Source organism: Cyrtonyx montezumae, unplaced genomic scaffold (assembly GCF_038088225.1).
Source record: "Cyrtonyx montezumae isolate F1298 unplaced genomic scaffold, pur_monq_1.0 scaffold_10, whole genome shotgun sequence".
NCBI classification, from domain to species: Eukaryota; Metazoa; Chordata; class Aves; order Galliformes; family Odontophoridae; genus Cyrtonyx; species Cyrtonyx montezumae.
The window spans coordinates 53,268,454-53,412,632 of record NW_027071826.1 but is presented as its reverse complement, the minus strand read 5'-3'; the positions used below and the strand labels follow the sequence as shown (position 1 = coordinate 53,412,632).

The 144,179-nt window shown below is 41.8% G+C and overlaps 1 pseudogene; it reads left to right on the top strand.

The window, feature by feature from the left end:
- Positions 1–16,544: 16,544 nt before the first annotated feature.
- LOC136044031 (5S ribosomal RNA) lies at positions 16,545–16,662 on the top strand (annotated as a pseudogene).
- Positions 16,663–144,179: the final 127,517 nt, after the last annotated feature.

Sequence of the window (144,179 nt, the reverse complement as noted above, 5' to 3'; positions counted from 1 at the left end):
TTTACATCTTCTCCTACAACATTCCTAAGAATCAGCCAGATCTATCTACACACAACCCACATAGTTTATGAGTAACTATCTTCTCTTTCCCATAAGACCCAATAGATTGTAAGAGCTAATTTAAAAAACATTATAATTTCTTGTTCAAATGTGCAATTAAGAAGAGAAATGAAGATTGAGAGCAGCAATGGCAGAAGAACTCTAAACTTCATATTACACAATTAACATTTTGAGTAGGGCAGGTCAAAATAACTGGGCTATTTACTTGCTTACAACACTGGAAAGTGCAGTAATCATGCTTAAGGTCACACAGTGCTTCATTTATTTTTTAGATTTATTCTAATGTTTTTGAGGGTTTGTAAAAGATGTTTCACACAGAACTGGAAGCATTTACAGAGGCTTTCAAAGCTGTTTGTAGCTTTCAAACATATAGAAAAGTACATAGGTCCTTTACAAGTGGAATAGCCATGAAACGTTGTTGGGTTGTTTATTAAGCTCTGTATGTGTGTGGAGAGAATAAAGAGAATTTTGCTGGAAAGGTGTCACCGGTTTGCGGGACAGTTCGACCCGGTACCGTGACAATTGAGGCAGGGGACCCACGGGCCCACACCCCGGGGAAGGGGAAGGGGGAAAAGGGAAAAAGGAGAAGGGAGATGGGCCCAGGAACAAAACAACGGCAGCGATCTGAGGAGGAAAGCTAATTTACTAAATAAGATATCAGAAAGGAAAATAACACAATATAATATAATATAATTGGAATTGAGGCAAATGAATCAAATAAAATGAGCAAGAGAGAGAGTGTCCGATAAACCGAAGGCCTTACGCTAACGCTGAAGGCGGACGGCTGCAACAAACACCCACTGCCGAGCTCGGTCCCGAAGGGAAGAGAGAGTCCCGTGACTGCAGACAGTTTTTATCTTTCCCTCTGAGCGTAAACACGTAAGAACGCAAAGCATCGCAAAGTCCTCTGGGGAATGGAGTTCTTCTTCTCTTCTGAGACAGGCATACCTGGAACTATCGATGATCCACGGAGCTGGAGCATTAACTCTTTAACTCTAAATGCACTACATGATGTTATGATGTGGAATACCATTACCAAAAATCATAAAACCATGACATTCCACCCCTTATTCAACATCATTACGTCATGCTTAATATATATATATATATACATAAAGAAACAATGATTAACAAGCATTAAATACAAACACATACAACATATATATATACATATATACATATATACATAGTAATAGAATTACTGAGGGCGCTCTCCCCACATCAAATTCCCTTGTGGTACACATTGAACATCCCCATTCTTCTGCATCACCCACCAGGTAGACCCAGGTCCCTGAGCAAAAACAGTTCCACGGAGAGGTTTGCCCTCTCCAGAAGCTGGAAGAACCCAAACCGCTTTTCCCAACATGTTCTTCACATGTACTACAGGAACCTTATCTCCTTCTACAGTAGGTAGAGAGCTGGATTGGGCAGGACCATCGCGATTGATGGATCCTCTGGTGTTGACCAACCAGGTGGCTTCTGACAAATTCTTCTCCCAGTGCTTAAATGTTCCACCACCCATTGCTTTCAACATTGTTTTTAACAACCCATTGTACCTTTCAATTTTACCAGAAGCTGGTGCATGATAGGGGATATGATAAATCCACTCGATGCCATGATCTTTGGCCCAAGTATTTACAAGAGAATTTTTGAAATGAGTTCCATTATCTGACTCAATTCTCTCTGGAGTGCCATGCCGCCATAGGACTTGTTTCTCGAGCCCTAAGATGGTGTTCCGGGCGGTAGCATGGGGTACTGCGTATGTTTCAAGCCACCCAGTAGTTGCCTCTACCATAGTGAGCACATAACGCTTACCACTGCGAGATCGTGGTAAGGTGATATAATCAACCTGCCACGCCTCCCCATATTTATACTTTTGCCATCGCCCTTCCTCCCAAAGAGGTTTCATCCTCTTGGCCTGTTTAATTGCGGCGCATGTGTCACAGTCATGGATAACCTGTGCAATAACATCCATAGTTAAGTCCACCCCTCGGTCTCTAGCCCACTTATATGTTGCATCTCTTCCTTGATGGCCCGAGGTCTCATGGGCCCACCGAGCTAGAAATAATTCACTTTTGTGTTGCCAGTCCAAGTCTACTTGGGCCACCTTAACTTTGGCAGCTCGATCTACCTGATGGTTATTTTGCTGCTCTTCAGTTGCCCGGCTCTTAGGAACATGAGCATCTACATGGCGCACCTTTACAACCATATTCTTTATTCGGGCAGCAATGTTTTTCCACAGTTCAGCAGCCCAAATAGGTTTACCTCTCCGTTGCCAACCATTTTGTTCCCACTGCTGTAACCACCCCCATAAAGCATTTGCCACCATCCATGAGTCAGTGTAAAGATAAAGCACTGGCCACCTCTCTCGTTCAGCATTCTCTGTTTCTGGGAAAAGCTTCCTCCATGCAATGTAAAATCCTATTACAGAGAGTACATTCAGGAGGACTAATATCCCAAATGCTAACATAGTCCCTAAGCTGTAATCTTGAAAATTCATAAGGAACTGAGAGGAGAAACTGGACACCCATTCAAATATTGTTTGGTTTGTTAACATGGTATCGTTTGTTACATCAGCCGGGGTGCCCAGGTATCTGGTAGATGCCACCATCACTGCTTTTAGTTTGTCATATAGGGACCAGGCTCCATAGATCAGACTGGCAAGCTTAACCAAGTTCCAGTACGTTTTGAGCATTAAAAGGGAAAAAGCAATGAAATACAATCCCTGTAAGGGCAGTTTTAACAGAAACAGTAAAAACATTTTTTTTTTTTTTTTCTTTTACTCAAACAAGCTGGCAGCACCCGAAAAGTTTACAAATATTCCAGGAGAACTGGCAGTACGCCTGGACTTCAAGGTCGTGTTTTGCCGTACAGGACCTGCAGTACAGATAAGCTTCCGAACAAAAGACAGAGATTCACTCTAAAAGTATGTCTCTGCCCAGCTAAGGTAGCTAGTCGTGCCCCACGTTGGGCGCCAAAATTGTCACCGGTTTGCGGGACAGTTCGACCCGGTACCGTGACAATTGAGGCAGGGGACCCACGGGCCCACACCCCGGGGAAGGGGAAGGGGGAAAAGGGAAAAAGGAGAAGGGAGATGGGCCCAGGAACAAAACAACGGCAGCGATCTGAGGAGGAAAGCTAATTTACTAAATAAGATATCAGAAAGGAAAATAACACAATATAATATAATATAATTGGAATTGAGGCAAATGAATCAAATAAAATGAGCAAGAGAGAGAGTGTCCGATAAACCGAAGGCCTTACGCTAACGCTGAAGGCGGACGGCTGCAACAAACACCCACTGCCGAGCTCGGTCCCGAAGGGAAGAGAGAGTCCCGTGACTGCAGACAGTTTTTATCTTTCCCTCTGAGCGTAAACACGTAAGAACGCAAAGCATCGCAAAGTCCTCTGGGGAATGGAGTTCTTCTTCTCTTCTGAGACAGGCATACCTGGAACTATCGATGATCCACGGAGCTGGAGCATTAACTCTTTAACTCTAAATGCACTACATGATGTTATGATGTGGAATACCATTACCAAAAATCATAAAACCATGACAAAAGGCTAAACAGTTCATTTAACTAATTGTTGATCTCCCTGACCATGGAGAGAAAATTCAAGTTTAATGCTTGAGGTTATAAAAGATAATCTTCTAAAGTTCAATAGGAGCACCGCTAAGCAGTAAAGCCATACAGATACATTTTTCCTTCACTTAGCAAGGGGTAACTCCAGCCTCCGTCAGCTGGCCATATAAAACTCCTCTCCTTTTGGACATTTATTCCAGCCTCACTCCAGACAGGTTACACTGCATGGCTGAGCCACAGTCAATCTTATCCCCATAGAACAAAAACAGACAGCACAGAAAGTGGCACAAAGGAGTGTCACTGCAGTCTGCAGGCTGCAATAACAAGAGCCATGTGCACCATGTTTACCTGGCACTTGATTGCATGTATTCAGCCCCAGCCACTGCTCCCAGCACTCTGCTGTCAGAAACCTACTCAAAATGTCAGAAACCTTCACACCTACTCAAAATGGTCAAACAAAAGTCTGCAGAGTACTGAAGAAACAAGAAAATAGAGCTAGGCAACCGCCTGCATGTTTGGGGTTTTTTTTTTTTTTTGTTTTGTTTTTAATCCCAAATATTTTCACTGTATTATTCATTGATACCTCTTGTTATATGGCTGAAACCAAATTTGCAGTACACTGTGTAGAAATTCTCATGTCTAAACACTCAGGGTCAATGAACACAGAAATCAAAACCTTGATCTATGAAGCACCACCAGGACAGGATGGTCTGTGCATTCTCTATTCACATGACCATGTAATTTGTCCAACGAAGGAGGCAGATACAAAAAACCTCTATTAAAGAGCATCATAACTCTTTTTGCCACTCAGTTCACAACCTTCAAGCACTGCAGTTCTACAGAAGAGGAATTCAGACTCCTTCCTAAAGTAAGCCTATCCAGTATTAGTATTGAGCACCTCTTACAGCCCCTGTATTTCATATCATCATCATCCACATCTGGATAATAAAGAATGGAGAGTAAGTTAAATAGATCACTAGCCACTGCTTTGCACAACATAAGCATGCTGCTTTCCTGTGGAGCTGCTTTTATAGCTATGGAGGTGCTGACAGAGAAAACTTCTGGAGAATGTCTCAAGTCTTGGAAAAATCACGGCACCAGCATTGCAACTAATGGTGCTGCGCACAGTAGGATCAGATGAAAAAGACCTTAAGTTCTTTTTTCCTCACTTCTTGACTGTTCAGCTCTTATGTCCTTTGTCAGCCGTTCCCTCCCCCCTAAGCCACTCTAAATTGATACACACGCACAAAACTAGCAAAGATGAAACCCAGAATTAGAATGCAAATGTCTGACTTTTATTCACCTCGCTGTTATATAAGGACTCCTCTCCACGAATGTTCACTTGGTTCATTCTGCAGTTTTAGGATGTGATGGTTCAGAACACACACACATTGCGCAAATAAAACCGAGACGAGAAATGGACACACACTATTTTGTGAGAACTAATCTCCACAGAGCAAGCACACGCAGCAACGATAAATTATACATTAGAACCAGTGACACACAGCTTAGACACAGCAAGCCTTGCTTTCTGAAAACAAGGGATGACCCACACCCCACACTGCACATGTAAAGCTGCTGATCTTGAAAGCATATTTTAGCAGTAGTTATATTTACACTGAATTTAGATTGGATTATTTCACTTTCAAATTACTTGTGGAAGTAACAGAATGCTCACAACAACACTGGGTGTTTCTAAGAAAGAATAAGAAAAATAAATGAGAATTTGTGAGTCCTGTGATTATCTGACAACATTTACAAGTAATTTTTGCACTCCTTGTGTCACTTCAATCAAATACAAACTGTATTACATATGCATATCCACAAACTATATAGGTGTAACAATGTGTTGCTTGTGATATTCCTCCCAGAAGCAGGAGGAAACACAGACAGCTGAATCAGCCCTTTATAGCTGTGTAATCCATCCATCTTTCCAGTATAAAGTTATCCTCAAACAAGACTTGACCTTGGTTATTAAAAACCCAAAGACAATCTTCTGTGTGGCTCTGTTAAGATGGAATGCCCTCAGTGACCTAGTCTATAACCTTGCCAAATGCTGTGGGACCTTTACTTTGTGAAAGGGAACCCAGACTTCTCGAAACTTTATACCAGCTCTTTCTTTACCCTCTGTTTAATCTGCTTGATACCTTAGAACAACAATTCCAGACAATTTCATAAAATAGCTGATTGTTAAGACAGATGAACAACCCATGAGCTTTTCATATGACAAATTCATTATGTTGTTCCCAAAGCAGAAATAATCTCTATGTCCTCAAAGTGCTGTGACTGCTAGTTTATATAACAAAAACTGAGCTTTGTTTTAAATGAATAACATGACAACTGGGTTACATTGCAGTGGCTTACCTGCTCAAATTTAGATTTTATTGTTAATCTGCTGAAATACCAAACCTGTCATTACAATTTTGTTTATAGTCATTAGAAGAGATTATACAGAGAGTATATTGTCGTATCTGATGCAACCAACTCTGTGAAACACCCGTTCTATGCTAACTCAGTGATTCCTAGTTTCAGCATGTACTTTTTCATTTACTAGAACAATTTGAATTTGAGGATCAAACAACAGCATTATCTTGAGTCCAGAAACTTGGAATTGTCTACTTACTAGGAAAATAAACAGAGTCCAATTCTTAAATTTTATGCATGTTCTTAAAAAATATATATATAAATAATCCACAGCTTTATAAGATATTCCAATATCTGCTTAAAATGTTGTTGTGGTTTTGTGGTTTTGATGCCAGTATTCCACATCAGAACATCATGCAGGCAGTTAAAGAGTTAATGCTGTTGGGAGCAGCAGAGGGGTAGAGCTCGCACCGGATGATATGAGGGCCAAGACAGAAGACTCAGTTTATGAAATGATTATTACACTTCAAAACTTTGAACAACAGCTTCCGCCATCACATGCTTCCATTGCAGCTGTGTCAGCAGTAGCAGAAGAAATAGGTGAAGTGAAGAAGACACAGAAGATTATACTGGAGGAACTGTCATTACTGATTAATTAGGATGAACCAGTGTCAGTATTGGAAATACCTGATGAAGACGAGCATGACCAAAAGAATCTGATGAAGAAATTGATCAAACTGATAAAAGTCTTGGCCACCAAAGGCAACCGCCTCTCTGCTCGAGCAAATGACAGCAGTAACACCATGTCACGTGTAGCCATGTGGAGCTTCTTATGAGAAAACAGAGAGGACATGAGGAAGTGGCATAAAAAACCCACTCCTGCACTGCGAGCACGGGTGAGAGAACTACAGCAGAGATCAGCCACCAATGAAATTGCTCCCGTCACTACAGGTAAACAATAGAGGGGCCCTGGAAAGGGGTAATAGAGTGTATTGGACTGTGTGGATTCGATGGCCTGGCACATTAGAGCCACAAAGATATAAGGCACTGGTGGACACTGGTGCACAGTGCACTCTGATGCCCTCGAGTTATAAAGGGACAGAATTGATTCATATTTCTGGAGTGACTGGGGGTTCTCAGGAACTGTCTGTGTTGGAGGCAGAAATAAGCCTCACCGGTAAAACCTGGCAGAAGCATCCCATAGTGACTGGACAGGGGGCTCCATGCATACTCGGTATTGACTATCTCAGAAGGGGACATTTCAAGGATCCCAAGGGATACCGATGGGCTTTTGGAATAGCTGCTGTAGATGCAGACAACATTCAGCAGCTGTCTGTTTTACCTGGCCTGTCAGAAGATCCGTCTGTTGTGCGGGTACTGAAAGTAAAAGAGCAGCAGGTACCTAATGCTACAAAAACAGTCCACAGACAGCAGTACCGCACCAACAGGGATTCCTTGCTCCCCATTCATAACTTGATCCGTCAGCTAGAGAGCCAGGGAGTGATCAGCAAAACCCACTCACCTTTTAACAGCCCCATATGGCCAGTGCGTAAAGCCAGTGGAGAATGGAGGCTGACGGTAGATTACCATGGCCTGAATGAAGTCACACCCCCACTGAGTGCTGCTGTGCCAGATATGTTGGAGCTGCAGTATGAACTGGAGTCAAAGGCAGCCAAGTGGTATGCCACCATTGACATTGCCAATGCATTCTTCTCTATTCCTTTGGCCACAGAGTGCAGACCACAGTTTGCTTTCACCTGGAGGGGCGTTCAGTACACCTGGAACCGTTTGCCCCAGGGGTGGAAACACAGCCCAACCATTTGCCATGGGTTGATTCAAACCACATTGGAACAGGGTGGGGCACCTGAGCACCTCCAGTACATTGATGACATTGTTGTGTGGGGTGATACAGCAGAGGAAGTTTTTAAAAAAGGAGAGTGAATAATCCAGATTCTTCTGAGTGCTGGTTTTGCTATTAAATGGAACAAAGTGAAGGGACCTGACCAAGACATTCAGTTCCTAGGAGTAAAATGGCAAGATGGGCATCGTCACATCCCTACAGATGTGATTGACAAAATCACCAGTATGTCACCACCCACTAGCAAGAAAGAGACACAGTCTTTTCTGGGTGTAGTACGCTTTTGGAGAATGCACATCCCAAACAACAGCCTCACAGTAAGCCCCCTCTATCAAGTGACCCGAAAAAAGAATAATTTTGCATGGGGTCCTGAACAGCAGCAGGCCTTGGAGCAAATTAAGCAGGAGATAGCCTGGGCTGTGGCCCTGGGGCCAGTACAGATGGGACAGGATGTAAAGAACATCCTTTACACTGCTGCTGGAAAGGAAGTTCCCACTTGGAGTTTATGGCAGAGAGCTCCAGGAGAGACTCAAGACCAACCCCTTGGATTCTGAAGTCAGGCGTACAGGGGGTCTGAGGAGCGCTACACTCCAACTGAGAAGGAGATTTTGGCAGCTGTATGGGAACTGCTAAATCACAGTCTGAACCACCGATAGGTCACCTGAGGTGAGCACTGAGTCAGCCATGGGGCCACAGGTGGAGGTGATATACCTGTATGAGTGGAAGGGGTGGAGCCTGGCTCCACCTCTCCCAAACCCCATTTAAGGGCTGACCATCACCAGTGGAAGAGGATGGGCTATCAATCCTCAAAATGTGCAAGTCCAGGCCTGTCCATAAAATTCCTGGGGGTAGTCTGGTCAGTAAAGACTGAAGTGTTACCTATTGCCATTGTAGACAAGGTTCAGGCATTCCCAGTCCCTGCAATACCAAAGCAGCTGCAGGAGTTCCTAGGTATATTGGGATATTGGCGTTCCTTTATAACTTATTTGGAGCAGCTGCTGAGACCTTTATATAGACTTACAAAAAAGGGCCAATTATGGGATTGGGGGAGAACAGAACAGGATGCTTTCCAACAGGCAAAACAGACGGTTAAACAAGCCCAGGCATTGGGTATATTTCATCCTACTTTCCCAGCTGAGCTAGATGTTCACATAACTCAAGATGGCTTTGGCTGTGGCCTGTGGCAACGTCAGAGTTCTGTTCTCCATTAGATTTTGGTCTCAGGTGTGGCATGGAGCAGAGGAAAGATATAGTATGATTGAAAAGCATTATTGGCTGCCTATTCTGCATTACAAGTGGTATAGCCAATAATCCACTTGGATGAAGTTATAGTAAAGACTATGTTGCCAATTCTGGGGTGGGTAAGAAATCTGACCACCTTAGTAGGACAGGGGTGGCCCAGCCACAGATGGTGGCACGATGGGTCACCTAAATCAGTCAGAGGAGTAGTTTCTCTTCCTCACCGTTGAAATAAGTGCTGCAGAAGATTCTAGGTCCAGTAATGTATCACAGTGATGCACCGAAACAAACTTTGGTTGCTCCACCATGGAAGAGTCCTGTCCAGGAAGGAAAATATCCCACTCCAGAAGATGCCTGGTACACGGATGGCTTCAGCAAGGGCAACCCAAGTAAGTGGAGAGCAGTAGTGTACCATCCTGCCACAGACACAATCTGGTTTGAAGAGGGGGATGGTCAAAGCAGCCAGTGGGCAGAGCTGTGGGCGGTGTGGATGGTTATAACCAAAGAACCTGGTGATGTTAACCTGAATATTTGCACAGATAGTTGGGCTGTGTATTGGGGGCTCACTCTTTGGATCGCACAGTGGGCCACCCAGGATTGGACTATCCACTCCCGATCGATCTGGGGTAAAGATGTATGGTTAGACATATGGAATGCAGTTAAACACAGAACTGTACGTGTCTACCAAGTTTCTGGTCATCGACCCCTATAGTCACCAGGAAATGATGAAGCCGACACACTAGCCCGAGTTACATGGGTTGAGAACTCGCCTTCTGAGAACACCGCTTACTGGCTACATCAAAAGCTGCGGCATGCTGGGCAGAAGACCATGTGGGCAGCCGCTAAAGCGTGGGGACTGCCCATACAACTACTGGACATCGCTCAAGCATGCCGAGACTGTGACGCTTTCTTTAAGACTAGACCGAGGTCGTTGCCTGAAACTACAGCCCATCTTGCTAGAGGACACAATCCTCTACAGAGACTGCAGGTAGATTATATTGGGCCACTCCCTCGGTCTGAGGGGGCGAGATATGCCCTAACCTGTATCGACACCGCGAGTGGGCTAATGCAGGCCTATCCAGTACCAAAAGCCAACCAGGCTTATACTATAAAGGCACTCACAAGGCTGATGGCTGCCTATGGGACACCACAAGTCATTGAGAGTGACCAAGGGAGTCATTTCACGGGTACTATGATGCAACGCTGGGCAGAAGAAAATAATTTTGAGTGGTGATTCCACCTGCCATATAATCCAAAAGGGACAGGCCTTATCGAATGTTACAATGGTATTCTCAAGGCTGCCCTGAAGACAGGCTCTCAGTCCCTGCAGGGGTGGACAAAGAGACTCCACGAGACCCCACGGGACCTGAATGAAAGACCTAGAGATGGCAGACCCAGTGCCTTGAAAATATTACAGACAACATGGGCCTCCCCACTTAGGATCCAAATTACGGGCACCGATAATGAGGTGAGCCTCAGTTTGGCTGTGAAAACAATCTTCTGTTCCGTGCCCCTGAGGACCTAAAATGAGGCACCAATAAGATAAAATGGCCCTGGGAGGTGCAGGTAGGACCAGGATGGTGTGGCCTACTTGCACCTTGGGGGAGATTATTGGACGTGGGGGGTTCAGTAGCCCCTCCGGTAATTGGTACATGGCCTACTGAAATAATGGTTAATACTCCAGCCTTTATTGCTAAGGGGACCCCTATCATGTCTCTGTGGCAGATCAGGACACCCACTTTGGTGCCTGATATAGTCGTGCTGCCACAGACATCGGGTCAAAGGGTTTGGTACAGGCAGCCAGGGCATGCCCCTGTACAATGAAGCGTTGACCCAAGACAGGAATACGGCCTGTATCTTACCCTGGAGGGCAGATCTTCCTCTCTTGGTACCTTTCATACACTTATATTACTCCCCATAAGTCTATGAGTTGCTAGAAGGAACCAAATAATGCTGAAGTGTTCCAGAGTTGCCATAAGACCATGTGTGGCATCTGGTGATGGTCTAACCGGGGCTGATGAAGCATAAGATGGACCTGCACTGTGTGATTGCATGCTTCCAGTTGATACCACCGAGCACTGGCCCAAAGAAGAGTTCAACTCATATCCCAATCATCACTCATCTCGGATTACATCAATATGCATCGCGACGAGCAATTATGTAAGCGTTGCAATGTATTGGGTCTCTGTATCAAGGGGGCTCACCTTATGGTTACTTGATCAGTGGTTCATGTCGTGAAGGTGTGGAGTGTATGGGAACTGCCGAATCACAGCCTGAACCACTGATTGGTCACCTGAGGTGAGCAGCGAGTCAGCCATGGGGGCACAGGTGAAGGTGATATACTTGTGTGAGTGGAAGGGGTGAAGCCTGGCTCCACCTCTCCCAACCACCATTAAAGGGCTGACCACCACCAGGGAAGGATCTCTTTTTGGAGATCCCTCCCACCTGCAGTCCACAGTGAGCCTTGTCATCCTGAAGGTGAGCCATCTTCTCTTTTGTGTAATTTGTATACTATCTATATAGACCTACTTAAAATATACCATCCTCTATACTATTTCTTTGTGAAGTACAATCCTTTGGAGTTATTTACCCCACGCTAGCATACGAGGGGGTTCGGGATGCCTCTGAAGTAATTGGCACTGAGACACATCTCCTCCTGGCACCTCGATTGCCAATGTTGAACTGGATCTTCAAAGGAAAGTTTCCTTCCACCCATCATGGTACTGATGCTACCTGGAGTAAGTGGATTGCACTGATTACACAGCGAGCTCAGATAGGGAACCTTAGTCATCCAGGAATCCTTGAAGTAATCATGTACTGGCCTGAAGGCAAGAAATTTGGAACATCCCCATCAGAGGAGATACCACGTGCTAAAGAGGCCCCACTATATAATGAACTAACAGAAAATGGAAAGAGATATGCCCTGTTCACTGATGGATCATGCCGTACTGTTGGGAAGCATTGCAGATGGAAGGCTGCTGTGTGGAGCCCCGCACGACTAGCTGTAGAGGCCACCAAAGGAGAAAGAGAATCAAGCCAATTTGCGGAGGTAAAGGCTGTCCAATTGGCCTTAGATGTGGCTGAATGGGAGAGGTGGCCAATGCTGTATCTTTACACTGACTCTTGGATGGTGGCTAATGTTTTATGGGGGTAGTTGCAGCAGTGGTAATGAAACAACTGGCAACAGAAGGGTAAACCTATTTGGGCTGCTGGACTGTGGAAAGGCATTGCTGCCCAAACAAACAAGTTAGGTGTAAAGGTGCGTCACGTAGGTGCTCGTGTACCCAAGAATCGAGCTACTGAAGAACAGAAAAATAGCATCAGGTAGATCGAACTGCCAAAATTGAGGTGTCTCAGATAGATTTGGACTGGCAGAACAAAGGAGAGCGTTTTTTAGCTCAGTGGGCCCATGAGACCTCTGGCCATCAAGGAAGGGATGCGACCCGTAATTGGGCAAGAGACCGAGGGGTGGACGTAACTGTGGATGCCGTTGCACAGGTTATCCATGACTGTGACACATGTGCCATAATTAAACATGCCAAGAGGATGAAACCTCTCTGGCAGGAAGGGTGATGGCAAAAGTATATATGGGGAGGTGTGCCAGGTTGATTTTATCACCTTGCCACGAACTCATGATGGTAAGTGTTACGTGCTCACCATGGTGGAGGCGACCACTGGGTGGCTTGAGACATATGCAGTACCCTATGCTACCGCCCGAAACACCATCTTAGGGCTTGAGAAACAAGTCCTATGGCGACATGGCACTCCAGAAAGAATTGAGTTCGATAATGGGACTCACTTCAAAAATTCAGTTGTGGATATTTGGGCCAAAGAACATGGCATTCAATAGATCTACCATATCCCCTACCATGCACCAGCTGCTGGTAAGATCGAGCGCTACAACGGGTTGTTAAAAACCACGTTGAGAGCAATGGGTGGTGGGACATTCAAGCACTGGGAGAAGCATCTGGCAGAAGCCACCTGGCTAGTCAACACTAGGGGATCAGTCAACCGAGAGGGTCCTACACAGTCCAGCTCCCTACAGACCATAGAGGGAGATAAGGTCCCTGTGGTACCTGTGAGGAACATGTTGGGAAAAGCGGTGTGGGTCCTTCCAGCTTCTGTCAAGGGCAAGCCCCTCCGTAGAACAGTTTTTTCACAGGGACCTGGGTGCACCTGGTGGGTAATGGACAAAAATGGGGACATCCAGTGTGTCCCACAAGGGAATTTGATGCTCGGGGAGTGTAGTCTGTAATTCCATGTGTGTATATATGTTTTTATGTAATTTATGTTATTATTGTTTTGGTTCTGTATAGATACATGTTAAGCATGATGTGATGATGTGGAATAAGGGGTGGAATGTTGTGGTTTTGATGCCGGTATTCCACATCAGAACATCATGCAGGCAGTGAAGGAGTTAATGCTGTTGGGAGCAGCAGAGGGGCAGAGCTCTGCACCAGATACCAGGCGGAGCTCTGCCTGGGCGAGTTCTCTTGGACCATGGAGGTTCAACACATGCGATTCCCCTGCAATTCCTCCTTAACGTAAGCTCACAGCTTTTGGTTTGGAAATTTCATTTCTCTCTCAATTGTTCAATTTTATTAGATTTAGTAAAGTTACCGTTCCTTCTCAAATAGTGCCATTGTTGGTTTTTTGTTTTTTTTTTTGTAGACCCATCTATTCCCTCTGTTTCCCCCTCCCCCCTGGAACGCACAGCTCTGTTCGGGAGGCAGCCACTGCAGTTTTGTTTTTTTTTTTTCCTCTTTCTTTTCTCTCTCCCTTCTCGGTTTCCCTTGTGTCACTGTCACAGAGAACACCGTGCCAAATGTGAGAAAAACAATACAGATATTCTGAATGTTACTTAAAAGACGTTGTTACAAACATATATTATCCCTTTATATCCCTTCTACTATTCCTGTTGAATTAATTTATTGTTGCCTGGCATTTTCAGATTTTTCCACCTTACATTACAGTGAACTGTACTTTCCATCACTACTAGACAATTGAGATCATGCTAACTACTCATCGTATAAAACAACTGAGTGGGGTTAAAGACTGACAAAAAGTTGCATGACTCTGACAGCTAACCTAAGTTTTGATAATAACCTTTATCACTAAACAGAAAAGTTCAAGATTCTCAAACCTTTTAAGTACAATTGAGGTTGGCATAGACCAAAACAAAGTCTGCAATGTTCTACATTTTCCCAGACAAAAGTACTGCGGGTTTTACATTATGGTTCAGATATGGCCAAGCACCTCAGCCTAAATACTATATTTTATTTGTAACTGGTATTCAAAAAAGGGAAAGACAAAAGTTATTTCATGATTTGGTTGAATCGTTTTCTTTATGTTTCAAAACCATTATTTTTCCTTCAGAGGAAAGCTTAAATTTGTGGTTTCCTACAAAAGGCACAAAATGGAAGTTATTTTCTTTTCTTTTTTTAGCTTTCCTGTGCACAAAAGCCTTCCTTCAGGTCTTTCCCAATTTTGCCTGGAAAGCTTGCCTAAGTCCTGTAAATCCAGCATGTAATAGCAACTTGAAAAAGAAAGAAATCTGAAATCCATAAGAGATAATTAGTATATATAAATTTCTTCAGCTAGATTGGGTGTTATTTTCATAAACATATCGAATGAAACGCAATCAAGTGAGCATTACAGAGTATTACATTTCCCAATTTGCATGTTTCTTCCCTGGAAAAAAATCCTCCAAGGAGACTATTGTGAATTATTTTTCAAGTAGAAAGATGAAGCTATTCAGCAAGTGGGCTAATAGTTAACCAGTTTCATTCAGCTAGCTAGTTAACACCCAGTACAGAATCTGTTAGTAGTACTATGACAACCTAAAGCATCAACAAATACACGCCCTTCTGCAGCACTGGACAAGTGACTAGTGGACTACCTGCTCCTCATAGAATTGAGTTTTATTCTTTTTACACTTGTAAGCCCTGTATCATGGAGGGATCTGAACAACCCCCCCACAGTGAAACCAGTCAGACAGACTCCAGTATCAGAAAATTCTGGTCATTATTGATCAGCTTCTGTAGTCTCAGTGATTGACTGTCATCCAGCTATTCATACAACTTTTTTTCATTTTATTTAGTAATGAACATATTTAATAAAGCCAAGTGAGAAAAGACAGTGAGAAGATTGAAAAAAAAAAAGCAATAAAAATCAAAGCTCTCTTTCAAAAAAGCCATATGACTCAGTCACCTTAAAGGAGATGCTGTCGGAACAGCTAGGCATTATCACACTGTATTTGACTCAATAGCATATAAATGATTAATGGGGGCACTGCGGGAGTTATTAGTGCTATCAGCACACACATCTCACAAACTGCATCAGCTCTGAACACTATATACAAAGTTGGAGAAGAAACGAGATTTGAGACAAGAAGATGGAAGAAAATTTTTGAGGTATGGATTACATCTCTGTATTCTCCACACCATCAGCTAAAAAAAGTTAGCGAAGAATTCTGGAATGGACATTTTTGAGAAAGAAATAAAATAATTCAAGGTGGGGAGCAGGAAGGGAGGCTTTAGCAGGCAAAGGAAAAGGCAACTTCCATCAACTATAGGATTTACAACCTGCCTCAGCTGAAACAGATGCAACACATAAAGCCCTTGTGGCATGCAGAGATTAGGTGCATGTTTGTTTTTCTCTTTTTATTTTGGACACACAGATAAGCTTTCCAGAGCTACGGTAGGTAAAAGAGGTAGCCAGGACAGCTGCTGTAGGAAGCCACAGAGTGAGCATTCAGCAGAAGAGCAGACACAAACAAATAAAAACCTGACTTGTCAACACTGAACTTAACTTTCTGCAAGGCCTGAGCTAGTTCACAGGCAGGAATCCTGTATTCAGCCTATGGTTAAAAAAAAAGAAGAAAAAAATGAAGAGAGAGAGAAAGAGAGACAAACTATTATTTATCTTTCTAGGAAATGTAAGTACACTTACTTTTAGACAAAGAATTGCTCGAAGTACTTTTTTTTCATATATAAATCATTACCTAAACATTGCCCACAGTGTACTATCCCCTGTGCACCAAAGCACCAAATGGAAATCTAAGGACTCTTTGTAAAATATTTCTTAACTGAAATTCAGTCTTCATAACTGGTCATATAAACAAGTAAAGTAAATGCACTAGCCACACCTTCTGATTACTCAACAGCAGAACAATTTAAGTATTTTGTGTGCGCTCAAGAGAAGAAAGAACTTTCTTCAAAGTTCTTCTGAGCCTGAAATCTTTCATTGTGTTGTAGTTTTATGATTTTTGTTGTATTATTCATATTGCACATCATAATAAATTTAATGCTCCAGCTCGGTGGATCATTGATATTTCTGGGTGTACCTGTCTCAGAAGAGGAGAAGAACTACGTTCCCCAGAAGACTTTGCAATGCTTTGCATTTTTACGTATTTACGCTCAGAGGGAAAGATAAAAACTGTTTACGGCCACACCACTCTGGCAATGCCTGATCTCGTCTGATCTCGGAAGCTAAGCAGGGTTGGACCTGGCTATTACTTGGATGAGAGACCCCCAGGAATACCTGCTGCTGTAGGCTTTCTTTAACTCCCAATACACCACGTGATGTTATGATGTGGAATATCAATAATACAACAGAAATCATAAAACCATAACACATTGGAACTGCAGAAAAAGGACAGGCTATTGTCAATTCTGGCCACTTATTAAAAAACAAGTAAAAATAAAACAACAAAAATTGTCTTGGAAATTAGAACAATCTGCTTAATCTCCCTTAAACTGAGCAATACCTACTGCCAAATTCATCAGTGCTTCCTTGTCCAGTAGACTCTTAAAGAAGCTGTGTGGCTGCTGTACGCACAAGGGAGATACACGGGATCCTAAGCAGAGTTTGGCTGTCTCCCCTCTTTGTGCAGCTCATTAAAGAGGTTGACTACCTACCAACAAGAAGACCCAGAAGAATCATAGACTTTCCTAAGTCAAAAGGGACTCATAAGGATTGTAGCGTTCAACTCCCAGCAGCTGTGTGAGTACCTATACCTGTTCCTGTTCAACTCTGCCATCCATGCTAGAGATATTACTACTTCCAGGACAATGCAATGAGAAGGACAGTGGTTGAGTGTGCTCACCCTCACACGTCTATATGCTCGTACTTCACCTAAGAAAAATTCCCATTTAAAACGATGTAACTGCTACCAAAAGCTGAAAGGGCCTGCAAGCTATCAAAAATACAGCATCTACAAAGTTAAGGCATGGGGTGCCACCCCGTGCTAACCAGACAGCTATTTCAAAGGAGTGAGTTCTCTGACAGACGCTGTTAAAGAAGGTAGAACATAATTACCTGAGCTGAAATAGGACATAGGATCAACTGTATCTTTAATGACCAGAAGTGTTTAGGGCTTTCATTTTATGTTTCACTCAAAAGATAAATGAGCACTGTTCCAAAGATTAGATTGCCAGCATATACAGAATGCCTCTTCAGAAAAAAAAATAAAAAATAAAGTAGATTTTAGTCTTTCACATAAAAACCCTGCCATTTATCTGAAATGCATCTGAAATGACTGATCTACTTAGTAGATATTACATATTGAAAGAACTAAATCTGACGGTATGCTGCTTAAGTAGTGTAACTACTCCAGCTATTGAACTGAGCTGCCAGATCAGAGCTTCCATTCTCAAAAGCAAAAAAAAAAAAAAAAAAAGACTGATGCACTGAGGAAGAACTCTATTTCTGCAAATATGAAGGACTGAATAGATTTTTATCAGAACATACTAAATAACTGGAAAATAACTTAGACACCCAGCTTCTTGAGGTAGAGTATGACTGTTTTTTTACAGCTACCTCAATCACAAAGGAATGAGAAAAGAAAACATTCAACCAGAACAATTCACGTCACCTTTGTGCTTCACACCTATCTTACATTAAACACAGTGTTACTTCATCATCTTGTATATTCTTTCTCCGTCACGGAAAAAGCCTAACAAAAGCAATGGGAATCTGCACAATTTGTGAGCTCTGAATCTAAACCAGACTTTAATGCCATGCTTGCTAGGAGAGATGGATTCGTAGGCCTTTCTCACATCCAGTAGGTATTATTCTATTGATTTTTTTTTTTTTTGGTAATTCACCATCCATAATATATAGGATTATCCAGAAGAAAATTCAGAGCTATCTTTGGATACATTATGTACTTTCTGAAGCACAGTGGACATCACAATCAAACTACAGACAATGAAAATGTTTTATCTGATGCAGAAAAAAACTCTGGGAGAGGAAAAACAAGTTTCCAAGCTTCCAAATCAACAAAGCCTTGTATTTCTTTTCTTGTCTATATAAAGATGTGAGAATAATCCTAAAGAAGGGCCTGTCTTTTTCTTGGGTCCATACACTAATTTTAATTCAGCTGCAAAGAATCACTACTTCTGTGGTAGGCTTTTTTTTCACTGGAGTGGTGTGGGCAATATTGATGGTAGGTGGACAGTTGGACTAGATGATCTTAGAAATCTTTTCCAATTTTAACAATTTTGTGAGTCTATAAGAACTCAAATCTGAAACACTGATAGGAGAAAACCATTCAAAAAAGGTGAATTTCTTACAAAAATACTCAGAAAGACTGGAATTCAGCTTAATTATAGGTGTTACAGAGGATACTTCAGTTAATAAAGAAAAGATGACACACTTCAGCAAGAGTTTAACTCATTCTCACCCCTACTCTTGGAGCACTATAATTGGATTAGTTATCTTCATTGCACAATCTACGTAAATCATGTAAGAGGGCTAGAGAACTATGGCACTTCATTTGCTTTCCAAATACATATGAATGTGGACACAATCCCTTCCTCTGAATGCCAAACCAGTGAAATCAAGCTGCAATGCCTGTTTTTGTGGGGTTAAATTCCTATCCGTATGGGAAAAGACCTTGCTGGTTACTCTGGTATCCTGGTAGCTGGCTTGATTTTCTGTTCTATCACTTCTAGCAGCTCTGAGTGCTCTTCTCATGCCATCATTTTTCATGAAAAAAAGAAAAAAAAACAACCCAGAAACCCATGTTAAATAAAAAAAGAAAAAACACAAGAGAGCTGAATTAAATATCCAGCACCTCTACAACATCGGCACGTTGTTCCGCTCTATTCCTTCTGATGGTTCTGACCACGTAGCTATATCTTCTCTCACTACACCCTGATTAACTTCAAAGAGATCACTCATGAAATACATTAGTGTTCATCATATTAAATTTTGGCGGAAATGCAGCTCTATATAGTGAGCCTATGGACTGCACAATTTTTCTAAGACTGAATGCTGTACCCAGCTTAAATTGAACCTTACTTGTGGACTAGCTAGTTACATTTGTACCATAGATCGATGAGTGGCATGTTTATAGCCGATAAATGCAACTAACACAGCTTGTTTCACTTAAAAACCGCAACCTAAATGTTCTTCTATTTCAGTAAAGCAATTTATTTTTCATTTCACACAACTCAACTGCGCTAGATCCTGATCCTGATGCTTTATGAAATTCTCCCTACAGCCGAGATGAAATGCCTTAAGAAACACACGTACCTCTCTGAGCACACTGCGCATTTCAAGTCACGTCTCTCATTTATCGGCAAATTTCAATACTCACTGCTGAAAGGCCAAAGCAACAAGACCACCAGTGGTAAACAAACCCCGTAGCCTCAGTCTGAGCAGTGCTTTTGAATAAAATTTGGCTCTGTAGGCTGCAGAAAGCTCAGAGAGAACACAAAACTTTTATTTGGAGCTTAGGACTTTGCTACTGGTTAGTCACTGCAGCGCACACAGGCCTGGGGAAACACAAGGACTATCATTCTGCTTGGAAGGTACCCCAGGTCACACAATGTTTGGCTCTTGTCTGCTCATTACATGTGGCCAGTGAAATGGGAATGAGGCACACGTGGTATCACTGGATGAGTTCAAGGCAATGACGCAGCGACACTCAAGTATAGCACATCTAAGTATTCATCTGAACCAAGCTCGGAGGCTCTGGCATTTTCTTAAGACTTCACAGAGTTTATGCAGCCTTGTTCTGTGAAGGACCTTCTGCAAGTTCAACTTCACCAAAGCCAAGGGTGTTTCTCACTTAGGACTTGTCAGAACCAGTCACTGTACTCTAAACTTTCTTTAAGGAAAGCTGTGCTTTTTAGTTCTCATCACATCAAAAAGTAAAGTTGTTGTGCAGTTCCATCGAATTCCATCCAGTTCCATCCATGCTGCTATAAAGAGAACTTCTCTCTTAATTTCAAGACAATTTTCAATAGCTTTCTAATAGACTGAATGCAGAGCTTTTCCTTCATTTAATAGCTTCTTAACCACTGGAGAGCTAGATGAGCCAAAACCTCTTTTTCCTCCCTTCTAAAAGTATATTCTGTAATTTTCTTAGATTTTTCACTGCCTGCTCATCAGAAAGAAGGATGCAATGAAGGAGTCCAATCTAATGCTCCATTATAAAAGGAAGACACAAAGCCACTGACATCCTAAAGTTGCATCAGTGGTTTACGGGCAGGTTCGTCCCGGTTCCATGACGATTGGTACGGGGGACCCATGGACCCATGCCCGAGGAAAGGGGAAGGGGGAAAGGGAAAAGGGAAAAGGGAGATTGGCCTAGAAACAAAACAGTGGCAACAGTCTGAGGAGGAAAGCTAATTTACTAAATAGATATCGGAAAGCAAAATAACACAATATAATACAATATAATTGGAATTAAAGCTCATAAATCAAATAAAATGAGCAAGAGAGAGTGTCCGATAAACCGAAGGCCTTACGCTAACGCTGAAGGCAGACGGCAGCGAGCACCCACTGCTGAGTCGATCCCAAAGGAAAGAGAGTGTCCCGTGACCACAGACAGTTTTTATCTTTCCCTCTGAGCGTAAACACGTAAGAACGCAAAGCATCACAAAGTCCTCTGGGGAATGGAGTTCTTCTCTTCTGAGACAGGTATACCTGGAACTATCAATGATCCACGGAGCTGGAGCATTAACTCTTTAACTCTAAATGCACTACATGATGTCAATGATGTCGAATACCAGTACCAAAAATCATAAAACCATGACAAGTTGTATCTATTCATTTCTTTAAATATCCTGTGTATTTTCATTTGACATCTAAGGTACTAAGGAAGAATTGAATACAGCAGCTATTTTTATATGCTCTATACTAAGTTCTACAGATGGTCTTCACAAGATATTAATTCAAGAACATCTTGAACAAGAACTGGGACACAAAGAAAGATGGCCTGCCAAGACACTATTTGAATGTATTTTTGTAAAACATAAAGGGAGAGAAGAAAGATATTAAAATCTCGGCTTGGATCTTCTCTGCAGTGTAAAGTCAGATCAACAGAAACTGCCTCTTGATTACACTGTACTGTATTAAATCAAATGCAAATTAGATGTCAAGTTGCTAACTCTTGCCTTTCTTGGAATAAAATTGCTCAGTAATACCTGGCATGTACAATTGGCATTTAGGCACTGGTATGGCAGGAAAGGAGAATTTGAGTGGAGAAATTCAAATTGTAGAAACCTAGAATAGCATGCATTGTTCCAACCAGAATCAGTTAAATAATACTACTCAATTCCTAAGTACAAGTTCTGTGTATGGAAGGAAACACAAAACAATTTTCTGAGACTTATGAAAAGATATCTCTCACCATGTCTGAAGACTAAGAAAAAAAGATTTTATGACCACAAGCCATACAAGAAAATATTAGAATATTAGAACTATTTTTTAGCTGGCATATCAAGATATCATCTCAGCTAACAGTAGAGATTGATATAGCGGGTACTGCTTTCATTAAAAGCAATAAATAAGTCAATTAAGTATAAATATAAATATAAATATACATATACATATATATTCACACACCCAAACACACCTGCACATAACAAAAACTACACAGCAACATAAAATATCCCTTACAAAATAACAACAAAACAAATCCATTGACTGGTCAATATTTCTCCTGGCTTGTAAACCTCAGCTTTTACAGTATCTGAGCAGTGAAAGCACTACAGAAAACAGCCCACTCTCCACACGCTCTGGTCAGCTAAGGGGATAAATGGTCTTCTTGATCTAGGAGACTTCACTTTTCATGGCTCAGCCTGGCAGCATGATAAAGAACAAACAACTTTTTGCTTCTACTGAGAATTATTTGTTGATTTGCAGACAGATGTCCACTTGATCCTCAGAGGCTGTCTTCATCAGGTTTTTCTAGCAGATATTCTTTCATCTCTTCCGTGATATCTTTACAAATGACAGCTTTGTTTCTTCTATCACATTAAGATATCACCTCTTGCCATTTTGCAATACGCACCACTGGGTCAAACCCTGTGAACAGCTTGGCAACAAATGAAGCAGGGTAAACTCAGCCACCTGGAGCATCTGCCTTCTCCGGATCCGTCACGCCCTCAGGGGTGTTGTATCAACCACAACCACCATTTCCCATAATAAGTTAAGCATCGCTCACTTCAGCCCTTCTGTATCGTGCTGTATTGGCTTTGCCTCACCTTGAAATGAGAGGCTTTAGAAAGAGTCTACAGCAAAGCCTCATGCCCACAGCACCACAGCTGGTTTGTTTCCCAAAATAAACCTTGCTTTGTATTCTACAAAATATCTCAGGGTAGAGAAAGGTAGGGAGTTTTGACATTTATCTTACTCTACTCATTGAAAATCTCAGTTCCTCAGTTTTGATTTGAGTTTTGTTTGCTAATATTTTAAAACCAGGTTTCTCAACTGAAACGTCTTGAATTGTTACATGCCTAAGGTCGATCCAGCTCAGGAATCAAAGGCAGTGCACTGAAATAGAATTCTCACATTTCTTTCTACCTTCAGGACCCAAAGGAATACAGTTATGTTACCAAAGTTATGGACCAAATGGGTCTTGTTCTTACTAACGACTCTCACCAGACGCCTTTTTAGTAACGGCTACTGCATGGGCTTTCCCGATCCGTCTGAACTGGATGACAGATACCCCCGTCTGGATCGAGCAGTGGCCGTTGAAACGTGAAAGCCTGGATCAAGCTATGCAACTGGTGCAGGAGCAATTGCAGGCAGGTCATCTTCAACCTTCGGTGAGTCCCTGGAATACTCCGATATTTGTGATAAAGAAAAAATCAGGGAAATATCGATTGCTGCATGATTTACGCGCAGTAAACGATCAGATGCAAGCAATGGGAGCACTTCAGCCCGGTCTCCCAAATCCTGCTATGATTCCTGAAGCATGGCATATCCTGATCATTGATTTAAAGGACTGTTTCTTTACAATTAAACTACATCCTGATGATGCAGAACGCTTTGCATTCACAGTTCCTAGTATCAATAAATCCATGCCTGCGGCTCGTTATCAGTGGACAGTGTTGCCCCAGGGCATGAAGAACAGTCCTACAATTTGCCAGCTGTTTGTCGGTGCAGCCTTAGAGCCTATTCGGCAACGCTGGGCGCATGCGATTATATATCATTACATGGATGATATTTTGATAGCTCAACCTGATCAGTTTACTCAGGAGCAGGAACAGCTTTTGCAGAACATTCTTAGTAACCATGGTTTGCAAATTGCCAAGGAGAAAATTCAGCGAGAGTCTCCTTGGAAATACCTTGGTTGGCAAATTACTGAAGGAACAATAAGACCGCAAAAGCTATCAGTGCGGGTACAGCTGAGGACTTTAAATGATGTTCAGAAGTTATTTGGAGATTTGCAGTGGCTGCGTCCGATTATAGGTTTTCCCGCAGCTGACTTAAATATTCTGAGGCCATTATTGAAAGGGTCAGATCCCGCTGCTCCTCTATGTATAACACCTGTACAGCAACAAGCGGTGGAGAAACTGTTGTCTCAGATTGTAAATAAAAGCGTCCAGCGAAGAGTACCTATGTTGCCCTTGGATTTGACAATCTTTATGAACGATCAGGAACTGATAGGAGCCATTACTCAAGGAGAGCCTAGTCCGCAACCTAGAGTACTAGAATGGTTGTTCCCTCGACTACAGCCTCGCACTACTTTGGAAACCCGCCTTGAAGGGTTAGCAGATTTAATTAAAAAAGGACGGTTGCGTGTACGTGCAATCGCAGGCACAGATCCTGATCGAATTTACCTGCCAATTAAAAAGGAAATGTTGGACTGGTATTTATTGCATTCATCTGAGTTGTCTGAAAGTTTATTGTCGTTCACCAACTCCATGGTAAAATCTTTGACCTCTCCTGTGAGCATTATTACAAATTCAACATGGCTAGAAATGCCAAAGCTCTCGTTGAAACCGATAAATAATGCTGTAACAGTTTTCACAGATGCAGGAAAACGGACCCGAAAAGCAGCAGCAGTATGGAAAAATAAAGATCAGACACAGTGGCAATCACATGTGATGACAGCTGCGCCTGAAGATTCCTTGCAGACCCTCGAACTCCTGGCTGTGGTATGGTCGCTCCTGAATTGGGTACACCACCCTATCAATATAGTCTCGGATTCGATCTATGTGGTAGGAATTGTTCAAAGAATCGAGGGAGCGCACATAAGAGACATCTCTAATCAGCGATTGTTTTCCTTATTATGTACTTTGAAGCGAGCTATTTCCACTCGCACTGCCCAATATTGTTCCTTGCACATTAGAAGCCATCGGACTACTTTGGGTCTAGGCGAAGGCAATGCGATTGCTGATCAACTAGTATCGCCCGCACTCTCTGTAGACCCATTTCAGCTGGCTCGGCAGACTCATGCTATGCATCATCAAAATGCGAAGGGCTTAAAACGGCAGTTTGATATCTCATTGACCGACGCTCGAGCTATTGTTCGCGCATGCTCTCAGTGTTCAAACCATGGCCCAGGATTAGGTATAGGCGTGAATCCTAGAGGACTTGGTCCGCTTGAAATTTGGCAAATGGATGTTACTCATGTTCGCAATCTAGGCCGATATCATTACCTGCATGTGTCAATTGATACCTATAGTAAGGTTCTATGGGCAACAGCTCAAAATGGAGAGCGAGCAGTTCATGTTATTCGTCATCTCACTGCATGTTTTGCAATTATGGGAGTTCCACAGAGTATTAAAACAGATAATGCCCCAGCTTACGCAGGAGTCAAAGTTCAACAATTTCTACAAAAGTGGGGAGTTAAGCATATCTTTGGCATTCCACATTCTCCAACTGGTCAAGCTATTATAGAAAGAGCGCATCGTACCCTAAAAATGTATCTCGATAAATTTGACCATCCAGATCCTGGTCAAAAATTACATCATGCTCTTTTTACATTGAATCATTTATGTGTTTTAGAAGGAGAATCGGTCCCACCTATCATCAAACACCAGCAGGGAATTGAGGACACTCCTTCTCTTGTTCAAAAATCTGCAATGCGTGTAAAGTATCGGGACCTGAAATCTGGAATTTGGTGTGACCCGGCCCCGGTACTATTTATGGGTAGAGGATATATGTGTGTGCTTACTCCCACAGGTCCACTATGGGTTCCTGCGAAGTGGACACGAGCTGTTATGGAACATCATGGCATTCCTGCTGATTCTCCCAGTAGCAGCGACCGGGCAACCACCGCTATTGGCATCTAGTTCAAATGTCTGGGTAACATGGGCAAACCTTACACATAATCCAGATTTTTGTCTTAGTTTACAATCAGCTGGAGAGCCCTTTCGTACCTGTTTAATTGGGTGGCCAGGGTATGAGACTCAGGAGTTCATGGCATATGTCAGAAATGTTTCTGCCTGTAAATATTCAGAGCCTGCAACCCAAAGTGCATGTTTAATCCGTGGCCTCAATAGTTCCTTGCCATGGGACCCCCAAGAATTAGATTTATTAGGATCTCGTGCAGTTGATAATGTGAATGGATCTAAAACCACTTGTTTATTGTTTGGTCCCGGTAGTACCTTTGAAAAATTTGCGCACAATAATCCAAAACTGCTAACAGTTCATAGTCCTTATTTAGGTCGGTCTTGGACAAGTGTCTTTCCAAAAAATCGTGTCGCTTTTAATTGGTCTACTTATTGTGGAGGTAGTTTCCCGAAAGGGAATGCTTATGGCTTACGCTATACATTTGAAGGAGGGATTAGGAGACAGGAGTTCTTACTAAATAATTGGTCAGCCAAAGCCCTACCACCAGGAATTTTCCTCATATGTGGCGATAGGGCCTGGGCGGGCCTTCCAAAAAACATAGTAGGGGGACCATGCTATCTAGGTAGATTAACCTTGTTTGCTCCTCGCCATCAGGAGTGGCTGAATATCTCTAAAGCCTTGATCAATAGCACTAGTCATCAACATCGGAGAGCAGCTTCAGCACTGACAACCGAATGCTCGGACGAGATTAAATTATGGACAACAACGGCAAATGTCTTCGCTTCTTTCCTGGTTCCAGGTGTAGCAGCAGCCCAAGCCTTAACCCAAATCGAGAGACTAGCTTGTTGGACTGTTAAACAAAGTAATATTACATCATTAATTCTTGAAGAAATGTTGGAAGATATGAATAGCTTGAGACATGCTGTACTGCAAAATCGCGCTGCCATTGATTTCTTATTACTAGCACAGGGGCATGGGTGTAAAGATTTTGAGGGTATGTGTTGTTTTAACCTGTCAGATAATAGTCAGTCTATTCAAAATCAGATCCACTGGTTACTCAATCACACAAGTCAGGTAACCAAAGATCATAACCCAATTGACGAATGGTTTCGATCAATTTTTCCAGGCCTTTCATCCTGGCTCTATGATTTGTTGAAGGAAGGAATAAAATGGGTGTTAATTATTATTTTAATTATAATCATAGCTCGCTTAGTAATAAGCTGTACTATGCGACTTGCTACGCCTAAAGTAAACCTGGCTACCTCAGCTGATATTTTCCAAAATTGGCTGATAGAACAAGGAGGACATGACTATATTACTTTAAAAGAAAAACACGGGAAATGTCAGGGATGTAATAAATCTGGGTAAGAATAATGGTTTTAAGATATGGAGCAATGTTGCGTACAAGTTTACGGGAAAACCATACTTAATAACAGAAACCAAGACGACTGGACCAAAACAACTGGATCTGGTTTCAATAGAACTAGACGTTATCTGAAGAACTGAATGTTGTGATAGAACTGAATGTTATGGTAACCTAATCTAAGGAATTTAGGTATTCTGGAAACTACTAAACAATATGTAAACCGTGTGGCCATCAATCACTATAGCTCTTATGTAAGCTTGCCTTAACCAATCGCGTAGCTAAGAGATTGTGTGCTGTAAACCTAATCGTAGCAACCGAATAACTATATAAGCAGATATGTAACTAACAATAAATTGAAGCTTATTCACATTGAATATGTGTATGCTTCCCCACGACACTCTGGGTTAACCCTGGGACAACTGCTGCAAACCTAGTTTGCAACAGACCATAGGGAGTTTTACCTAAAGGATTGGAGAAAACAATAAATTCCAAAAGAAGCAATTTAAGAGACAAGTACACAAAGCAGTATGCAGTTGCATAGACAACAAACAACTCTAGATACTGCAAATCAATACGGAATAAAGCAACTTAAGGCCTCCACATTTTCCTGAGAAATGCATGGCTTATCCAACTTGAAGGTATAAACACAGTGACATTTCATCACCCACCTGTGGAAGCTATGAGTGCACTGAAGTGTCTCCACGTAACTAATACAGCATTGGAAGTGTTGATGATTTTCATCCACAAACGTAACCATTAGGATTCAGAGCACATTTCTCAGCCATAGCATATACTGAAAAATGACCTCTTGCTTCAATACCGGACAATCTTTTCCACACAGGGTCTGAAACCGCACACAAAAGTTCAACCTCAGTAATCATCACATCCTGATGCTTCTCTGCCATGTCTTACCCTTGCTTCTCACTGCGTACAATCAGCAGGAAATTCTTCGACGCCATTCCCCCATTCTATGAGGAAAATGGTCCTGTTTGCTTTACAAACACTGTAAATACACATGTAACTACATTTATCACTCTGAACTCCAGCCAAAACACAGTCCTTCCAATCTGACAGAATCTTATTCTGCATGAAATATGCACCAACGCAGACAAAAGCTTTTATGAGAGATGGGAGCCAAGATTCAGTGCAATTGCCTGAAGGGATTCACCCTTTTGGACATGATGCTCCACCACTGTCAAAAGCCCTCCTACAGCCTTTGGGAAAAAAACAAACTGCCCTTTCCTTGACTTGACCCTCACTGGGAATCACAGAATTGTAGGGGTTGGAAGGGACCTCCAGAGATCATCTAGTCCAGCCCCCCTCCAAAGCAGGCTCCCTAGACCAGGTTGCACAGGTATCTACTGCTTTAAACCCTTTTGCTGTTTCCTTCTCATTTTGCAAAGTCATAAGCTGTGCTGAAGGTACGGTAAACAGACAGCTTATATTTGAGTAACAATTGGACTGGATCTCACCAAACTGAATTCCAGGACGGCATGCTAGAGCATGGCATATCTAGCCCAGTTCTCCTCCTGCATTGCTGTGCTGGACATTCACGCTGAACTTGCTGCATGATTCCAATAACTCTCTGTATGGGAACTGTTGAATCATGGCCTGAACCACTGATTCATCACCTGAGGTGAGCCCTGAGTCAACCACAGGAGCACAGGTGAAGGCAATTCACCTGTGTGACCAGAAGGGGTGGAGCCTGGCTCCACCTCTCCCAGACCTCATTTAAGGGCTGACTGCAACAGGGGTAGGTTTTCCTCGTGGAGATTGCTCCCTTTGGAGTTTTTCCTCTGGAAGTCTGGGATACAGGTAAGCATTTCATTTATTTTTGATTATTCTTTTCCACTGTAATAATTAATCTTTCTAGTTATACTTTCTGACTACAATACTAGTTTGAGCTGCATATTCTTTTAACTACACACTCCCTTAACTGAAATTTCTGCCCCTGCTGGTCAGCATCCTGGAGCTGTATAGAAGTCAGTCTTTTTTTCTTAGGATCACATGCAAGATTCCTTCACATGTGTGAAGTTGAATCCTTATAGAATTCCCTATAGAATAGAATCCCTATAGTATACTGCCATTTCTAAGCACACACTCAGCTGTGTACTCCTGCCTATGGATACCACCCCACACTGTGCTGTCTTTTTCATTCTCACTGCTTTACCACTGACAGCAGTGACCAGCATTTCAGAAATAACAGAACAATAGTGAAGCCTGTCTCCAAAACCAATGCTTCTCCACTCACCTGTGGCTCATACACATGGAGAAAAATAACTCAAGGAATAATGTTGTGGATTTCTTTCTTTTGATGTTGCTAAAACATGAGACAGAGAACACATCCCTGGATAGGAAGCCAGGGCATTAGGCTCCATGCTGCCAACAACTCTTAGAGTACTGTTCCTGCACTCCACTCTGAACAGTGAAATGTCTTTCAGAAGACTTTAACAGAGATCCCTGCCAGGCGTGTACCTGGGCTTCAGCCAGCAGTGTTATACACATCTAAGGATGCACATCTCCAGCTCAGCAGTCAGACATGTACGTGCTGGAATAGCACAGCTATGTCAGCAAAAATTCTAACATCAAAACTTGCCAGCACAGATATCCCGACTGTGTTAAATATCACAAATGGTCATAATCACATAGCTCAGTTATTTCAGACATGTCCAGCTAAATAACAGGCAAACAAAAAGCTTAATCAGAAAGTAGAATCAGATTCTAAATTGAAAATGACAAAAGCTCTGTAAAAAGCATCAAGCTCACAGGGGGAAAAAATAACATTGTAAGGAATGAATGAAAAGAGATACTTGACAGAATCTCTGGATACCAGTCTGCAGTTCACACTGGATGCAAAAAGGAGATGATGTTAAAGGCAATTTGAGTCACACAGTTTCAAGCCAGAGAGGAGTCCTTTCTGCTCACAAATAACATGAGGGATTGCTGTGTGGTTGGTCTGAAGGACATATTTAAATGCAGCGTGGCAAATAGAATGCATTACCAAAACACATCATTTTACTTCAGACATGCATCAGCTCACCTTCAACTTCCATTAGACAACATGTTACCAGGAACATTTAAGCTTTGATTTCAAGTGAGATCCCACCCATTCACAGTCTCCAGACAATGTCTGTGAGGGAATGCTGCCATACATTAAATATCACCATGTGTTTTATGTTATGGTTTTATGATTTTTGGTACTGGTATTCGACATCATTGACATCATGTAGTGCATTTAGAGTTAAAGAGTTAATGCTCCAGCTCCGTGGATCATCAATAGTTCCAGGTATACCTGTCTCAGAAGAGAAGAACTCCATTCCCCAGAGGACTTTGTGATGCTTTGTGTTCTTACATGTTTATGCTCAGAGGGAAAGATAAAAACTGTCTGTGGTCACGGGACACTCTCTTTCCTTTGGGATCGACTCAGCAGTGGGTGCTCGCTGCCGTCCGCCTTCAATGTTAGCGTAAGGCCTTCCGTTTATCGGACACTCTCTCTTGCTCATTTTACTTGATTTATGAGCTTTAATTCCAATTATATTGTATTATATTGTGTTATTTTGCTTTCCGATATCTATTTAGTAAATTAGCTTTCCTCCTCAGACTGTTGCCGCTGTTTTGTTTCTAGGCCCATCTCCCTTTTCCCCTATTCCCTTTCCTCCTTCCCCTTTCCTGGGGCGTGGGTCCGTGGGTCCCCCACACCAGTCATCACGGAACCGGGCCGAACCTGCCCGTAAACCGTTGACATTTTTTGGCGCCCAACGTGGGGCGAAACCAGCTGCCTTAGCTGGGCAGAGGCATACTTTTAGAATGAATCTCTCTTTGCTCTCAGTGCTTTGTTAGCTTATCTGTACTGCAGGTGCTGTATGGCAAAACACAACCTTGAAGTCTGGGTGTACTGCCAGTTGTCCTGGAATATTTGTAAACTTTTTGGTTGCTGCCAGCTAGCTTTAGTAGAGAAAAAAAAAAAGAAAAAAAATGCTTTCTCTTTTTAAACTGGTCTTAAAGGGACTGCATTTCACCGTTTTTTCCCTTGTAATGTTCAGAACATACTGGGACTTAATTAAGTTTGCCAGTCTGATCCATGGAGCTTGGTCTCTATATGATAAACTAAAAACACTGATGGAAATACCTTCCTGGCTTTTGCATACGATGTGGCATTCAGTTCCAGAGGGAGTAACTCCAGATGCAGTTGCTAACTCTATGGAACTTCTGATTTTTAAACAGACTCCTGGCCTCTCCTTTGAATTCATTATGCATCTGAATGCTCATCCAATGCTCGAAATGACTGTGGTGTCAGTCTCCCTGAATGTACTCTTCATCATTATCTGTATTTATAATACTTTGAGAAAACCTTCCCCAGAGCTAGAGAATACTGACTGGCAGAGAGTTTGGAGGGACTTAGGAGAGACTTTAGAGAAATGGGCATCACCGGTGTCATGGAACTTTTCTCCTGAGCACCTGCAAGATCCTGAGAGCTTAAGCAGATATTTGAGACAGGGATGTTGCGGCTCAAACAGATCTGAGGAGGCCCAAATTGTTTGGGGTCTGGCTTATGCTTACCGGGCCTTATTCAATACTATCCCAGAGAGGTATAGAGTTTTTGAAATAGAGCGAGAGAGTCTCCGAGCTGAAAGGGACAGTCTCCTGATCCAGAAAGAGAGTCTTTTAGCTGACAGTCAGACTCTCCAGTCTCAACAACAAGCTCTCCAGACTGAGAGAGACACCCTCCAAACTGAGCGAGATGCCCTCCAGTTCGAACTCAACAACCCTCAGTCTCAACAAGATGGTCTCCAATCTCAGCAAGATGCCTTCCAACCTGAAAGAGACACCTTCCAGTCCAAGCGAGACACACTCCTGTCTGAATGGTACTCCTTCAGAACTGAGCAAGGTACCTACCAGACACAATAGCCCCTGCCCCCAGCCAGGTGGGGGAAAGTGCAGTTTGCAGTTCACCTGGAGGGGCGTTCAGTACACCTGGAACTGTTTGGCCCAGGGGTGGAAACAGCCCAACTATTTTCCATGGGTTGGTCCAAACTGCATTGGAACAGGGCGGTGCTCCTGAGCACTTACAATACATTGATGATATCATTGTGTGGGGCAATACAGCAGGGGAAGTTTTTGGAGAAAGGAGAGAGAATAATCCAGATCCTTCTGCGAGCGGGCTTTGCTATCAAGTGAAGCAAAGTGAAAGGGCCTGCACAGGAAATTCAGTTCCTAGGTATAAAGTGGCAAGATGGACATCATCACATCCCTACAGATGTGATTAACAAAATCGATGCCATGTCTCCACCCAATAGTAAGACAGAGACCCAAGCTTTTTTGGGTGTAGTGGGCTTTTGGAGAATGCATGTTCCAAACTACAGTCTCATTGTGAGCCCTCTCTATCGGGTGACGCGGAAGAAGAATGATTTTGTGTGAGGCCCTGAGCAGCAGCAGGCTACTGTAGAGGGAGATAAGGTCGCTGTAGTACATGTAAAGAACATGTTGGGAAAAGCAGTTTGGGTCCTTCCAGCTTCTGAAAAGAGCAAACCTCTCCTTGGAACTGTTTTTGCTCAAGGACCTGGGTCCATTTGTTGGGTGATGCAGAAGAATGGGGATATTCAATGTGTACCACAAGGGAATTTGATATTGGGGGAGTGCAGTCAGTAATTCTATGTATATGCATGCTGCGGATATCAGGGTCCGAGTGGATTGCTCTCGGGCGGGGAGCACGACAGGACTCAATACATGAATGATCAGGCTTTTTTTTTATTACCCGGACAGCCTTATTCTTATAGTGTTTAAGACAGGGGCGTACAGAGAATAGCACACAATCATTGGCTGAGAGCCTCAGAGAAAGACAACTTTAAGCAGTTCCCAACAATTAACAGCAGTGAGAAACCATCCTGAGGGAGGTAACTCTTGATATCATCCTAATCCTAAGAAATCCAAACAGGAATGCATCGGCGGCGGGTGTGAAAGGCAGTGCTGGCAGGGCGTCCCCTGTTCAAAGTGCACTTTCCCTCTCCCACTCGCCACAGACCATCTCCTGCTTTTACTTTTCTCAAGGTACAAACAGTGTAGTTTCCTTTGAGCACGGTATCAGCGTGGCCAGTGCATAACACAGAGCCCAAAGGGAACACCTGCTAGCTAAACAGAATAGACTACCAAGGACAGCTTACTCTAAAAATACCTATAGTTACAATTATCAGCAGTCTGTGAAGCCTTCTTCACTGAAAGCAGGGTGAACAACATAATCACAGAAGTTTCCCATAGACATCTTGGCAACTTGGGTTGCTCAGCTGAAGCAGTTCATGTCCGCTTTGAGTTGTTTGTCACTTGGCCCAGGAGCATCATGACCTATCAACATCTAATACCTTTCCATGAGTATATAGTCTGTGCTTCAGTGCAAACTGTGCTCATACATATCACCGTGACTTCCCTGCTCCTGCAGCCATTTCCCAACAATTCCCCCTTTTTCTTTTTGTACAAGCATAGCTTTCTGTATAGCCTTGTCAGTACCCCTCATAATACAGCTATATACTATGCGAAGCACAGTAAGCGTGATTACAATAAGCAATAGCCAATGCAAAGTCTCCTTTACAAGGCTTGTAATCCATGGGGAAAGACCCCCAAATAATGATCCTAACCAATCATCAAAGGGATTTTTGTCTACCTGTCAATTCCTTAACCACTGGAGTTGACTATGTATAGATTGACTGTGATTCAAAAGACTTTTTTTTTTTTGAGGTCAATCTGAATTAATACAGTGTGCACTTTCAATATAGCTTCGCGAGGCCTTCCAGGTTAGGAGACAAAGGTCAAGGTGATTTCACCTCGGAGGTCATTCTCATAGCCCCACTGCTGTACGCCTCTGCCTCCCTTGCCTACTCTTTTGCTTAGAGCAGCAGGGTGTATGATCTTCTCGGCAGCAGTCGTATTCTTCAGGGGAACCTCCTCTTTCCTTGCCTTATAAGTCTCCCCAGTCTCTATCTATAATTCCTTTAAATTTTAGCCTCTTGACTGCTCACAAAACTATCTCCCAATTATCTTAAAAGTATTCATAGTAAGCGTGAGTTTACCAATATTCATCATACACAATGCACAATACATATACAATATACATATAAAGTATACAATGAAATGACTGAGTTATCTTATCTGTTAAAGAAAAACAACACAGAAAACACTTCCTGATTTTTAAGAGAGACCATTGTCCATCCTGCTGAGTTAGAGAATGGGACAGAATTAGGTAGCATGTCCAACTTCTCAAGTAATCTTTACCGAATAACTAGTGTGCGTTGTAACCTTGATGTGATTGTCCAAACCAAAAACATGTCTGACCCCAACCCCCCGAGGCATTCCCTACTGCCTGGGAACCTAGTAGATTTAATTCCTGAGGATCTCATGGCATAGGGACATTCAGATGCTGTATCAGACATGCACTTTGTTCTAAAATATAGCCATTATTGCAGTATGTATCAGTTACAAACCCAGTAAAGACCTCAACTTTATAACCCGGAGTCCCGACTAAGTACGTCTGGAAGGGTTCCCTGGCAGATTGGAGGCTCAAGCAGAAATCAGTCTGGTCTGACCTGTTCACCCAAGTCACCCACAGGTCATTCAGTTGTGCTATTTGAGAGATTGCCTGGCTCCTGATGAATTGAGTTAGCAGAATTAGCAGGAACAGACACTGCTGCTTTGGACCATTTGGCTGGAACCCACAAGGGACCTGTAGGGGTGAGCACACACATATACCCTCTTCCCATGTATTTTACCTCTGCGGGACACTCCCAAATCCCTGTTTTTGGATTTCAGTATTTTACAAAGAATGGCCTGACATTGTTTTTAGAAGGCACCTGCCCATGAATCTCTGCAGGTGTCTCCTCATTATCCCCAAATAAATCCCACAAGTTAAAGAGTTAATGCTCCAGCTCCATGGATCATCAATAGTTCCAGGTATACCTGTCTCAGAAGAGAAGAAGAACTACATTCCCCAGAGGACTTTGTGATGCTTTGCGTTCTTACGTGTTTACGCTCAGAGGGAAAGATAAAAACTGTCTGTGGTCACGGGACACTCTCTTTCCTTTGGGATCGACTCAGCAGTGGGTGCTCGCTGCCATCTGCCTTCAGCGTTAGCGTAAGGCCTTCAGTTTATCGGACACTCTCTCTTGCTCATTTTATTTGATTTATGAGCTTTAATTCCAATTATATTGTATTATATTGTATTATTTTGCTTTCCGATATCTATTTAGTAAATTAGCTTTCCCCCTCAGATCATTGCCGCTGTTTTGTTCCTAGGCCCATCTCCCTTTTCCCCTATTCCCTTTCCTCCTTCCCCTTTCCTGGGGCATGGGTCTGTGGGAGTTTATTTCTAAGAGTGCAGGCAACAGAAGGAAAAAACAAGGCAACACATTTTTAGTGCCTTTGATGTCCTCTGAAATAATTGCGGCAAAATTCAGTGAGACTATGAAGGAAGTCTTCACTGAAGTGCCTCCTGCTCCTGACACCATTATACCTTCCAGGAGTCAGCAGTGAAGCAAAAAAAATAAAATAAAATAAAAAATACAACATCCCCTGCTCCAAAGGTGGCTCATCACCTTTCTCCTTGCAACATGTAGTTTTTGTATTTTTCTCAGTATGTGAGCCTTCAGATGGCTGAAGCTGTTATCACACAAACGTGACATTCACCTAGCCACTGAAATATGAATACAGGATCGAGGTGTATCTGCTAAGGTTTCAAAAGCACTACTACAACTAAAATGTGACAATTTCTTACATCCACAACCCCACTCATTTTCAGATCAGTTTGCTGGTAGGATTTCTCAATGTTATCGTTTGCTTGAGTAGTAGTATCCTGATGAATCCTATATGTCTTCAGAGAACAAAAAACCTTCCTTCTGTTTTCAGACTTTAGATTTTATACTCCTTCTGATGTAAACCTCTAAATTTACTGATATACCATGGGTACTGTACCTGCTGTGTTTCCTTTACTTGGTGTGCTAACTCACATTTTAGATTAAAACAATACAAAAGCAAGAAAAACTTAGCCTCCAATTGCAGTTATGTCATCCATTTGTCAAGTTTAAACCATCAGTTCATCAGTTTAAAGACTGCATTCTAGTTGTGAGAGTCCCTTTCCAGCCACAAAACGAAAAGATGCTTTTAAGATTCTCAGGTGAAAGAAGGGATAGGCAGCCGAGTTGAAAGCTGGCCTAAATCCACTAGCTGCCTGGGTCAGCAGGGAACCTTGGGCACTGCAGATACTGGTTTTGTAGGACCACATTTTCACATGGAGAAGACAAATAGCAGGTGCCCAGCACCACTCTGCTTGTACTATGCCCTCTGAATAACAGGCCTTTTGGAAAGGAATGTACCAACAACACATGAGAGCTGGTAGCTAGCAGGATTGGAATGGATTTCTCGAGTTTTTTCTTTTTTTACACTGCTTGAGCATGCATGCTCTTTTCATTCATTGCTGAATGTCAGTAGCTTGGGAGCTTAGGTCTGTTTAAAACAAATAATCCAAAGGCTACAGGCAAGAAAATGCAGGAGTCAAATTAATTTGAGACTACACAAAAATATTAATGGCCTATTTTGTTCTCAAATCAATAAAAAGAAACCCTGACAAAAAAGAACTATGGGATTTTAGTGCTCAATCATTTAAGTACCTCCATAAAAGCTTTAGGAGTTTTCAGAAGCTACTCGAAGCAGATTTGCTGACAATTGGGTTTAAATTACTCTATTACAGCAGAACAACCATGAATTAAACAGATACTGTTATACACTAATTAGTTAATTATTGGAGAATAGGTTAAAAGTGGTTCCAGTGATTTGACTGCCTTTTTGACAGTTATTTCTAGATTGGTATGTGTATTTTTGCTCTTGAAAAAAACAAGCAAGCAAACAACTTGTCAATTATAATCTCCCATAATAGCATCATGCAGCCTGCATTAACAATTCACTTCATTTCCACCAGTAAGAACAGGTGTAAAAGGTTTACTAATTAATATGCAAAAGAGGAAACTGTCATAGGGTTATTAAAGTGAAGTTGAACTGCAACACATATAGACCAAAACAAAATCCAGAATGCATTGTTTAGAGAACCCAACTGGAGTTCTAAATGGAATCCTCTCAGATCCTTTCCTTTTAACTGAAGGTGAGCAAGGGGCCTGTTACATCTGTGAGACAAACAGAAAGGTGGACCTACAGAGGAGCACAATGGAAGAAAATATTGAAATGATAAACATCAAGGATGAGGCTGAAAGGAATGAAATCATCACTGGTAAGTTGTATTTCAATAGCTTATTATTCTATTAAAATTGTGGCCTCTGTGACTTCAAGTTTTTAAGCAGAATCATTGAATAAGAATTCCAGTGAAAAGCAAGCATCCAAATTCTGATCTAGTATGCCAACAGATTCAGAAGAAGCAGAAGGTGATCTTGAGCTTGCATCACAGATGCAAGTGTAATAAATGTTTTCTCACCTACCATCCTCTGTAATTAATTAAAGGTGCCCAATGAAAGTCAAAACCAACCCATCCCTGATCACTTAACATTTCCCTTGTTTAATGTCAGATTTTAATACAAGACTGAGTTAGAAAAAAACAGCTATGGAAGGGACAAAAGACAGATCTTCACTGAAAAGAAAATATAAATCAGAATGAATTGAAAGCAACATAATGGAAAGGAACTGTTTCTAAATGCAGCATATCTTATTTCTTGTTACCAAAGAAACTGGGTTGCAGCCAAACTTTACCTTTCTCACAATGACTTCCTGTGAATCCAGAAGGACAGACACATTTGTTTGGGGCTATGCAAGTTCCGCCATATCTGCATCCTTCTTCACAGAATGCTGAAAAATAAAAGGAATAGGTGATACTACTTAGTATTTTTTCAAATCTACAATACTTGGGCAAGCTACTAACAAAAGCATCCTGATTCTAAACAGAATTAAAAATATTCAAATTCAAGAAGTAACTCATTTAAATGATATGAGGAAAAACTCAGATTACACCGTCAGCAAACCACCAATAAAAGATTAATAACCGTCTGGAAGAAGAGAGGGAAGTATACAGCTTACATTTTTAATGGCACTGGTCTTTCAATTATTCCCAGTATTACAGTTTCAGTGCTCAGGTGATCCACAGACAGCAGGCCGGTTAGATGATGTTAACTGCTTGTTTCTCACGCTTATCAAACTCATTTTGTTGAAAGGTCCGTAAACACAGTATTTTCCTTTTGTTTTATTTGTAGGTGTGAAGCACATTTTGTGGAATCAAAAGTGAGTTAAGGAGAGGTTCATGGCTGAAGAGACAAGAGGAGGCAACCACAGGACAAGGCCTCTACTGAAATGTGATTCTTGACAGAGAAGCACCCAAGTACTTCACACATGGATAGCTACGATTTGAACCGAAGGATGGATCTCAGCTTTTCTATCGAGCACTGTGATGTTCCTCAGTCATACAAGTTTGGCAGGAAGTGCCTGATGCACTCACTAACTGTGCAGTTCAGTGATACTCTTTATCTTCCCATTTGTTGAGTGTGTGTACGCAAGGAGAGGGACTGAGGTAAGAGGGAAGGAAGGAAACTGCAAGCATCAGGACAGGGTCAATTTGGCACTGCTCACTCCAGCAAGAACTTGGTTAAGGCTAAGAGTGGGCCCTGAACCCACCAACACAATCCTCTCTCTCTCTCCCCTAGATAGATATTGAACTTCACAAGTTAATCAGTGGGCTTAACTGCACTTAGGAAGGAAGTTACAGTTAATATTTAAACAGCAGCTCTCTGCAGTTAAGCTAATAACAGAATTGAAAACTTTTCTGCAAGCTAAAATCACAGATGGAGGGTTGGCAAAAAGATGTTACGAATGCTATGAAAAAGCCTACAGTGCTAGATAACAGAATAAAGGTTTTAGATTTGTTTTCCATTGCACTAAAAAGAAAAATAATGATGAGAAAGTACTAAGGACTAAGAAGAATCTCTTGTTATTTTTAGTTGCTTAGAGGCAAAAGAGCACATCACGTTATCTTCACAGAACTCACAGACCAATATGCTCTATTATAGTATGTAGCATGCCACGCTGTTTTATGGAGGATAACATGGGGAGAGGAATACTCAAGTGGTTTAGAGAAGATGGCAGTAGGGGAACGTAAACTCTCTGATGACTGGCACAAGGCAGTGGTGTGGAGAAAGCATTGTTCTTGTCCAGTAATGCTTCCTGCCCATTGACCCACACACTCCACCTGTGAATCTGCTGAAATATACCTATTTTGAAGCCACTTAAAAGGGAAATAAGATTTAAGAGCAGTGCTCTGTGATTCTTTCTCAGATGAGTACTTGAAGAAAAGAATAATTCTTAAGGAAGCTGAAATTGGTAGTATGAAAGAAAACATGAAATACACGATGAGATGTAAATAGTGCCTTCTGTAGCTTTTGAGAGTTTGGACACTTCTAGGCTCAGCACCCTCACAAAAGGTGCCAGTTACATATATATATGTATATAAATTTTTTTTGTTTGTTTGAAAACAAGAGGAAGCAGAGATTGTCTTGAATTAGTGATAAGTTTCTCCATGGCAACAAAAGAACTGGAACTTGTGTCAGAACAGACAAAGGGGGCAAAAAAGGAAAAATATTATCTGCCTCCCTGACAGAAAAAGTGAATAGATTCTGCACAATATGTACTGCGTTAAACCAGGAAAGCGCTATACAAAATTGGCAAGAGAAAAGTAATAAAGATCTTAAAAAAAAAAGTTTATTTTCTATTACAGTCATGTATGTCCACTGGAAGAACTAGCTTCTTAAAATAGAAGTATTAAGGGTCATAAAAAGATCATTGTTTTTGGTCTATAACAATCACACATGCACTGGAAGTCATTGAAGCTGGGGAGAGATGCATTCACTGATGGGCCTTGAGTAAGAGTGCTCACACCTCACCAACCACAATCGATGTTGTAAAATGTTTGCTTCCTATAGTGCACTCATTCTGAGGCATACATGGTGTGCTCATGTTTTGTTCCGTTCTCTTTTAAGAAAACTAGGAGAAAAAGGGTTTCTGAGATGGGATTAGAGATCTTTTAAGTGCAAGACTTATGCTCTACCTGCAGCAGCGGAGTCTTGGCACCCACAGGCACAGCCAGGCATGATGTTGACATCTGGAAGAGAGGCTGGGATGCCTGTTATGGTTCTCCTGGTCCTTCCTGCTTATCCATACCCAAGCACATCTCCTGAGTGCGTATGCAAATACGATAGCAGTTGTTAAGCATTTTGAAATTCATCCCTCCTTTAGGTACCATATAGTGTAGTGATTTTAACTTAATAAAACAAAAGCACAAGCACACAAACATCCAACAACAACAACGCTATAGGGATTGCAGCATAACAAGTTCCTGTCCTGCCCAGTACAGAAGAGTGACCCAGGCACTAGCCTGTCATATGGACATCAGAGGAAGGATGCAGCGTGGAAGAAGCTGGGAAATGCCTACAGAAGAAAAGAATTTAATGCTTCTTTTTAATCTCTGTATGTATGGGAACTGCCAAATCACGGCCTGAACCACTGATTGGTCACCTGAAGTGAACACCGAGTCAGCCATGGGGGCACAAGTGAAGGTGATATACCTGTGTGATTGGAAGGGGTGGAGCCTGGCTCCACCTCTCCCAAACCCCATTTAAGGGCTGACCACCACCAAGAAAGGATCTGTTTTCGGAGATCCCTCCCACGTTGAGTTCACAGTGAGCCTTTATCATCCCAAAAGTGAGCCATCTTCTTTTCCTTACTATTTGTGTACCATCTATATAGACCTACTTAAATATACCATCTTCTATACTACTTTATGAGTACCATCCTTGGGAATTATTTACCTTACACTCAGCGAGCCAGGCAGGCTTAGTAATAATAATTTACATATGTCAAACATGTCTTTCATTTGGAGTATGTTTAAATGGGCTAGGGAGGAGAACGTTGCCCCCCCAGACCAAATAATCCCTGGTCAAATTCCATAGGGTCATCCTACTATGGGTTGGTGACAGACATTGAGAAATGGGGACCCCTGTGGGTTCCAGGGACTGCCTCTCCCTCCCCAGCTTATTTGATGGATTACTTTCTAGGTCAAGACAGAGATATACTCATTACCAAGGAGCGGCGGCTAGCCACTTCAGCAGTAGCCTGGCCTCTAGTAATGGCCGTACATAAATTAGATACCGCAAATACTTACTTACTGAAAACCAATTATTAAGAGAACGCATTGAAAAACTAGAACAATAGTTGGGTACATTAACAACCAAAAAACCTGGCCTAAATGTCCCAACAGGGCAAACGTGAAGCATATTAGCAGAGGACATCCAGAAACCAGAAGCAGCAGACCTAGATATTTCAGGAAATAAGATCTCTAAGGCAGATCTCGAAACTCCATCTATGATTGATCCATTCGAGATCTGACCGGTTATAACACAAAAAATGAAGAAGGTGAAGATAGACCAGCAGGGGTGCCTCCTGACCAATGGCCCCCTGCTGAAACCTGCCTCTATGTGACAACCTGTCCATATTCAGCTAATGAGTGACAAACCTAGTACAGCGGTTCCATCAAAAACCAAGAGAAAGCATACCATCGTGGCTATGGGATGCAGGAGCTGAAAGTGTTCTAGTGAATGGGATGGAGATGTCAAAATTAGTGTCCATAACCATACACCCAGCCTTGAGGCAAAGGTTATACGCAGCCGTCCACTATAACGATGAAAACCATCCTATTATAGATTGGTTAATGGTAACATGCCGCATAACATGGCCTAACAAAACCGACATTCCCCTTAACACCGGTTTGTGGTCCTCTATGGAGGAGCTCCAGACATACATCTGGGAGTTATGTATGAGGGAAGCTATGTACTCAGATACATTTAAAAGCCCCGATACAGAGAGATTTACAGCAGGCATGTGAGATCTAATATTGCAGCAGGCCCCCTCCCACCTATATGGGATGTTAGTTTCCATATTAAATCTGTTGGTGGCCTCAGAAGCTATCATACATCAGGCAGCCCAGTTGGTGGCAGATTTAGGGGAAACAGAGCGCATAAGAACCAAGCACAACATCCACATAGTGGAAGAAGCTGCGGCCTTCCCCATTAAAACTAAAAAGCCTGCTCCACGGATACCCCGATCAGGCCCCGTACGGGTATCCCAGAAGACTATGTTAAATGACCTCATACGGGCTGGGGTTGCGTTTACCAAAATTGATGGGCAGCCCAACCATGTTTTGTTACAGCTGTGGAAACAGCTTAGGAATGATCAAAAATTTCAGAGTGCTCCAAGAAAATCGGGAGTACGAATAATAGAAGAAACACAGACGACAACCTGGAATCTGGCCGATTTCGTAATACCAAACAGAAGGAAAAATATCCACAGGTGTCACAGGCTACAGTGCCTGAGCCACCTGTGTAAAAAATCTGGATCTAGCTGTTGTGGTTTTGTGGTTTTGATGCCGGTATTCCACATCAGAGCATCATGCAGCAGTGAAGGAGTTAATGCTGGGGGAGCAGCAGAGGGGAGGGGCGGAGCTCCGCACCGGATGCAGGCGGCGCTCTGTCTGGGCGCGTTGCTCTGGGCTGCCGTGGAGGTTCAGCACGTGTGCTTCCCCTGCGGGTCCTCCTTAGCGTAAGCTCATAGCTTTTGGTTTGAAACTTTTTCTCTCTCTTTCAATTGTTCAATTTTATTAGATTTAGTAAAGTTACCGTTCCTTCTCAGATCGTGCCGTTGTTTTCTTGTCGACCCATCCCTTCCCGCCGTTTCCCCCTCCCCCTCCCGGAGCGCGGCTCTGCTCGGGCGGCCGCGCGGCCACTGACGCAGTTTCTTTTTCTCTCCCCTCTCCCTTCTCGGTTTTCCCTTGGGTCACTGTCACGGACAACACCGTGACAATTATTGGTGGAGAATGCGGGCAGTGCAGTATTGGCACTCCATCTGGTGCAGAGTGGATTAAGGTTTTTCATGTACCTAATAGCATGCTGGCGTCTTTTTAAGCTCCTCGCGTTCAGCACCGGAGTAATGTGGATATACAGCTACTTTAGTGTGCTGAGGGGGTTACATGCCTCCTACCTAAACACCCTGGCTAACGTGACGGATTATGCGGCATTTGGAACGGTTTCCAATTACTCTTTTCAGGTCTTTACCTATATTCAAGATGTCAGCCCGGCAACTGTGTTATCTGTTTTTCTGCATGCACTCTCTGCAATAGTAATTTACATCATGTGGAGGGAGCGTTCCTCAAAACCAGAGAGTGTTGAATGGCAGGGAAGGTGGAAAAAATTAGGAAAGAAATTAGAAGCGTGGGGACCCCCGGTGTTATGCAATTTTGATCTTGAGCACCTGTGGGATCCTGAGAAATTCAGTGAGTGTTTAGGTAAGGAGTCATGTGACTCAGGACGATCTGAGAAGGAATGTATTGTTTGGGGTTTGGCTTGTGCTTATCGAGCCATAATTGATATTCTGGAGAGAAATGGTTTCCAAACCAAGGTCCAAAGCAAAAATGAAAACCTCGAAGTTAGACCTGACCAATCACAGGAAGCACCGGTATCAGTGTCGGTTGCCCCTGTGGAAGGCCAGAAATGGACACGGCCGTCCTCGCGCCTAGAACGGAAAGAAGAAGAAGCAGAGAAAAAAAGGAAGATCCAGGCGAGGGGCCCTCCTCAGCACCACCACCACCACCACCACCACCTAAAAAGGCCACTAAGAAAAGTGAGAGACATGGAGAAGACAGCGATGATGATGGAGTCACTGTTACCACTACTCGTCGGCCCCTAAAGATGACTGAAATACAAGGTTCAAGAAAGGAGTTTGTACGGCGCTCGGGTGAATCTATTGTCACCTGGTTGCTGTGGTGTTGGGACAGCGGTGCCAGCAGCGTGTCCCTAGATGGCAGCGAAGCCCGCCAACTGGCAAGCATTGCCCGAGACCCAGCTATCGACAGAGGAATTGGCAGATGTCTGAATGGAGTCGCTACCCTCTGGGAACGAGTACTAGTGGCTGTAAAGGATAGATACCCTTACAAAGATGATCTGGAGCCTAAGGTGGAAAGATGGAACACCGTGGAGAAAGGCATCCAATTTTTGAGAGAAACAGCCGTAGTAGAGATGCTGTATGATCCCAATTTCGTCCCTAACAATCCACACCAGTACCGTGATCCTGATAGAGTAAGGTGCACACCTGATGTATATCGCAAGCTCTCAAAAACAGCACCAGAGAGGTACACAAGTACACTGGTAGCAATGTTCCATAGATTCGAGGGTCAAGACAGAAGACTCCCAGTTTATGAATTGACTATTACACTCCAAAACTTTGAACAACAGTTTCCACCATCACGTGCTTCCATTGCAGCTATAGTAGCAGAAGAAGTAGGTGAGATAAAGAAAACTATACTGGACGAACTGTCATTACTGATGAATAGGGATGAACCTGTGTCAGTATTGGAAACACCTGATGAAGACGAGCATGACGCAAAGAATCTGATGAAGCAATTTATCAAACTGTTGAAAGTCTCGGCCACCAAAGGCAACCGCCCCTCTGCACGAGCAAATGACGGCAGTAACATCATGTCACGTGTGGCCATGTGGAGCTTCTTACGAGAAAACGGAGAGGACATGAGGAAGTGGCATAAAAAACCCACTCCTGTACTGCGAGCACGGGTGAGAGAACTACAGCAGAGATCAGCCACCAATGAAATTGCTCCCGTCACTGCAGGTAACCAATAGAGGGGCCCTGCCCTCAGCCAGGGGAGGGAAAGGGATAACAGAGTGTATTGGACTGTGTGGATTAGATGGCCTGGCACATTAGAGCCACAAAGATATAAGGCACTGGTGGACACTGGTGCACAGTGCACTCTGATGCCCTCGAGTTATAAAGGGACAGAATTGATTCATATTTCTGGAGTGACTGGGGGTTCTCAGGAACTGTCTGTGTTGGAGGCAGAAATAAGCCTCACTGGTAAAACCTGGCAGAAGCATCCCATAGTGACTGGACAGGGGGCTCCATGCATACTTGGTATTGACTATCTCAGAAGGGGACATTTCAAGGATCCCAAGGGGTACCGATGGGCTTTTGGAATAGCTGCTGTAGATGCAGACAACATTCAGCAGCTGTCTGTTTTACCTGGCCTGTCAGAAGATCCGTCTGTTGTGGGGGTACTGAAAGTGAAAGAGCAGCAGGTACCTATCGCTACAAAAACAGTGCACAGACGGCAGTACCGCACCAACAGGGATTCCTTGCTCCCCATTCATAACTTGATCCGTCAGCTAGAGAGCCAGGGAGTGATCAGCAAGACTCACTCACCTTTTAACAGCCCCATATGGCCGGTGCGTAAAGCCAGTGGAGAATGGAGGCTGACGATAGATTACCGTGGCCTGAATGAAGTCACACCCCCACTGAGTGCTGCTGTGCCAGATATGTTGGAGCTGCAGTATGAACTGGAGTCAAAAGCAGCCAAGTGGTATGCCACTATAGACATTGCCAATGCATTCTTTTCTATTCCTTTGGCCACAGAGTGCAGACCACAGTTTGCTTTCACCTGGAGGGGCGTTCAGTACACCTGGAACCGTTTGCCCCAGGGGTGGAAACACAGCCCAACCATCTGCCATGGGCTGATTCAAACCACACTGGAACAGGGTGGGGCACCTGAGCACCTCCAGTATATTGATGACATTGTTGTGTGGGGTGATACAGCAGAGGAAGTTTTTAAAAAAGGAGAGCAAATAATCCAAATTCTTCTGGGTGCTGGTTTTGCTATTAAACGGAACAAAGTGAAGGGACCTGCCCAAGAAATTCAATTCCTAGGAGTAAAATGGCAAGATGGACGTCGTCACATTCCAGGAGATGTGATTGACAAAATCACCAGTATGTCACCACCCACTAGCAAGAAAGAGACACAGTCTTTTCTGGGTGTAGTAGGTTTTTGGAGGATGCACATCCCAAACTACAGCCTCATAGTAAGCCCCCTCTATCAAGTGACTCGGAAAAAGAATAATTTTGCATGGGGTCCTGAACAGCAGCAGGCCTTTGAGCAAATCAAGCAGGAGATAGCCCGTGCTGTGGCCCTGGGGCCAGTTCGGTTGGGACAGGATGTGAAAAACATCCTCTACACTGCTGCTGGAGAGAAAGGTCCCACTTGGAGTCTGTGGCAAAGAGCCTCTGGGGAGACCCGAGGCCGACCCCTTGGATTTTGGAGCAGAGCGTACAGGGGTTCAGAGGAGTGCTACACTCCAACTGAGAAGGAGATTTTGGCCGCATACGAGGGGGTTCGGGCTGCCTCTGAAGTAATTGGTACTGAGACACAGCTCCTCCTGGCACCTCGACTGCCAGTGCTGAATTGGATGTTCAAAGGAAAGGTTCCCCCCACCCATCATGCTACCGATGCCACCTGGAGTAAGTGGATTGCACTGATTACACAGCGAGCTCGGATGGGGAACCTCAACCATCCAGGAATCCTGGAGGTGATCATGGACTGGCCTGAAGGCAAGAAATTTGGAACATCCCCATCAGAGGAGATACCACGTGCTAAAGAGGCCCCACCATATAACGAACTACTAGAGAATGAAAAGACGTATGCCCTCTTCACTGATGGATCGTGTCGTATTGTTGGGAAGCATCGCAGATGGAAGGCTGCTGTGTGGAGCCCCACACGACGAGTTGCAGAGGCCACCGAAGGAGAAGGAGAGTCAAGCCAATTTGCGGAGGTAAAGGCCGTCCAGCTGGCCTTAGATGTGGCTGAACGGGAGAGGTGGCCCATGCTATATCTTTATACTGACTCTTGGATGGTGGCAAATGCTTTATGGGGGTGGTTGCAGCAGTGGGAACAGGACAACTGGCAACGGAAGGGTAAACCTATTTGGGCTGCTGAACTGTGGAAAGACATTGCTGCCCGAACAAAAAGGTTGGGTGTAAAGGTGCGCCATGTAGATGCTCATGTGCCCAAGAATCGAGCTACTGAAGAGCAGAAAAATAACCATCAGGTAGATCGAGCTGCCAGAATTGAGGTGTCTCAGATCGATTTGGACTGGCAGAACAAAGGAGAGCTATTTTTAGCTCGGTGGGCCCATGAGACCTCTGGCCATCAAGGAAGGGATGCGACCTATAAGTGGGCTAGAGACCGAGGGGTGGACTTAACTATGGATGCCGTTGCACAGGTTATCCATGACTGTGACACATGTGCCATAATTAAACAGGCCAAGAGGATGAAACCCCTCTGGCAGGAAGGGCGATGGGAAAAGTATAAATATGGGGAGGCGTGGCAGGTTGATTATATCACCTTGCCACGAACTCGCGATGGTAAGCGTTACGTGCTCACCATGGTGGAGGCGACCACTGGGTGGCTTGAGACATACGCAGTACCCCATGCTACCGCCCGAAACACCATCTTAGGGCTCGAGAGACAAGTCCTATGGAGACATGGCACTCCAGAGAGAATTGAGTCCGATAATGGGACTCATTTCAAAAATTCTCTTGTGGATATCTGGGCCAAAGAACACGGCATTGAATGGATCTACCATATCCCCTACCATGCACCAGCTGCTGGTAAGATCGAGCGCTACAACGGGTTGTTAAAAACCACGTTGAGAGCAATGGGTGGTGGGACATTCAAGCACTGGGAGAAGCATCTGGCAGAAGCCACCTGGCTGGTCAACACTAGGGGATCAGTCAACCGAGAGGGTCCTACACAGTCCAGCTCCCTACAGACCATAGAGGGAGATAAGGTCCCTGTGGTACATGTGAGGAGCATGTTGGGAAAAGCGGTGTGGGTCCTTCCAGCCTCTGGAAAGGGCAAACCCCTCCGTGGAACCGTTTTTGCGCAGGGACCTGGGTGCACCTGGTGGGTAATGGATAAAAATGGGGACGTCCAGTGTGTCCCACAAGGGAATTTGATGCTGGGGGAATGCAGTCTGTAATTACATGTGTATGTATGTATATATATATATATATATGTTTCTATGTAACTCATGTTATTACTGTTTGGTTATGTATAGATGTGTGTTAAGCATGATGTGATGATGTGGAATAAGGGGTGGAATGTTGTGGTTTTGTGGTTTTGATGCCGGTATTCCACATCAGAGCATCATGCAGCAGTGAAGGAGTTAATGCTGGGGGAGCAGCAGAGGGGAGGGGCGGAGCTCCGCACCGGATGCAGGCGGCGCTCTGTCTGGGCGCGTTGCTCTGGGCTGCCGTGGAGGTTCAGCACGTGTGCTTCCCCTGCGGGTCCTCCTTAGCGTAAGCTCATAGCTTTTGGTTTGAAACTTTTTCTCTCTCTTTCAATTGTTCAATTTTATTAGATTTAGTAAAGTTACCGTTCCTTCTCAGATCGTGCCGTTGTTTTCTTGTCGACCCATCCCTTCCCGCCGTTTCCCCCTCCCCCTCCCGGAGCGCGGCTCTGCTCGGGCGGCCGCGCGGCCACTGACGCAGTTTCTTTTTCTCTCCCCTCTCCCTTCTCGGTTTTCCCTTGGGTCACTGTCACGGACAACACCGTGACACTAGCAAAGTTCATGGATTAATGAAAAACATTTGTCCCCATAGGGCCTCTGGATGTGACCGGAGGCTCTATGTAGAACTGACAATATTCTGGTCTGAGACAAATGTAGAGAAAGTGATGGCTCTAGTGGAAACTGGTGCAGAAATGTCAGTCATATATGGAGATTCAATGAAATTTAAGGGTAATAGAGTGATGACTGGTGGGTTTGGGGGACAGACTATTGCAGTCACCCAAACATGGTTGAAATTGGGGGTTTAGTGTTTCCTGCCCTGGGAGTATAAACTGTTGATTGCGCCAATTCCAGAATACATCCTGGGCGTATACATTCTATGGGGTCTGGCTCTCCAGATGACTGTGGGGGTGTTCAGACTACGGCAGAGGTACATTAGTATCCAGGCAATACAGAAAATATTGAGGGGCCATGCGAAACATGAGCCCATTTGTTTGCCAAAACCACGTTGGATTACTAATGTAAGACAGTGTAGACTCCCAGGGGGGGCAAGAAGAAATATCAAAGGTGGTGCAGGAATTAGAGAAAGTAGGCATTATAAAACCTGCACACAGCCCATATAATTCCCCCATATGGCCAGTACGGAAGTCGGATGGAACATGAAGAATGACGGTAGATTATAGGGAACTAAATAAAGTCACTCCGCCCATCCATGTGGCCGTACCCATTATTGCCTCCTTAATGGACACTCTCAGTAGGGAAATTAAAACCTACCACTGTGTCCTGGATTTCGCAAATGCGTTTGTTAGCATACTTATTGATAAAGAATAACAAAAATATAACTATATAATAACTATAACTATAAAGTTATAGTCAAGACAACATTGCCAATTTACGTGGAGAGGCAGGAAGTGGACCTTTCAGGTCCTGCCACAGGGGTACGTGAACTCACCAACATACTGTCATAATTTGGTGGTACATGACCTGGCTGATTGGTGAAAACTGAATGATGTGAACCTATAGCACTATATTGATGATCTCCTGTTAACATCCAACTCACTGGAAGCAGTAATGGAGGCAGCAGATTCATTAACTGCCTACCTAAGTGAAAGAGGATGGGCTATCAGTCCTCAAAAGGTGCAAGTCCAGGCCGGTCCATAAAATTTCTGGGGGTAGTCTGGTCAGGAAAGACCAAAGTGTTACCTATTGCCATTGTAGACAAGTTTCAGGTATTCCCAGTCCCTACAACACCAAAGCAGCTGCAGGAATTCCTACGTATATTGGGATATTGGTATTCCTTTATACCTCATTTAGCACAGTTGAGACCTTTATATAGACTTACAAAAAAGGGCCAATTATGAGATTGGGGGAGAATGGAACACGATGCCTTTCAACAGGCAAAACAGGCAGCTAAACAAGCCCAGGCATTGGGTATATTTGATCCTACCCTTCCAGCTGAATTGGATGTTCATGTGACTCAGGATGGCTTTGGCTGGGGCCTGTGGCAACGTCAGAGTTCTGTTCGGACCCCCATTGGATTTTGGTCTCTGGTGTGGCATGGAGCAGAGGAAAGATATAGTATGATTGAAAAACAGTTATTGGCTGCCTATTCCGCATTACAAGCAGTAGAGTCAATAACCCAAACAGGCGAAGTTATAGTCAAGACTACATTGCCAATTCAGGGTTGGGTAAGAGATCTGACCACCTAAGTAGGACAGGGGTGGCCCAGCCAAAGATGGTGGCACGATGGGTTGCCTATCTCAGTCAGAGGAGTAGTCTGTCTTCCTCACCGTTGAAAGAAGAACTGCAGAAAATTCTAGGTCCAGTAACGTATCTCAGTGATGCACTGAAACAAACTTTGGTTGCTCCACCACGAAAGAGTCCTGTCCAGGAAGGAAATATCCCATCCCTGAAGATGACTGGTACACGGATGGGTCCAGCAAGGGCAACCCAAGTAAGTGGAGAGCAGTAGCGTACCATCCTGCCACAGACACAATCTGGTTTGAAGAGGGGGATGGTCAAAGCAGCCAGTGGGCAGAGCTGCGGGCGGTGTGGATGGTTATAAGCAAAGAACCTGGTGATGGTATCCTGAATATTTGCACAGATAGTTGGGCTGTGTATCGGGGGCTCACTCTTTGGATCGCACAGTGGGCCACCCAGGATTGGACTATCCACTCCCGACCGATCTGGGGCAAAGATATGTGGTTAGACATATGGAATGCAGTTAAACACAGAACTGTATGTGTCTACCATGTTTCTGGTCATTGACCCCTACAGTCACCAGGAAATGATGAAGCTGACACACTGGCCCCAGTTAGATGAGAACTTGCCATCTGAGAACATCGCTTACTGGCTACATCAAAAGCTGCGGCATGCTGGGCAGAAGACCATGTGGGCAGCCACTAAAGCGTGGGGACTGACTGTACAACTACTGGACATCGCTCAAGCATGCCGAGACTGTGACGCCTGCTCTAAGATAAGACCGAGGTCATTGCCTGAAACTGCAGCCCATCTTGCTAGAGGACACAATCCTCTACAGAGACTGCAGGTTGATTATATTGGGCCCCTCCCTCGGTCTGAGGGGGCAAGATATGCCCTAACCTGTGTCGACACTGTGAGTGGGCTAATGCAGGCCTATCCAGTACCAAAAGCCAACCAGGCTTATACTATAAAGGCACTCACAAGGTTGATGGCTGCCTACGGGACACCACAAGTCATCGAGAGTGACCAAGGAAGTCATTTCACAGGTGCAATGACGCAACGCTGGGCAGAAGAAAATATTGAGTGGCGATTCCACCTGCCATATAATCCAACGTGGGCAGGCCTTATCGAACGTTACAATGGTATTCTCAAGGCTGCCCTGAAGACAGACTCTCAGTCTCTGCAGGGGTGGACAAAGAAACTCCAAAAAACCCTGCAGGACCTGAATGAAAGACCTAGAGACGGCAGACCCAGTGCCTTGAAAATGTTACAGACAACATGGGCCTCCCCACTTAGGATCCAAATTGCGGCCACCGATAATGAGGTGAGACTTGAGATTCAACGTGAAAACCATCTCCCCAGCCCCTGAGAACCTAAAACCAGGTACCAATAAGATAAGATGGCCTTGGAAGGTGCAGGTAGGACCACGATGGTGCGGCCTACTTGTACCTTGGGGGAGATTATTGGTGGTGGGGGGTTACATTGATATGCATTGCGACGGACAATTATGTAAGCATCGCAATGTATTGGGTCTCTGTATCAAGGGGGGCTCACCTTATAGTTACTTGATCAGTGGTTCATGTCGTGAAGGGGTGGAGTGTATGGGAACTGCTGAATCATGGCCAGAACCTCTGATTGGTCACCTGAAGTGAACACCGAGTCAGCCATGGGGGCACAGGTGAAGGTGATATACCTGTGTGATTGGAAGGGGTCGAGCCTGGCTCCACCTCTCCCAACCACCATTAAAGGGCTGACCACCACCAGGGAAGGATCTCTCTTCTTTGAGATCCCTCCCACTTGGAGTCCACATTGAGACTTTATCATCCCAAAGGTGAGACATCTTTTTTTGCATTACTATTTGTGTTCTATTTATGTAGACCTACTTAAATATACCATCTTCTATACTATTTTTTGAGTGCCATCCTTGGAGTTATTTACCTTACACTGTAGAAGCTGAAATACTGCTGCAATCCAGACCAGCTGTTCTGAATGCGTATTTTGGTTGCTCAGGCTTTAGTGGCTTTGGAGGAGGGGATTGTTTCTTTCTTTTTGTGCTAGAAAAGGAAGTGCTAAGGAGACATTCACAATTACCCTGCTGTTCCTCAAATGACTCTTCTACAAACCCTCTAATTCCTGTTTTGTGTGTTTGCAGGAAGTGAGAACATCAAAACCACAAATCTCTGAACATGGTTACAAAATGAGCATGTTTGTGTGAAGGTTTATTTCTTAACTGTCAGTAAAAGAGAGCCCAGGCAGTGCTGATAGCACAACTCTGAATGTTAAGAATGCTCAAAACCCATAATAATAGGAATCCAATTTCAACCGACTGTAATTTTACGAAGCTTCACTCATTTGAACTTCCTTCTCTAACAGATTCCTGCCCCTGACTGAGTACTTTTAGAACAGATTATCAAAAGTAATTATTTCCCAGCAATGATATTCTTCTTTTATACTCTCAGGAGAAGGGATCAACTAAGGAAAATCTTTACATCATTTCTGTACCCACTCCTTACTCATGAAACAGAGGGCCCAACAGGAAGCAGCTCAGTGGCTGAACAGTAAATCAGCTGCAGTGGCCATGCTTTCATAAAAACACTTGCTTTGGTGCTTATGCTTTGTCATACATCTTTCAGGCTAGGGGATCTATGACTTACACTGTACTTAGGCTGTAGTGTCCTCCTGCTCAGAAAAAGTTATCACAGGAAAAATAAATCACAATGCGATCATTCTTCTGATGTACTCCCATATGTGGATCCTGTCTCTGAAAGCATTTTCAGTGTGGAAATCTTGTTAAAAAGGAGCATGGTTACTGAATTTGCAATGAGGGTTTTATAAGGGAAATTAGGAGAAGCCATTACAGTAAAGGCTATGACAGAAAATCTTTTGTATGGGAACTGTTGAGTCACAGCCTGAACCACTGACCTGGTCAGCCCTGGGAGCATAGGTGAGGGTGATTCACCTGCACAACTAAAAGGGGTGGAGTCAGGTTCAACCCCTCTCAGACCTCATTTAAGGGATCCCTTCTTTTTGGAGTTCCTTCCCTGTGAGCCTGGCTCTTCAGAGACAGGTGAGCATTTGTTTTCCTTCTTTGGTGACATCTCCTTGTTTGCACTGGTGTCCTTGCTTGCACAACCTTTATACCTTTGTTATAAAATCTTACTTTGTATGTAAAGGAAACAGAATCTACTTATGTCAAGAGGTTTCTGCTCAAGTGAACGTTACTCTCTGTAATGTGAACGGATTTCTTTCTCATACTCAAAGCCTCTATCATATAAAGATCTTTCCTAAATAAATTCAATTCTTCTGCAGAGGAGTTGGATTGTTGAAGTATTTCCTCCTTGATAGATTTATCAAATATGAAGCAATCAAAATGATGAATCTGCTTAATTTGCCATTATTGTGAAGCATTGCAGGCAGCAGGAATACACTCACAGACATGGCACTATGGCCAGCATGTGCACAAGTTGCACATCCACAGTCAATTTATGGGGCATAGGCCTGTCCAGTTAATGACAATTATCTCCCCTCCCAGTGTGAGTATTATGGACATTTCCAAGCAGGAAAGGAATAATTTCATGCTGCTTTTTTCAGAGGAAGACACAAGATTTTATGAACTTTAAAGTACTATTTCTTCTTTTTTCCCTTTAGACACTAATTTGTAAGGAGAGTCAGTACAAAAGAGGCCCATCCAGGGCAGATTCAAATGCTCAGTACTGACTGTTCCTGAAAATTGAGGTCTCTCTTTAAGCCCTCTGCTTACATGGCTGATGAAAAGCTGGACAGTTTGGCTTTGGGGTTCCAGGCTGTTTTCTCAGCGAGCTAAAGGAGTTACGGTCGGTATTCTGTCTTTGTATGGCAGTACAGTACTTCACACTGCTCCTAGAAGAGGACAGGTACTGCAGTGTGGAACTCATATCTCTAAGTGTATGACAGTAATTATTACTTATTACATAATATATAATGAAAATATCAATTACAATAATTATATCACTTTTTAAATTAAAGACACAAATAAAAGCAAGTAATTATCCTACAAATGTAAAGGAAAATTACTTGACTGGGGAGAGATACAAAAGTCACTCTACCAAGTAAAACTGATGCATGCTAAATATTCTTCCCTGATCTACACCAAAATTATCTTTTCTATAAAGTAACAACAAGATATCAAACAATTTTACCACAAAATTAGTTCTATTGAATTTCATATATTGTGATACTTTTACTAAATGTACCTTTTATGCTGTTTCTCAGCATTGCTTTGCTCTGCACAGTCCACACATCTACAGCTAAATACATCAGCCACTACAGTGTGCCATGGGCATATACCTAATATAGGTTTAATATACCTAATATAGGCACGACCTAATATAATGCAAGTATGCCTTACTTATTGTACTGCCTTCCTTTTCTTTTACCCTACCTGCCAACTAATTTTCAAAACAGGAAATTCCATTAAAATCGAAGCACCTCATTTATTTGGGGTCTCTCTTCTTCCACTTGAGCGTGAGCAAGTATTTGAACTCACAAGTTAACTGTCTAGAATGGGTAGTCCTTGTTTTCTCTTCATCTCAGCAGCACCAAGAAGTAACGAGGGCCACTGTTCTGAGAACAACTGAACCACGTGTTTACTAAGCAGCAGTCCTCTTCACTTTGACCGCACAAAGGATAAGAGAAGTTCAGTAGCGAATGCCTTAGCAGTGGGTTCTCAGTCAGTAGCAATTGCAATACAGCTAAATATGAGACCGTGCCCTCTATCCAGCACATGAAATGTCATCCTACTTGCATTTTTGTCCCCAGAGTACTGGGTGCTCACATTCATCCAGAACTGTAGCTGACCTCATAATAGCGTCAGCTTTAGTATGTAGGAACCTACAGCAAAGGGAGGAAATTGTACTTCACAAACCCAGGTATAATGCCAATAAAAATGCATTTATGTAGCAACTGAGAATTTACCCCCAAAATTCTTAAGCTCCAAGATTCTGAGGAGTGCGTTTCTGGGGCAGTTTATAGGAGCACACTGTTGGCTTGTGTTCCTACAGACATCGTCACACCAATGTTTTAGCTGATGGCTGGGAAGAGATGTTCATTGCTGACTGAAGTTTCTCCCACCTGCTCCCTCTCTCTGATATTTCTCTATGGAGAACTCTTTGGAAAGTCGAAGATAGAAGAACTGCAAAGGGCAATGAAGATAAAATACAGATCCTTGTTTCTTCTTAGAGAGAAAAGCCACTGTGGGCACACAATTAATTGCAGTGAGTCAGAATCAGCTGCTCTGTATTTTGCTGTATGGGCATGAGCACAGTGTTGTGTGCTTCCAAAATGTCAAAGTAATGAGAAAATCTCTATGATTGCTATGGGTGTCCCTTAAATGTGCTGGAACTTTTCAAAGACGCACAGTAGTTGAAGGTTGGTGTGCCTGGCCAAAGTTTTCCTCCCTGACATACCCAGAACATTCCAGATCATGCATGTTTGCCTCACAGCTTGTTAACAGAGTTTCAGTAGTGCCACAGAGCATATGCACTATAGGCATTTTTAGTACTTGGGATTCATTTAGAATGATAAGGTTCAACATAAATGTGAAATATCCTTCTATGCTAAAGCCTGCAAGTAGCACACAGTATATTTTTAATGTAGAAAAAACAAAGCAGCTTAAATGGCAGCTGTTATCTTCCTATCAAGTAGTGCATGCTCCCAACAGAATATGTTTTCAAAAGACATTTCCAACACTGCCTTCTTATGGCATCATTTCACAATATTTAGTTTGTAAAAACCAACTAAAAGAACACTCGATGTATTCCTTGGCAATGCAGAATTTAATTTTATGGTGCACAGAATGCATTGTCTCTTAACAGATGCATCAGTTTCCCAGTATCATGACTAAACTGCCTCATGCACATTAAATGCTGTGTGAGGAACTAGCAAGGGTATGGCTTTTCGTTTTGTTGTTGCAGCATACACTTCTGCTGCTCATAACATCTTGCTTCTCTGAATAACAACAAGCAGCTAAGCCTGCTCTGAGCAGACTTGACTGTGTGCACGCTGTATGTATTCTTCATACAGCTGGCAGGTATGCACACAAAGATGTCCCAGGTTTGCAACCTAAAGCACAGAAGAATGACAAGAGCTGCTGTGCAGGCTCTGGCAGCATCGTGCCAACAGTCAGGCTGAAGAAGTCATCTGCACGAAGACAAAGCAGTGTGCCATGTGGCTGACTTACCCAAGTTCTCCATGTGAGTTGTGATTTAAAGAAGGTAAGGCTCATTGAACTGTTAGCTTTTCCGCAAAACACAAACAACCTGAACCCCTGGCCCCTTTGCACCTGTAGGCAGCCTACTGGAGCTCATATTGGTTTTGCTCAAGTCTGTGTTCTAACTAATGTTTTCAGAAAAGATATGTTTTGAATCTCAAGCATCATCTGAAAAGAACAAGCAAATGAGCCCCACAAAGCTTGTGCGCTTTGAAGCAAGTCACAGATAGCAGTAGTGACTTCTGGGAGAATTAGGTGGTTTAAAAGGTGTGCTAAAAGCATCAGCAGGCAGACAGAGAGGAAATATTTGCAGATGCAAACAAAAAATAGGTTGGATTTATGTGCTGATGCAAAGGCACCTTCAAATATCCTGACATCATTAGGAGCAATCACAATTAGGACAGGAAAGGAAACTACTTCAGGTGACGTTTATTTTAATTCTCTAGTGCAAACGACAGAAAAGGAGAATGTGTTGAGCAACGCAATGGTGCAATACTTTGCTACTAACTTCCATATTAAAATATCACTCATCAGGGATGAAAATATAGCAATGTTACACCATGGCTCATGATGGAAATCAGTGCACCCTGAGCATAACCATCAATGACAGTTAGCTTAACACCAAGGCATATCACTCAAGCTAATGAACTCTGTATGTGTAGTATCAAGGCATACTTCAGACAACATGGTTTTGTTTATTGTGAAGACATTTGTTTTTGTAGTTATACATGTGCTGAGCTGAAAACACATCTACTAACAATGCAAATATTCTGCAGCTTCACTAACACCGGCTCCAGAAGAGGAAAGAAAAAACCTCATAAAATTGTTCCATTTTCCTTCAGTGGAAAATAAGAAGTTCTGAAACCTTAGACTGAGAATTCTCTCACACAGTTGACTGAGAACAAAAGCCACTTCTGTTTAAAGATGTTTTTTGAGTGAAATGAGGTTCAATCTTTTAAAAAAGGCATGATTCCGCTGAGCAGGAATCAACTGGTCCACTCTAACCTGCGCTGACAAGGGCAGTCAAACTGTGGGGAAAAGCAGCTCTATGAAGAGCACGGTGAACCTTTATGCCTGCTATTGTTACATCGCTGTTGGTTTGTGGGTTTTCAGAAAGTCTCAGTACAATTACCAGGTTTGTTCTACACCACACAAACATTACACAGCAAAAAGAAATACATCTCTGGCAGCATATATAATCAGTCATAAGGAGCAAACAAAAACTGCTGCCTGATAGAACCGAAATAATGAAATTCTGTTGTCATATAAATAGAAAACATAAAATAAAATATACACTAGACAGAAAGCAAGCTTCTAGCTAACCTGAGCATCATTCTGGTGTGTACTGCAGCTGGCATGCCAAGATTCCCTGAGCTGACACGTCATTACAAAGCCAGAGCTCTGGTATTTGTACAGATACTAAAGAGGCTAAGAGTACTAAAGGAAAGTAATGGACAGCTTACCTGAACCTTTACAGAGAGAAATCCACTGCACAGGAGTGCACAGCCTAATGGCTGTGTGGTTTCTCACTTCTGAACAGTAACCTGGAGTCTGAAGTCATCTAGTTATCCACAGAATTGTGAGTGCCTGCAGCCAGGCAAAATTCCTCAGACTGCCATGCCCACAGTGTACTGCTGCAGACTCCTGTATCTGTCTAAAAGAAACCTTTTCAACTGTGGTCTGTATGGCATGTCAGCCAGCACAGGAATTCTCAAGCTTTCGGGGGCTGGCAGAGCATCAAAACTATAGGGGTGAGATAAAGGTAGAGCAAGTCTTCCACTAGAGTATCACATACCAACAATATTGCCCTGATGTTGTTTTGTTTTGGTGGGTTTCTTTTTGCAATTTACTTTCTCAAGATCCACAACCACATTTGCTCAATTAGCATTTAAATACTCCTTTAAACCTGTAAGAAGCTGAACGCTGATACTTAGGAGAGCTCTGATTCCTGCATTTCTTTATCGTTTAGAGACATGGGAGAACTCAGGCTAGGCTATTTACCTACTGCTTTGTGTTTTGTTATCATTGAATAAATCAAAAAATGCAGCATCACAGTACAATTTTTACAGTGACTTGTTGTATGGGAACTGTTGAATCACTGCCTAAACCACTGATTCATCACCTGAGGTGAGCACTGAGTCAGCCACAGGAGCACAGGTGAAGGCAATTCACCTGTGTGACCTGAAGAGGTGGAGTCTGGCTCCACCTCTCCCAGACCCCACATGGCTGACCACCACTAGGAAAGGTTCTCTTGTTGGAGATTCCTCCTGTGTGGAGTTCCAGGCAAGCCTTAACCTTCGCTGACAGGTGAGCCCTTCTTAATTTATTGGGTGTCTTTATACCATCTGGATAATCTGTCCACAAATATACTGTCCACCTTTGTTATACTGTGTGGGTACTATTCATTCAGGGTATTCACCCTACACTTAGTCTGCATTTATCTGTATTACACCACTGAGAAAGTGCTTCAGTGAAATGGGAACGTTTCCGAGAGCTGCACATGAAGTTTGGTGAAGCAAATGAGATTACAAAGCTTGTCGTGGGCAAATTTGTATGTAATCACATCAAACTGAAAAAACACTGTGGTGGAGCAGCAGCAAGACAAACAAACAAGATACCCCATGGCAACACAAAATGCTTAAAAGACTCAAGCAAAATGTGATGCTATTTGCTCATGGAAAAGGAAAGGAGTAACCCAATGGTAATCTTCCAAAACCATTCTATATCAAAAGTATATACAGGTAGTCTTTCCAAGTTGCGTCATGTTCTCTGGCAGAAAAAAAAATAAAACAAAATCACATATTCCTCTTTGATTATTCAGTAGCAAGCGTCACTTTACAATATAACTACAATTCAATGTTATCAGTACTCTTAAAGAGAGGGCAGGAATAGTTGTTAGTAGGATCTGAAGTGATATTGAATACAATAGAGAGTATTTAGTAAGTGTCATAAAATTTATGTCTTACCTTTGCTTTTTATAGCAGGCATTTCTCTTAACCTAAAATGAAACATGAAACCATACAATTTCTTTGACCCCTCTTTTATGCCATCTGGTAGGCTGCAGAGATCAAATGACAGGGAAATCTAACTTACTAGCATTCTCATTATGCAACAAATAAGATCATGCCTTGCTTGTTTGGAGAGTTTGCTTCCCTGTGGTTGTGTTCTCTGTGTTCTTTAATCTCCACAAAGAAAATGCATGTAGATCCTTACTGACAAAAGGAAAGCCAAATGCCAGCTCAACTGGTTTCTAAAAGCATTGCAATTGCATTAGTATGTCTTTCCAAATCTGCCATTTCAAAGTGGTCTCTTTGGTTCCTTTTCCCTCCCCTCCCTGAACATTCTGTGGCTCTACCTCTGTTATTATGAACTTGATTCTATTCCTGTTAAGTACACTCTCGATAAGAATATGCCTACTGGGGATCAAATACCTTGAAGCCATAGTCTTGCTAGAAGAATGGGTTTGAGAAGTCACTGGGGTGAGAAAATAGATCCACTGGACAGTCACCCAACATGGAAATGCTGTTCCTGTTTGGCCAGACTCTGAGATTTACCATTGGAGTTTGTCCAAAAGATTCTGATTAGTACAAATTCTTTTAACATGCTGAAAATCCATCCCCTTGTTTCTCTTGTTTTAAATCATCAGAGGCAAATAGTGCATTATCATCAAGTGCACTAATTGATCCAAATGCAGTGTAAACTAAATTAATGGGGCTGGAAATGTTGGAAAAATGAAACAGCATTCTTAATAAAGCTGAAAATAGGATCCAAGCATCCCAAGGCATGTTTATTTCCGTTTAAATAGATGTCTTCCTGTAGACTGTTATCAGCACAGCAGGAGCCTTTACAAGAGAGGCATTTTTCTCATTCTGTGTGTTTTAAGTTAAGTTTCTATGAAGTTCAGCCTGCCTGTAAAAGCTGCTGCCAATCCATATAAGAACTATAACTGTGGCAAAGTACTAATAACACCCCGAGAGCAAGTGAACTGTGATATCAAGCTGCAAATTCAGTCTAAACCTCTATCCCCAAAAATGGAAGTTTCTTATCCATCTTCCAGACAGTGAGCTACTGCACACAAAAGGAAGAGCTTACCTAAAGGAAGAAGAAGGAGTCTATGCTCCTCAGGAAGATATTCCCCTCTGGATGGCTGGTAGAAGTCTTTGGCTGGCAGCAAGGCACTGATCCCACCTTTTTGCTCCGTTGCAGGAAAGGGCCCATTGGCATTCATCAGCAGGTGTCACAGTGGATGGGGCTATACAGATCTTTTCTTGGTAAGCACACTCTAAATTGGATGTGAGGGGAGAAAGCACCCAAGACACAAGAGAGAAATGGCTGAAGGGCCTCTTTGAATAGCATTCCAAATACAGTCTCCTTGAGCTGCTTTCTAAAGAGGAGAAATGTCAGCTGGGCTTCGAGAGAGAGCATCTCCAGCAGCAAGCTCTGCTCTTGCTCAGACTCTGCAACCACCAGAAAAAAACAAAAACAACAAAAAAAGAAATATTTTGGCCACACAGAAGTTCTGACCACATCTTTCAATATTTCATTTTTTAAAATCATAAGTGGGTGAAAGCTGATTTGGGAAGACAGAAGAGTCCCAGACAGAGAACAAACCTGCAACCCCTAAAACTGGGCAGAACTGAAAAGAAAAAGCAGTTATCTTCAGAAAGGACACCAAGGACAAAGTCACTCCCTCACTATGCATATGATGTGCATAAGGATAAGATGGATCTGAAAGAGAAGCTTCTATAACTACTATGACTAAAAATTGACTGCAACAGACACAAGACAGTGGTCCTGACTGCTTAGAATTTTAGTCCTCAGCCCTTCATAGTAGAAAAATCACCTGTAAAATTAAGGGTAAAAATATTGCTCCAGTACCTCAAGCATGTACAAACCGATCACTCCAGTGATTACAGCTCTTCAAGATGTTCTGTATAGCAAAGACGGCATGTATACAAGTGCTTTATCAACTGTCAGCACCAACATCACTATAAGCGACTGATAAAGAGTGCTCTGTAAGTCTGGTGAGAGTAAGAAATATCAGCTCCAGTGACTGCAATTGCAGTGACTGCTCTCCCAAATAAGCATCTGAGTTGGCAGCTCAGTCTAGTGTCATCAGAGAAAACAGCCAGAGGCATGACATACACCAATATGTATAATACACCAACCATGCTCCCCCTTTATTACCTGGACAGCCTTATTCTTATAGTGTTCAAGACAGGGGCGTACAGAGAATAGCACGCAATCATTGGCTGAGAGCCTCAGAGAAAGACAACTTTAAGCAGTTCCCAACAATTAACAGCAGTGAGAAACCATCCTGAGGGAGGTAACTCTTGATATCATCCTAATCCTAAAAATTCAAGCAGGAATGTGTTGGCGGCAGATGTGAAAGGCAGTGCTGGCAGGGCGTCCCCTGTTCAAAGTGCACTTTACCTCTCCCACTCGCCACAGACCATCTCCTGCTTTTACTTTTCTCAAGGTTCACACAGTGTACTTTCCCCTGAGCACCGTATCAGCATAGCCAGTGCATAACACAGAGCCCAAAGGGAAGAACACCTGCTAGCTAAACAGACTAGACTACCAAGGACAGCTTATTCTAAAAATACCTAAAGTTACAATTATCAGCAGTCTGTGAGTCCTTCTCAGTCCTTCTTCGCTGAAGGCAGGCTAAACAACATAATCACACAAGTTTCCCATAGACGTGGCAGCTTGGATTGTTCAGCTGAAGCAGCTCATGTCCACCTTGCTGTTGCAGGAATTCTTCAACAGTCTAGGCAAAATGCTTTTGACTCCAGAAGGACATTGCATGCTGTTGTCTTGCACATTGATGTCACTGGCATGCACCCAGCACAGCGACATCACTGTTTAGTTACAGCTTGGCCTTCTGCACATTTAATAATGGCTGCAGATGCAAGGGGTGGCAATTTGAGTGGGACAGTCCCGACATAAAGCTAACATCATATACTTCTAATATGCATCATAGCTTTTCCCTGCAGTTTTGATAAGTAGACTGTCACTGATGGACAGAATTTAACCTTCAAATTAAATTCCCAGTGTGAAATGGATGCAAAAATAAACAAGTTGAAGGGAGAAAGGCTAACAATTACATATCATAACCTGAAATCCCACTTATTCTCTTCTAAAAGCTACAAATAAAAACCACTGGCTATACAGAAGAGTCTTCAGAAGCAGGACAAAAAAGGCTTGCACAGAAAACTGTTTCCCAAGGCCTTTTAAAATCGTGCTCAAGACGTGCCTTGCTCACCTGAACAACACATCCACACAGCTGTCTGTAACCAGGAGGTCACTGCGTACAGGGAGCACACAGGCAGCCTTGGGGAGGAGACGCAGAGCACAGTACCTGCTGTATGGTGACTGCTCAGAGCCTGTCCACTGCCAGAATACATCAGCCTCTGAAGATGTAAACCCAGGGATTAAACAGAAGCAAACTCTCTTAGTGCTGGATGTTTTAATAATATTTCTTCTAATATACAGCAATTCCCTCCCTCAAAAAAGAAAAGAACACAAGATTAATTTCAATGAAGCTGAAGAGAAGGCTCAGTGAAAATAATCCAGAGTACAGAACAGCGTATCCAGGCTGGTACTCTGACACAGCCTTTTAAAAATAGCAAAGTAGTCACAAATCATAGGCCAGCCCACTTCTGGGCTATGGGCACTCAGAACCTCTCCCACTGCTCCCAGTCAGGACCTTTCTTTGAGTGGTATGGCTTTTCAGTGAGGAACTACCCATATTTAAAACAGGATTTCCTCTCCTCCAGGACACAGCTGCTGTCTGAACCCATCCACCACTCACTGTCAGAAGAACAAAATGCAATAGAGCTTCCAAGCCTGGAAGGCACAGAAATTGAGCAGAGGCAGCTTTGGGCACCTCTGGGACACTTGTTAACTGGGAAAATTCTAAGACATTTGGAGCCAACTGTCTTGTTGATGTTCCTGTCAATGTTACCGGTGATAAGAAAGTGAGGGGAGTAAATGAGAAGCAGCAAGGGCACTGATGAAATACCTGAGTCCATATCTCCAGGAACAAAATATCCCATCAAGCTGCTGCATCCTCACAGCTCCAACACAAGCCTTCAGTTTCGGAAATGACCAAGACTATCAACAAACCATGCAACAGCAACAAGTTAACCCAAACAAACCATTTTCATCATAAATTACTCCTACTCATATTGCAAAAGGGGCATTTGTCACTTCCAGAACTCCTAGATCTGAGACAAACTGTGCTTTTTCCCATGGTCCAAGGAGAAAACGTGACTGTTTCAGCTCCAAACTTGCAACCTCTTTTCAAGGCTGTGGCAGGGCAGAAAGGAGAGCACAGGAGGAAATTCTACAGTCTTTACTGGCACTGGCCAGCTCCCTTTTGCCTCCTGGCTCAACCCTGGCTTTTCTGCTCTTAGCTTGCCCATCTGCTCGAGAGCACCGTGCACTCAAGCGCTCATATCCCTTCTGTCCAGATTGATGTCAGAGCTCACATGGCATTGCATGCAGCAGAAAGTGAAATCTTTCACTGACACAGATCTGTGCTAGCTCGCTCTTCACTCCGGAAGAGAAAGTGCTTACTTAAAATACTGAACAGAAATAGACAAAATATAATTGACATAGTTTGACAGCCTCCTCAATGGTTATAAAAGAAGAGAGAAAGAAAATTATTTGCTGGAAACATTGACTGAATTTCTTCCAAAATGATGCTGGATCCTCTTTGTTATCCCAACTGCAGCTGCAGAAAATGCTGTTGGCTTGTGGGATTTCTGCACAATAACTCTGAAATGTCTTTTCTTGTCGCTCTACCACAGCAACATTTCATTTAGCAGATATTCACTCTTTAGTCTCCTTTGCAACACACATTCATTTACATCTATTTTACATGAACTAAATTTGACATTAACTATAGTAGACCAGATGCTTAAATGATACAAGAGCTGACTGCAGCGCTCATCTTTATTTAATGCTCTGGCTTGGGTTGTATTGATTCCTAAACATTTGCGTATAGTGCTGGTGAGATCTGAATTCTTTTTCTCAGTAACTTTTATGAAATGAATTTCATTTTTCCTCAGTCCAGTCAGGTTACTCATTTTGATTTATGTTTTTACCATTTCCTTACTTAGTTCAGAATAAGTGTAGCCCTGGACAAGCAGTAATTTCATCTATACTATCAGTATTTTTTTTCCATCTAAATACAAGATGGGTGTGGGGTGGATGTTTTATTCAGTCATTTCTTTAAGCTCAAGGTCAGTTGGGCACTTGTTCTCATTTCTTGCTTTGAATACTTTTGCATTTGACCGCTGCATATAAGAGCTGCACTTCATCAGTACACTGTTCAATAAGACCAAGTGTCAGGTCCTGCACTTTGGCCACAATAACCCCATGCAATGCTATAGGCTTGGGGCAGAATGGCTTGAAGAATGTAGAGAGGAAAAGGACTTGGGGATGTTGGTTGATGCTCAGCTTAATGAGCCGGCAGTGTGCCCAGGCGGCCAAGAAGGCCAACGGCATCCTGGCCTGTATTAGAAATAGTGTAGCCAGCAGGAGCAGGGAGGTGATCTGTACTCAGCTCTGGTACGGCCGCACCTCGAGTACTGTGTTCAGTTTTGGGCCCCTCACTACAAGAAGGACATTGAGGCCCTGGAGCGTGTTCAGAGAAGGGCAACAAAACTGGTGAGGGGTCTGGAGCACAAGTCTCATGAGGAGCGGCTGAGGGAGCTGGGATTGTTTAGTCTGGAGAAGAGGAGGCTCAGAGGAGACCTTATTGCACTCTACCACTTCCTGAAGGGGGTTTGTGGTGAGGAGGGGGTGGGCCTCTTCTCCCTGATAAGTAATGACAGGACGAGAGGGAATGGCCAGAAGTTGCGCCGGGGAAGATTTAGACTAGATTTGAGGAAACATTTTTTTTCTGAAAGAGTGGTCAGGCACTGGAATGGCCTGCCTAGGGAGGTGGTTGAGGCACCGTCCCTAGCGCTGTTCAAGAAGTGTTTAGATGAGGTGCTAAGGGATTTGATTTAGTAGTTCAGTGGGTAGGGATAGTGATAGGAGGATGGTTGGACTAGATGATCTTGTAGGTCCTTTCCAACCTTATGAACCTATGAACCTATGAATTTTCTTTCGATGAAAAAATAGGACAAACATTTTTTTTTCCACTTAGATCTTCCACGTATCTACCAAGATACTGAGATTCATGTATGTACTGTACATACAAGAGTGACAGCAGCTATGTTAAATAGTTAAATAAAGTAGTAATAACCATCCTGATAACCACAACTGAGTTAATAAATGGAACATATTAAGAGGAGAAAATGAAATTTGTTACTTGATTTTCTTGATACCTCATCCACACACACACAAAGTAACAACCAAACCTTCTGTTTCCCCCAACTTTTTAACCCCTTAAAGCAAAGCAATTCACCTAAGAAACACTGGTAATTTTGTACCTCCTCCTTAACAAAAGCATTCCATCTATTGAACCTTTGCTCCAAAGCATGCAAGCATCAGAAATAACCAAATCCTTCCAGCCTGTCTCTGCCACCTCACATCTCAGGCTCATCACTCCTCAGATTCATCAGTGAAATAACTCCATGTGGAATCATTCACTACAAAAATTCTCTTCACTTATTAAGTGACCAGAAAGCTTCTTAACTATTTCATGTCACTTGCTCTTGTTTCAGTAGCCTCCTTTAAAATCTTGTCTATTCCTTGATACTGGCCTCTCTCTGAATTTGTACATGGTAAGAACTCCCTGCAAGCTCTGCTTAGCTACGTTAAAAAAGTAGTTTTCTCTTAATCCATATTATCAAAGGACATCTCCATTCTCACAAACACATTTCCAGTTTAAAACCATCTTTTGGGATCAGACATGACAGAACTGTACACAGTACAGCCAATGAGGTCTTGCACGATTTCTGGTGCTATGATATCAAAGCTTCTTTATATCTACAAAAAATACCTGGCCTTTCTCTCAGCTGCACTGCAGTGGCAGCTCCCATATACCTCCCAGTCAAATATGAGAATGATATAGTTCACTTCCTGAGTTACTTTAGACTGAGAAGCCCCAGTCATGCCACAAAATTCCCTGTAATCAACTCCTAAGAGTTCTGTGGTTATTATAATATTAAAAGTGGATGATTGTTATATGACCTTGTGGATTAGAATTCTACCTGGAGGAGAACTTGGGGTAAAAGCCTTCAGAAAAAGCCCACAAGTCATCATTAATATGCTAATTGTTAAGATTAATCAGGCTTTATTATTATTATTATCGTTATTATTTTTACTGGTGACCTACAGTGCTGTTTAGCATTCACACCATGCTTTCAACAGTGTCCTGTAATGGAGCAAGTCCCTCACTATCCCTACAGAAACACCCACCCGAATTTCACAGGACTGAAGAAGGTCCACAGAAGCTGTGATACAGTTCACAATGCTGAAAGAAGCACCCTCTGTTTCAGTACACAGGAGTATCAACATTTCCAATGAGCATTTTGCATTTGAGAATGACAAACCTACAAGGGTCAGCAGTTCCATACATCTCCAGAGACAATGCACAAAGATCTCTCTACGCACAATAAAGACCTTTACCCAAAGACACAGCAGCAAAATGTCAGAAATCAAGGTGGTGTAAAATCTTGTTGGAAACAGACTGCTAAATGTAAGCAGCCAATACTGAGCATGAGTGCTTTTCCAATGGCAAATGTAAAGCGATTTTATATAGGACAGTCATAACCATTGCAAAAGGCAGTACGCTTTGATGTTGCAAGTCCTCCAAGTCCAGGAGAGTGTGAGCTTTCAAAACAAAGCTTCCTGCACTCGTTTATTTTATGCAGAAGTTGCACAGTAATGAGGGAGCCAACGGAGTGCAAAGTTCTCTTTCTATCGCATCATTTGTTGACAGAGATTGCTTTCTAAGATTACTGTCATGCTGCCAATAGACAGCAGAAGCCTGCCATTCTTTTCAATTCCACATGCTATTTACCATCACCAAAAAACCTGCTGGTCTTTCAAAAATCAATCTTTCCATTTCATGCATGCGGCAATACCTAAGGCAAAAAAGTGCTTGTAGAGAAATTAAACAAATATTCAATTTGTTGGATTTTATAACCCTCAATGAACACAGCTAGCTACATGTAAAGACATCATAACGGGTGCCACGCAAAGCAGGCATTGCAAAGCAGAACTGTACTGCAACACAACTGAGAAAAGGAATAGTTCAACCTGAAAGATTTCATTTCAAAGAAGGAAACTGAACCTGAGCCTGGATCTCTGAAAATGTTTAAATGACTGCAGACCTCTGGTTTAAAAACCTTCTCTAGTACCATTTTCTGTGATTCCCAAGTCCCTTCTCTACTGGTGATTGGTAAAGCAGGTGAATATAGAATCCAGTGTACACTCTCATCATGTTGCAGCCATAAACTAAAATGGGTTTTTATAGCTCTTCCATTTCAATACAATGGGCTGCTGTACGCTGTCCTGTGATACTCAACTGTGTGATTTAAACAACGACTATGCAGGAAACATCAGATCTTACAGTTACAGCTATGTCATCATTCCTAAAACCTACAATTCACAGTCTTGGCTCTACTTATTTTTCAAGACGGTTTTCATTTTTTCAGTGCCTCCTTTTCAGACAATGAGCTCGTTTCCACATGCTTGCCCTGCTCTCCAGACATCCACAAGCAGACTACCCATGCCTATGCCAAACCCTGAGAGAGAGTGAACAGAACAAAACTACCAATTCACTGTCACCCAGGAGAATCTTACTTTTGTGCTCCGGCATTCATTTTCTTTCACCTCATTGCTATAACACGTAAAGTGTTGCAGTTCAAAAGGCACTTCATCCAGCACGTTTTATCAGCATATCGCTTCTGTGGAGTACATTACATTCCTCCTAGGTACATGAAAATAAAACTCAAATTTCATGACCCCAGGAAGAGGATTTCACCAAAATAATAGCGTGGACATTTCAGTGGTAGAGCAGAGCTCCCTGGAATACATTAGAGCATCACGGCTTAACAGTTTGGCCCAGTACTGCACAGATCTCTCCACCTTCAACCCTACGAGCACATCAGCCACTTCTCCCAACCTGCTTACAGCTCGTATTTACTTAACTCCCCCATGCTTCACAGCTGCCTGTTCCATTCCACATGGAACACTGATACAGCTAAAATATTTACACCCCACTTGGTGCCTTGTGTCTGGGTTTTTCTGGTGAATAGAAGTCATATTAGAACCTACGTTCAGCATAAAACCCTGACCTGTGCTAAACAAACACCTTCCATCACCTGAAGCTAAGGTTGGAAACAGAAAAAAGAACAAGCTGAATTTGGTTTATGTGAGAAGTTACTACATTTGTGCTTTTCTATTCGGGCTCCAAGGAGGAAGAAACACGATCTCTCAAAACACAAAATAAAAGTTGAGAGAGAAGTCCCGCTACAAAACAAACCCCAGGGTGATGTATCCCAGCAGTCCACACACTGCAGATGAGCGAGTAGAGCTGTCAAAGCACAGAGAATTGCTGGAATGGTCTGCATTTATCACCTCCATCAGCTACGACTTAGCCATGCATCACTCCCTTTCAGGTCAGATTAACATGTAAGGAGTAACTCAGAGAGTGATAGCTTAAGTTTATGCTGTAGTAGGTATCATTTTTATCCCTCTACTTCTTTGTTTGGAGTAATTAGAGTAACCTTAGTAGTACTTTCATCAGCATAAGTATGCTACATTCCTTCATCCTTTTAACTTTAATTTGCACGCTTTATCTAAGATAACATCTTACTCAGTAGCGCTACTCCTAAACCTGAAACCATGCTGTAAAAACCGAGGGCAGGAATTGTCTCATACACAGCTGAGACACGCATCTCTGGAGCTCATCAGCACTGAACAGCAATTCAAATTTCCCCTGGAAACTCAGAGATTGCATCTGCATGACTCTTAGTGCTTTCAGATCTTTGATATTTACATTTCATATCAAAATGGGACAATCAGCAGCACACTGTGACCCGGTGACAGCACAGAACAGGATTAACCACTACTTATGAGGGGCAGCTGAGGGAATTGGGGCTGTTCAGTCTTGAGAAGAGGAGGCAGAGGGCAGACCTCATTATTATCATTTCTCACAGGTCAGGTACTTATGTCCTTCTTCTTTCCATCTTCTGTCATTTCTAACACTTTTAAGACACACATGGCATAATGCAGTTAATTTCCTTTCACATTTTCTCTGCTCAGACTGTAAGATTTAGAAGTATTTCTTCTTAAATTCATGTTTTAATTAAAAGAAAGTGTAAAATACTACACTTCCAGATGTAATTAAACCTAATATACAGTTCCAGATCAGAAACTCTCATTAAGTTTCAGCATCTCCTATTGCTCATAATCACCCAGGAAGCAAATACCTCTGGTAATTTCGACCCTCTTCTTCCCCTTCTGCCCCAAGGCACTGCTGCCCCCAAAGCCTAATTGGAAATTAAACATTTTCTTCCTGTACAAGCTACCCACCCTTGTACTTCTATTTAAAGTTCAAGATTAAAGATGCTTCTAATTTTGGAAGAGAAATAATCAGCATATGAAAAAGATATCTTTCTTGAAATGCGTCAAATAGACATTCTGTGACCAATGTTCTGTGGAAATGAACTTAGAGACGCATGTTTCCAATCAGAAAATTTACAAGTTACTTTATTTAGGAAGAAGAATCAAAAGACAACTGAAGAAGACAAAGGTTCACGCAGATACAAAGATACAGTAGGAAAATAAAGATTCCAACACTGAAACAGATTGTAAAACAAAGTAATCCTTTTAGTGGCATCCAAGTAACAAAACCTAATAAGAATAACTTACTTTGCCAGTTTGCCTGCCAGTCATTAAATACTGCACCTCTTGGAGTTCATAGCTCTCCCCTTGCTTGGGAATGGCACTTTCTGTTCTGACTGCCTGTGTCACACGACATATAGATTGAGTTGAACACTTCTGCCTTTAAGACTGTCAGTCTAGAACTCATTCACACTAAATAAACTAGCAAAGAAAAATCTATTTAAAAATAATTGTATGCTTGGTCCATGGTGGCTTGCTGAATTTGGGAAATAGTTCTCTTGAAAAATGACAATCTAAAAAACTCTAAAGGGGCACTTCTTCCTATCAATTTAATATTTTACTATTCATTCAATTGCACAGCATATATTTTCACAGTCAGTAACTCCAATTCACAAAGGTATCCTTCTACCTGATCAGGTAGAAAGCAAGACTAACCCCAGAACCACATGACAGCAGAAGAAATGCTACCCTGGTAGTAAAGGAACCTTTTATGTTGTCGGCTGGGATATTCAGGAAAAGAAGTGACCTTAATATACTCCTTTATTGAAGCTAGTGGAAAACAAATTCATGGAAACAGTTAATGTGCTTCATCCCAGAGAAGAGCTACCGTAAAGCCTCTGCACAAGGTCTCGGTGTGCAGAATGAACCAATAGAAAGGAGACCCCCAGCACAGGCCACAGGTCCTGCCCTTTCAGCAACGCCTCCTCGGCAGTGACAGCAGCAATTTGGACATGAGGAAGAAAGGAAAGAAAAATCAAAAGCCATCTGAAATAACTCCAAGGGCAAGACAGAAGGTGTCCAGTGGCTGCATAATTAAAATCAGAAAGGGAAATATGAGACAAGTAGGGATTACAGGCAATTGCCTGTGTTGCTTCCTTGGATTCTCCTCTTGTTTCTTGCCAGTCCACGTGCTGCAGCGGTGGCTGTGGGCAGTGACAGATGTCAGTAATAGACTTGTTTCCCTGCCCTTATTAACTTGTGTTCTGAGACACCAACAGTAACATTCACAAAACGCAGTCTCAATTTGTTCTGCGTACAGAGGCAGTGAACAACCGGGTGAAGCTGGGGCTCCTGCAGGGGAGAGGAGGCAGCTTTGACCTGATGGATCTGCCTGACTTGATGAGCACGCATGTGTGTGTTGAACAGAGCATGGATGAGGCTTCTGCATGTGTCACACAGCTGCTGAGCTCACTTGACTTTCCCTCCCCCTATGTATTTGTCAAGTCAGTACTGATCCCATTAGATGAAAGCACACAGGGCTCTCCTGGAACAAGTCAGCAGCGCACCACAGGAATGCACAGCCTACCCAACCTGGAAGTGAAGGAAGCACACGAGAAAGGCTGACTGAAGGCAAAGGCAGCCCACTCACAGCCAGCATTCAGCAAGCCTTCATCTGAACGCCAGAACCACAGGGAACCACACACAAAGCTGACAGCAGCTCCAGAAAATCTCTCCTGGTGTAAAAATTCCAGAGAATATCTCATCAGCAGATCACGCAGCATGGCAAATGATCCAGACAAACAGAAAACATTACTAAATCATTATTTTACCTCATCCCAAAGTTATTGCTGTCAAAATCACACACAACTGCTCCACATCTTAAAAACAGATCTCGGTATGTATTTAATTAAGCAGTGAAAGCAGCATCGCATCAAAAGTAGCTACAGTCAACTTTTGCTTTGTGAATTATATCATTCCTATTCCTTTTAAAGTAATTGACCAGCTCAACAAAACATTACTGTAACTCCCTACAATTAATGTAGGGACAGTAAGCCTGGCTTCTAACCAACACTTCTGAAGAAACAAACTTCCAATGGAGCCACACTTTGGCAGCCCAGCGGTCACAATTCAAACATCATGAAACATCATGGTTGGACTAGATGATCTTGTAGGTCCTTTCCAACCTAATGAACCTATGAACCTATGAGAGTACTGAAGTTACACTGCAGAAATGCTTCCATGGGTATCATGTGAACACACAGCTGATATTAACACATATAATCTCTTATTGCTGAGGATTAAATTTGAACCTCCCAAGTATCTGCTTTTTTCTATTGGCTTGGAAAAAAAAAAAGATGCTAATCTTGGTCTCAGCTTGGACTTAAGAGCTGTTTAACAAGGCCACGTTGTTTCATACCCAACAGACACTTCCCTGCATACTCGAAATAATGCAGTACATAGAAAAGAGATTTCATGTCAGTGAGTTGACATCGCTAGTGAAATGCAAATACCCTGCCAGCAGGAAATATTTTTATGTCATCTACCACCAATGTAATTACCATGCATTCATAAGAAAGTCTCACCCAACTTACAGGAAGACTTTTCAAATCATTATAGTTTAATGAGAAACACCTAACAAGACGGAATAAAGTTGGTTATCTAACTGGTGACTTTCATGAGAAGGCAGGTAGGCTGGGCTGAATAGAAAATCTTGTAATTAAATTAGCATCCTAATAACATACAAATAATAGTGGAATCCTGACAGAAAATATTAATGTGATTCCAGGTTATGAAGCACAAAGGGAAAATGCACCTTGCACAGCAAGGCTGAGGTGACAGTGAGCAAGGAGCAAGGTATGGCACCGAGTCAAAAGCCCCCAGCACTCTGCACCCAGGGCCTTTGCCTGCCCTGGCCATCACAGTACAGCTGGAGCCAGCAACAACATGGGGCCACACTCCACTGCCCATTGTGGAGATGCTCTTGGTCTAACTGCAAGCAGATCTGCAATATAACTGCATCAAAGTTTCCACTTTCTTCTGCCAGTAAACTTGCTTCTCTGCTTTATCTACACTGACAGACATCTATCACTACATTAATGCATCTGAACGTGTGCTCAACAGTCCTCACAGACAAACATGAACACTACCTATGACAGAGGGCAAACTGTTATTCCTTTAAATCACAGAACTGTGGGGGTTGGAACTCAAGAGATCACCGAGTCCAACCCCCTGCCAAAGCAGGTACCCTACAGTAGGTTGCACAGGTTGGTGTCCAGCTGAGTCTCAAATATCTCCATAGAAGGAGACTCCACAGCCCCTCTGTGCAGCCTATGCCAGTGCTCCATCACTCTGACAGGGAAGAAGTTCTTCCTTGTGTCAGTACAGAACTTCTCGTGTTCCAGTTTCTGCTGTTGCTCACTGCTGAGCCATACCCTAAGTAGTATGAACAAATTCCTGATGAAGATGCTTCTCCTCATGATACCTACACTATTTTATAAGCAGTAACAGCTCAAGCTCATGTGCTAGTTCTACCAAGCGTAATGTTCATGGCAAGAGCAGAGTGCCTCTCCTCTTACACATCACCTCATCAACATGTGGCCAGGATACCTGCCTGGAACAGATGGGAGCCAGACTGCACCTGCCCAGTGTGACCTAGGAGACATGGCTTACAGGGTTTATCATGGTTGCAGTGTCAGAAAGATCATAAAGGTTTAAATAACAATTAGCTAACTATTTTCAGAGGCAAATACAGCATGTGCCAGGTTTGCGAACTCTGAGCTCAGCTGCCTTCCACAGCACAGTGTACTTATACTGGAGGCCAGCATATTTTTCAGCAACTGCTGGAATACAGTAATATAAAAACTTTTGAAGCTTATATAAAAACACAGTGTGGGGCTCAGTAACACACCATTAAAATACCTGAAATTATACTCCCAGACATATATCATGCTTCTTTTTAATGTGCAATTTTTTGTCTTAAGCACTCAGCACAAAGAGATGCTGCTTGCAAATTTCTAACATCTACTTTTATCAGTATCAGTTAATTAAACTTCTTGTCACGCATTACATCTCATGTGTTAGGTGTAATTTACTGTACCCGTGTGTAACCCTCCCAGGAGGCATTCAGACAAACAGAACTGGAATAACAATACATATGGGAAAAAACAAACAGGGAAAGATCCTTAAAAGCACTCAACGTGGTCACAATTCCACTTACAACATGGTCATGGTTTGGCCTGGCAGAGTTCATTTACTTCCTAGAGGTTTGTGTGACGCTGTGCTTTGGATTTTTGATGAAAATATTGCTGATAAAACACCAATGTTTCAGCCATTGCAGAGCAGTGTTTGCACAGACACAAGGACTTTTCTGCTTCCTGTGCAAGGACCTGGGGGGGGGCACAAGGAGCTGGCAAGGACAGCTGGCCCACACTGGCCAAGTGATGTCCCATCCCATGCTGTGTCACACTCAACAATTGGGCTAAACAAGGAGGAAAGGAGGGATACGGTAGTGATGGCATTTGTCTGCCCAAGAAACCATTGGGCAAGATGAGCTCTGCTCTCCAGAAAGTGCCTGCAGCCTGATAATGGGAAGCAGCAAATGAACTCCTCGTTTACTTTTGCTTTATTTCAGCCTGCAAGTCCTCACACTTTTTCCTTTCCAATTCTCTACATCGTCCCACACACGAAGAGTGAGAGAGCAGCCACATGGTGCTGAGCTGCCAACCAGAGTTAAACCACAACAATGACGTTTGGAAACGCTATTCAGCACATTCACCCTCAGTAGGTCAGACCTCACCACCTGAACTATTTCTAAATGTCACTGCTTTTATACGAGTAGAAGAATAAGTAAACAACAGAGCACTCAGAAACCACTTGACCAATAACCATTAGCAGCCACTTACAGATTCCCACTCTTTTTTTATCTGAGCTCTGACTCCTTCTCTGAGATGTCGCTGAAAAGCAGTCGCTAAGTCTGGTGATCTCATAATGTTTTGCTGCATGCTTGCTTCCTACAGAACTGTACCCATTCTTGGATTTAGGCACATTCCTTGCCCAGTCAGGTCTAAAATTACCACAGTAAGGATTCACTCACTCACCTCTCTCCTAAGGCTAAGAGAAAATGGCTCTGCGCATGCAGGACTGATTTGATTGCTTCCATCTTTTCTTGGGAAATAACCTATGTCATGGCAATGTCACACAGCTATGGTTTCCTTTGCTCTGTTCAGAGGGAGGAAACAATAGGTGTCAGGAAAGCAGTACAACCATGTGTCTCAGTAATAAAAGTGGCATATTAATGAGCATCCCTAAACCATTATAATTAATGCAAGATAATGGATATTGCCTACTTAAACTCTGCCAGCATCCTTGTGGCTTCACACGCAACTGCCATTTTACTCCATCTCAGATCTTTCTGCTCACAGCAGTTCCTTTGCAAAACCACCACAGACTGACATCATGTGCTGAAGGGAATGGGTGGCTACATTTCAATAGCACATGCAATGGCTGAGAACAGCCATGCGGTCTTCATCGGTGGCAGCAGCGGCATCCTGTAACCTACATGAGCCATACACACATTATACCCTTCAGGCCAGAACATCATTTACAGCCTACAGAGGAAGATGGATCAGATGGATGTGCACAAAGGTACGGCCCAGTATTGCTTTTAATGAAGGTAGATCTGTGAAGGTGACATCATCAAATTTCAGACCCTACTCGATATGCCTGTGTGCCACGTAGCCATCAAATAAGCAGTCAGTTTTGAAGCTTAGCTTCAAAAACCAGCCTGACAATTCCCAGTTTTAGGCACACACCTGAAGAAAGAGAGAGAACAGCAAGTACCATCAAGGTACACTAAGATGCTTGAGTATTTATGAGCAGAACAGTAACATAAGTCACACGGCTCTGCCCCTTCAGGAATACCTAAAAAAAAGCCCTCCTAGTCTCTGTGACATACAGCTTGCTCATTTTTACTATTGGATGACTGAATTTCAAATTGTGTTGAGAAGTGAGACTCCTTCAACTCCCAAATCTTCTCAGTTTACTTTAAATTCTATTTCCCTCTGCACTCGATGTGTTCTAAACCATTTTAATTCACATTCTTCTTGTATGTCATGTAACAAATTCACCCAATAACTCACGTTGATGATGCAATCTTCAAAGCACCATTTGTGGTTTTTTGCAGTAGGTTCTGGAATATATTCTTTTTCACTACATTTCTCTCAGGTAACGTTCACAGTACACTGTTAAAGTTTGCCATTAGTCTTGTACTTAGCATATGTTCACTTAGCACAGCAACAATTATTGTTTTTATTGTTGAACACTTCAGGTGAGAGCTCTACACACACACAGAGGTACCTCAACCTGTCAGCATGTTGCAGAGCCTAAAACACCAGCACCACTGTAAAAAAAGCTGCCAACTGGAGAACCTTTTCGGGTTGAAATATGCAAATTGTACCAACAAATAGCTACACAGTTTTGCCATTCCCAGTACTCAAGAAATACAACTCAACTTGGGGGAGGTTTGCAATTCACCATTGACACTGGGTCTTATTCTGATGCAGAGATTTGAGAGATACACCTTCTGCCATTCCTCTGAAACTCTACAAGCACTCTCGTAACTCCACATCACTGAACATCCAGCCATGTTTGGTGAAGTCATCCCAGTTTGCAAACATTTATCACAGCCATCGAATGTTCTTCCAGCATTCACTACATTTCACAGCAGTGCAGCAGCCAGAGCCAGGCAGAAGACAATAGAGGACAAAGACACAGAGGGAAATCACAGATGGGAAACATGAAGAGGATGGAGCTGCAGTGAGAAGTCAGCTGCCACATCCACCAACATGGACAGAAACCCTTTTTCCATATCCTCCTCCAACAAAAGAGCACAAGGAGAGAAAATCCTTCCTCCCAGGTTGTGGAAAAAATATAAATGAGAAGGAATTACAGGCCCTTCCTGCCAAGATGGACTTAAACCACCAAACCACAGCCTCCACTGCACTGAGATCTGAGAGCTAACAAAGTCAGCTAAGGCACATCGTCACTGCACTGCAATCATCTCATAAAAACAATACAGACTGGTTTCTGTAGGAGCTGGGAGCATCCTAAATTCAGCATAAACATGGGACAGCAGCTAATAGAAACAGGGTCACACCATAAAAGACCAAAAGAATAAACAGTGAATGTTTCAGGACTTCATCACTGTCACCTACTGATGGCCAATACCACACACACTGAATGAGACAGAGGGTCAGAAAAAAAAGCAAAAATAAAAAAGCTCAGCAACTTTGTCAGTAAAGACCAAATAACTGCAGTGGATGTGAGTGACTTAAGATGGAATCTGTGACCTAAATATTGAACAGCCCCAGAGTGTAACACGATTGATTTTGAAGTCTCAATATTTCTTTAGGTATTTCAAAATACTTTCAATGGCTTTGGTGAGAAAACACAGTTGAGTGGTTTAGGAACAGAGTTTGAATCCTGGATCAGCTATTGGCTCTGTCATGTCTGACAAATTACAAGGTTTTTTACCTTGGTTTATTGTAGTGTGGGAAACTCAGAGAAATAAGAGGCAGAAAGAAGTTTTCCTGCTGGAGTCCATTCCTCTGCTATGGTAACTGACAGACTTACAAGCCTCCTTTAAAAACCTCAGTGATCCTCTGTGAAACTAAAAAAAAAAAATTACATAAATAAATAAATAACACTACCTTTATGTAAAAGAGACTGCTCTACAAATAATCTTGACCAGAATAACACCAAAATAAAACTAATATTATGATTCCCGGGACCTGCTGGCTCAGCATCCTCTCTCTGTCAGTACCCCATAAGGAATGTCAAGGGAAGGATCATAGCTAAGATACGCTGGCACTTCTCAAGGGTTCCCCATGGCCTTCCTCAAACATAAGACTGTGCTCCCACGGGTTGGGATTTTCCCCTGTAGTGATGCACTGTTGCTTTTTGAAAGTTCAGTTCTTTGAAAGAAGAGCATATGGGAGGAGTTAATGACTAAACATTTCTGTTCAAAGTTTAGGTTCTTAAAAAAGAAGTATATGAATGAACTACTCCAGGAACATTAGAAAGCTTTGCTTTGACATCAAGGATCTCTGGACTGGGTTCCTCAAGGTGTCGTGCAGCAGAGACCTAGGAGGTGATGCACCTGCTGCAATCTGAAGGAGCTACTGATCAGGACAGACTTAAAAAGCAGGGAAAATTAATGCAACAAATGGATGATGTGGACATTAGATACAAAGACTTAGCATTTTTGTTTTGATGTATCCCTTAATTAAAAAATTAATATAGCAATAGTCCCAAAAGCTAAATGGAATGTATCCTCCAACCCCTATTTAAGTAAGGAACGTTATGTATCAGGCCTCTTTGTAGATGCAAGCCCACAACTTATTACACAAAATTGCAGTGTAGACTTAATTAAAATGAACAATCTATGTAAAACAAGAGGCAAAAGGAGAGAGAAACTTTTTAAAGCTCTTTTTTTTTTCCTCCCAGAACTGCTTCCAAGCCAAAAAGGTTACGGATCAACACAGTTCAGTATGAGAGATGAAATTATTTCTCTCTCTTTTAAATAATAACAATATTTTCTTAGACTTCTTCATTTTAAACTTTAAAAATTTTTAAAAAAATTTAAAAATGCAGAGAGTGACTCTCAACCTTGTAACATCAAAAATCATCTTCGTATTATTTAATGCAAATACTGACTTTGCAAGTCACTCCTGGAACTACTCAAAAGGCAAAGGACAAAATGAGGATGTGAAAAGGACCCAAGGAGAGCATCTTGCAAAACCACCTTCCTATACAACTGGGTTTAGTGCCCAGGAATTCACAGGGAACACTGCCATTAACTTCTGGAATTAGCTTCAATTATTTTGCACATACTGCACAGGATGCTGATCCCAGAGTGAACTGCTCATTCTGAGAGACCCAATGTTAACAAAAGCAATTGGAGACAATGAGCAAAGGAGTCAACAAGAGGATCTCCATTTCAGAAGATAAACCTGGAAAACCTCCCAATACTCAAGCATAGCCCTTTGCTGAAGCCTCTGCATGTAAACATGCAAGCAAATAAGCCTTATTTCACTTAGATATAGATACAGCATTTTTGTAGATAACTGTAGTTGCTCTGGACTGGACCACTTACTCAGCAAACATAAATCAGTGTTACGCTCTTTTTACACGGGCTGTAAATCTAGAACAGTGAGACAATCTGCGACAGCACAGAGATCAGGATCTGGACTCTGACAGGACACATTAATCATGGCTTTTAATTGGTCTATTTTCATAATTGATGTGCATTCTAAATCATGTGAACAGTCTCCCACACAGAACAGGATCTCATCAGCAGGAAATATTTTGCCCTTGGAAAGGCTGCAACGTTGGACTGCGTAACGGTAAATGCGTTTAGTTTTGCTCTTCATACAAAAATAATTCTGTCTGAATTCCAAAATTTCACTAAATCTAGATGATGATGTTACATTTTAAGGACACAAGAAAATTATCCTAAGTCATCTTAACTTCATCAAAATTATTTTAAATCTTTATGTTCCAAAACCAAAGCAACAACACTAGAACTGAAGCAGCTTTAAAAGTATATAGTAAAAATACTGTGTGTTCATACAGCTTCAAAACAAATACACAAATGCAATTATGGAGAACATGACACATTGATAACTGCCTGACCATGAACAAAGCCATAAAGATCCCCACACTGAAAATCCAATTTTTTTTCACCTTTATTATGAAATGAAAAGTGAACTTAGGACTGTGAAAAATGACGTAGCTTGAATCATACTGCTTTGATCCTGAGGGGAAAGATTTTTTCATTCTGTCCCACAACTGTGCTCACCTCCACGTAATTCCTAACACATCCCAGCACTCCATGAAAGCATTCAGCTCCACATCCAACAAACACACACACACAGAGCATCTATGAATAGCATGGCATTTAGATGTCTCACAATGACCAGATATGCCTTTACAAAATTATATCAGCACATCAAGCAGTCTTGCACTGCTGGCAGTTATCCAATCCTAGTATTGCTGGTGTCAGTGTAAAAGGGACGCCAAAAAAAAGTGGAGAACTGAGCAAAGGATTAAGAATAATAAGAGCTGAACACTGGTTTATTGGTTGAGTATTTTTCATAATGAGTGATGAGAATTTGTCTTTAGTTGTCTGTTTACTACACTGAGAAAAATTGTACACATTGGGAAGTATATAGTTTCTTTCACTTGCACGTACTTCAGGTTATTAAGTAAACTTCAGGCTAAGAATTACATTACTAAAACAACTTCCTGCTCGGAAACAAAGGAGAGAACTGCAATGAAGTACAGCTCTCAGACTATTGTTCATAAAAAAATAAAAATACATCCATCCATTTGCAATTTGTGATTAAGACAGCGAGAAATAGTCTGAATCTCTGATTCACATCAGGTAAAATTAATTTTCAAGCCTGTGATTTACTCTAGCCATCATAATACATTCAAAATATTTACTGAATAATGACTCCATATCATTATTCCCATTACCTTGGGAAAGAAAACAGCAATCATTGAAAATCTGGACATTTTTCCATACCAGGGTCCCAGAAGGTGTTCACAAGGTGACCAATAAGCCCTTAAGTAACAACCACACTACAAAACACAATTTCCAACCTAAATACATATGAATACCACACAATAACTGAGACACTGATCTGAACTTTAAACTAGAAAAACAGAGACTATCTCAATTAAAATAACAGCCACCTCCTTGAAGACTCCATCACACAGAGTTGCAATCCCCTGAGGGTTTTCTGAGAAACGTTGTAGGAAAAAAAATCCTATTTCATACTCAGAAGTAAACAATTCTACAACCTGAAAACTAAACAGAATAAACATTGTTTTGATTTTTATGTCACAATACTCGATGTCTCTCTTCCCAGGTATCGGTCATGTTGCATACACCTGCATTAATGTTGATGACTATAACCACATCTACCTCATTTAATCATTGTAATAAATCTATGTCTCAGCAGAAAATGAGGTTATTAATAGTGCACCAAAGAAATCTGTTATGCTAACTACACAAGTAAAATTCAGAAATAAAATGAAAGATGTTCACGCTTGCTTAAGCATTAGACTTTTGGTCATTCCACACAAGTGACACACACAAAAATGACCAGCCAACACATCTTGTCTGCAGTGCAGGAGATGGCCTGCTGTTTTACCATCTGAGTACATTATAAAAAGGCCAATGCTCTAGTTCTATGGCAGAATTCACCTTTTAAAACAAACATTAGGACAAGGATCATACACTGCTTCTAGGCCTCTTTGTATGAAACAAGAAAACAACTCACTGCAATGAAATGTCAATGGTGACTCGTGCTCCGCTCAAGTTGCAAAGACTGATCTACAACTTCAGCAGTCTGCAGGGTTTATTTATTTATTAGACAGACATCAAACTCCAAATGTCATCAATTAATTTGGGAAGCATGCTGATGTTTCAGTATATCTTTGCCTCTTCCTATGACTTTAGACAGTGGTACCATGTATAAAACTGCAATAGTCTGCTCTACTGTAGGACTACAGTTTCTGCTTCTGCTTTAACAAATATTCAATTCAACTGGTTTTATCTCTGCCTTTGATGTCATAGTTTCTTCTAGAATCGACTTTGTTATTGTACTTCTCAGTTTTTGTAAAAATAATCAGATATAAATCCTTCTTGTTCTGGGTTCAGAGCTCTGTCAAATTCACTAACAGTGATGGCATGGCATCAGAGTCCCTTGTCATTTCATCCCAACTCAGCCACACTATTTTTCTGATCTGACCCCAGAATATCAGTATCTTTCTGTGGTACTAGAGTGCACTTATTACAGGAAAAGAGAGAAAACCTATCTGTTTGTCTCTAAGTGCAGATGTCACAAACTTGCCTGACAAAACAATTGCATTGTATTTCCCAGTGTTTCACTAAGCAATTTCATTTAAATGCTCAAACATTTTCTAAACCAGAGCTACTGGTATTTTGTTTTCTTACAGAGATGTTCTCACAGCATTAGTCACTAAAATGAGAAGACAGTGTTACTCTGAATTTAGAACACTGAGAAGATAAGGTTGAAATACGTTGTACGATCAGACCCAAAAGTCAGTCCAACTCTCTGATTATAGAATTATTATTCTACTTATGGTGTTCCTGGACAATATGAATAAGATTTCTTACAGAAATAGAGAGATGTTATGTCAGGAGGAGTTGAAAATAAATGTTTTTCTGCACATAAACATCTATAACATAAACACAGAACACTTACAGGTGACTCAAGGAGGACATTTGACACCTTCAGATGGTATTACATTGGACTTATTGCCTTGCCTTGTATGTATTTTTTCCAAGTTATATTGCCTTAAGATGAAGCTCCAGAATTGCTAACAGACAGCCAATGCTATTTATAGGTTTCCTGACAAGTCCACAACTCTTTTCCTTTGCTGAGTCTAGAATTTGTGCAAGCAAACCAACGTGTCTGGCAAATGATCACTGTCCTGGTTTTTCGTTTTTTTTTTTTTTTTTCAGCCAGATTGCACACATCACCACTAATGGCTAAAATGTGAATGACTTTTAAATTAGCTACCCAAACTGTAAAAACTTCAAGTGACCATAGAAGCACAGGCTGAGAAACTCAGACCACTTCTTGACATGGTGTGTTGCACTGCTGCTAAAATACTACAGCATTCTAGTATTTTCTGCCTTGAAGTAACAACTATTCCATGTAGCCTCAGTTCATTCTCAGCCCTAATTAATACAGTAATTATTAGGCTGCAAGATTCTTTCCTACCATCTCCAGTTTTCCCCTCAGTTCATGCTTCCTGCTCAGATCGTAAGAACTCACTTTGTTTCCTCTGTTTCCATGTACACTTATCTCAAAAAGGGAACTCTTCAGTACACTCACTTCTGCAATTCAAGGCATATTACATATAAATATATCTAATCACAACTCAGCTTTTTTTTTTTGAGTTTGAAAACGCATGCATTTCTGAAGTGTAATCACATCACTAGAATATTCAGTTACTTCAATGTTACTAGACTAATAAATATGCAATGAGAGTTTGGCTTTGAGGTTTTGGCACATTTAACCCAACATCAGGTGCGCAAACAAAGATCATCAGTGTGAAAAGATGGTTTGTATGAGCTGATCCAGGCTCCCCTGTTTCAAATGACATAAGGATTCACCGTATTAGCCTCAGAAAGAAAAAAAATAAAAATCGCAGTCAAACACAGCCAGGCTGCTCCTAGAGACTTCCCTGAAACTCTTTGTCTATGCCATAATTTACATTCACTGTAATCTAGTAAATAATACCAGAATGAGTTTCTCCCCAGTATCACCTCCTGAACTTCAATATGGACAGAAGGTTTAACTGGGCCTCCATTTTCATGTTTCTGTGATCCTCCTTAAAAGACTGGAAACCATTTTATTTATTTGGGTATAGTGTTCCTCTTGTGCAGATGGACAAATCTCAAAACAAAGTCAAATCAGAAAGCAATCAGATGGCATATGCTAATTCAGTGGCTTAGTGAAGAACTTCAGCTTGAAACAAGAATGACATCAATCCTACTTCTCCTTTAAAGAACTCCTCAGAAGTCCATAGCAGACCAAAGTAGGGAATATTTTCTCAGTTTCAATAGCTGTCCTTTAGAAGAAAAAGGACAGCTATTGAAACTGAGAAAACAACTTATTTTCTAGTTACTGCAGTTCAGTTTAGAAAGTCAGAAATTATGCAGCCCTACACAAGGCAGAGACAGCTTTTTATGGAATATAATTCTTAAATATGTAAGAGGCAGATCTGAGAGGCAGACCTTCAAGACAGCCCTCACTAAGACAACTGGTACACAGAGTCACACTCCTGTCTTTAAATACATCATTGCGTGTCCTCCATGGAACAAAAACCTTCCTAACAAGTTGACCTACCACTTCACAGAAAGCATAGCCGACTCCAGATATTTCTGGCTCACTTCATTACTTCAAAATAAGTGCTCAAAGACAATAAATCTCACAGTGAATCGTTGACAGAACCCAGCCATCATCACAAGTTAACAGAACGTGGATGACTGTCAGAAAATATTAAGAGCCTACCACTTTTACAATGCTTCTGGAGTAACAGACTTACCTCAGCAGATGGTCCCATTCCCCACATATCCGAGTTTGCAGGTGCAACTATGTCCCCTGACAGTGTTGGTACAGATTGCATTCTCATCACAGTTGTGCTGCCCACTGCCACACTCATCGTGCTCTACATGGGAAAAAAAAGTACAAGAGACAGTGAGCTTTTCAGCTTGAAGACATGGCACCTAAAAACCAAGTGGAATAATGAATATCACAGCAGCTGATTATTGGGAGTTTGGTCTGGGAGTCAGCAATGGGTCTGCTTTAATTACAAGATGCAGCTACACCTGCGTGGTGATTATTTAGGTACAAGAGCAAGAAAAAACAATCAGTGAGGAGGCAAAGCACTGCTAAGACAAAAACCTCTGGAGAAGATCATCACAGAATAATATTTGTTGTGAAGACGACAAATTATATCACTGCCTATCACCAAGGCTAATAAGCATAAATACATCAGGCAAGAGAACACATCCTGTAAAAAAAAACTCCACCACAGATCTGTTTCCACAGCCATTTGTTCTAATATATGCTAAGTGGAATCTTTGTTTAATAAAGTGTAATAACTTTTTATGTTTTCAGAGTGCTATTCCTACCACTGGATTCCAAAGAGACTTCCATACTTTGCTTTCATCCAGCAATTCTAACTGCTGTCACTGGGCCTGTTTTACAGCAGCTCTTGTAATGCAGATTTTACTCTCCTGCTGTGTTTTATTCCAGTAAAGCATCAGTTCCAAGTGGTGAGCTACCTCACCCTGAAGTTTCTCACTTCTTCCTCCATCTACTAGAGGCTTCCCTCATCCAGTTTGATTGCAGAAAGAAAACCCAAATGTTTTATGCCTTTGTGCTGCTGGACTTTCAGCTTTGTTCAAGGGATCAATGAAATGAAGAGACATTTCTTATAACTATGCAAAGGATTTCAATATAAGACTTAATCCAAACTCCAAATTTGGCTTCCTTCTTAATAGTCTTCACTTCTGCAAATGCAATAACCAGGCCATTATCCTAATACTCAGAGGTACAGTCAGGCTCCAGAGGCTTTCTGCAATCGAAGATAAACTGTGGCAATACAAGCCAATAACAAGTGTTCAAAGGACTGCAGGCTCAATTCTCCACTCAAACCACAGAGAGGTGGTGCCTATAAAAATATTCATTGCTACATACAGCCTTTCCACTGACATGGAACCCTTCAAACCAAATACTCTGGAACAGCTTTGGTAACTGTTTGGAGAACACACGTCCAATGTTTTCTCTTTTTCTAATACATCTGACAGCTAAATGGTACAGACTGCCATCATTTTCCTCCAATGAGCATCAAAGTATGACATCATTTGCTCCCATTTTGCTTCAAGTAAGAAACTCTCATATGCATGCACTCAAACATGTCTGGCTTTTGCTGGTAACTTCAGGCCTACATGTATACTTGTTAGTTTATGTTGATCCCCAGCTCGGCTTAGTAATTGACTCTAGCTCCTTTCCAATTTTCAGATGCCTTAGATATTCAGGATGTCATGCTTCTTCTGGAGCTACTTGTTCTCTCCTTCATCTTTTAAGAAACTGTATGGCACAATGCTTCTTCCCACCATGGTTTCATGGTGCTCAGAAGACTGCCCAGATGCAAAGAGCATCAAGGTGCCCTCCAAGGACGAGCTCAGCAGGCAAGTGAAACTGAATGACACTTCCTTTTAAAAAGGAAACTTTCTCCAGGCTTTCTCCCTCCTCTTACTAATTCTGTTTGTTATTGTTATCAGATTGCACGTGTATTGTGCTGTATTCAAGTTACAGTGAGAGGGATCTTGTCACAGGCTCATATACACAGAAGATTCCTACTCAAATTATTGCCAGAAATAGCTGATCACCTTCTTAGCACTTCAAGTATGAACAACAGATATCCCAGTGCTAACCTTTGTGCTTTGCCAGAACACAGAATTTATGCTCTGCTATGTTTTTCTAGGACTACGACATTCCTATTTACCTCTCCTGAAGATGCAGAGATGCTGGCAATATTAAATGATTCAGAACTGACCAAAATAGAGGTCAGTTCTTCTATGTAGAACAGTTTAAAAAGTTAACGACTTAGTTTGAAGAGTGGGCCCTGGGAATCTGCCCACTGCACAAGGAACACTAAGAGAATCTCATCCGCACGAGGAATCCCAACATTTCTTAGCAGCACTTTGGCTGCAATGATGGGAACTTCAAATGAAATTTTCCCTGGTGTAGAGATGTCTATAGATCATGCTGCTACAGTGTTAACAAGAATGAGAAAGCTTTGATTTTCTGTCAACTTACAAAAATCTTTTATTCCAAATGGAACAAGTCCTTAAGAGCCTGTCAGTAGCGAGTTACTTTTGGTTTCATCTTCCCTCCTCCTCTGGAACACTTGGTATTCACAGTGAGAAGTGAGGGCTGAAGGTGGGCTCACATTTTAAACTCAAAAGAGACTACAAGTAATATGCAAAGATCATCATTTTCACACATCACTTTACAATATCTCCCAGTCAAGTGCCTTGGCTTTCATGTTTTGGTTAAAACTGCCTAAATAGACAGAAGGAAAGGACACTGAAAAACAAATGCAAGGAGTCACAAACTATACCACTCTAAAACAACAAAGGAGATCGCTGGGAAAAAATCTTGAGGTCACCTCTTATTTTGATGATTTTACTTTCGGCTGAAAATGAGCTGAAAAAAAAAAACTTTTTCTTTTTATAAAAATACACGTATGAATATATATATATATATATATATATATATATATATATATATATATAAACATACTGCCATGGAATGACAGCTCAGGAATTACAGCATCATAAACTTTGACTGAATTCATCCATCTCCACATGACTTTTATTTGTTATACTACAGAGCACAAGAGAAGGTTGTGATCAAAGACAGAAAGAGCTGCCAGGCTTCCTGAGAAGGATGCTATTGTATGAGGCAGTTCTCACAAACAAACAAAAACAACTCTTGCCCTTGGATTATTAATATTCACCTCAAGAAACAGGTACCAAGAACAGTTACAATTGTAACATCATTCCTTGCCCACCAACAATTTACGTATAAAAGCTCTGCACATTTTTTTTCTGTATTACAATTTTCTGTTCTTCAAACATTTGGTTATTGCCACCAGGTACAGCTAGGGGATCATTTGTTTTTTTAACTCAGTTTCCCTCAGTTTCATTCCAAAGTGGAAACATTACACGACAATTTTTGAGTATTTGTCATTCTTCTTAAGTCCTCAGAAGCTGAAGATCTCGCAGAAAATTAAAGAATATCAATATCCCATAGGAAAAAAAAAAGAGAGATAAAAATGCTAACTGCTAGTTTACCTTCTGCTTCATACTTCTCTCCTACAAACAGAAAGGAGGTATGAAAGAACACATCGTGTCTGAAGCTTTACATCACAGTCTTGCTTCCTAACCATCCAGCTCCAACCACAGAAGCTATGCATTTAAGCCTGGTATTTTCCTCCTGGGTAAAGACTTTGCTGAATTTCCCAAAGCTTTCATGCTCTTTTCCAAAATCTTCAGGAGCTGTATTGTCAGAGTTCCCACTTTAAGCAGGCCAGTTTAAGAAGCAATGACCAAAAAGTTCATTCCTTCCTCAGGCTTTATCTGAGGAGGGTCATTGGTCTCCAAAAGCACTTGAAAGACCACTGGAAAGGAATTAATCATTTTTTTCACAATGCTCTCTCTGCTGCTGTTGTTCTACATCTACAGAATCATGACAGGTATCAAGTGGGAGTACATTCCATGCACACATTAAGCAACGCTTGCTTTGAAGAATACTTTTGAGATGATCTACAGAAAACACGTATTTGAAACAAAAACAAAAACAAAAAAAAAAAACAACAAAAAAAAACACCATTTGAAAGTTTTTCCTGGTTAATTACTTGCCTTAGGCAACCTGAAATTGCATCTGCTTGAGCTGAAGTCCACTATGGACCTGGTGACACTGATGCTTATACACGGGCAGTGTATCAATATTACATGGCCTTACAAAGGTAACAATCACATCAAAAACAAAGTTAATTCACCAGAAAATAAGTTTCCAGCAGATAGTTGGTTACATATCTTATTATAGGAGATAGCAACGCATCCTGCAAATTGCAGTAAGTCACCTTCTGCTAAAAAATAGGCAGACCTGTGTCACACTGACACCAGGGCACACAGAATACCTCCTTTCTCCTGAAATCCTAAAGAAGAAACTAGGCAGAGTGCAATGGGAAAACACACAGTTTCCCATTAAAGCCTCAGCCACACAGACACATAGGAAATGGTTTCACATCTGTCCACAAAGTATTCACTGTAAATAGTCACAGCTCTTCTAATAGCTGCGTTAGCTACACCTTCAGCAACAGCAGTGTTCAGTCATGATGCATTCCAGGTGTGAAGCCACTCACTGTCACACTCCAACATAAAGGAGGGCGACGAAGGTTCTTTGATTATGTATATACCCAGCGTGAGATTAAGAAACAACGGAAAATGTCACGCTCCAATATAAAGGAGTGAGGCGAGTCATGGAGGTTATCCTGCCGACTATGCCATTAGAAATGTCATGCTCCAATATAAAGGAGGGAGACAAGGTTCCTTAGATTATGTATATACCCAGCGTGAGATTAAGAAACAACGGCTCAAATGTTGGTCCGACCAGTTTATTATCAATATTGACTAGGGAGATGGGGAAGGCGGACACTGTTAGGGTGATGGGGAAGGGAAGGCGAGCCATAGGAAAGATAGGAAAGAAGCAAGGATTTGTACAACGCGGGGAAAGTCACCAGCCAGGATCCTAGGGACGGTCCGGTTGCAAGCGGCTCCGACGGTCTGAGGCAGAAGAGCAGGGGCGGCAGAAGCGGGGAGAACAGCAGCAGCGACGGGCAGCCCTGAGCAGCAAGCAGCTGTCCTGGAGAAGCGGCACCTGGTCAGCACAGGAGAAGCAGCGAGGAAAAAGTCCAAGAACAGCATCAGTCAGCACCGGAGAAGCAGCCAACAGTGATCAGCTCGTGAGGGTTCAGATGGTAGAACACCTCGAAGGAGCGGTGAGGTCCAGGAGAAAGCAGCATGTCTCAGGCAGCAGGCCCAGGTTCAGCAGCAGGGATCAGCTCATGAGGTTTCCGATGGAAGAACACCACCACAGCAACACCAACAAAACCACGACAAAACCACGACCATCTCATGGTGGTCGATCCCTCTTTTATCCTTCATTTCTCTTGCCTACGTGGCAAATCCCGTGGTAGCCTGCCAGGCAAGCTTCTCCTGAGATGGCTATCTCCTAACGGAGAAGAGTACCACACAAAAGAGTGCTAAGCGGCCACTGAGCTGCAGCTTATCTCTCTTTCGTTGCCCCAGGACACGCCCATCTGTTTGTCCCTTAGACAAAGGATTTCACAACCCTTGCCCAGGACTAGCTTGGACATGTTCGGACATGTTCATCAGCAAACTTTGAGGCAATGATATAAAATATTAGTCTCTTACACTCGCTTAACAGACCTCCACTTTTCTTCAAAGCACACGTAAGCAGTGAGGCTCATAAAGGTAAAGCACCTACAGGCCATAGCAGCCTGTGTGCTGCATACCTCAAACAAGCACACATCACAGCTGCTGTACCGTCAGTATGTAACCCTGCTGACAGTCAGTCTCTCCACTATGAGGCATTAACAGGTACAACCAAACAACAAAAAGTCGGCAACCTTCAGGCACTTGTTTTCCTGCCAAAGATTCCATCTGCATATTTCTCCAGCCTGATCTTACTGAGGAATCACATCACTATTCTTCAGCAATACTTCAGAACGAGCTCTCTGTTCTGGGCTGCAGTGAAGTAGAAGAATGCAACAGGGAATGTGCTGGGGAGGCACAGTACCACACCAAGATTTGGGCTGCCTCAAGTACTAGGACTAAAAAATGGATTACTGCTGAACTCTTAAAGTTTGGGACATTTAAATATCATCCACATTTTCACTGAAAACATTTTTGAGATAAACGATTTTTATAGCCATTACACAAGAGGAAGATATCATCTTGTGTGTGTCATTTTTAAGAAGCATTCTTCAGAGCACTTTATCACTCTCAGGATGCTTCTGTTTTCCCACGCTGAAAGAGACACCACCAGTATGCTTACTGGGTCGGGATGGGCTCCAAAGGTGCACTTTGGCTTCCTCTTTTTCTCTCTGCGCATACTTGGGAAAAAATCAACTAGTTGGGTTGGTGCTCTGTTTGTCCAAAATGTTTAAGAGAAAATTAGAAGTGCTGTTCGAAAATATACAGACATAGCAAAGCTAAGTACCTTCTAGTCAAGAGTCACAGGTAACTGTAACATCAGGACAGCTTCCCCTTAGAGTTCAAAAGCTCGTTCTGAAAAGGATATTTGAGTTAGGATTTATTTTCTCACAAGAGTGCTGACCTTTCTTTTCGTTTTGTTTTTTTTTTAATTATTGGATAAGAACGTTCTTCTAAAAAGGATGGGCACTGGAATGCAATTACTGGAGACACATCCCATAGAATAGTCCTTCCCTACAGCTGCTTTCAGTTCTCATTACAAGAAAAGACCTCAATTTACACTGGCTCAGAAAATGGGAACAATTTTCTTACTGTAAGGATTTCTGTCCATTAGTTACCCAAAGCCGTCATACTTGATAGAAAATATTCGTCTCTGGGAGACACTGTGAAAAGATTCTGACTGTTTCTATTTATTCTTACTTTTACAACATTGAAAGGAAATCTGTGTGGATCTTTAAATTGAGAGAGGACAACTGTTTCTGGGGTACGTAAGCACAAATGCAGTAATCATTGCTATACACCAAGAGACACTTAATACAGACACAATTCACCTAAAAAACAGTAAGGTCAGATGCTACCATTGCTTATTCATACGGAGACCATTTGTAAAGAATACATCCCCTCGTAAAATTTAATTTGCTGTCTGGCTACACTTAAGCAACAGCCTTTTAAAACTTTGAAAGGAGAATGCCACCTCTATGAATACTTTTAAAAGAACAAACAGAGCTTTGCTGCACCAGCACGAAGATTCAAACACCTGTTTAATTATTAAAGCTTAGAAAAATGAGAGATAAAAAATGGAATTTAGGAAATACTGTGGACTTAGCAGCATCAGGATTTCAGCTCACAAGAAATTCTGATTAAACAGAAAGGATAGCTTTGAAACCGGATGAATGAAAAGAAACTTTGCTCCATACATACAGGAAGGCTCTCTCCCAGAAAACAAAGGCAATTAGGAACAAGATGCATATATTGAACAGGTTATGTACAAGAAATCACGTTGCAGATGGCAAGTTGGTGAAAGACCAAAGAGAACACAGAAAACCTTTGGCTGCCTCCCAGACTACAAATCCAGCCAGGGTCTGCACTAGGCAGAAAGCTCCAGCACCTGCCTAGAAATGAGATGCCTTGAGTCTCTGGCTGCAGGGAGTCCCTGAGTCTGCTGCTGCTACTGAGGGCAGAGGAGATAACACTCGTGTGAGATGTGAACAGGTGGATGATCTGCTCAGTATGGTGGCAGAGCTCAAGGAGGAGGTGGAGAGATCCATGAGCATCAGGGAGTGTGAGCAGGAGGCAGACTGCTGAGGCAACTCCCTGCCGTAACCGTGACAAAGTCACCGGGGTGATCCTCCCCTAATATCTAGTGGAACTAGATGAGCTTCAAAGTCCCCTCCAACCAAAACCATACTACGAACACAAGTCCCATTTCCTTAATGTAAGGATACACTGCAATTTGATCCTTATGAGCAGTTAAATATACAAAGTTCTGTCACAAGGATCTGATTTACAGTTCTTTCAATAGGAAACTATGTTATTGTGATTTAAAACACAATGAACAGCTTCTGGTGTTTAATGCCAAATTATTTAGACTGCATTCTCAAAGAGCAGATGTATGCTACCTTTGGGTAATTAAGAAGAAATAGTGAGATTTAACTTGAATACAAAGTTTTGAACGTTCACATATTCACTATCTGAAGAACACCTCTTGAATGTTTACTTTAGAGGAATAAATTAAAACTCTTCCCTTTTTCTCCTGGCACATAGTTAGATTTTGGACACATTTTGCTATCAAGCTTAACAAAATGCAACACCAGTGTAAACTATGTATATGCTTTATATTGCTTTATGTTGATTCAGTCCATTAAGCCAGCCTGCCTAGAACTGTCCAGAAACTGGTGTAACTACCATGAGATGTGTTCCCAAAATGGTATTCAGAGAGAATACTGAGATCTGTCTGGCACTTCCCTCTTCCCCATCAACTTCAGTGATTATCTGCTATAGTTAAGAAACCCCACAACGAAACCTTATGGTCGCATATTCAAAGATCATAAAGAAAACTTCTGCAATCTTATTCACACACCTAACATGATAGGAAGATTTGTAGTGGAAAACAGACTAACACTACCATGTTCTAAAGAGACCAGAGTGCAAACATGAGAATTAACAACACCTGTAACATCAGTTTGTATGATTCCAGCACTCAGCAGGTGACATCTTGAGAATCGAGGATTTCTGCAGCAAAACACCAAGCCTTCCTTGTTTCCCCTCAGTAAGAAGCTGAAAGCAGAGGTAAATGTGAAGGTTTCTATTCTGCTCTAGTATTTAGAAACTTCACTATTCACTACTAAGGTGTTCACCTAAGTGATGAGCCCCACTACTATGAAACCCACCACATGCAGCTGGCAATGCTTTGTAGACAGTTTTACATTTGAAAACACTGCTTTGGAGATGTTTGCCTTTGAAAGAGAGAGCTCAGGAGTGTTTACTGGCTGAAGATCTGGCCTGTGTCCAGGTAGCAGGTACTGGAGACTGGGAAATGATACCACTGTATCCTATGAAGGCAAGATAGAATTTGATGTCTCCCTGCTCCCTCTTATCTGCTGTCAAGGCAGAGAAGATGGGAACAAAGGAGTTCCTGTGGAGATCCAAAAGCCAGGAGCTGGCTCTCCAAAAAGAGCTGACTCGACCACTTTGGACTTAAAAGTTTGTACCTCCGTTAAAAAAAACAGAGGAAAAAGAAGTCATCATGAACCAAACAACACAATTTCCAACGACCCATTGCTACTGGAGATCAGCATCTGAACTACAAACCTCTCTGGACTCACGGTGGTGAGTCTCTCTCGCTTTTTCTATAAATATTCCATTTTTAATTTCTTATCTTTTTTCTATCACCCATCTTCCCTTCCCCATATCCCTCAGCAACTAGGATTCATAATAAACTGGTCGGGCTAACATTTGACCTGTTGTGTCTTAATCTTCCCATTGGATATATAGGAAAAAGAAAATTATCTGCCTCCTATAAATTGGAGCAAGACATTTTTAAGTGGCATCACAGACAGAATATCCAACACTGAGAGTGTTGCCCTTCCAGGCATAGTTGATGCGTGCACCTTCTGGATGGCCCAGTTATATTTTTATTAATTTAGACGTGAGCATCTCTCCAGAAAGATCACTCCACCTACTGAATCTTAAGTGTGAAATTTGAACCTTTTTCCTGCATGCGCCTCTTGGAGCTGTGAGGAGTGCTATTTTCTGATTTAAACGCACATACCTCTCTAAAGAGATCCCTCCACATACTGAAACTCACATTGTTAGAACCTTTTCTGTGCGCATCTCCTCAAATTGCAAGGAGTGATGATTTTGGTAACTTAAACATGAGCACCTCTCCAGGAAGATCACTCTGCACATGGAAACTTAACTGTGGTTTTGGAACTTTTATGTGTATACCTCTCAGGGACTTATTAAGTGATTATGAGTATCTCCATTTGTCCAAACACCATGTTCTTCCCTATGAAAAGCACTACGCATTTGAAGGCACCTTAAGGGTGCCTCCTAACTCACGTGTGATGCTTGAAGTTTTTCTGTGTGGCCTCACAGGAAAGTGAGCAGTGATTTACATAATATCAGTTCCTTTGATATAGACCTCCCTGTGAAGAACACTCTGCATATTGAAACCTGAAGGGTTTGATTGAGCTTCTCTGTCTTTTGCGTGATCCTCTCAGCAAATGAAGGAGCGATGTGAGCATTTGCATGTTTGACTTGAGATTTTGTATACCTGTAACCTCCCCCTCCCTCTGTGTAGATCCATCTGCACATTGAGAAATGAGTGACAGTGCAGTCACAATGAAAAGTGAAGATGTATTACTTGACCTCTTAGAAAGGCATGGTGCTCAGCCCTTGTTAACAGGGGTGGACTGGGCACAACAGAACTGGCACAACTTGCAGAGTGTTTCAGGCTCTATTAGTGTTCTGCAGAAGAATGCTCATACCCAAACTGGAAAAGGAAAGGCATTTATTTGCTCAGTGTTGGGTTCTGCTCTGGTTGCAACCATAGAACTCTGAGACCAGCAGCTTAACACAGAAAACCCAACTACTGAGTCACTGCAGGAATTGTTTAAGACTCTGCAGAAACAGACTGAGGAACTCAAAGGGCAATTTGAACACGTAAAACAAGAAGCAGCTCTCTTACTAGAGGCTCTGAGGGGATAGTTAATGTGTAAGGATACCAGTGACACAGTTATCCATAGTTTGCCTCAAGAAAACAAATCTATCCTCTAGAAAGACTGGAAGGAAGAAAGGCAAGGCTAGACAAATCAGAGGCCTCCCCAGTTCAATTGCATCCTTTGATCAAAACTGAATATACATGCGATAACAGTGAGGATCTAGACCCGCAGATGAATATTAAGGAGAAAGAGCTCAGGCAGAATTAGAAGGAACTGTAACCTCTAACCATCTGCAGTCACGATACAAAGAATGGATGTGGGGGGAGACTGCCCAAGAACCATTAAATATCGGAGAATCTATGGACCAATGATTTATTCCACCAGTAAATTTGAGACAAGAAGAATGAGGTGCACAGTGGCCAATTCAACTCGTCCCCATCCAACCTGGAGCACAATAGATCTAAAAGGTTCTCATTTTCACTGAAACCAAGTGGGCAAAATATAGATCATAAACGTAATAGTTTTTGGATGCTGGGCCGACAGAACGGCATTCCACAAGAACTGATGGATGGTTTATCTCCAGTCAGATTAGAGAAGTGTTAGAGAAGTTAATAGGTGGACGAGGCAAAAGCTCAAAAAGAGTGACACTCCACTTTCGAGTGCCCCCCTTTAGCATCAGCACGGGCACGAGTACCACAGGAAAACTAACACCTTCGCTTCTCTCAAGCAAGTGGGGGAGCAAAGGCTGGATGCACACCAGACAGCTCACAACAAAGGGAATATAAAATTAACACTCTCTGGATTATTCCCTCATTTTAACCATATTAACAAGGCCAAAAAGGGCATGACCAGGTCTTGTTTTCTTTAACTGAAGACCCCTGGGGGACCTTGACTGAACACAGAAAGGCAGACAGCTGACTTGAATCATTTTTGTGACAAATATTGAAGATTCAATCATGCTAGAATGCTGAATATACCTCTTGATCACATCATGTATTTTGGTTGCGTAGTGTCGTGTTTCAGGTTGTGGTGGGTGTGGGGGTTTTCTTTAGATCTGTTAAACTTCCCACTTGGGTTCAGAGCTGTCACAGGTTGTGCTGGCTTACTGGCTACTCCCTACACAGTGATGTCATTCCTTTTGACCCCTTCTTCCACCCCTTTTTATCTAATCGATTATGATTTGCACTGTAACTCCACTACGGTGTTTCCAACTTTCCAGTAAATTGGGAAACGAACCAAGGGACCCATCCAATATCTGCCAGAGGTGGTCACAAAAAGAAATCCATCATAAAGCCCTTTGCAACGCAATGTTATTGATGTCTTTCAGTGTTAGAGAGATGTTTATTGCAACACCAGTCCAGGAGTTCCATCCAAAACACAGATCTTGGAAAGTGTCAAAGCTTTGATAAGAGATGTGCATGTTTCTGAGATTACCCCTCTTATGGTTTATATTATGGGGAGTCCCACACACACTATCAGGTTAAAGTTCTACAGACTATAACAATACTTGAACTTGTCAAACTAGCATTTATCTCTCTCAGCATTTCAATTGCTTCTGAGATGCTCAAATGGACAATTCTATTCATATTTAACCGTCAAGCAACATGCACTGCTGCAGTGTGGTGTAGTTAAACCCCACTCAGCCTACCACAAAATGTATTTGCTCCATCTATGGTCCTGGCAAAACACCAAATCATGCTTGAAAACATAACATGGCAAGTCCACATGCTGTTGAATTGGACTAAGAGTTAAAATCTCAAGTGCAATGAGTACTGATGATGGCAGTGCAAAACCAGTTCGTGCTTGATGTGTTGTTAAGGAATAGGATGTTTGTGGCAAATTGAATGACTCTAATTATTGTCTGCAGATTGATGATAATGGTAAAGTTGTTAAATTGCCCAGGGTGTACAGAAAATAGCCCACATTCCCATCCAAACCTGGAAAAGCCTGGACTGCCATCTTTTTCTCCTGAAACCTATTCTACTTTATCTATTGTGCGCTGTTGCAACTCCTGCACTTATTCCTTGCATGATTCTGTGTTTCATGCAACTTACACAATGTGTCGTATCCTCTATTTACTCTGTAACCACCTCAACTGCTGCTGGTCAAGCCCAAGGAATCCTTTATAGCCACTGTGTAACACTTAACTCCCCCTCACCCCCACTGCTCTTTTCCCTCACTCTTTTTCAGTTGTAACTCAATACCTTTCCCAGATGTTCTCATGATTCTACTTACCTTTGACACAAAGTACAATTTGACAGTGCCAGTGTCACCACCTGCAGTAACTCCAATATCTTTCCTCTGAATGTTAGCTAATTTAGAACAGCTAATTTAGAGCATTTTTATGTATACCTATCCTTGTTGTTTAGTTTTTTTCCTCCTTGAGGGAAAGGCACTTTATACTGTGATCCTCTGTTCTGCTTTACTAGTTTACAAAAACAACTATGAACAGAAGCTATTTGAGTTCCAGGAGATGAGTTCACCACTCAGCTCTAGGAAATACTAAACTAATGCAACGGAAACACTTCTGAACAAATCAAGACAAATAATAGCTACCCTTGCTGGAATAACATCTCTGTAACGGAACTGCAACTTCTCCTAAAAGTGTAGAAAGCAGAGCTGAAGAAAAAAGGAAGATCACTTGCTAGAACCATATATATTTGCACATATATAATAATTTATAATATAATATATAATAATTTATAATATAATATATAAAATAATTTATAATATAATAATGCTATATTGCATCTCTTTGGAAGAGGGGAGCCGTTTGTTTTCATGGTTTCTGAACACAGTATTAATAAAGAAAATATAGGACAAAGGAAAACATTAAAAGTAATCAACACTGGAATAATAAAAGCAAGTTTGAAGCCCAGGCTCTGATAAGAAGCTGCCCAAGGTTAAAGAAAAACAGCATTGAGCAATCAAATAGGAAACTAGATCAAACGTTGAAGAACTCAAGAATCATTAGAAGCATGCACCATTGCTCCTCCTGCATTTAAATTTCATTTCCTACTCTTTGAGAATGCATTTGAGATGAATAGATGTGTCACATTAATAAAGAACACAAAAATAATGTTATTAATATAAAAGCACTGCTACTAGCTGGTTTGTGTGAAGAGCCACGGTATAAAGGGGTCTTTGACACTGAATTCCCATGTCATACATATCAATGATGGAAATATTACCCACATGGACATGTACAGACATTCCAGAATGCATCCTTAACAAACAGGCAGGTTGATTAGAAAACAATGCAGCTGTAACACGTTCCATTTAAACAGATTTTCTGGTGTTCTTAGTGAAGTCAGCTCAGTCCTGTTTGGATGCAGCACTGTCTTGTTTTCTAATGCTGAAAAGCATTACAGACCCATCTGAAAACACTTCACGCTAGGGCAGCTGGTGTGACTGTGCAAGATCATCCCTTGAAGTTTTCAAACCTTTAGTCTCAAAGTATTTTTATATAATAAAAATCTCAAGCAACTGTTACATCAGAGATGTGCATCTCTCTTTCTAAAATTAGCTTCCAAACTCAGAGTGCAATTTTAGAGGCAGGCATCGACCACAGAATGGCTTCAGTTGGAAGGGACCCCAAGCACCATCAGGTTCCAAAGGCCCTGCCACAGGCAGGGCTGCCAACCCCAGGTTTGGTACTGGATCACATTGCCCAGGGCCCAATCCAACCTGGCCTTAAGTACCTCCAGGGAAAAAGCATCCACAACCCCTGTGGGCAGACTGTGTCAACACCCCACTGCTCGCAGTAAAAAACTTCCCCATGACACCTCATCTACATCTCCCTTCCTTCAGTTTAAACCATTCCTCCTCGACCTAGCACTATCAGACTGTGTAAAAAGTTGATTTCCCTCCTGTTTATAAACTCCCTTTAAATATGGGAAGGATGCAATGAGGGCTCCTCACAGCCTTCTCTTTCCCAGGCTGAAGCAGCTCTGTTTCTTCAGCCTGACTTCACAGGAGAGGTGCTCCAGCCCTTGCATTGTCTTCAATGTGCTCCTCTGCACCCTCTCCAAAAATTCAATGCAGATCAGATTTGGAGACAAAACCGATTACAACAGTTTGGGAAGGAGTGCCTTTTTCAAATTAACAGGTGCAAATATTAAAACAAGAAATCGATTATGAAAGAAACGCCACTTTACTGACAGGAAAAAAAGAAAAAAAAAAGAAAAAAGAAAAAAGAAAAAAAAGGAATGCAAAGAAGAAGAAGAAGCTCTTGTTATATTTCTGTTATATTCAGGCTTTCAAGAGCAGGCAGCTTTATTCCACCAAAGAAGGAACTCTTCTGCATGTACATTCACTGAGCAAAATGCTCAGAGCCTTCAGCTTCACAGCACTGAGGCTCAACCCCACGTAGATCAAAACATCTGTAGAACTAAAACTAAGTAGCAAGGACTGCTTGGTTTCTATCTTTTAAATCCAGAGTAATTCCTACATTTAATGGTAACAGACAGCTTAGGAGCTCCCTTTACAGTCCTACAGCTCTGAATGAATCTCTCATTAAGAAAACTTTTGCACAGGGGGTGAAGGGAACACTCAGTGTATTGTTCATGACACACAGCACAAAGTTATTTGAATACAAAGTAATATGAGTGGTGTAACTGAAGCTGCAGTGGCAACAGAAATGGCTCACAAAATTACAATTTTGCTACATCCACAAAGACAAATCCCAGGCCCAGATGCACAAGTTCTGTATGTCAACTTGTATATCTGTAAACCATAAACTGCTTCAAATTCCTTTGAGTAGTTATCACTTTTCTTGTCATAGCTATGAAGCAGAGGATTTCATACAGAGAACAAATGAGCTCTCATACAGAGAGAAAATAAAGCCTTGGAACTTGTTGTGATGTACTGTGCAGAAAGAAAGAGACTGTACAGCTCCAGTGAGACCGGAGCAGTGAGTGATGAATATTGACAGAGGAATGGTAAGAACGATTCTATGAAGTTCTCAGCTTCTCTAAACCATAGGACGTTCGCTTAGGGAAATAAAGAAATCACAAACAATGACAGCATCTCAGACTGCCTAGCAGTTGCCACTGCCTAAATTACAGTTTGCAGGAGAGATGCCTGTTAACATTACATCTTAAGATACAGTTTTATTTTGCCTCTGTTTTGCTCAGAGCTGAACTGAGTCCAAACACCTGCATAGTGTCAAAAAATGCACCCTAAAGAAATCAGTACTCATTTATTTATAATTGCAATATGGCAATCTAAAAGGACAGGCTGCTTTTTACCCAGAAAATTGTGGAAGCTGCATATTTTATCAAGTTGATATCAGAATTTCATCTTCCTGCTAGTTTCAGTTCAAGAATAGCTGCACGCTTCACTCTGCAGAGCTCTCAACATCACTAATACCAAAACATAGCAACTTTACCTGTTAATGCAGTTTTTCAACATGATTTGATGAACTTTGTATCACTGACCTACGTTCAAAAGATTTTTTTATGGCACCACTCCAGGAAAATTTAAATTCCACACACACACACACACAGCATTATATAAGCAGTACAAAGCTTAGTTCAAGCCTGCATGTAAACCTCTTGGAGCCATTGCAACGTATTAAGGTGGAATCATTTCTTAATGCAAGCACGTGTGTGAGAGAAGCATCAATCTGCTGACACAAGAACACAAAATCACAGCTAAGGACATGGATTATTTCTCTGACCCCATGAGAGATTCAAGGAAAGGCCCGCAGAACAATGGGACATGCTTTACCACTAATGCAGAGGTCACAAAGACTTGGACCACTTTTCTCAACTTGTCAGTTAAAAAGTCTGAGTCAAGCTGTCAGGTTTCCCCCCCACACACAGCACCTTTCTGTTTGATGCAGGAGTTCCTCATTATGCAAGTGCTGCAGAACTGATGGAGCTCCAGTACTCTTTAAGCTTGTGCTTACTGCAAGTAATCCATATTTCCCTCACTGCAGCTCCCCTAAGTAAGTCAGAGAGTACTGAGGTTATTAAAAATGCAGTTTTAAAAACTGCCTTCTAACACAGCATTCACAGTTCAGGACCTGAACTACCAGATGGTTTTCTCAGAACCTAACTTCCCCCAACGCGTTTCACTGGGGCAAACAGGCTCTCAGCACTTCAAAAACAAAAAGAACTCTGTTTATGTCACTCTTGGGTATCGGACTTCAGGTTACTCCTATGGCATCCCAAACATGCCACAGAATCTGAAACTGGAAGGAAGCGAGCAAATCATTTCACCCCTCGAAGAGCACAACTTCAGCATTATGTTTACTCTCAACACATGGAACCAATTTTGGTTTGTAGACAGGAATGGCAGCTAGTGATGCAGCGTTTCCTGAGGCACATATGTTTTTCCCTTGAGATATTCTAATGTAAGAGTGAACACACCAGGCTGTTCCCATCCTCTGAGACCTAACAATATCCCAACCTGAGTTTCTTGGGCTGCAGCTATTCCTTCTTACCACAGCAAAGCATTGCACAGTGTGAAGATGCCACTGCTGAGACAGAAGACAGGTCAAATAGAATTCCTGTGCTGTGCACTGTTCAGCCTCTTGTAACTACCTACAGGATAACCACAGCACAACTTCATTTTGCACTTTTCTCACTTCAGTAAAAAGTAACAAAAATTACTTAGCCATGCAAACATAGCACTCGTGAGACTGAAAAAGAAAAGCATGGTTGATGGAGGCTTATTCAGAGAGAATATTCTTCTCTGAAAGACCTCTAATACACACACAAGAAAAGTCACTGGCAGACTAGGAAACTGTCTACAAAACGAATGTACTGCAATCCAAGACAAGCAGGAATTCAAGTGGAGGATTATGCATGAGAACTGAAGATGTAAGAAAGGCATCTCTTCTCCAACAAAACTGAGCACAGAATTTCAGGAAGAACAGAACCAGTAACCTCAGCTACCTAAAATCACTGATCAACATGGAAAGCACTGCAGAAATAAACTGGAGTTCCCACACAAGGGCCTCTAGGGATTGAAGTGGCACACGTTTTCTGGCTCCCTTTCCAGCATTAATCAGGCTGGCTCACTAAGTGCTATCTCAAGTCTCCTTGCTGTGCTCAGCCTTTGGCAAAGCACAAAATAATTAGGAAGAGAAAAAAAAACACCAGGTGTGAGGGATGTCTTCAAAAATCAATTTACAGAAGGCAAAATGAAACTCCATCCTTAACTTGACTACCTAATACTGACGGAACAAGTCCATACATATGTACACCAGTGAAACAAGAGGAAGTGGCATCAAATGACCACCAACAATGAAGGAAGCATGAAAAATGCAGGAGGAGGGTTAGAATGTTTCACTACAAAAGGCCAGACACGTGTCAAACAAGAGAAATAAAATGAGATATGAGAATCAAGCAATAGTGAACTTAGAAAAAACTGCCTTCTCTTTCCAGCAAATAGCAACACGAACATCTGCATAGCCAGAGATTTTAAATGACCGTCCAGAAGCCCCAGGTAAAATAAAAATACTAAAAGCATATCCTTCTTGGCTTTTTTGCCTTTTTTTTTTTTAAACACTACCTGTATTTTCCATTTATACTATATGCCATAGAATAATATCACAGAACTCAGAACTGTAGGGGTTGGAAGGGACCTCTAGAGATCACCAAGTCCAACCCCCCTGCCAAAGCAGCTCTCCCTAGACCAGGTTGCATATATACATATGAGCAAAGCCAATGGAAAGCATTCTGTTTTACAGGTAACTGCCTTCCATGATGGTCCTGGGTCTGCAGAGCACGTTATCTGAAGTAGCGTGTATTTTCTGACACTTCTGTAATTTCTGCTCATGGTCTTAAGCAAAAGACTATTTTAATCTGAGTCAAATCCTATGTCAGAAATAAATGCCCCCTCTATTAAATATCAAGATGAAATATCAGCAAGGAAGTTATTTTCTCACTACATGCAATGTAAATGTTTCAAGATCAACACATATCAAAGGCCTACACTTTTATTCATCTGAAACGCTTTTTTCTTTCTGAATGATGCCACACTTAACTCGTTAGCACTGCATAAAAGCACAGGCCCTGAGTACCAAGTATTTCCAACTCTTTCCATTCTATGGCATCAAGTATTTCCCCAGTACTCTCCCTTCTGATCCTCTGACACACCAATGTTTTACATCATCTTTAACAACAGATTTCTTCCAGCAGGCTCTTCACTGGCTCTAGCCAGCCCTGGGCTGTGCAGTGGTAGCAGGCTCTGATGCAAGCTGTCCAGCTTGAGCTATCTCTCACCTGCAGCCCAACCCCTTGCTGCATCTCCAGAACAGTACAGCAACACTACAGGCAACCCTCCACAAAAGCTTATTCCTTCCAGTGGAAAGTGTACAAGCATAAAGAAGTCTCTGCATTAAAACTGAAGATGAATATTGATAGGAATAAAAAGCCTACAACTACAGTTTGCTAAACTCTTCATCCCAAACAGCACCCACATACTAATGATCTCAGTTAAAAGGAACTCCCTAGTAAGAGGATCATATTCAACAAAGGAAAAGTTGTGAGAAAACGGTTGCAACTCATCTGGCATAAGGTTAAATTAAAATCCACAATGTAATTATCCTGAAATGGATTTAAAAAAATAACAGATAGAAAACAAGGGAAACAACCTCCACAAAATACATGTTATCCTTCATACCACTTGCTGCTGTGCTGCTTTGAATCTAATTACAAGGTATATTTCAGGGAAGAAAAGCAGGATTACAGAGAGCACTTCAGTGCAGAAAGAGGAGCAATGATGTTGTTAGATAAACTGAGCACAGAGCTCCATGCACTGCATGCCTAGACCTGTAGAAATCACAATCCAGCAGCAAGCACACCTGGCACAATCTGAATTTTGCTCCTCTCCCATTAAATGACTGCATCACTTGGTCACTAGGACTCTTTTGCCACCCATTCTGTAATGGGTGGCATTAGCCACTTCTTACCAACAGACAAGATGGGACAGAGACTAGCTTTCACATTTTTGAACCATTGAAACACAAAGGTAAGAGTGCACAAGAAACTTGATATATACCATGGGAGAGAGAGGTTAAACATGAACCAGACAATGGCAGTGAGACTGTTAAAAGCAAGGTGTCATACACCCCAGCATGAGCTCCCTAGCTTCCAGTATCAAAAGAAACTCAATGATCAAATGCTTTTCTTATTCAAATGAAGACATGCTTTGTGTAACAAATAATAATCCTGCTTTAGACACCATCCAACTCGAACCCTCACAAAAACATCTGATGCTTTTGCTGCCTATTTCCCAGGGGAATTCATCCCTATACAGAGGAGACAAAGATAACCCACTACATTCACCTCCTGTTCCCACTGGTGCCTTATGGGGCAGGCAGGAGAAAAGGCAGGGATACAATTACACCAGGAATGTAGTTTGGATAAGAACTATTATAACATTTCCATCTAAAGGGGCTCAAACCCAATTGCAGTGTTCATGATCAGCGTTTCAGCGTTTGTGTAATTCTGTGACACAGGTGATGGATGCCTGTGAACAAAGAATACTGCTGCAGACAGGAGACATACATCATTTCAAAGGGTGTACAAGTGCTGCAATCAGCACTAAATTAGCATTAGAGAAATTAAGTAACTCATCCCACAGAAGACGACGGAACTTCTCATTTTGATTACTCCTTACAAAACCCAAACACACAGACAGGGCCTGAGGTGTAACGGGGATGCATTTCCTGTAGGAAGCCTCCTGGCACGAGCTCCCATACATACACACTGGCTGTCAGCCAGAGTCCTCCATCTCATCTCCATTTTACAGCAACAGAAGCAGCATCCCTATACACAGCACTGACAAGAACACCAATGCTGCAGGAAAAGTTCCATGAATTAATATGTTAAAAATGAACAGCAATTTGAATAGATAATTATTAACAGCTTAATTTGGAAGGAAAAAAAGAAAAGAATTTATTTTGATACTAGTTTGGCTCCTCATGCTTACTGATGAAACTGTGACTATTACAGGTGAAACACTCGAGTTAACCCTATGAGAGACCTGAACAACAACACAGCCCAGTATTTGACTCTTTCAGCGAGAACCATGTCAAGGTGTGCAGTGCTGGAAAGAGTCCAGTACAGCTCAGCAGTTTTCTGCTGGAGGAGTAACAACAAGGGAACATAAAGAGAACCTAAGTGTCAGGAGAGATCTGCTTTGTTTTTCTTAACAAATAAATAAAACACATTAATAAATAACTGTGATACGATAAAGGAGAAAAACATTTAAAAAAATGAGTTTAGTACAGACAAATGACAGCTTCAGTTGAGGTTGTGGCATCTGACAAGGAAGAGTCAGCCATATAAGGCACTCAGCATCTCTCTGAAATGTCACCAGCCCAAGCAGCTATAGGAAGCAGTATGTTTGACCAGGTGAAACAATGGTTCATTCTGCAACCCAAATGTAATTTTTTGTTTCTAACTCAAAGAATAGTGACATGCTGCTAAAATACAGCCCTAATTTCCATTTCCTTTCTGAACAGGGAAGACTGATATTTTCTGTTTATTCCGTTTGGAATACTTGACATCATTACAGCCCATGACTTTGTTTTGTAAGGACTTCAAAAACCCTCTCAAAAAGAAACAGTTATTATTCTCTGATGCTTGCTGAGTGCCACTGATTGCATGAAAAGGCACAATGTAAGTTGTGTAATAATAATATAGCCATCAAAGGAAGACCATTAACTACAGAAGGATTACCACAACATTTTGGGATGGGCTTTTCTCATTTTCCATCTGAGCTGAAAGGGATCATCACTTCTCTGATCAGTGCTGGTATGATAACCATTGGCCCAGGTGTTAGGATATAACAAGATTTAAAGATGATAAGTAATAGTAAAGGATAACAGAACAACTATATCTGAAAACAGGGTCCCTCTGAACAATACGTACAATGGAAGAAGCTTTGTAACTCAAATTTCAATCAGCTGCACACAAAGATAAAACAGCAGAGGAATAAGATATTAATTATTTCCTTCTCGCAGTAATAAAAGACACAGGATGACAAAGCCATGGAATTGATAAAAGGGAATACAAATAAATTCACATTCAGAAAAGGAGCTAATGAGTTACAAATACAACCCCACACTGAAAAAAAAGAAATGAGATAATATTGAGTACCAGGAAGGAAAATCACAAATGAAAATGAATCCAAACAAAGCACATCAGAATAGTTAACAGTATTTTCTGTTGTGTAAAACAAAACAAAACCTGCACTGATGCATAAATATCAAGAAACTACAGGAAAAAGTGTGGGCATCATCATTGTACAGTGTCTGAAATTAACATCTCACAAAGGCTAAACTTTCCTGCCCCAGATCGAAGTTATACGCAGTGCAGAGTTATCATTTGAACACTTACAGACAGAGAATTAAAGAAGAGATTTATAGGAGTCAAGAAATCCCTACAACAGGATTTTGTGTATGATTTGTGCTTTATCATAAAGCAAAGATAAATAATTCACAAAAATATTAAAATGTACTTTTGTTCTGAACAATCTTGAAGGATTAATATGGAAATACCATAGGACTACAGTTATTATTCTTACTGCTGCAGCTGTTGTTAAATACTCTCTGGCTGCTGTTTTGCTCTGACATTCTGCTTCTAACTGATCAGTTTAAGTTACATCAAGTACACCTCAACTAATGACATCAGATATTTCATAATCATCTGTCTGTGCTTCCAGAAATTGTTTGAATTTATCATGTTAAATGATCATATTTTTACATTAGAGCTTACAATGAGAAGACATAGAAAGTAAGGTATTGTGACCAGTAGAAATTATACCAGCAAAGAGCATTTGAATGATTTAAACAGAAAGCAACAAGTATCCTCCTCTTTGTGAAGGATAAAAATGATCAAAATGATTATTTTTCTGAGATCTTTACAATATTAATGTATCTACTTAACTATCTTTCTTGAAAGGTCGAACTTGTTTTCTTTAAATAAACAAATAAAAAGATTTAAAAGACTGTGAGTATTCAGTACTTGAATGAATAAGCAGTGATAACAAGGTGTATAAATTGAATGAGAGAAGTCAGGAAAAAAATCTTTTTTTCCAGTGCTAAAATATATTTAAAAAAAACCTCTCTTGCTTAGTGAAATAAAAGAAGTAAAAGCCAAAAATCAGAGTGGACAGAAATAGTCCTTTTACAGAACATGCCTAACTGATAGAAGACTTCTGATGATACTGAATCCAATTACACTCAAAACAGAAGCTCGTGAGTAACGAGTAGTTTCATCAGCTAGAATTTAAATATGCAACTATCGATCATTGTGGTTCAAGGCACAAAATGATCATTAGGTGGAAAGATCCCTTCTATGATACACTTGCACGGAGGCCAATGCTTTCTCTGAGGCAAGCGAGTTCACTGTCAAAGAACTAATACTAGATGAACAGCAGTTCAAGGTGACAGTTCCTAGTAATAAGAAAATACAATATCTATTTAAAAAAATAAACCATCGTAAATATTAGGCTGCTCTATGAAGAAACTGGGGGTAAGACAGAATCCAGGATCAGCTTAGACAGCCACTGGCCTTCCAGTTCATATTCATTCAGTTTTCAACTACTGGCTTCTGATGTTACGCTAACAGAATACCAAGTTCACACTTGAGTTGGCTGATCATCTCACCTTCATCTGAGGTTATCTGAAACACCTCACGCAGTACTATAGGAATACTCAAATTAACTCATGGAGCAAAACCTCGAATTCTGATGTAATCAGAGTGAAAAATTTATCACAGGATCTTAAGACAAACATTGCTCCTATGGCCAATCTCATTTATTAAAAAATCTAATACTAGGAGTTCATAATAATGATGATGATGAATAAAAATACAGTAAAGAAAGATACCACCTTAATAAAAACAAGTATCTCATACACTATGAATTGCTCAAGTAAGTGACTGTAGCTGTATACTCCCCAGTGAAGGCTGTTTTAAAGAACTTAAATAAAACATCCAGAGATGATCTGAGAAGTCGGAAGACCTTCTCTGTACAGAACTACGGCAACTACAGAGTTACCAGATGAGAAACACAAGCAGTAGCCATTAAAAGAATTATTAGAAAAACTCCCCATGCTAGCAGTTTATTTGAGCACTGCAAAAAAGATGCCTTTGATTTGTCAAAGCACCCCAAAACTTTTCCTCATGCAATTCCTTACACCAAAAATCCTGTTATGAGGTTTTTAGCTTGATTAAACAGTCACAGGGTTTTTTTGTTTGTTGTGCTTTTGTTTTGTTTCTTGCTTTTTAATATTTTAGTCCTCTAGTATCTCAGGTTATCATCTTAGTTCTAGATGCGTGCAGAGTTCATGTCCTTAATTACTGCTTGAAACTTGCTTTCTATTCCCACACAATACAGAGAAAGGAGAGAGAGAAGTTCAAAGCAAGGCAAAGTCAAAACATTCATAGTCTGAGATTTGCTGACAACTCACTACCCAGAGTGATGCTCAAAAAGGGAAGAAACTAAAAGATTTGCAGCAGATGTTTAACACAGTAAGATCACATTCAGCCTAAAGAGTATTGCAGTTGACTGGATAGCCAATGCAGCATCCGGTAGCAACCGACAGCTCAGCACCTTACAAAAGCCTTACCTATAAATTAATTAGTTCTTAAGTTTAATCAGCCTTAAGTTTCCATGAGGCACTACTACATATTGCCTTGATTTACTTAGTACACAAAACAATTCATTAGTTACACCATGCTAGTAAAACAAGAATAACAGCTTTTCATTTTAGTAATGACTTATTCTTATACCAACTGTTGCTCAAAATCTTTCATAATAGGGATCATCTATGGAACAGGATTCAACATTGATCTGTTAATGTTCAAGAGCTGCCTGAATTCACCAAGCACAATAAGCACTTCACCTTCACATAACATTAAATCCTCAAGTTCACTGTACTTTGCTAATCGGTTTTAATCCCAGTATCTCACATTAACTGTGTTAAGCACACTCTGCTTTTCATTAGAACAGAAGTGTGGACCATGAAGGCAATTAACCCATTGAAATGATGTAAGAAAAACAAATACCTCAAAGGGCTTCTGAAAAAAAATTCCAGGTGAGAGCTTCATATTTCAAAAGTAGTAAGAATTCATTTATCTGGGGAATTAATTGGCCACGTTCCTCCAGCACAAAAATAAAATCTTCACAGAATAATAACTGCCCTTGGTTCCCAATCCAATTTGTGGATCCTGTCAGGTAGTCTAATGGCTCAGATGATTTCTCATAAATCAACAGTCTCAAAGCAACAAATCAAAAGCAGCTGCCGTTTTAAGTGAGACTTTTTCTCCAAGTCCAGTTTGACAGTAGACTTAAATAAGCATGGATAGCAGGATTCCCACCATATCTAAAACCAGCGTCTGGATTTTGCAGATTTCTAGGTGACCTCACTTTTAGCAGCCACCATGCTGACTGCTACCTGACTATTAGCTCTATTTGGACTATTGGCTCCTTGGAAAAGGGCCTGCATGTTTTGGGTATCAGAAAGTTAAAGGGCTGTTGAATATTCCAATCTCACTATTGCTCATTTCCAAAGCTTCTGTTATGTTTCAAATTCTATTAATGCCTCGGATTAAGTCTTTCCAGTTGACTTCTTATACAAATTCTTCAGTACCTGTGCAGTAAAGAACCCTCCTGCTATCTCTAGAGATATCAGTATTGTTCAGCTTTGGATACTCCATCACTCAAAACTGGTCATAGGTTTTAGCAATGCCAGACAGGATGGGGCTGTTTTGCTGCCCTTAAAAACACTTCCCCCCCCCCCCCCCCCCCCGCCAATCTGTAACTTTTTCATTTTAATAATCTCAGTCTGTGGTTCAGTTCTAACAGCAGCGAAACAAAAGAATACAAAGGAGCCCACATCATCAGATGCCACACAGATTTTAACAGTGAATGAGAACAGATCTTCTGGGAGGGCAGAAAAGTGTCACTTGGAGTGTGGATTTTGCATCTTCACTAATGAGTAAAATAAGACTCATTTCCTATGTGTCAAGTAATCAAAAGATAATTATAACCCATTTTGCCAGACAGAGGAACAGCTACACTTGTTCCTCAACAGGAAGAATTAACCCTGTGCCTAAAGCTGAACCTCAAGTTGGATGGGCCATGCTGGTAATGAAAAGCCTTTGGCCCATTGACTCCACATTGTACACCGCCCTACTCAAGAGCCAAGCTCTGATCCACACTCGGATCATAAACACAATTTCCTCTGAGATTTTGCCATAGTCCCAAAGCCTCCACATTCCCTACACTGCTGATGAAGATCATGCATCCCGTAGCCCACGTGCAGAGCAGGGCTCACATGGGTGCCAGCCAGCATCTCTGCTCCCTTAGGTCACAGAACACCTGCAAGGTTACTTCCTTGGCAGATCTCTGCATCTGCAAGCTCATTTCCAAAGGTGAAAAGAGCCCTGAAGATGCACTGAGGGCTATGAGTAGACAGACACAGAAAAGGACATACAAAGTACTGCAGAAATGGATGCATTCTACCTTCTTGCTTCTTCCTGTTCTATTGGAAAACACAACTGGACACTGCAAAGCCATGCAAGAGAACTATTTGCTTTTTCTGTTCATCAATCACTTAAAACTGATGATTCTCAAAATGCAGTACAGGATTTGCATAGTTCTTAAAAGCATGTAAAAAGTGAATGACAACGTTTATTTACAATACATTTTGTGAAAGAGGACCTTCATTATGAGAAGCATAAAGCAGACTAAACCAAATCCCTATGATCCTGGAAACATTTTCTGGTTTGGAAACTTATCTTCACCAGAAATCAATAGGAAAAAAAAAAAAAAACACATGTATTTTACCCTCAACAGGTTGTGAAGCTCTCCTTCTGTGGCCACTTTGCCCACATTGAGAACCCTGCTTTCTGGATCTTTCTATCTTCTGCAAAAACAGCCCCTCCCCAACTACAGCTGCATTTTCCCAACTTCTCCAAACAGTATTTTCGAAAAAGTGAACCTCATTTGTTAACACTGAAAGGAATAAAACCTAAGCACACAAAAGTGGCAATAGAGTAATCCAACAATCAGCAAGACTGGGTCACTCATTTGACGTGCCTCGTGTTCCACTTCTCTGACAGTGAGAAACAGAAGTTATTTCTGAGACACTCCCCAGTCCGAGCAATTACTACATGCAATCATGTAACTGAATGGGAATATTTTCATAGCACGAGGCAAAAAGCCTCAAGTAGGAAGTAGGAAAATACTGACTACGAAGTGAGAGATCAAAGCACCTCTCCTGCTCCACCTCCCTGTGCTACTCCCAAAGGCTGTATTTCTTCAGGACCAAAAGCAAGCCTGCTTGCCAGTGACAGTTCTCTGATTCAAATTATTTCACAAGCATTTCAGAAAGGCAACACTACCAGATTTTTGGTTATCCAGTTATGTTTACTAACTCAGAAATTAATTTAGGATGGCTTGGCTATCAGGCATGCTGGCATTCACCTTCAAACATTACACATAGTACAATCTTCCTGATGACAGACAACATAAAGATGCTCCAAAACTAGAACCAGACAACCCAAAAGGACTACAGAAAAATAGATACTCTGTCTCACCATCCACACAGCCCAGCCACTTCAAACAAATACCAGATTGCCACCACTGAACCCAGGTCCTAAGGTTTTTTCCACATCTAAGATAGCTCAGTAAGCAATTCTTTGATCACTTATACACAGTAACAGATATTTAAAAATCAATAGTTGTTAATAAAACATTAACTTTCTCCAATCAATATGCACATGCCTATGAAATATTCAGCACGGGTACAAAATGAGATCATAGTGAAGGGAAATATAGTGAAAGAAACATAAGTATATTATTTCCCTGAGAATAAAATACATGTAGATTAAAAAGAAAAGCCAAGACTTGCAAAAACCTTTGGCACACACATTTCTCGCAGTCAGAAAAAGCACATCAGGCACAAGCACCATGAACTTTCTGAAAAAGATTCTTTTGAGATCAACAAGCCTTATATAATGCCTTTGTTTCAGAAATAAAGGCCTCATTCTGCACATCTTAAATCTAAAGATCAAATACAAGTTCCAGCAGATGAGCTAAGTGCTGCACATGTCACAGCTATGCCAGTTGCTCCTTGGCACACTGCTCTCACCTACCATGGCACACTGCCACTCACAAGGAAACCCCCAAGTCACAATTTGTCAAATCCAAAGTAATAGACTGCAAGTGCCTGGCCTTTCTAGAGCTCTAGCAATGACAGCCCTGATCCCATCCGTCACTTCTTCAATCACAGCAGTAAGAATTTGGCACACCTGCTATCCACCCCACGGGGCTCCTCTTCCTCTGTATGTATTTTCTTTGTAAGAGATCTGTATGCATGTGCTATATGAACATACTCATATAGATTATGGTCACACCAGACTGTGGATGCCACACATCACAAGATACACATAACAGTGGAGCACTTGAGACTTATATCCCAACCATGCTAGTCCTTATTGCAAGCAGACCAGTCAGAAAACCTCTTCGTACAGCAAAAGCAAACACTATATAGAATCTCCCTGGTCATTAGTCATCCTTCTGAAATTCCTTCTTTCTGTACCTGAGCAATCTGCTTAGGTAGATTGGATATAAAAATGTTATAGCAGGGAAAACAGATAATGCCTATCCAGCCGGATCGGCACTGTGCTCAGCTAACTGCCTTTGGCAGTAGGTTCACCCATACGAATTCTCAGGGTCCCAGGTTGTGTCCTCCACTTAGCTCCTTCCTTGACACACATCAACTATGTCGCAGCTGGACATGAAAAAACCTTGTGAGACACCACAAGCCTGGGAGGCACAGACCCAGATCTTTCTGTGGGGAAAACATTAAGTTACCAAGAAACCCCTGGGAGCACTTCTGAACAGTCCAGACATTACCCTAAAAATAGACTTTAATGATGAGAAGAAGAAAGTGTATTCATGAAAAGAGATTTTAAATATTAAAAAGACCTGCAAATAGAAAGGTCAAAATGTCCTCCACGTTCACTGAGAATGTGACAGATGGTGACAGGCTTAAATTATGGAGATCTAAGTTAGTCTTTAAGCAAACCTTCCCAAATGGCTGAATAAGCACAGGGAAAATTAAAAATAAAATATAAAAACTGGATGATATGTGATAGCATATATACTGGCATAAATTATCACTCCTAAGAAGTTATGTAAAAATGCTAATTGTCCTAAGTCAAGAAATATACCTGTCAGCACAATTTGCAGACAGTCGTTTAATTAATTTCACTATTAATAAAGCTACATAAAATTGATGTGTCAGAAGGACTTGAAAGGATTACCAGCTCTTGTGGACAAATTACAAACACATCCACACCTCGAGCACAACCACGAAGACCTTTAATAAACTATTTACCAATGAGGAATTTAAATCATTAAAGTATTACATTCCTTTGTGCATCTTTTCCTCAGATTGAAAGCACTCAGGAGCAGATAATGCACAGTTCTCAGACACCATTTTTTAAGGGAAAGAACTGTAAGAATGTTGGAGTTAAATCCAGTAAAAGCAGGTGATGTTGGTAACAACAGAACGTAACACAGCACTTAAAAAGTGGAAGACAGGAATAATTCAACTCCAAAGTAACAAAAGGCATTACAGAACTGCATGGAAAGAGAAAGATCTATGACATGAGGGTCATGTGGTTACTCAAGGCCTGTGCCCATTGTGCCTCAATGAACTGCTATTATTTCCTGTGGATATATTAAATCTTTTTGGTATAAGTCCGTGTCTTTCCCACATCACATTTCTCAGAGTAGAGTTAAGAGCTTACCCTCCATAACACTGATTACGCTAAACATCTGCTATCTCATCTATAAATGGTGACACGTCACCATGACTTCAATTCAATTTGTATTTTCATAATGTTTCTTTAAAAATAACCTAGTGAAAGGCAAGATACTTTACAACACCTACAGAAGGTGCTCCTCTTGAGCGAGTAGGAAAGCTATTCCACTACAGACCTATCTCGTCTGCCTACTGACCCCGATTTCATGTTCAGAGCCAGCAGATGAGTCTGTTCTGGCCATCACATGACCTGAGCTAACATCTCTTTACTGACCTCTGAGAGCACGCGAGACTTTGCAGAGTCCAAGTGCCATACACACACAAAGTTTCTTACTTGAATGTTAATTTAGTTCACCAAAAAGAAAAAGGTGGAAAAGAGGGTCAGTAGACTGGATTGCAGGAAGAGCACTTTCATTCAGATTGACCAAGCTGCCTAGCAGCTTCTATTCAGGCCTTTTTCAGACACATGCAGTGGTTCTGGATGAGAAGCCAGCAACCTGCCCTTTCTGATTGCTACTTCACCATTCTGAAGCTTGCACCATTATTTGTATTATTATGGAGTCAAATACACCACATTGAACCTGACAGGAAAACTCCAGCAACAGAATTCTCAAGGCAGCAATTTTAGTGATAGCAAACAATTGGAACAATTTTTGCCTTAACCAAAGCAGGAAATTTCTGCAGTTGAGTTATCTTTCTTAGATGAAGGAGGGGAAGAAGGGAAGAGTAGGAATACAGGGCTGCCGAGTTTTTTTCCCTTCAAATGTGTATTTTACAGGACTCTACATATTCCATTCTTTCAGCACAATACATCTAGTTAATACGGATAACTCAGAGCTTATTCATATGCCACAGCATTTGCTAACTTGATGCAGTGACAGCGGGGCAAAGAAACTACACATGGTTGTTTCAAGCTACAGAAGAACAGACCTACAGACACAGTTCCAAAACTACACCAGAGAACTGATGCAGCCCACCTGAAACATGTCACATTCTTAATACAGAATGTATAATGCTTAAAAATCATTAACTAAAACGCATTTGAAACAAACGCCCCAACTCTTATATTAGAAGAAAGCAATCCAAAAACTTATTTTTCAGCAAGCAAGCAAGGTATAAGCCTGAGGTAGTTAATTAGATGCTTTCAATCAGTAGTTTCCAGTAAATGAGAGCATCTGGAACAGCAAATCTTGCTGCCATTTTCAGAAAGAGCACAACTGTGATTTACCGGAGAACAGATAAACAACCTGTCAGTGTCATGGGAAGAGACTGAAAGAAGTTTCCTATTCAAGAGTGACTTTCTTAATAAAACTGTCTTTCACCAAACAACTTAATTAACATTCAGAGCTCAAAACTCTACGAACAGGAAAACACAAAAATATTATTAATGTATCTTCCTGGTGAATGTAGGTCAAAGCTATTGCTAGGCTGACTGAACTATCACAAATTGCCACGGGGTGAACCTCTGCTCACCAGGTCGTCTGCTGATGCAACACTAATATTAATTATTTACAGAAATATTCATTACCCCATTTTAAATCATATTTCAGATTTTAACACAATTCTGAATTGATTCAGAGTATTTTCTTTTCTTTTTGATTACATCTTTGTCCCTGTAACAGTATTTCCTATGCACTCAGCACAGCTTCCAATACAGGAGCTGTTTGCTGATAACAGATAGTTTCTGCTACACAGTTCTCATAGTCAGGGCTAACAACAAATGTTTGGGAAAAAAGAAAAGTTTCAAACAAATTTTTACTGTTTTGTTGTCAATGAGAAACATGAAGGACTACGAGAAAATACACAGGAAGCTGAATACCTAAAATTCAGCAACAAGCCAATTAAACATTTCATTTTGCTCCATTCAAACTGACCCAGTGTTTCAAAATTCCCTTAATTTCTTCTTGAAAAGATAAACCTCCCAATATCAAACTGAAATTTCTCATTCATTTCAAAATAAATGGCTTCTACATATCACTGCTATTTGACTGCTGACAACAAACCACCAGACCACAATGGCCAGCGAGCGTGGGGCTGGCCAGCAATAAGCCAGTTTGCTCATGCCTGCTGTACATTGGTGCCAGCATGAGGGGAAACTAGTTAACTATTATCCACCTGCTTTATTTGTCTTCTATTGCACACATCTTTAAAATAACATTTATTATTGTAACATACTATTATTTCTAGATACAACAGGCAATGAACCAAGCTTCTGCTCAATTACATTACACACATGCTGTGCTTTTTATCTGTGTTGTCAAAAAAGAAGTCATTTTAGACAGATAATAAAAGCTGCAAGAAATATTTATCTCATTCATTCCATTACTCCTCACTCATATCCATTCTGGATTTTTGTTGCACATTCATTTCACGTCCACTGATTACTGCCAAGCAATTTGTCTTACTCCTCCTCACCCGTTTGCAGTAAATCACAAATATCCTACTTCCTAAATCATCTGCGTGTTTAATGATACTGCCTTGATGGAAGGAAAGGAACGCCAGGAAATTAGTAATGCATATATGCAAAGCAAGTGTCAACTGTCAAAAACACTTTTCCCATCACTGTGAAGGTTGCTACCTCACACAACACACACTTCAAGAGAAAAATTTAAGTTCTGAAACTTTCCTGGTATACAAAAGATCAAGAAAAACTCCAAGGAGTAACATACAGCTATTTAGAATCAGCATTTCTCAAGAGGTGAGCATGAACTTCCTGAAGTTTTCTAAACTACACAATCATAGCTACACAACATGCTGTCATCCCAAAAGTCTACGTTTCCTACAAATTCCCTAAAGAGGACTTGTGATATATATGCATTACGATGTAATTACTCCAGGCTGGAAATCCTTCTTATATTGAATACTCCTCTGCCATCTCTCCACATAAATGAACAGCTCACCCAGCGCAATTCTAAACCTGATATTGTGTCGAGTTGGCTTATTTCCATTTCAGTAAATCTGTCTGATATTTCCCTTCTTTGGGAGACAGGTGCACCACCACAATAATCCTGAGATCAGCCTTTTTCTGAGGGTTGTGATTGAAAGATTCCATCCAGTTAGGAATATTTAGCCAAAGCATTCCAGCAGTTCCTCACTTGTTTCTTAAAAGTTGCCAGATGTAGATGGCCATGAGATCCAACTACCTTCCCCTAAGAATTTTTACCACTCAATTTTGGTATATTAAAAAGGTATCACTGCACTTATTACTGTCACAGAAAGAACCACACTGCACCACTTCTTTTCTAAATAATGTGCCATTGTCCTAAAGATATTATTTCTCAGCATCAACCATCTTTACAACAACTAACAAGTTTTGCCCGTACATATTTATATCAACTTTGGCATTAAAACTTCTCCACCTGGATAATTTTCTGCTTCAATTCATTGCCCAGTTACAGGTACTATAACATTACTTCTTGCTATGCACACAAACCCCTTTCACAGGTACATCAGTGCTGGATCCAGATATGATCTGAACTGCAGCTGCCCACCTCACAGTCAAGTGGTAGGACACAGAGGGACCACATCCTGGATGACAAGAGCACTCAGTTGCACCTATTGTGGGGAGGAAACGGACTTCACATCACTTCCATCTCATTTGTGCAGAGGGCAAAGTAGAATATGGACTTTGGCATGGCCCAGAGACTAAACAGGAACTGAGTACTATACACCAACATACCAAGTACGATAAAACCACTGATATGTGTGTAAGAGCTCACCTGTACATGAGAAATCATCCACTCACACATAGCCCATGGCACAGTCACAGCGATAGGATCCAGGCAAGTTAACACACACAGTGTTGGCGTGGCAGTAATGCATCTTGGCAGTGCACTCATCAATACCTGCAGCAAGAAAACAGGAAAAGCCACAGTCAAGCTCTGTCAAGTTAATAAGATGACACAATATTACAGTAAGACATAATACATTTCACTTACAGCTCCAAAGGCATACTGATTTAACTCCAGCATTAAAGAACAGAGCATGTTTAGTTGAAAAATATTCCTTAAAATAAGCTACAGTTCCTGCATCTGAGTATCAAGTTCCTTCTACTGCTCTTCACCAATTTAATTAAAATAATAAACATTGTTAATCCAATTAGAAAAGTAACACATACTGATTATTATTATTATCAACTATATACATAAAAAAAAGACCAATGCAAATTTAATTGGATAGAACCGTATCACAAATGTGCAACACTGAACATGTTAACTCTGTCTCATAGGTAACCTTAACATTAAGGCGTGGTAACCTTGTTCAACACACTGCTGGTTTTAGTGCTGAATGGATACGCACGGTGATGTTTGTAAGGGTAAGAAGAGAATTTCAAACAGGGAATTGATCAGTGAGTATGCCAGGTGTCCTGAAACAAACTTCAGCTGTAGGAATTACAGATCAGCACTCTGTGCCACTTGCACATCCCACACCAGCAGAAGATAAAGCTGATTGCCTGCAAGCCCATTTTCAGCCTAGTGTACATTCTTGAATGAGAAAAGAAAGAAAGAAAAAAAAAACTTGGGAGTGGCAGACACTTTGCCTCATATTTCTGTTTGCTTGAACAATCTCTATTGTAAATACAAAATTCAAAATTATTATTTTCACAATAGTGAATCAAACCTATCATTTACTAGCTTGTCTAAATATCCCGTAGTGATGCTGTAAAATCTTCCCCCTTCTTTTCCCACAAAACCAGATATTACACTAAAGAAGTTTTCTATTTTTTCTCAGCAGGATAAATTTTCTGCTTAGCAGCACAGATTTTAAACCAAGTAATTCATGGCTTTCAAAAGATTAATTCTACTATTACATATGTTCACGCAAAAGAAAAAGAATGACTCATTTTTCCCCTATTGCTTTCTCCTTCTCATTGATCCTTCACACTCAGACAGTAACTGACAATGCAGCTGAAGGGCTTCCTTAGTTGGTGGGGTTTAGTGGAGCTGGTCACCCCACAGTGCTCTCCTAACACATCCCTCTACAACACCATGAGTGGACCAAGCTACAGCCTCCCACCTCCCTCCTCACAACATTCTCATGGAGATGCAAAGGATATGATGCTTCCACACTGAACACCAGAAGGGGGGTGGTCATTAACATTTCCCACTTAACTGCCCTACGCAGCGATAGCTACAGTTGAGATGCAATCACATTTTTCAGCCTCTGAAAATGAAACACATGCCAACATCTGTAGACATCTGTGTTCAGCAAGAAGTACGAGCTAAATCACCTCATGTTGGTCAATAACAGCTGGTAGTCATCTCTGACTCTTGCCAACCCTGGCTGAACCAGAAATGTCTGAAGGCAGTAAACTTTATATACCACTTCAAACACCTTGAACCATCTCGCTCATGCAGTTCTGTTTTTCCTCTTGCGGTATCACTGGATTCAATTAATTTTAAGAAGTCAGGAGCATCAGCACACAGAAGATGAAAGCCAAGGGAAATCCTCCCATGTGTCTTGTTATCACACCATCGAGTGCTACAAGCACGTGGGAATCACTCAGGTGTTGGTGTGTGTTCGCACTTTTCTGCTTGCACACTTCTTGTAATAGGTTTCTGGAATACAGCTTATAGGAGTTTTGTTCTTGCATATCTAATAATCCTGATAAGACCCAGGGAACTACAGGCCTGTCAGCCTGACCTCGGTATCAGGAAAAGTTATGGAGCAGATGATCTTGAGGGAGATCACACGGCATGTCCATGGCAACAAGGGGATCAGACCTAGCCAGCACAGGTTCACAAAGGGCAGGTCATGCTTGTCCAACCTCATCTCCTTCTATGACTGGGTGACCAGACTGGTAGATGAGGGAAAGGCTGTTGATGTAGTCTACCTGGACTTCAGCAAGGCCTTCGACACGGTCTCCCACAGTATTCTCCTGAGGAAACTGGCAGCCCATGGTGTGGACAGGTTCGCTCAAAGAATTGGGTGGAGAACTGGCTAGAGGGCCGTGCCCAGCAGGTAGTGATGAATGGAGCTAAGTCCAGCTGGCATCCCGTTACGAGTGGTGTCCCCCAGGGGTCGGTATTGGGGTCCATCTTGTTTAATATCTTTACTGATGACCTAGATGAGGGAATTGAGTGTACCCTCAGTAAGTTTGCAGATGACACCAAGCTGGGAGGATGTGTCAAACTGCCTGAGGGTAGGGAGGTCCTTCAGAGGGATCTGGATAGGCTGAACAGCTGGGCTGAGCTCAATGGGATGAGGTTCAATAAGACCAAGTGCCGGGTCCTGCACTTTGGCCACAATAACCCCATGCAATGCTATAGGCTTGGGGCAGAATGGCTTGAAGAATGTAGAGAGGAAAAGGACCTGGGGGTGTTGGTTGATGCTCAGCTTAACATGAGCCGGCAGTGTGCCCAGGCAGCCAAGAAGGCCAACGGCATCCTGGCCTGTATTAGAAATAGTGTAGCCAGCAGGAGCAGGGAGCTGATCATCCCCCTTTACTCAGCTCTGGTACGGCCGCACCTCGAGTACTGTGTTCAGTTTTGGGCCCCTCACTACAAGAAGGACATTGAGGCCCTGGAGCGTATTCAGAGAAGGGCAACAAAACTGGTGAGGTGTCTGGAGCACAAGTCTCATGAGGAGCGGCTGAGGGAGCTGGGATTGTTTAGTCTGGAGAAGAGGAGGCTCAGAGGAGACCTTATTGCACTCTACCACTTCCTGAAGGGGGGTTGTGGTGAGGAGGGGGTGGGCCTCTTCTCCCTGATAAATAATGACAGGACAAGAGGGAATGGTCACAAGTTGCGCCGGGGAAGGTTTAGATTAGATTTGACGAAACATTATTTTCTCTGAAAGAGTGGTCAGGCACTGGAATGGCCTGCCTAGGGAGGTGGTTAAGTCATCATCCCTAGTGCTGTTCAAGAAGTGTTTAGATGAGGTGCTAAGGGATTTGATTTAGTAGTTCAGTGGGTAGGGATGGTGATAGGAGGATGGTTGGACTAGATGATCTGGTAGATCCTTTCCAACCTAATGTATCTATGAATCTATGAATCTATGCTGCTAAGCAAGGGAGGAGAGGAATGGAAAGATACCTGAAAAGAAAGTTGTAACATCTTCACAGCAACAAATGCACTTGGAAATGAACCTGATGGGCTGCCATCTCAAGCTTCCTTATTGAACTCACTGGCCAACAATCCTCCTCTTTCTTCCTCTGAGAGGAGTAAGAGGATTGTAACTTACAAAGGTGAAGGAATCTGAACTTTGGCTCACTGCAAGTAAGAGCCACGTTACCGCAACACAAAATATGAGAACTCACAGGTACAAAAAGGCAATTCACATCCTATCTGAAAATGTCACTATGTGAGAATTTCCCAAAAAGAGATGACTAACTTGAATGGGCAACTTGACGACAAATAGGGCAATTGAGAACAGCCTGCACTAGGTGGCAGAAGTCCTCAAGTCCAGGAGCACTTTGGGTCTGAAGGAAGCAGAAGGAGCAAGAGGTCCTTCTCTTTCAAATTTGCTCATTTATGTCACTCTTTTCTAAATGTTTTTTTGTGCATTTTCTAAATAACCTTTCAGAATGTCATATTTTCTTCTACCTTAGCTTCAGCTGATATACATTTCCTTTACAAGGAATAACACTGAAAGGGAACAACCAGCAGTAGTGCTTTCTTATTACAGTCCGTAGGGCAATGCTGAAACTGCTGCTTTGGGCCACTCTTTTACACATTCCTGGAAAAGGTTTGGTATTCATCACAAAAGCTTTGGGTTTTTACTTAATACTGTTAGAGAAAAATCCATAAAGCACACAGTGGTATATATCAGCTCAGCTGTAATGGAACACAAATTGTGATTCATGTGTATGGATCGCTTGTTGCATTTGAAATATTACAGCTCATCTTCTTTTGGTCTTTGGAGGTGATAAAAATACATATTAATGTTTCTCTCCAGACAGGTGAAGTAGTTTGTTTTTCTTCTAAAAAGGTAAACTTATGGTCTTCAAAATGAGGCTTGACACACCACAATGACTCACATATCACCAGCTTCCATCTACAGAAGCTAGCTCTTGGCAGCAACAAAGGCATTTATTTGGGCCTCAGTTCCTCTGTGAGGACTGTCACGTTGCAGGGTGGTAGGTGTGGTGAGTGCTGTCCTGTGGCTTCAAGCTTCCTGAACAGTTAGCCAAATAGGGATCACTGCCTGTACAGAGCTCTCCCTACTGCAGTACTCACTACATCTCATCAGGTATCACCATTACTCCTTACAGTTCTAAAGAGCACTCATTAACTCAAAGGGAAATATATGTGCATTACGTTCTGTTATCGGTACCAGTACACCCAGTAACACTGAGTACACTGGGACAGTGCAAAGGGAAAGTACCTCAGGGGAGCTACATGCTTAGCACCTGCTATGCTTTCTGTTACACCACAGGCACTCATCATCTCACACCAACTGAAACAAGGCAAGATGCAGATGCCAGAAGTTGTGCTGTTCTTTGGTATGCACTGGAACTGCCTCTCTCTGACATATAATTCAAGATTTGAGGTCAAAATATGACATTATAATCAAAAGCAACTTAATTTCAGAAGAAAATCTAACTAAATTAATATAAACACTTTTGATTAATGTATTTAAACTAATTGGCTTATTAAACTGCAAAATCTAACAAAACACGTTTGGTACATATCCACTCTCTACAGGACAAAGAAGCAGAAATTAAATTCAATCCTTGCTGCATGCCAAAAAAAAAATGTAAACAGGAAAAATGAACACTTCAGATGTAGACATCTCAGTATAAAGCTAAACCAAACAACTGTTAAAGAGATTTTCTCATCTACAAATGTGTTATGGTTTTATGATTTTTGTTGTGTTGCTGATATTCCACATCATGACATCGTGTGGTGTATTGGGAGTTAAGGAGTTAATGCTCCAGCTCCGTGGATCATCGATAGTTCTGGGTGTACCTGTCACAGAAGAGAAGAACTCCATTCCCCAGAGGACTTTGCAATGCTTTGCATTTTTACATATTTCTGCCCAGAGGGAAAGATAAAAACTGTCTGCGGTCACGGGACTCTCTTCCCTTCGGGATCGAGCTCAGCAGTGGGTGTTTGTTGCAACCGTCCGCCTTCAGCGTTAGCGTAAGGCCTTCGGTTTATCGGACACTCTCTCGCTCTCTTGCTCATTTTATTTGACTCATTTGCCTCAGTTCCAATTATATTATATTATATTGTGTTTGGTTTTTTTCCTTTCTGATATCTTATTTAATAAATTAGCTTTCCTACTCAGATCGTTGCCGCTGTTTTGTTCTTGGGCCCATCTCCCTTCTTCTTTTTCCCTTTTCCCCTTCCCTGGGGTGTGGGCCCGTGGATCCCCTGCCTCAATTGTCGTGGTACCGGGTCGGACTACCCGCAAACCGGTGACAAAATGTACTTTAGAAACCCTACAAACCATTCACACCTTTTTGTGTCCCATCTGGAATTCTACTGCTAAATATTTAAGCACATTACAATGAGAAACCAAATCACAAATTTTTATCCTTTTTTTTTTTTTACCATTTGTCCCCTCCAAAAAAAAGTCATATCATACCAAATTAATCTCTGCTGTTAAGAGGACATCATTCTTCATAATAATAAGAGATCTATCCCTTTACCCACGAGGTGAGACAGAGCTGCTATTTTTGAGCTGTTAATCCTGTAATAACCACAAGTGAGCCTGAAACAGAACACTATAATGGCAGATCACTGCTCCCATACTTTTACTAGCAATGCATTTGGACACCAGCATTGTCATCATCCGTTATTTGGGGCTTCACAGTTTCAGTAATGGAAGGCACTAATATCCAAACTGACAGTCCTCCAGAGCACCAACAGGTGAAGCATAGGTATCAGAATAAACCACTTTAGTCTCAACTCTCTCATAGTTAACCTACTTTCTGGCTGGGGAGCAATTTTTCCTTAATTCTAATTTTTTACAAGTGCCGAGTAGAAGAGCCTAGACAGAAAATGAAAGTCAGGAATGAAAAGACAGCTTTGCAGAAAGAAATCTCCAATCCCTAATTGATGATTTCTTGCTATAAAACACTAGTAATGGTGGGAAAGAGAAAAGAAATAACTAAGCTCTCCCAACTCTGTCACTCCTTTATTATTAGTTACTGCTTGTTATTGCTATGCCATGGTTGCAGTTGTACTAAATTCTAGTCTAAATTATCTGGATTTCTTAAATATAGGGACAACTTGCATTGTTGTTTAGGTGTTACCAAATCCTAAAGTAAGTTCACAAGCTGATGGAGTCAAGTAAGACAAAGTTCCCAAAATGGTGGAACGCAACAGCAGTGGAGCAGAAGAGAGTTCTTAAAATTTCAGTTACCCTATGCTTATAAAAAAACGAACACATGCTGTTTTCACTCCACTGACTTACCAATTCCTTGTTCATTATATTTACTTTCTGTTCTTCATATTCTCCCCAATCCTGTCATCCTCCCCAGCTCTCATCTCCTTCCCACTACCAGAACCGCTCAACTTCAACTCTTCTTAGCTTTATTTTCCCCTCCTACTCTCTGTCCTCATTTGCATACACCTAGCTTACACCCTACCTGATTTTTACCTTGAGCACAAGGTTGGTTTCTCAAACTGTGCTACGCAACCCTCAACAAAAAGCTTTCAAGGAGCCATAAAGCATGAGAGAGCAGCAGTCAGCAGTTATCTGTAAGCTGGCAGCTCAGCTTCTCTCAGTCAGCCTGGTGGGAAAAGACTAGTTCCCGGCTGCAAATGTTTAAGCTGATCTCAAATCTGTTTACCAACCTGGACCCCTTGATGACAAGTCATCTCATAACAAAGCAGCACTGCAGACACAGGCAACCCTCATCATCTCTGATTTGGAGGAACTGACCAGGCAGAAGTCAACAACCCCAAACAAAACCTCATAAGCCAAAGGAAGAAATCCCTTTCAACAAGGCTGAGAAACATTACTCTAACATTCTAAGTAAGCTAGCTAAAAAGCCTTTATAAACTAGGGCTGGTGTAGCATCGCCTAGGAATCCATAAGCATAATAATAACTATCAATATAACATCAGAAAGTACCATCAATTTGAGAGCTTCATTAAAACGATGCAACCTCTTCCTCCAGGCACAGAGTAACAGTGCTTTATTCTGATATACATATAGTTTACGATCAGGGCAGCAGTATCAGTATTCCATACCTGCTCTCAATCAATTTAATTGCCCCTCTAGAGATTATAACTGTGTAACCACCAGATTAAATACACAAACAAGCATTGAAACACTGTATGGGAAATGCTGAATCACAGCCTGAACCACTGACTGATCACCTGAGGTGAGCACCAAGTCAGCCATGGGGCCACAGGTGAAGGTGATATACCTGTGTGAGTGGAAGGGGTGGAGCCTGGCTCCACCTCTCACAAACCCCATTTAAGGGCTGACCACCACCAGGGAAGGATCTCTTCTTAGAGATTCCTTCCACATGGAGTCCCCTGTGAGCCTTGTCATCCTGAAGGTGAGCTATCTTCTCTTTTGTATTATTTGTATACTGTATATAAGATACCGTTATAAGATAAGACCAAGATCATTGCCTGAAACCACAGCCCATCTTGCTAGAGGACGCAATCCTCTACAGAGACTGCAGGTTGATTATATTGGGCCCCTCCCTCAGTCTGAGTGGGTGAGATATGCCCTAACCTGTGTCAACACTGCGAGTGGGCTAATGCAGGCCTATCCAGTACCAAAAGCCAACCAGGCATAAAGGCACTCACAAGGCTGATGGCTGCCTACGGGACACCGCAAGTCATTGAGAGCGACCAAGTAAGTCATTTCATGGGTGCAGTGATACAACGCTTGTGATGGTGTGGTCTACTTGCACCTTGGGGAAAATTATTGGAGGTAGGGGTTTCGGTAGCCCCTCTGGTAATGGGTACATGGCCTACCAAAATAATGGTTAACACTCCAGTCTTCCTTGCTAAGGGGACCCCCATCATGTCTCTGTGGCAGATCAGGACACCCCATTTGGTGCCTGATATAGTTGTACAGCCACAGACATCAGGTCAAAGGGTTTGGTACAGGTGGCCAGGGCTTGCCCCTGTACAAGCTGAAGTGTTAACCCAAGACAGGAATACGGCCTGTATCTTACCCTGGAGAGCGGATCTTCCCTTCTTGGTACCTCTAAAACACTTATATTACTCCTCAAAAGTCTATGAGTCGCCAGAAGGAACCAAACAATGCTGCAGTGTTCCAGAGTTGCCATAAGACCACGTGTAGCATCTGGTGATGGTCTAACCGGGACTGATGAAGCATAAGACGGACCTGCACTGTGTGATTGCATGCTTCCAGTAGATACCACTGAGCACTGGCCCAAAGAAGAGTTCAACTGATATGCTAATCATCACTCATCTCAAATTACATCAACATGCGTTGTGATGAGCAATTATGTAAACATCACAATGTATTGGGTCTCTGTATCAAGGGGAGCTCACCTTATGGTTACTTGATCAGTGGTTCATGTTGTGAAGGGGTGGAGTGTATGGGAACTGCTGAATCATGGCCTGAACCACTGGTTGGTCACCTGAGGTGAGCACTGAGTCAGCCATGGGGGCACAGGTGAAGGTGATATACCTGTGTGAGTGGAAGGGGTGGAGCCTGGTTCCACCTCTCCCAAACCCCATTTAAGGGCTGACCACCACCAGGGAAGGATCTCTTCTTGGAGATCCCTTCCATGTGGAGTCTCCTGTTAGCCTTGTCATCCTGAAGGTGAGCCATCTTCTCTTTTGTATTATTTGTATACTGTTTATATAGAACTACTTAAAATATACCATCCTCTATACTATTTCTTTGCACAGTGCCATTCTTGGGAGTTATTTACCCCACAGGTATGTCCTGCAGTTCACGCTCTAACTTTATTCATTCCTCATTCATGCTTACAAAGTTAGCATGCAATTACATTTGCACACACTACCCTTCATTCAGAATAGAAGTTTTCATAAACTTCAGTGCAAATGCTAGTACAGGAATAAATAACTGCTATATGTGATAAATCAGATGTTGGGATCCTCAAGGTTCATCCTTGGCCTTGTAAATGACCTTCATGGCTACAGTGACATGTATCCCAGAAAAGAAAGTATTGCTCTACTTTCACATGGTAATGCTTGGCAGTTCACCAAAAATGAAACAGCACACCAAACATGAAAAGCTTCTTGCTTTTCCATCTTGCAGCAAACAACAGAAGATTAAAGGAAAAAATGATGCTATTTCTCCCCAGGCCTACTAGATACCTTTATCTAAAGTAGGAAATGTTTGGAGTATCTCTGAGCTGTTGAGAAGATGGTGAAAAAAGCAAGGTTCACCACAAGGCACTCATGAGAAATTCTTGCCACCAAAATTGCTTCTTTAATCCTGCCTGCAGATTATAGCTGTACTGTCACAGAGCGTCAGCATGGCACAGCCTGTGTCAACGGCAAGTTCTCCAGTTCAGAACCAACAATTCAATATTGTTTTTCCTCACTCCCTTGCTAAAATCCTAGATATAACAAAGATATGATCTACACCATGAATCTCCAAAGAGCCTATGCAGATCAACACATACATTGTCTAAAATTCTATTCACTTACATGAATGGTGCTTAGCAGTGCAATACAATTTGCCTGCTTGGGACATGGAGTTAATTGCTGTCCAGGGCTAGAACTCATGACAGAAGCCTCAACAAACTACCACAGGGTCAAAAGAAGGAAGACTTAAAACTAATAAATCTAACTAGACTATTCTTCCTTAGTATTCAGTACCAATGTTTACTCATTTTTCTTCTTCAAAGGTTCTTAATACACAAGATTTCATTCTAAATCTAACTACTGCACACTAGGCTGTAAAAGATACCATTACATAAGTCTACATCAACTAAAAGGTTACGCTACTACTGCCCCAAAAATTATTACAACACATTAGAAAACAAAAGCAATATAATCACCTCATTCTTATGAAAGCAGTTCAGTCCCCTTGAAAGATTGCCTCTGGTTTACTGACTGAATACATATGCTCCCAAAGTCCTGTTTGCTTTAGCTTTGATTTCACCTACAAAAGTAACTCCTCTGGATCTCAGTACACACTGATAAATTAAGTAACTGCTGTTAGAAAAGTGATGTCAGATTTCTTTGGTATACACATTTCCTTACTTACTGTTATGCTTTAAATCTTTCCAAACATGCTTAGCAATACTGGTAGATGTCATATCGGGAAGGGGAAAAAACACTGTTTTACTGTAATCGTCCATTCAATCACAGTAGTCAAGTAATAAGATGTATTGAAATAATTGTCTCTTTTGCATTTACCTAATACCTGGCCTTCTCAATCCCTTCTATTCTATTTTCCTAATGGCTAAGGGTGAGCAGTGGATTACTACATAAAAACAAATCAAATACATTCCTCACGGTGCTATATTGAGAGCACTTACATTAAATACCTGTTCTGTCAGCACTCATCGTACACCACTGTCCACAATTTTTGCCTCACTGCTCTATGTTGACCCCTAATGCTCTCACTCAGTTTGCCTCCTCCTATCTGTGTCCTGCAATATTGACTGGCTTCCTCTTTCAAATCCACCAAGATGTTATCTTCAAATGATAAATTGGAGAAGGCTGCCCATATAATTGATCTATAATCTCGGTGCTCAAAGCAACCTTTCACTGTGCACTTCAAAGGACGCTGTATCTCTCTGAAAAGTTAAATGCTGATGAAAACTGCCATGATTTTTGTGCTTCTTTACCATGTCCCAAAATATCTGAAGTCCCTAGAGAAATGACCCTGCATCCTATAATGACTTTTAATAGATCCTGCTATAGTAAATGAGACTTGTGGCATGTTAACAACAGAATGTCATGCATAATTAATACTTGGCAGCTTTCATACTAGAGTAATTTGCTCACTCGGTGATCAATCCTGCAATGCAAGACAGCACATAGGTAATAGAAAAATACTCTCCCATGTAGGTAAATACACACATTGCCATGTCTTCTCTATCTGTGGCCCTCACAACACTATCTGTACTTTCCTAAATGTTCTCTGAATATCTTTGTAACCAATTATTTCCATCATCCCTTTTTTCCTCTGCCCAGCTCATCAGAAAAAATACACGTGGAAATACTGAACTTGTCACCGTTTTTAAGTTGGCAGCCATGGTACTTCAATGGTGCAGAAGCTAAACCAGGTGGCCTCACATGACAGAGGATGTCATGACATCCTCTTTACTGACTTTACCTTTGTGGTAAACCTTACTGGCTTTATTTTTGTGGTTCCAGACTATTTCATCTTAACTAGGTCCTGCAAAAGGCAAGAGCTAAATGTCTTGTACATGTAAGAAAATCATCGACAGCTGCAAAACAGTTTTTTCCTGTAAGCCACGTTACATCATTTTCTCTGTTCTATGCCCTTGTTACACAATCTAGAGCCTTATTATTATATCAAAATTTAATTTATAATGTGAAAATAAATAAAGAAGCAGATATCTGCACGAGAATAAACCTTAATTTTAGGTATTATAAACTATTTTTCCTTATAAACATAACCTTATTCAACATAACTAAAAAATGCAAGATGTATTTCTTATCATAACAAACATGATAAGAGTGTGATCGAAAGCACAAGTTCCTGAAAGAGGCATTCCTGCTTTGGTGAGTGCAAAAATAGTGCATTCCTTAGGCATAACCTGAGGTGAGCAAAAGAAGAGCAGTAAAAGGGGGAAAAAAAATCCACCAGGAGATCATAAAAAATATCTTTCACCTGCAAACCTAATTCCTTAGTACTAGATTTTATTTTAAATGCCTTGCTTTTGGCTATGAAGGTGAATCGATGATTTAATGCTTTCCCCTTTGATAACATAGCCAAAGTTTAGCTACAGTTAAGAAATACGAAATTGGGACACACGTCCTTACTCTTCCATTTAAAACAGCTATGAGTGACTGTAGACACTACCATCAAAAGGAGTTGTGTGTATATATATATATATATGACATTGGGTTAGAATTTTTCTTCTGAACATTAAGCTCTTAGTCAAAAAGTCAGTAAGTCAAAAAGCTCTTAGTCTGCAGAGATCTCAAACTGAATGAGAAGAGTTGAACAACCATTACTGATCTCAAATGCTGTGCTCTGTTTATACAAGAGAACCCATACTTGCAATGGGCTTTCAGTGAAAGGGTAAATGGACTCACAGCTGATTAATTCAAATGCACCCATCAAAACCTGAGCAGAAAGGCAGGCATGGGAGGAGAGGACAAACTCTGAAGTATACACAGTACCCCGCCGAGCTGTATGGCCTCCGTGAAGGCAAAGACCACGAAAACTGCCTCGTCTGCTCCCAAGAGGAGTAACAGCCCTCTTAGGATGGATGCCATCATCACTCAGACCAGGAGGCTTTCTGCACAACTTTCAGAGAACCGCACATGAAAATAAACATCAGTATAAATGCAAAAGAAAGTCTGTAAATACCTCCTCACCTTAACCATTACTTCCTCCTCTTTGAACATACAGTGATCCAGATACTGACTTAACCACAGCTTTCTATTTAAGTTCCTTCAATCTGACTTCCTTTTCCGGGCTATTTTAACTGCACATAGCTACGGCTCATCTTCTCCCTTGCAGTTTTCAGTACTTATCCTCTGCAAATATATTGCCTTTATTCCACCATCTCCCACAAGCCACTTCTTGTACATTGTTGTATTTGAGCAATGAGCAATTCTCTCACAAATTCTCTCACATCTTCTTTCTCACATAACACAACCTTGCTTCTCCCACACGTATGCAATCCCTCAAAGAACTTAAAACTCCCTCTACTCTCGTGGCATTCCACACAAAAACTGATTAGATCGCTTGCAAATAATTGCTATGGTTAACTACTAGTCTCCATAGTAACAGCAAATCAGATTTGTATGTTTTGCTTACCTGTCTAGGACCTACAGCTGTATCTCTGATTATTGGTATAAAGCAGAGAAGACATGGAAAATTCGTTCACAACTGTGACTGTGAAAGTTGCCATCAAGGGGAAGAAGTGTAACTGTGACATAGTCCTGGGTTTGTTTCAACTGTATCTACAGCCAGCTCCTGGAGTCGGGGTCAAACTATGAGGAGGAAGCAGTTGTGTGCCTTTAATCTCACACATATCCCAGGACAAAGCACAGTATTGCCTAGAGGTTCACTATCTCAAAGTGCTACAACTACGTTTACCAAGGAGGTTACAGTTTGGCTATAAAATAAAGACTGAACTTATTGTAATACATATTCCTTGCTTTGTTCTAGGCATTTCTGATTTAAAAGCAGTACCTCTAAGCAAAGTCTCCACATATTTTACATTAAGAATTTTATTTCCTTCAGACTATGAAAAAGTAATCTACAGAACTGTATGACTTGAGCACTTCACAACAAAGAATCAGAGACTCATTTAAGATGGAAAGGCATACTCAAGGTTTTTCAAGTTCCCCTGCAAAAATTATGATCCTAACTACCATTTTAAGAGCTGATAGATGCAGTTTTAATTAGTTCAGCATTGTTTTTCATTAAGGCGAGTGATGTACTTTAGTCCTGTTGAGTCACAAAAGCGTCATTTAATACAACCTTGAACGCAGCCTCAAAAAGAGACAGAACATCTGACATTCTGTAAAACCAAAACAGAAGTGTAACTACTGCATCTAGGCTGCAGCAGTATTTCTGAGTACAATAAACATCAAGGGAAAATTAGTAACGCAGAACAACAAGAGCTCTATGCTGAACACATGCTGCTTTCTCACACCAAACACAATAAAAAATAGTTTCTGTTTCTAAAGTCATCCACCTTCTTCCCATAATGAACAGTTTCTTGTCCTCCTTTTGTATTTCCATCAGTTCAGATCCAAGTGAGTGAACTAGACTATTGGCAAAACAGATCAATCAATCCTATAACCTAACAAAGATGAATGTATAGAAATTTCTCCTCAAGTTTTAGCTAATATTTACTTTACAGGAGCTCCTCAGTTCTACTTTCTCATTACCTTGGTGACCCTAAAATATTTCCTAATGTCCAGTCCATTATCTCGAATTCACACAAACATTGCACTCATTGTTAGTTCCTCTACACATATCTGAAGACGGTTACGATCCTTCTATGCCTTCAACCAACCTGTCCACATTGAACTTCTGGTCTTGCCTCATAAATCAGTGTCACGGTGTTATCCGTCACAGTGACTCAAGGGAAACCGAGAGGGGAGAGAGGAGAGAAAAAGAAACTGCGTCAGTGGCCGCGCGGCCGCCCGAGCAGAGCCGCGCTCCGGGAGGGGGAGGGGGAAACAGCGGGAAGAGATGGGTCTACAAGAAGACAACGGCACGATCTGAGAAGGAACGGTAACTTTACTAAATATAATAAAATTGAACAATTGAGAGAGAGAGAGATAAAATTTCCAAACCGAAAGCTGTGAGCTTACGTTGAGGAGGAAAATGCAGGGAAAGCACACGTGATGAACCTCCACGGCAGCCCAGAGGAACGCGCCCAGGCAGAGCGCCGCCTGGCATCCGGTGCGGAGCTCCGCCCCTCTGCTGCTCCCACACCATTAACTCCTTCACTGCTGCATGATGCTCTGATGTGGAATACCGGCATCAAAACCACAACCACAACAATCAGTTTCTATAAAGCCTTCATCCTATTACAGTCCTGTCTAAATGGCTTTCTATTTACTAATTTTAAAAGATCTAATTGCATGTGCAGTTTGCCTCTACTTGTCTTATGCTCTGAACTCTGCTTCTGAAGCATCATGAAGACTATAGAAGGGTAAAATTACACACAGATTTGACCTTGGGAAAATTACCCCAGGATCCAATTCTGCTAAGACAATTCTAGACGTAACACTAAGGGAGGGGGGTTGGGGGGGGGGAATAAATGACTTAAGAATATTGAAATTGGAGTGTTAGTTATTTTGAGGCTGTGCATAAAGACCTCCTTACCAAAGAAAGAGAAAAACAAGTCTTACAAATATAATTATGGAGCATATAATACAAAACGTAGCACAAGAACTATACAGACTCATAGTTATACAAATCTTCCTGTTTTCATCTAGGCACCAGATCCTTACAAATCTTCCATAAATCTGTAATCACTTAAAACAGAAGAAAGACATAGCATCCCAAGAATGACAGAGAGAGGATTTACTCTTCTGCAAAGGGACAAGACACTGATTATGAGGCACACAGCATCCACGTACCCCTCACCTTCAGCTAATAAAAGGAACAACTGTCACATGTACCATTTAAATAACCCACATACATGCACATTCAAACTGATCTCCATTAAGGCAGCCCCTCAATTTCCCCAGGCAAATGGAGGAGGGGCCACGCTCATCTTAAATACAGGCATATATTCACACTTTAAAACCCTGAAGTCTCTCTCCCAGTACCCAAAGCACAGGCATATAATTAACAAATGCACCAAATACCATAATTTTTTTTCAGGTTTCAGTAAGAAAAGATAATCACTAACACAAAGTAGACAAAACTCAGAAGCACCCATCTTCATTCAGTGAAAGGGAGGTTTTATGGTTTGGAAATACAATGACCACATCCAGGCTACTGTAACAAATGCTAAAATCTATAATTGATATTAAGTCAGCAAATGGATTTGTTGTGACATCTCATATTAAAGCATAATATTAGTCATGTTGTTGAAATAATAGCAATAAAATGTTTGAATATTAATTCAAATACCTCCTGACAGACGAAAGATGAACAGCTAGTTTCCAAAATGACCAAACTGAATCATATTCCTCTCTCAATTTCCTTCAGGTACAGGCAACTCATAACTACCTTGAAATTAGCAATGATACAACTTAAGAATCATTAATATGCCATTTTATTCAATGTTCTAATATCAGTAAATCGTGATAGTCAATGCCTTACATCCTACAAGAAGGGCCCAAACACCTAAAAGACATAAAGAAACTGGCTTGACAAGAGCTATTGATGTATAATATGAACAAACACATACTACAGCTTAAAACAGCCTGCTAGATTCTTGTCAGACTGCTGGACTTAGCCATAAACCTGAGTTCTGAATCATTCATAAACCACAGGAAAGACATTTCTGAACTCAAAATCACTTTGGCACAGATATAACTATATTAATTTCAGAAAAGATAACTGTAAGCATTTATGTCTGTGCAGATGGAAAGAAGATCAGAGGGCAAAGAAACCCAACCTTCCACTGCAAGTTAACACAGACAGCTATAGACCAAAGCCATGATCATTTCACAAGGAGAAGGGCTTTGAGCTTGGCATCCTCTATCTAGTTGGACTTGACCATCTATCCAACTACTAGTGTCAGCATGGTGTTTTATTTGAATGAAGATCCTCTACAGTGCAGTACAAAGAAAAGCACTGGCACAAACACTCAGGCTTTTGATGTTTTAGTTACATGACTAAGCACAAAATTATCTTAGCACTGTAAAAGGTAAAAATTAAACAGTTCCAAGATTACTCTGCTACCAGCATATTGTGTTCTCCATACAGAAAAGAAAAAAAGAGAAAAAGAAGACCCTGTGGTAAACAAACCCACAGGAGACACAACATCCCCATAATAATAAAATAAAAAAAGAACTGCTACACTGACTGCTGCTGCTTCCTAAATTAGTCCCTATACTCACAGTCACAGGATCATAAATGACTGCCGCACTTTTTAAGCCCTGCAAGGGGTAACAAAAAAACTTCTCTAACTCCCACAAGAGTCACTCCCAGATGGAAGTTTAATGGGGCGTGACAGGGGGTGACAGGCTAAGTCTAGTCCCAGCAGGCTCTGCCAGCAGAAGTTGGTTGTGATGTTCTGCTCAGCCTGAAAGCCTCAACAGAAGGAATCTCCTTCTGTTGGTGTGGTCTACTTGCACCTTGGGGTGGTGCCAATGCCCTGGAAAAGTCTCCCCCCTTACTGCAGGCAGTGGAACCTAACAGGCCCCAGTTCTGGTCATCTATTTGCCATACAGAGAGGGAGTTAGTAACTGAACAGAGGAGATTTCAAGTCCCCAGTACAAGTCAAGTAAACAAGGAAGTTCCCATTGAATATAATACTTAAGGTCAAACTGGTTTGTCACCTCCCTGTGAACAGCTAATGAAAATAAACCAAGCACTGTGGAGGACCAGGACAGTAGCACCTGAACTCTTCTTCCTTTCTCATTCCTCACTGCATCAGCCACACTCTGATTTTCCCAGTACTGAAGGTAAATGATCACCGACTTCCACTGAAAACAAACCATCAGGAATGGCTGAAGTTAACACACAGTCCCACACAATTCATTAAGAAATTAGGTTAATCCTTTCCAAATTTGAAAGAAAAAGAAACAACATACACGTAACCGCATGCTCAATTCAGAAATCAGCTTGCAAGTGTCCCCAATTTCTGACAACAGCCCAGCCTGTCAGCATGGCTTGGTAAGAGCTATTGCCTTTGGGTCTTAAACCTGGAGCTCAGAGATACGCTGCCTGTGATCTCTTGGAGCAAGTGACAACTTCTGAGAGCACATCGGCAAACAGTTTGTAGGCTGTGAAACGACCTCATGTGTAATGCACAGCCCACTGCTAAAGCATGCTTACCTCTGTTCAGAGATCATTTTCACCAAAACTCTAAATGAAAGAAAAAGACCTCTCAATTAATGGAAAAAGATGGAGGTAAAGATGGAATTAGTCAGCACTGTTCAGTCCTTCACTTCAGCTCGCTGCCATTACTGCTTTTTCCCAGTAAGCAAAGGCAGATGGGGGGTTTTTCTTCCCACATCTGACAAGCTCTCAGTTCTTTGAGCTGATAGCTGGGTGTATTTAAGAGGCAGATGTAGTCTCGTATCCTGATCATGCCACCTGCTTTAGAAATATCAGTACATTCACACATTTGAGTGATACGATCAGGCAGCAGCAAAAATTTACTTTATTTCTCCAGCTACTTTTGTATCTATTTTTTTCAGTAACAGTAAGGCTCACGGTCTCCTGCAGCACACGCTGTCACAGCTACAGCAACTAAGTACAGAATGTTCAGTATTCCACATCTGTTTCTTCTTACTAGCTAGTTATGCCAAGAGCACCTTTAAAACTTTACCTGTACAAACTAAACACAGACACAAAAAGAAAGCGTGATGGTGCCTCCCTACCAATCTAATAACCCCAGCTGCTGCCATCAGCAGCAGAGAGGCTGTCATTCATTTTCAGACTCCTACATATTTTAGAGAGCCTTCCAAAGACCACAGACACAACCCCAAGTTTCTCCCGGAGGAATGGAAGCAGACAAATTTGGTACAAGCAGCAGCAAGGTATAAATACAGACTGTCTGTACACGGAATGCACAATAGCAGCTTTTCAGGAACAGAGCTTCCAGAGCCTGGATTGATCTCTCCCAAATCAAGAAGAGAAAAGAAATCCAGTGCTAGTAATTATTTACTACATTTCAGGGAGGTATTTGGCAGGGCTGGATGGCTTTTATTTTTAGTAAACTTGTTGCATGCCAAAAACAGTTTCAGCTCATCTGAAATCGTACAGGAATTTAGAAGAATTTAAGAAAGCAGAGTTCAGAAATGCAAATAAAATACTTTCTGAAGGGTGTGATATTTCTGATCCAACATCTTTCAGCCTTGCAAGGGAATAAGTGCCATACACAGACAATAGAGAGGTTTGAATAAGAGCCTCTCCCACCAGGACATCATCCCAACCACAGTCAGAGAAGTATGAAGGTAATATCGATGGTTGGACTGGATGATCTTGTAGGTCCTTTCCAACCTTATGAACCTATGAACCTATCAAAAGGACATCTTGTTTGGGGGCGGGGTGAGGTTTCCCCCTTGGGGACTTGTGGTTGGTTGGTTTGTAACATACCCCAAACAACTGTAATTCCTAACCCTGTTCTTATGCTTTTTCAATGCTCCCATATTGGTTCATCACTCTGGAAACTGCTGAATCACCACTGATTCTGCAGCATAACCCGAAGTATAATGGTTTCAGACAAATATTTTAATACATATACCAGAGCTATTCATGCCTTGTGTGTGCGTGCATAAATAAATAAAGGGTACCAAAGCAGTTCTTTTTTATACAAGTTAACAAAAATCAATTAAATACTACAAAAAAAAAATCACTGCTCATACTCAAAGAATCAAGAGTTTGGCCTTCTTGTGACATCAAACTATAAGCCTTGTAAAACACACAGCATCCAGGTCATGTTTTAGTGACTACTCTCACAAAATCCACAGACTCCCCTAGCATTCCTATCTCTGTAACTGAACCTGTAATGTGCATTACAGCACATTATTAGTTTGTGGGATTTGTTTATTTTTCCTTATTTTAGCTATTACTTTCAGTCAGTTTTTGATGTATTCCTAACTGCCTCCAACTTCACTTCTAGATGAACCTCTCTGCAAAGGCAATCTGAACCTTCTACTCTTCACTTTCTTGCTCAAACCACAGATAGGAACACTGCTTAAGAATTTAAGCAAGCTGCCTAATGAAAGAAATTGATTGACTTTATACCAACTACTTTTTATTTTTATTTAAAATATAATAATAGAGTAGACACAGACCAAAGATAAGGAAAAAGTTCTTTACTATGAAGGTGATTAGAGACTGGCATGAGCTGCCTGGAGAGGCCATGGATTCCCCATCCTTGGAATTGCCCGTGGCCAGGTTGGATGGGGCCCTGGACAGCCTGATGTGATGCAGGGCAGCCAGCCCACAGAAGGAGCTGGGGAAGCTTTAAGATCCCTTCCAACTCAACCATTCTCTGGTCCTGTATATAAAAACTTAGCTACAAAGCAAAACAATAAATAATTGGGATTTAACTGAGGGCCTCAGAAAGTTAACACAACTGATCGGACTGCAATGAGATCAAGAATTTGAACAAGAACAATGTAATTAAATTACTTCAATAAAAGGCTGCAACTATCTGGAATAAAAGTGGGGGGGGGAAGGATTACAAATGTGCTTGAAAGACAACTTCAGGAGTAAACAAAAGATCATACAAGAGCAGGAAATAATGACTAACAAGGTAAGCCACGCCTTCTAAATTAGACACCGGGTAAAAGCAGTACGTGAGTTGGACCTTGCAAGGGAAAACAAAACAAATGTGAAAAGACTGTTTCTCACTTAAGGAGAAAAGAATGAGGAAAATAAACAGGACCACTATTAAGCAGGAGATAGGTTTTAATTGGATCTATCTCTGTGCTGCTTCAAACCTGTGTGAATATCTCAGCTTCTCTTAAGACAATATTAGAAGAGAGCACTCTCAGAATATGAGAATTCCAATTTAGTAGCAAGCTTTTCAGAAAATTGAGAAGGTTTGACGCTTTCCCATTATTCCAGTTAGTCTCACAAACCTTCATTTGAAAACTTTGTTTTTTGTGCATCTCAGATCATCCCCTGCTAAAGCAACAGTAACACTGGAGAAAACCAAACACAGGACCTACATTTCAAGGACATAAAAAAAGTGAACTGGGTAAATATCCATGAGTTTTGACACTGAATATGGCAGCAATTAGGAAAGACAGCCATCAAGGGAATCTAACACATCCAATTTTAAACTGGGTGTCTGATAATGTCCCATAAGAAATTACTATTGAAAATGCAGGTTATTGGAACTGTTGTAATAATACATCATAATACAGATAAAAAGTCATCGATGTGAGGCACTGCAATGGTCCACACTGTCAAAGCAGGTCTCAGGAAGGACAAAACTTAACAGCATTTCTCAGGAATTGCTCTTGGGACTGATCCTGCCCAATACATTCCAGAGTAACCTTGCTTCAAGGACTACATTACAAAATGCAAAGATGATAAAGTTATCAGCACAGAAGAGGACACGATCATCACACAGAACAAATGAGATAACCTTGTGGTCTAGAAAACCAAATGGGACAGAAATGAAAAGCAAAAGATGCAACATCACCACAACTCAAACTAACAAACAAGAATTGCTGCTTTAAACCATAGCTTCTTAAATATTAAGGGATAGAGAAGAAGTAAGCTGGTTAATTGAATGATTTTCAGGTACTGATGTGTTGCAGCCGCAAATGAAATCCTGGGATGTGTAAGACATTTTCAGGCAGCTGAGAAGGACTGATCAGCTCTCATACAGAGTGGAGATTCTCATCACCTGTTTTGTAATTACTACTATTAAGTAATAGTAACTGTAATAAATAACAATTACTGTATATGTGCCTAGAAAGGGCTTCTAAGGAAACTGCAACAACAGCAAAGTAACTTTCAGGAAAACAATCAGTGAAACCTTGACCCTGATAGCCCAGTTAAAGAAAGACTCAGATACAATTATTCTTTGTTATTATTGTGCCTAAGGATAAATTCTGAGGAAAACAGGAATAAGAGAAGTACTGACAGTCAAAGGGTCATTCCAGCACATAATCAAACAGTCGTAATTTCTGCATGAACTAAGAAATGGGAAGGTGATACCTGAGCAGTGATCAAAGTTTAGGTAAAAACTGTAGGCCAAATGCTAGCAAGAGGGAACCTAGAGTCTCAGTCCTTGAGCTACTACACGTCTATGATTCAGATTCAAAAATGACTAAATATAAGCAGAATGCCATAGTATTACATTTGTAAGACAGCTCTAATCTGTGAGGGCAGAGAAGACCTCAGGCAGGACCCTGCAGCACCTGATAACCCTGTCAATGGCCACACGCAGAGGCAGGATTGGATTTTGCTCTCAGACTCACCTAAAGACTGCCTGCCCATTACCAGGACAACAACTGAACACCTGCAGACTGCGATCTGAAGCTGTCTTCAGGTGAGACAGGAAAGAGTACCAACTCAGACAACAAGCAATGGCACCTTTATATATCATAATAGTAAGCATGTCACAGCAGCTACAGCATCACTGAGCCCAAAAGGGGAACCCCTTGTCATTGTAAGATCTCCAGTGAACCAACATTCCCATAAGCAATGGCTCAAATGACAGAATGGAACAGAAGCCTTTCATATGAAAACATATCCCTTCTATGGCAAACAGGACATTTGTCAGAGCAACCTCCTCACACATCAGGTGTCACCTCATTGGCTAATGGCTTAGCTGGAAAAAACAGGGCACACATCTTAATGTACATAACCAACTGTGTAATGTGGGGAAATATCCCTCCTGTAACACCACGGTGATTGCCTTACGCCTCAGAGAACGAGAGCTGATGATCTTTATCCTAACTTCCTGTAGTAAAAAATACTGGGACAGTTATAGATGTTAGTTAAGCATAGATAAGCAGAATATGTAAGCTGAATATGTGTATGGGAACTGCTGAATCACAGCCTGAACCACTGATTGGTCACCTGAGGTGAGCACCAAGTCAGCCATGGGGCCACAGGTGAAGGTGGTATACCTGTGTGAGTGGAAGGGGTGGAGCCTGGCTCCACCTCTCCCAAACCCCATTTAAGGGCTGACCACCACCAGGAAAGGGTCTCTTCTTGGAGATCCTTCCCATGTGGAGTACCCTGTGAGCCTTGTCATCCTGAAGGTGAGCCATCTTCTCTTTTGTATTATTTGTATACTGTTTATATAGAACTACTTAGAATATACTGTCACCTATACTATTTCTTTGTGGAGTGCCATTCTTGGGAGTTATTTACTCCACACTTGGCGAGCCAGCCAGGTCTAGTAATAACAATCCATACTTACCCAACATGTCCTTTATTTGGAATATGCTTAAATGGGCAAGAGGGGAGAATATTACCCCCCTAGACCAGACAATCCCTGGTCTAATTCCAGGGTTCATGGGGTCACCCTACTATGGGTTGGCATCCATTATTGAGAAATGGGGACCCATGCAGGTTCCAGGGACTGCCTCGCCCTCCCCAACTTATTTGACTACTTTCTCGGATTAGATAAGGACATACTCATTACCAAGGGGCGGTGGTTAGCTGCCTCTGCAGTAGCCTGGCCTTTAGTAATGGCCATACTTAAATTAGATACTGCAAATGCTAACATGGAGACTGAAAATCAATTATTAAGCGAGCGTATTGAGAAACTTGAGCAACAGCTGGGTACATTAACAACCAAAAAGCCTGGCCTAAATGTCCCCATAAGACAAATACGTAGTATATCGGTAGGAGACACCCAAAAATCAGAGGAGGAAGACTCTATGACAGATATGACAGGAAAAAAGATCTCTAAGGCAGATCTTGAAACTCCATCTATGATGGACCCATTTGAGATTCGGCCTATCATAATACAAAAAACAAAAAAGGTACAGGATAGACCAGCAGGGGTGCCTCCTGACTAATGGCCCCCTGCTGAAACCTACCTCCATGTGACCGCACGTCCATATACAGCTAATGAGTTGATGGACCTAGTACAGCGGTTCCATCGAAAACCAAGGGAAAGCATACCATCATGGCTCCTAAGGTTATGGGATGCAGGAGCTGAAAGTGTTTTAGTGAATGGGACAGAAATGTCAAAATTAGCATCCATAACAATAAACCTGGCCTTGAGACAAAGGTTATATGCAGCCGTCCACTATAATGATGAAAACCATTCTATTATAGATTGGTTGATGGCAGCATGCCGCTTAACATGGCCTAACAAAACCGATATTCCCCTCAACACTGGTTTGTGGTCCTCTATGGAGGACCTCCAGACATACATCAGAGAACTAGGTATGAGGGAGGCATGTACGCAGATGCTTTTGAAAGCTCCGATACAGAGAAATTTACAGCGGGCATGAGAGATCTGATACTGCAGCAGGCCCCCTCCCACCTATATGGGATGTTAGTTTCAATACTAAATTCGTTGGTGGCATCAGAGGCCATCATACAGCAGGCAGCCCAGTTAGTGGCAGACTTAGGGGAGACAGAGCGCATAAGAACCAGGCGCAATGTTCGTGTAGTGGAAGACGCTGAGGCCTTCCCTATTAAAACGAAAAAGCCTGCTTCACAGATACCCCGATCAGGCCCCATACGGGTATCCCGGAAGACTATGTTCAATGACCTCATATGGGCTGGGGTTGCGTTTACCAAAATTGATGGGCAACCCAACCATGTTTTGTTACAGCTGTGGAAACAGCTTAAGAATGATCAAAAATTTCAGAGTGCTCCAAGAAAATTGGGAGTACGAATTATACAGGAAACACCAACAACAACCTAGAATCTGGCCGACTTTATAATACTGAACAGAAGGAAAAAACATCCGCTGGTGTTGCAGGCTACAGTGCCTGAGCCACCTGTGGCAAAAGATTTGGATCTGGCAAAGTTCATGGATTAACGAAAAACACTGGTCCCCATAGGGCCTCCAGATGTGACCGGAGCCCCTATGTAGAATTAACAATATTTTGGTCTAGGACAAATGTGCAGATGGTGATGGCTCTAGTGGATACCGGCGCAGAAACGTCAATTATATATGGAGACCCAACAAAATTTAATGGTAATAGAGTGATGATTGGTGGGTTTGGGGGACAGATTATTCCAGTCACCCAAACATGGTTGAAATTGGGGGTTGGGTGTCTCCCGCCCCGGGAGTATAAGGTGTCGATTGCCCCAGTTCCAGAATATATCCTGGGCATAGACATTCTATGTTTGGCTCTACAGATGACTGTGGGAGAGTTCAGACTATGGCAGAGGTACATTAGTATCCAGGCAATATGAACGATATTGAGGGGCCATGCAAAACATGAGCCCATTTGTTTGCCAAAACCACGCCGGATTACTAATGTAAGACAGTACAGAGTGCCGGGGAGGCAAGAAGAAATATCAAAGATAGTGCAGGAATTAGAGAAAGCAGGTATTATAAGACTTGCACACAGCCCATATAATTCCCCCATATGGCCAGTACGGAAGTTGGATGGAACATGGAGAATGATGGTGGATTATAGGGAACTGGATAAGGTCACGCTGCCCATCCATGCGGCTGTACCCAATATTGCCTCCTTAATGGACGCTCTTAGTAGGGAAATTAAAACCTACCATTGTGTCCTGGATTTAGAAAATGCATTTTTTAGCATACCTATTGCTAAAGAATCACAAGATCAATTTGCATTTATGTGGGGAGGCAGGCAGTGGACCTTTCAGGTCTTGCCACAGGGGTACGTGCACTCACCAACATGCGTCTTAATTTGGTGGCAGGTGACCTGGCTGATTGGAGAAAACTGAATGATGTGAACCTATACCACTATTTTGGTGACCTCCTGTTAATATCTGACTCACTGGAAGCAGTAGGGGAGGCAGCAGATTCATTAACTGTTGGGAAATGGCTGCAGGAGCAGGGAGGTCACGGTGATATGTACGAGCATAGTTTGCACTGCAGCACAGACTATATGCTCATGGAAAGGTATTAGATGTTGATAGGAGGTCATGATGCTCCTGGGCCAAGTGACAAACAACTCAAAGCGGACATGAACTGCTTCAGCTGAGCAACTCAAGTTGCCAAGATGTCTATGGGAAACTTCTGTGATTATGTTGTTCACCCTGCTTTCAGTGAAGAAGGCTTCACAGGACTGCTGATAATTGTAACTATAGGTATTTTTAGAACAAGCTGTTCTTGGTAATCTATTCCGTTTAGCTAGCAGGTGTTCCCTTTGGGCTCTGTGTTATGCACTGGCCATGCTGATACCGTGCTCAAAGGAAACTACACTGTTTGAACCTTGAGAAAAGTAAAAGCAGGAGATGGTCTGTGACGAGTGGGAGAGGGAAAGTGCACTTTGAACAGGGGACGCCCTGCCAGCACTGCCTTTCACATCTGCTGCTGACGCATTCCTGCCTGGTTTCTTAGGATTAGGATGATAACAAAAGTTACCTCCCTCAGGATGGTTTCTCACTGCTGTTAATTGTTGGGAACTGCTTAAAGTTGTCTTTCTCTGAGGCTCTCAGCCAATGATTGTGTGCTATTCTCTGTACGCCCCTGTCTTAAACACTATAAGAATAAGGCTGTCTGGGTAATAAACTGAAGCCTGATCATTCATGTATTGAGTCCTGTCGTGCTCCCCGCCCGAGAGCAATCCACTTGGACCCTGATATCCGCAGCAATTAACTGCCTACCTAAGTGAAAGAGGATGGGCTATCAATCCTCAAGTGCAAGGTCCAGGACTATCCATAAAATTTCTAGGGGTAGTCTGGTCAGGAAAGACCGAAGTGTTACCTGATGCCATCATAGATAAGGTTCAGGCATTTCCAGTCCCTAAAACATCAAAGCAGCTGCAGGAATTCCTAGGTATATTGGGATATTGGTGTTCCTTTATACCTCATCTGGCGCAGCTGCTGAGACCTTTATATAGACTTACAAAAAGGGCAAATTATGGGATTGGGGGAGAACAGAACAGGATGCTTTTCAACAGGTGAAACAGGTGGTTAAACAAGCCCAGGCACTGGGTACATTTGATCCTACCCTCCCAGCTGAGCTAGATGTTCACGTAATTCAAGATGGCTTTGGCTTGGGGCCTGTGGCAATGTCAGAGTTCTGTTTGGACCCCCATTGGATTTTGGTCTCAGGTTTGGCATGGAGCAGAGGAAAGATATAGTATGATTGAAAAGCAGTTATTGGCTGCCTATTCCGCATTACAAGCGGTAGTGCCAGTAACCCAAATGGCCGAAGTTATAGTCAAGACTACATTGCCAATCCAGGGGTGGGTAAGAGATCTGACCCACCTTCCTAAAACAGGGGTGGCCCAGGCGCAGACGGTGGCACGATGGGTCGCCTATCTCAGTCAGAGGAGTATTCTGTCTTCCTCACCATTGAAAGAAGAGCTTCAGAAGATTCTTGGCCCCGTAACGTTTCATAGTGATGCACAGAAACAAAATTTTGTTGCTCCAGCACAGAAGAGTCCCATCCAGGAAGGAAAATATCCTATTCCTGAAGATGCCTGGTACACGGATGAGTCCAGCAAGGGCAACCCAAGTAAGTGGAGAGCAGTAGCGTACCATCCTGCCACAGACACAATCTGGTTTGAAGAGGGGGATGGTCAAAGCAGCCAG